The sequence below is a fragment of the Tursiops truncatus genome, chromosome 19 (genome assembly GCF_011762595.2).
Source record: "Tursiops truncatus isolate mTurTru1 chromosome 19, mTurTru1.mat.Y, whole genome shotgun sequence".
Taxonomy (NCBI): Eukaryota; Metazoa; Chordata; class Mammalia; order Artiodactyla; family Delphinidae; genus Tursiops; species Tursiops truncatus.
Genome location: NC_047052.1, coordinates 53,279,992 through 53,424,170, shown reverse-complemented (window position 1 = coordinate 53,424,170; position 144,179 = coordinate 53,279,992). Strand labels below are relative to the sequence as shown.

Genomic DNA, 144,179 nt, shown 5'->3' with positions numbered 1-144,179 from the left:
TCTCACTGTTGTGGCCTCTCCTGTTGCGGAGCACAGGCTCCGGACGCGCAGGCTCAGCGGCCATGGCTCACGGGCCCAGCTGCTCCGCGGCATGTGGGATCTTCCCGGACCGGGGCACGAACCCGCGTCCCCTGCATCAGCAGGCAGACTCTCAACCACTGCACCACCAGGGAAGCCCGATATCAGAATATTTATCCTGAGTAAAACCCGCAGAAATGTATGTGGCAAGGATCTTACCCAGAAGTCACAAGATAGGAGCATACTGGCGCCGTACCTCCCAAATTCACTGGTTGAGGCAAAACCTTTACCTTGAGTTCAAGTACTTGGCAATTGCAGAAAATTCATATTGAAGAGAAGCTGTGGAAATGTATGAAGAGAGGCTTTCTCCAGGCCTCACAGTGCACTAAGCTTCAGAGTACACAGTTTTGAGAGAAACCACACAAAGCAATATGTGTCCTGAGGACTGTACTTGAAGATCAAAACTGAAATAGAGGATTTACGCTGGTGAGAAAGCTTTCTGATGTAATGAATGTTGTAAATTTTTACATCAAGTATCCACACCTTTAGTGTAATGACAGAATTCTTACAGGTTACAAAGTATACACGGAAAAGCTTCATGAAACAGTACATCCTTGGGGTTTACCGAAGAACTAATATTTGGGACAGTCCTTACAAATATAATGAATTTGGTGAATTTTTTGAGCCACTCTTATGACAGACCATCAGAGAAGGCATACTAGGAATAAATAAATCTTTAGTTCTCTAAGGTTAACCTGAGATATTACATACTGCAGAATCATTACAACTCACAACATGTTAAAACTTCTGACATGGTGTGTATATGAGAGGAAAAAGGACATATGTGAAAATAGCTGATTATCTTCAGTATATTAAAATTTAAATATTTGAGTTTTCTTGAAAAGGCTACTTACTATTTATGCTTTTCAACCTAAAGTTTGAAGTAACAGGGAAGAACAAGTCTGTCTCTTTCCTTTTACTTTAACATTTGTATTCTATTGCTTTGGCTACAAGTGAATCACTAAAGGGATGTTGCTTATAAGCTTAAATTATACATAATGGGCTATCTTTGGGAAACCTGATTCCCGTATAATGTGCATTAAACTAAAATACCTTTGTTTACCTTGTGGGAAACCTCCTGTCCAGGCTCCCCTGTGAATGGATTCAAGAAAGAAGAAATTAAGACATCCCCTCAAGAACCTGATTGGAACTAAGAGTTTACTCCCTCCTCTTTTAGTATGAAAGAAGCCCGAATTCTAACTCAGGGAAGACGATTCTTTGGGACAGCAGTCCACCATCTTCTGGGTCTGCTGGCTTTCTGAATAAAGCCACTGTTGCTTGCTCCAACAACTAGTCTCTCAGTTTATTGGCCTGTTGTGTGGTGAGCCCTAAGAGCTTGGCCTTGCTAATATGTTGATTTCATGCATTCATTACAGGCCTTTCATGATGGTCTCTGGGAAGGAATCAGTAAGATGAGGGGGCCAGCTTCATTAGGTGTGGTTCATTCACATCCATGTTCCCTGGAAAGACATGAATCCTGAATTATCAAATTTAATAGTGTGTGAATTAGTGTCAGGGAGGGGCAGAGAATAGTGTAAAACTAGGACATGAATCATCATGCTTATTATGTTCAGGGCGCCCTTCTGTTCACAGTGGGTTACAGGACAGAGTGCTCTACCAACTGACCTGGACAAGAGCAGGCAAGACATTAGGCACTGGGCTTTTCATGGGAGGAGAGTGACAGGTTATTAGGGACTGATTATGTGGTAGGAACAATGCACAGGAAAAGTTGGTCACTTTCTCCATTGGATGGCAATAACTGTTGTATGTATGATTAAAAAAAAGTTAGTCTTGGGGCTTCCCTGGTGGCGCGGTGGTTGAGAGTCCGCCTGCTGATGCAGGGGACACGGGTTCGTGACCTGTCCGGGAGGATCCCACATGCCGCGGAGCGGCTGGGCCCGTGAGCCATGGCTGCTGAGCCTGCGCGTCCGGAGCCTGTGCTCCACAACGGGAGAGGCCACAACAGTGAGAGGCCCACGTACCGCAAAAAAAAAAGAAAAAAAAAAAAAGTTAGTCTTATTTTTGGAAATTGAAGAGAGAGCAATTATTTTGAGCATCAAATTTAATCAGAACCAGAATAATATGTGTGTGTGTATGATTCACATTTAACTGCTGCCATTATCATTTGCTACTGTTGTATTCATAGAATTACATTCTGAATGTATCATGGGTCTCCTGTTTTAATTAATAAAATATAATCACTTTTGTCATAACCCTGGATGAATCATGTTTATTCCATCAACACAGTTTTATCTCATGTCGGTGCTTTATAACAGCAGGTAAAATGCACCGTTAGGCTCTCAGGTTTGAAAGAATCTATAACAATTTCTTTCCAATATGGAATGAAACAACATACAGTTTGGGGGTTACATACTCATAATTTGTACTCTCTACACTCTATTCCAGAATATTCAGATGGCTATAATGCAAATCCCATAGCAGTGCATTTCAGACTGACTTCCTTCCATTAGTGTGCAAAAATTGAATCAAATTTAAATAAATTTAAAGATCTAATTGGCTTTATTGAATGATTGATACACTGGGCAGCATCCCACCTAGGGAATACAGAGGTGCTCCAAGGAGCTGTACAAAGTGGGAAAGCACATGATGTTGAGCATCTTTTCATGTGCTTTTTGAATGTGTATCTGTGATAGATGTTTGGTTTCTGCTTTCTATGAGTCTTCATATGGATATGGGACTCTCGCCACTTCCTGAACTTGGGTGACTGTTTCCTTTCCCAGGTTAGGGCGGTTTTCAGCTATTATCTCTGCAAATATTTTCTAAGGCGCTTCCTCTCTTCTTCTCCTTCTGGGACCTGAACAATACAAATATTAGTGCACTTGTTGTTGCCCCAGAAGTCTCTTCAAATGTCGTCCTTCTTCTATTCTTTTTTCTCTTCAGTGGTGATTTCCACTACTCTGTCTTCCAGCTCACTGATCCATTCTTCTGCCTCATTTAGCCTGTTATTGATTCTTCCTAGTGTATTTTTCATTTCAGTTACTGTATTATCCAATTCTGTTCAGTTGTTGTTTAGATTTTCAAAGTCTTTGTGAAATACTTCTCATTTCTCAGGCTGTGCATCCATTCTCCTCCCGAGTTCTTTTTGATCATTACTCTGAACATTTTTTCGGCCAGATTTCCTATCTCCACGTCACTTAGTTCTTCTTCTGGGGGTTTTGTCTTATTCCTCCGCCTGAAACGTATTCCTCGGGTACCTCATTTTGTCTAAATTGCTATTTCTATTTTTATGTATGTGGTAGGTTAGTGACATTTCTCAACGTTGGAAAAGTGGCCCTCTGTAGGAGGTGTCCTATGCACCCCTCTCATCACCCAAGGTCAGAGGCCAGCTGGTCCCGGGGTAGTGTCTGGCCTGTATTTGTGGATTCAGTTTGCAGGCTGTGAGACTGTAGTTTTCTTGCTTCTGGTGTCTGCACCCTGGTGGGTGAGGCTGGTCTAGAGGCTTCTCCCCGCCCACTGTTGGTTGGACCTGGGTCTTGGCCCTTTGGCAGGCCAGGGTATGTCTAAGGGCATGCAGAGAGGTGGCAGTGGGCTCAGGAAGCCTTTAGGCTGCCCATTGGCTGATTGGTGGGGCTGTATCTCCTGCCAGTTTGTTGTTTTGCCTGAGGCGCCCCAGCGCCAGACCTATAGGTTCTTGGGTGGGGCGAGGTCTTGGTGCCAAGAAGTCAGCCTCCAGGAGAGCTCATGCAGATGAATGCTCACCGATGTTACTGCCGTCATTGTCTGTGTCCCCAGGGTGAGCCAACGCCTCCCCCCACCTTCCCAGGAGATCCTCCAAGATCAGCAGGCAGGGGCAGTGCTTGCCCAGGCTTCTATCAGATTATTGCTTTTGCCCTTCATCTCTGTGTATGTGAGATTTTGTGTGTGTCTGTTAAGAGTGAAATCTCTCTTTTCCCCATTACTCTGAGCTCCTGCAATCAAGCCCCACTGGCCTTCAAAGGTAAATGTTCTGGGGGCTTCTCATCCCAGTGCCGGACCTCTGGGCTAGGGGGCGTGATGTGGGGCTCACGACTCTCACTCCTGTGTGAGAACCTCTGTAATATAATTATTCTCTAGTTTTTGGGTCACCTACCCAGGGGATATGGGGTTTGGGTATATCATGAGTCTGCCCTTCCTACCCATCTCATTGTGGTTCCTTCTTTATGTCTTTACTTGTTAAAGAGCTTTCCTGGTAGGTGCTAGTCTTTCATCAATGGTTGTACTGCAGTTAGTTGTGATTTTGGTGTGCTCGTGAGAAGGGGTGAGTTTAGGATCCTTCTACTTCGCCATCTTGGCTGCTATCACAGAAGAGTTTTTTCCTAAAGTCTCTGTCTGCCTTTATGACAGTACCACACTGTTTCGATTAGTGTAGGTTTGGAATAAGTTTCGAAACAAGGAAGTGTGAGACCTCTGTTCTTTTCAAACTTGTTTTTACTATTCATTGTCTCTTGACATTCCATAGGAATCACAGAATGGATTTACCTGTTTTTTCAGGAAAACCCTATTGGGATTTCACTAGGGAATGAATGATTTGAATCTGTTAATCACTTTGGGTAGTACTGACATCTTGACAATATTGACTTTCAATCCATGAACATGGGATATGTTTCCATTTATTTTTGTCTTCTGTAAAATTTTCAGCAGTCTATAGTTTGCAGTGTACAAATCTTTCTCTTCTTTTATAATGTCATGTCTAAATATTTTTTGATTCTCTTATAAATGGAATTGTTTTCTCAATTTGTTTTGATCATTTTTAATTTTTAGAAACCCAATTGAGTTTTGCATGATGATCTTAAATCTTATAAGGTTTTTGAACTCTTTCATTATTTCTAGAAGGTTTTTTTTTTTTACTTTCAGAATCTTCAGGGTTTTCTACCTATTAGATCATGTTACCTGTGTACAGAGATGATTTTGCTTCCTCTTGCTACTGGGATATCTATCATCTCATTTTATGCCTATGTGTTCTTGGTAGGACTTTCAATTATATGTTTTTAGAAATAGCAGGTAGGCTTGTCTTGTTCTTGATCTTGGAGGAAAAGCTTCCATTCTTTCACCATTGAGGATGGTGAAAGCTCTAAAGAAAGACTGCGTGGAAGGACAGTTTTCAGCATACTCTTATACCTGTGTGTAAGGTTTTAAAGGCAAAAGGAGGGAGGGGAGGGGAGTGTCTGTGATCCCAGCTTTCCTATAAGGTCTCAGCTGTGCAGACTCTTTGGCACACATTGTGACTATTCTGTACGTGCCTGCAAAACGAGTTCCTATATCACGGTCTTGTGATTCTTTAACTTCTTTCAGGAAGAGAGTAAAAGCAATAGTTGTGACGTTTTATTATTTACCTAGAGCCAGATGTGATGCGTTAAGAATTCCAGTCCTCAGTTGACCCTCTGGGTGTCATCAATTTTTAAGGCTTCTTGGGGCAACTTGTTGAAGCCACAGTTTGGGGTTGTAAATCAAGGTATCAGTTTAAGCTACCAATCGTGGGAAAGATACATGTTCGGCTTGCTTTTCCTTTGTTTCTGCATTCCCTCCTTCCCCTAATCGGTAACTGCTTGAATCTGCTCTTTGGATCTCAGGGAAGGTCTAGGAAACTAAAGCCTTCTTCTATAAACAGGAAACAGGGGACACAGAAAGGTTTTTGTAACCCGGAAGGCCCCCCAGGTTCCCTTTGATATCAATCCTGCCTTTTCTTTGACATTCATCAATCTTGAGGGGAACAGGTATTGGATAAGAATGGGAAAATGTTGCACAGACAGGTTAATCAGACTCGACAGAAGAACTCAGGTTTAGGGGGACTCAGTTTCAAAATCATGGTCTCTTACTCTTCTTTACTATTGATTTGATTTTTTTTGTATTTCTGGGTACAGAAGAAAGTCATCCATCGCCTATGATCGCCCTTTTTTGGTTTTTCCTTCTGTTTTCTGCCAAGAACATTCTTGCACAATCTCCTGAAATATTGTTTTTTTTGTTTTTGCTTCATTGGGTCTTTGTTGCTGCACATGGGCTTTCTCCAGTTGCGGCAAGCGGGGGTTATTGTTTGTTGCGCTGCGCGGGCTTCTCATTGCGGTGGCTTCTCTTGTTGCGGAGCATGGGCTGTAGGCGCGCGGGCTCAGTAGTTGTGGCTCTGCGGCGTGTGGGATCTTCCCGGACCAGGGATGGAACCCGTGCCCTCTGCATTGGCAGGCGTATTCTTAACCACTGTGCCAAAATCCTGTATGTTTTTCTTGGATATAAACATGACAGTGGAACTTGTGGTACTTGTGGTATAATCAGTACAACACATTACAGAGCACATTTGTAATCCTGCTTTCTCCTTACAACATCACACTCTCTCCCTTTTTAGATCTTTTTCGTTTCTGTTTCATATCCACAGTATAATTTCCATAGTGAAAAATGGGATGGTATCATGTTAATTCCTAAACCAATTCTTGTTTTCTTTTAAAATTAGTATTTCAGTTGCCATCGTACACTTACTTTCACACAGATGTGCAGTCACAAGCTGTGCTCCCACATATGCATACACCCTGTGCTCCACTCATGCCCTTTCTCATTCCTGATCACTTCTCAGATGGAACCTCGATGTGAATGGAAAGTTATTTATTTGCATATTTAATTTGTTGTGTTGATCACCCCCATTTCCAGAGCACTTTTTCACCCATGCCTCCACCTTCCACGTTAGTCACATTATAGAAACAATCCCTCTTTATCCATTGAACAACTTTATCCGGACAGCCGTGCAGCTGTGATGACTCGGAAACCACTTCCAGGAGGGATGGCTGAATGGCTTCGTTACACAGCTCACTTCTTACATCTCCCTTGACGTTTTCTGTCTAAACGTCAGAAATTCGTTGTATTATTCGTTGTATTATTTTGGTATTCGTTGTATTATTTTGTAATCTGTCCTGTTTAAGTTTTGGCCGATGGCCGGTCACATTGAAGTTTTCTGTCTGTAGGTCCTGGTTCTTACACCACTTTGTGTGTCGGTTGGGTTAATGTACATAAACCTGTGTGCATCTCCTACCCTGATTTGAAAAATCGTGTTAATTTACCTCAAGCCTTTAAAAACAAGTTAGTGCTGTTAGATGGCTTAGAATATTGCATGTTTTGTAGTAAATACTCAAAAGTTACTTTTTTAGAAATAGGTATGTTAGTATTCTGTCATGGTTTTCATGATACACCTTTGTCTGCATTATATCCTGTTTGCTTTTCGTTTGTACTTCGTTCTCAACAACATTGTATCTGATCCCAGTTAATGAATATAGAATGTGCTGTTTATTCCATATATTTTGGTAACCATTAAGCTAGATAACTAAGGGTACTGCATAGGTAGGGATTGCTCTACTTACTGGCTGTTAGAGAACTGGAGAAAATTAATATTTTATATATTAATTTATAAGTGGAATTTACAGATGATGGTCTTTCAGCGTGTCTTATGCAAAACAACTGACATACTACTTGTTAAAGTTATAAAATGCCTTTTCTTTATAGGTATGTAGTTTTACAGCAGATACTTAGAAAACTATATTGTTTTGTTAAAAATTGTTTTATCAAATTCTTCATTTCTCTGTATTTGTTTTACAGCCAATTAGTTAGATTGGATATGCTTGTTTTGGCTTATTTAGCATTACAATTTATGTCATCTGTTCTTTTTTTTTTTCTTTAACATCTTTATCGGAGTATAACTGCTTTACAGTGTTGTGTTAGTTTCTGCCGTATAACAAAGTGAATCAGCTATACATATACATATGTCCCCATATCTCCTCCCTCTTGCGTCTCCCTCCCACCCTCCCTATCCCATCCCTCTAGGTGAACACAAAGCACCGAGCTGGTCTCCCTGTGCTATGCGGCTGCTTCCCACTAGCTAGCTATTTTACATTTGGTGTGTATATATGTCCATGATACTCTCTCACTTCATCCCAGCTTACCTTTCCCCCTTCCCGTGTCCTCAAGTCCATTCTCTACGTCTGCATCTTTATTCCTGTCCTGGCCCTAGGTTCATCAGAACCTTTTTTTTTTCCTTTTTTAGATTCCATATATATGTGTTAGCATACAGTATTTGTTTTTCTCTTCATTCTGTATGACAGACTCTAGGTCCATCCACCTCACTACAGATAACTCAGTTTCGGTTCTTTTTATGGCTGAGTAATATTCCATTGTATATATGTGCCACATCTTCTTTATCCTATGTCATCTGTTCTTTTGCATTTATTTATTTACAGTAAGTATTCAGAATACACCTATAGTATAATATATATTTTTCTTCTCAATTATGAGACAACAGTCTATTTAGTGCTAATTGGTATGTAAATATCATTCTTTTAATTCATGTTCCCAGTGATTAAAATGTCATCACAGTGTTTCTCAACTGTAGGTCACATTCATTCAAAAGACATGCAGTCAAATAGCGAGTGTTCTGGATAATGAAGCGGGGGTGGAAAAGAGGTCGAATCCCCAGAGGTGAGGGCCTCGTGGGTGTGCGCTGACGGGGCCCTGGTACCTGGTGGGGGCGTGTGCAGCCAAAGCCTGTGGTCACTGGCTCAGGAACCTGGAAACCCATCCCTCCCAGCTCTCAGCCCACCGCATCCTCAGGAGAGCAGGCTCGGGGCTCCCGGCGCATGTGGCCGGCAGAGGCCAGCCTGCTGCTGCTCCCCCCGGGAGAGGGGTACCCAGCCTCGGGGTCAGTGCCCCACCGGACACAAGTGCCCGCTCCACCATCCACCCCTAAGGACACCTTCCGTGGGTTCAGCTCTTCTGCGAGGGGAACAGAGCACCAGGCACACAGCAGGCATCCAGTAGCTGCTCACTACGAGGGCGGCCCTCCTTGACGACAGCACAGGTGACCAGCGAGGGCTCCCTGTGCTCACGGGCCACCGTCCACAGCCTTGCGGAGGACACCGTGGGGTTTCTCTCCTCACTCCCCAGTTTTCACTCTTTTCCATGGACTTCCCTCCTGTGGAAACCTGCCAGTTCTCCTGCTTTCAACCCTCTGCCTGTAGAGATGGAGAGGTACTGTGATGGGCCAGCTTGAACTCCCTGAACTGGGATTCTGTGAAGAACGCGTTTCCATAACTAGGTCGACTCCAAGACGGCTTGGTGCAAGTCAGCGATGGAACGTTCAGCTTGATAAAGCTGCAGGTCGGAAGGGCACTGACAGAAAAATCTTCATGTTAATCTTCCACCCAACTCTTTAAACTGATAATGACAGAACTGTTCCTAATATCATTTTTACCTCAGGGAAATCCAGGAAAATACACATGATTTTGAGTGTCATTAGATAGATGATGAAATTACAAAGGAATGTCTATGACCCATAATGGAAATCTCACTGATGGAAGAGATCAACATGGTAGAAGGGATCAAGCAGGAATCAAGCCCATTGGAAATAGGCCTGGATTTAACATTTTGGATAAACTGCAGGTATTTCTTACTGATGGGATAATATCTGAATGTGATGAAGTTGAGAGGTCTATCAACAGTAGTTCCTCATTTACTCCACTTCAAAGAATTCCTCCTCGTGTCCAAACCGACGTTTCAAACACATATGGCAATGATTTCATGCCTCCTTCAGTGATGACACAAGACCACATCGAAAGACCTTACAAATGTAATGAGTGTAGGAAAACCTTTCTTAAGGACTTACTCCTCACTGGACATCAGATAATCCGTACAAGAGAGAAATTATATAAATGTGATGTATGCGACAAATTCTTTGTTCGAAATTCACAGCTTGTACGTCGTCAGAAAATTCACGGAGAGTCATGGTACAAATGTAACGTGTGGCAAAACCTTTAATGATAGAGCCACTCTTGGAAGACATCAGCTAATCCACCCAGGAGCCAAATTATATAAATGTGATGTATGTGGTAAAATCTTTGGTCAAAACTCACAGCTTGGAATGTTCATGCTGGAAAGAGAAGTTACAAATGTAATGACAGCTCAAACGTCAGTAGACATCAGAAAATTCAGACAGGAAAGAAAGTGTATAAATGTGACGTATGTGGCAGAGCCTTTAGCCGAAATTCATACCTTGCCAATCAACGGGGAGTTCATACCGGACAGAAACCGTACAAATGTAATGAGTGTGGTAGATTCTTCAGTGCGCCTTCTAGCCTAACTTAGCATCAGAGGATCCGTACTAGTGAGAGCCCTTAAAAATATAATGAAGTTGGCGATGCTTTTAGCATGGCTTGATAGCTTAGGCTTCCTGAGAAAATTTATGCTGGATAGAAGCCAGATAAATGTATTTAGTATAGTCAGGTCTTTAGAAGATGAATTCATTCTGGAAAGAATCCTCACAAATGCCATGAATGTGAAAAAGCTATCCTCGTGGATCACGTCTCACCAATAATCAGGACTTCCACACCCGTCAGAGCATTACAGATGTGCTGAATTTAGCAAAGCTTCTTCGTTGTGCCTTAAACTCAGGGATCACCAAATACTTCATACTTAAAAATGCACACCACAACACCCTCATGTAGAATGCTTTTTTTTTTTTTTACATCTTTATTGGGGTATAATTGCTTTACAGTGGTGTGTTAGTTTCTGCTCTACAACAAAGTGAATCAGCTATACATACACATGTGTTCCCACATCCCCTCCCTCTTGCGTCTCGCCCGCTCCCACCCTCCCTATCCCACCCCTCCAGGCAGCCACAAAGCACCGAGCTGATATCCCCGTGCTATGCGGCCGCTTCCCACTAGCTGTCTACCTTACGTTTGTTAGTGTATATATGTCCATGCCTCTCTCTCCCTTTGTTACAGCTCACCCTTTCCCTTCCCCATATCCTCAAGTCCGTTCTCCAGTATGTCTGTGTCTTTATTCCTGTCTTACCCCTAGGTTAGTCATGGTTTTTCTTAAATTTCATATATATGTTTTAGCATACAGTATTTGTTTTTCTCTTTCTGACTTACTTCACTCTGTATGACAGACTCTAGGTCTATCCACCTCATTACAAATAGCTCAACTTCGTTTCTTTTTATGGCTGAGTAATACTCCATTGTATATATGTGCCACATCTTCTTTCTCCATTCATCCGATGATGGACACTTAGGTTGTTTCCATCTCCGGGCTATAGTAAGTAGAGCTGCAATGAACATTTTGGTACATGACTCTTTTTGAATTTTGGTTTTCTCAGGGTATATGCCCAGTAGTGGGATTTCTGGGTCATATGGTAGTTCTATTTGTAGTTTTTTAAGGAACCTCCATACTGTTCTCCATAGTGGCTGAACCACTTCACATTCCCACCAGCAGTGCAAGAGTGTTCCCTTTTCTCCACACCCTCTCCAGCATTTATTGTTTCTAGATTTTTTGATGATGGCCATTCTGACTGGTGTGAGATGATATCTCATTGTAGTTTTGATTTGCATTTCTCTAATGATTAATGATGTTGAGCATCCTTTCATGTGTTTGTTGGCAGTCAGTATATCTTCTTTGGAGAAATGTCTATTTAGGCCTTCTGCCCATTTTTGGATTGGGTTGTTTGTTTTTTGTTATTGAACTGCATGAGCTGCTTGTAAATTTTGGAAATTAATCCTTTGTCAGTTGTTTCATTTTCAAATATTTTCTCCCATTCTGAGGGTGGTCTTTTGGTCTTGTTTATGGTTTCCTTTGCTGTGCAAAAGCTTTGAAGTTTCATTAGGTCCCATTTGTTTATTTTTGTTTTTATTTCCATTTCTCTAGGAGGTGGGTCAAAAAGGATCTTGCTGTGATTTATGTCATAGAGTGTTCTGCCTATGTTTTCCTCTAAGAGTTTGATAGTTTCTGGCCTTACATTTAGGTCTTTAATCCATTTTGAGCTTATTTTTGTGTATGGTGTTAGGGAGTGATCTAATCTCATACTTTTACATGTACCTGTCTAGTTTTCCCAGCACCACTTATTGAAGAGGCTGTCCTTTTTCCACTGTACATTCCTTCCTCTATCAAAGATAAGGTGACCATATGTGCGTGGGTTTATTTCTGGGCTTTCTATCCTGTTCCATTGATCTATCTTTCTGTTTTTGTGCCAGTACCATACTGTCTTGATTACTGTAGCTTTGTAGTATAGTCTGAAGTCAGGGAGCCTGATTCCTCCAGCTCCGTTTTTCGTTCTCAAGATTGCTTTGGCTATTCGTGGTCTTTTGTGTTTCCATACAAATTGTGAAATTTTTTGTTCTAGTTCTGTGAAAAATGCCAGTGGTAGTTTGATAGGGATTGTATTGAATCTGTAGATTGCTTTGGGTAGTAGAGTCATTTTCACAATGTTCATTCTTCCAATCCAAGAACATGGTATATCTCTCCATCTATTTGTATCATCTTTAATTTCTTTCATCAGTGTCTTATAATTTTCTGCATACAGGTCTTTTGTCTCCTTAGGTAGGTTTATTCCTAGATATTTTAATCTTTTAGTTGCAGTGGTAACACAAGAAATTATATAAATGTGATGGGAGTGTAAATGGGAGTGTTTTCTTGATTTCACTTTCAGATTTTTCATCATTAGTGTATAGGAATGCAAGAGATTTCTGTGCATTAATTTTGTATCCTGAAACTTTACCAAATTCATTGATTAGCTCTAGTAGTTTTCTGGTAGCATCTTTAGGATTCTCTATGTATAGTATCATGTCGTCTGCAAACAGTGACATCTTTACTTCTTTTCCGATTTGGATTCCTTTTATTTCCTTTTCTTCTCTGATTGCTGTCGCTAAAACTTCCAAAACTATATTGAATAAGAGTGGTGAGGGTGGGCAACCTTGTCTTGTTCCTGATCTTAGTGGAAATGCTTTCAGTTTTTCACCATTGAGGATGATGTTGGCTGTGGGTTTGTCATATATGGCCTTTATTATGTTGAGGAAAGTTCCCTCTATGCCTACTTTCTGCAGGGTTTTTATCATAAATGGGTGTTGAATTTTGTCAAAAGTTTTCTCTGCATCTATTGAGATGATCATATGGTTTTTCTCCTTCAATTTGTTAATATGGTTTATCACATTGATAGATTTGCGTATATTGAAGAATCCTTGCATTCCTGGAATAAACCCCACTTGATCATGGTGTATGATCCTTTTAATGTGCTGTTGGATTCTGTTTGCTAGTATTTTGTTGAGGATTTTTGCATCTATGTTCATCAGTGATATTGGCCTGTAGTTTTCTTTCTTTGTGACATCCTTGTCTGGTTTTGGTATCAAGGTGATGGTGGCCTCATAGAATGAATTTGGGAGTGTTCCTCCCTCTGCTATATTTTGGGAGAGTTTGAGAAGGATAGGTGTTAGCTCTTCTCTAAATGTTTGATAGAATTCACCTGTGAAGCCATCTGGTCCTGAGCTTTTGTTTGTTGGAAGATTTTTAATCACAGATTCAATTTCAGTGCTTGTGATTGGTCTGTTCATACTTTCTATTTCTTCCTGATTCAGTCTTGGCAGGTTGTGCATTTCTAAGAATTTGTCCATTTCTTCCAGGTTGTCCATTTTATTGGCATAGAGTTGCTTGTAGTAATCTCTCGTGATCTTTTTTATTTCTGCAGTGTCAGTTGTTACTTCTCCTTTTTCATTTATAATTTTATTGATTTGAGTCTTCTCCCTTTTTTCTTGATGAGTCTGGCTAATGGTTTATCAATTTTGTTTATCTTCTCAAATAACCGGCTTTTAGTTTTATTGATCTTGGCTATTGTTTCCTTCATTTCCTTTTCATTTATTTCTGATCTGATTTTTATGATTTCTTTCCTTCTGCTAACTTTGGGGGTTTTTTGTTCTTCTTTCTCTAATTGCTTTAGGTGCAAGGTTAGGTTGTTTATTCGAGATGTTTCCTGTTTCTTAAAGTGGGCTTGTATTGCTATAAACTTCCCTCTTAGAACTGCTTTGGCTGCATCCCATAGGTTTTGGGTCGTCTTGTCTCCATTGTCCATTTGTTTCTAGGTATTTTTTAATTTCCTCTTTGATTTCTTCAGTGATCACTTCGTTATTAAGTAGTGTATTGTTTAGCCTCCATGTGTTTGTATTTTTTACAGATCTTTTCCTGTAATTGATATCTAGTCTCATGGCATTGTGATTGGAAAAGATACTCGATACAATTTCAGTTTTCTTAAATTGTGACCCAAGATATGATCTATCCTGGAGAATGTTCCATGAGCACTTGAGAAAAATGTGTATTCTGTTGTTTTTGGATGGAGTGTCCTATAAATATCAATTAAATCCATCTTGTTTAATGTATCATTTAAAGCTTGTGTTTCCTTATTTATTTTCATTTTGGATGATCTGTCCATTGGTGAAAGTGGGGTGTTCAAGTCCCCTACTATGAATGTGTTACTGTCGATTTCCCCTTTTTTGGCTGTTAGTATTTGCCTTATGTATTGAGGTGCTCCTATGTTGGGTGCATAGATATTTACAATTGTTATATCTTCTTCTTGGATCGATCCTTTGATCATTATGTAGTGTCCTTCTCTGTCTCTTCTAATAGTCTTTATTTTAAAGTCTATTTTGTCTGATATGAGAATTGCTACTCCAGCTTTCTTTTGGTTTCCATTTGCATGGAATATCTTTTTCCATCCCCTCACTTTCAGTCTGTATGTGTCTCTAGGTCTGAAGTGGGTCTCTTGTAGACAGCATATATATGGGTCTTGTTTTTGTATCCATTCAGGCAATGTGTGTCTTTTGGTGGGAGCATTTAGTCCATTTACGTTTAAGGTAATTATCGATATGTATGTTCCTATTCCCATTTTCTAAATTGTTTGGGGTTCGTTATTATAGGTCTTTTTCTTCTCTTGTGTTTCTTGCCTAGAGAAGTTCCTTTAGCATTTGTTGTAAAGCTGGTTTGGTGGTGCTGAACTCTCTCAGCTTTTGCTTGTCTGTAAAGGTTTTAATTTCTCCATCAAATTGGAATGAGATCCTTGCTGGGTAGAGTAATCTTGGTTGCAGGTTTTTCTCCTTCATCACTTTCAGTATGTCCTGCCACTCCCTTCTGGCTTGTAGGGTTTCTGCTGAGAGATCAGCTGTTAACCTTATGGGGATTCCCTTGTGTGTTATTTGTTGTTTTTCCCTTGCTGCTTTTAATATGCTTTCTTTGTATTCAATTTTTGACAGTTTGATTAATATGTGTCTTGGTGTATTTCTCCTTGTATTTATCCTGTATGGGAGACTCTGTGCTTCCTGGACTTGATTAACTATTTCCTTTCCCATATTAGGGAAGTTTTCAACTATAATCTCTTCAAATATTTTCTCAGTCTCTTTCTTTTTCTCTTTTTCTTCTGGAACCCCTATAATTCGAATGTTGGTGCGTTTAATGTTGTCCCAGAGGTCTCTGAGACTGTCCTCAGTTCTTGTCATTCTTTTTTCTTTATTCTGCTCTGCAGTAGTTATTTCCACTATTTTATCTTCCAGGTCACTTATCCGTTCTTCTGCCTCAGTTATTCTGCTATTGATCCCATCTAGAGTATTTTTCATTTCATTTATTGTGTTGTTCATCATTGTTTGTTTCATCTTTAGTTCTTCTAGGTCCTTGTTAAATGTTTCTTGCATTTTGTCTATTTCCAAGATTTTGGATCATCTTTACTACCATTATTCTGAATTCTTTTTCAGGTAGACTGCCTATTTCCTCTTCATTTGTTAGGTCTGGTGCATTTTTATCTTGCTCCTTCATCTGCTGTGTGTTTCTCTGTCTTCTCATTTTGCTTATCTAACTGTGTTTGGGGTCTCCTTTTTGCAGGCTGCAGGTTCGTAGTTCCCATTGTTTTTGATGTCTGTCCCCAGTGGCTAAGGTTGGTTCAGTTTCTGGTGGAGGGGACTAGTGCCTGTGTTCTGGTGGATGAGGCTGGATCTTGTCTCTCTGGTGGGCAGGTCCACGTCTGGTGGTGTGTTTTGTGGTGTCTGTGGACTTATTATGATTTTAGGCAGCCTCTCTGCTAATGGTTGGGGTTGTGTTCCTGTTTTGCTAGTTGTTTGGCATAGGTTGTCCAGCACTGTAGCTTGCTGCTCGTTGAGTGAAGCTGGGTGCTGGTGTTGAGATGGAGATCTCTGGGAGATTTTCGCCATTTGATATTATGTGGAGCTGGGAGGTCTCTTGTTGACCAGTGTCCTGAAGTTGGCTCTCCCACCTCAGAGGCACAGCACTGACCCCTGGCTGCAGCACCAAGAGCCTTTCATCCACATGGCTCAGAATAAAAGGGAGAAAAAGTAGAGAGAAAGAATTAGTAGAAGTAGGAAGGAAGGAAGGAAGAAGGAAAGGAAAGGAGGGAGGAAGGAAGGAAGGAGGGAAGGAAGGAAAAAAGAACATACAGTAAAATAAAGTAAAATATAATAAAGTTATTAAATTAAAAAAATAACTATTTAGGAAAAAAAGGGACGGATAGAACCTTAGGACAAATGGTGGAAGCAAAGCTATACAGACAAAATTTCACACAGAAGCATACACATACACCCTCACAAAAAGAGGAAAAGGGGAAAAATTCATAGATCTTGCTCTCAAAGTCCACCTCCTTAATTTGGGATGATTCGTTGTCTATTCATGTATTCCACAGATGCAGGTACATCAAGTTGATTGTGGAGCTTTAATCCGCTGCTCCTGAGGCTGCTGGGAGGGATTTCCCGTTCTCTTCTTTGTTCTCACAGCTCCCAGGGGCTCAGCTTTGGATTTAGCCCCACCTCTGCGTGTAGGTCGCCTGAGGGCGTCTGTTCTTCGCTCAGACAGGACGGGGTTAAAGGAGCCGCTAATTCGCGGGCTTTGGCTCACTCAGGCGGGGGGGGGCACGGAGGGAGGGGCGAGCCTGCGGCAGCAGAGGCCAGCGTGACGTTGCACCAGCCTGAGGCCCGCCGTGCGTTCTCCCGGGGAAGTTGTCCCTGGATCCCGGGAACCTGGCAGTGGCGGGCTGCACAGGCTCCGCGGAAGGGAGGTGTGGAGACTGACCTGTGCTTGCACACAGGCCCCTTGGTGGCGGCAGCAGCAGCCTTAGCGTCTCCCGCTCGTCTCTGGGGTCCGCGCTTTTAGCTGCGGCTCGCGCCCGTCTCTGGGGTTCGCGGTTTTAGCCGCGGCTCGCGACCGTCTCTGGAGTTCCTTTAAGCAGCGCTCTTAATCCCCTGTCCTCGCGCACCAGGAAACAAAGAGGGAAGAAAAAGTCTCTTGCCTCTTCAGCAGGTCCAGACTTTTCCCCGGACTCCCTCCCGGCCAGCCGTGGCGCACTAACCCCTTCAGGCTGTGTTCATGCAGCCAACCCCAGTCCTCTCCCTGCGCTCCGACCGAAGCCCGAGCCTCCGCTCCCAGCCCCCGCCCGCCCTGGCGGGTGAGCAGACAAGCCTCTCGGGCTGGTGAGTGCTGGTCGGCACCGATCCTCTGTGCGGGAATCTCTCCGCTTTGCCCTCTGCACCCCTGTTGCTGTGCTGTCCTCCGCGGCTTCAAAGCTCCCCCCTCCTCCGCCTCCCGCAGTCTCCGCCCGCGAAGGGGCTTCCTAGTGTGTGGAAACCTTTCCTCCTTCACAGCTCCCTCCCACCGGTGCAGGTCCCGTCCCTATTCTTTTGTCTCTGTTTTTTCTTTTGCCCTACCCCGGTACGTGGGGAATTTCTTGCCTTTTGGGAGGTCTGAGGTCTTCTGCCAGCATTCAGTAGGTGTTCTGTAGGAGTTGCTCCACGTGTAGATGTATTTCTGGTGTATCTGTGGGGAGGAAGGTGATCTCCGCGTCTTACTCTTCCTCCATCTTCCCCTCCGCCCCTGTAGAACGCTTTTGACACTTTTGGTCACCAATGTGTGGGGATTTTTCTCACAAGTAATTCCTGGGACACCAGCTGGGTGTCCCACAATTCAACTCAGCTGAGACAGTGTCTGCACTGAGATTGCATGAGGTCCTATAGATCTCACAGGACTGACATCCCTCTCAACACACTTCAGATGGCAGACACAAATCGAGGTTATCACCCGTGCTGCTCACGAATACGCTACAGATCCTAAGTTTCAGCAACGCCCTTTGTCACCCTCTGTAAGCCAGGAGAAATGAATCTGCACGTGGAAGTCACGTATTCATATGCACAAATGTCTGGTATATATTTTTGAACAAGTGAAGTTTGCATCTGATCACTGGAGTCTGTGGATCCTCTCTGCATCTGTTTCTATTTCTGTTCTTTTTATCTCTTGGTCCTATTTGTTGTGACATCGTTTTTGTTATTTTAGTTGAGTGCTGGGTATTATATATGCAGAACCGTAGACGCAGACCCAGGGTACAGACAGGCTCTCAGTTTAGTCAGGGAATGAGTGACTGGAGGCTGGGAGTCCTTGTAAGCCTCAGTCTTACCTGCCTTCACCCACCTTCCCCCCCACCCCAGGGTGGAGCCCTCCAGGGTCTCCGTCTGGAAGCTTCCCAGGGCCCCTCCTCCTTGGCAGGTCCTCAGCACCATGAGGTTTTACTGCAGCTCAGCTGCTCAGCCCGTTTGTGCAGAGTGTTGGGCTCATTTTCTGTGCCTTCCTTTTCTTGGGGAGCTTGGTCCCTAAAGTCCTGGCTGACTTGTCAGGCCTGCACTCGAATTTTTGTCTTCCCAGCCCCATGGAACTGTCCAGATCTCTCTTAGCCAGGGCTCTCTGCTTGACTTTTTACTGCATTTTCTTCCCAGAGTCAGATGCCCCGAGTGAAGGAGTGGCCCTCTCAGTCTCCCGCTCCCTCACTGGCTTTCCCTTTTGTCTGGAATCTTGGACCCTTCGGTTGCGGATGCCTCAGTACCTCTTTGACGCCTTCAGACATCCGTTAAAAACATATTTAGCTTTTCTAGTTCTTGGTGGGCTGACCTACAGGCTGCTCACGTATAGAACTGGAAGTGGGGGAAAAACTGGTGTTCTCTCCATCTGAAGCAATACGTAATAGTCATTGTAGATATGTCGATCATTTTTATTTAATATGGGAGAAAGCAAGAACCACTGGTCCTTGCTCAGTCCCCACTATTCCGTTTCTAATCAGAATCCCCAGGTTGCCCATGCTATTGGCCACTTGAACTTGGAAAGAGGATGGAGCAAGTGGCCCACTCTGCCCAGAGACAGAGGACCTGTGCTGCGGCTCCTCTCGTGGCCGCTGTGCCGTTTTCCCAGGCCCGCACTGGTCTCCCCTTGTCCCCTTGCCCTGTGCCAGCCCAGGGCAGGCTTCGTGATGACGGGCGGTGGCTGAGGAGGTGGGAGGGGTTACGTGGCCTTTATTCTGTGAACTGATCCCATGTGGGTTTTCTCTTTAAGTGCTTAAAAAAATGACTGCTTTTAGTTATCCCTCCAATTTCATTTTAAAGGTGAAAATGAAGATTTTATTCTTGAAGTTGAGTGCAGTGATTTTAGTCTTTTTGAAAGCAACAGTTGAGATTTGAGAAAGACATTTCAGAGAACTCCAGTGTATAAGGCCGAGAAAAGAGAGTGTGTTCAGGTTGAATTGTGGGCGGGACCCCAAATTGTGCCTCTGTGTCTCCCGGAGTCTGCTAATTCCTGAGATGGGTGGGTACAGGACTCCAAACACCCGAAGGACTAAGGTCCTAAAATCACAACTTAGTCTGCCTGAGATGGGTGGATATAGGACTCCAAACACCTGAAGGACTAAGGTCCTAAAATCACAACTTAGTCTGCCTGTGTCAGGAGTGTTGGTTGTCACAGCAGAGGTTTGGGTGGAGCCAGGAGCAGTGTAGCCTGTGCAGGGGGGATCAGAGAGCAAGGAGGGATGACGTGGGGACACAGGAAGGGGCGACACCGGGCGGGGTCTGAGGGGCCGTGGCTGTCGCACTCAGGGCAGGGATGCTCCTGAACATCTACACAGCACCCACGGCACAGCCGGGGTTGAGAGGCTCTGGTGTGAGGAATCCCCAGCCTGTCTCAAGAACGGCTGAGTTCACAGCAGGGTCCAGCACTCCACTGTGGGTTCATTTCAGTGCCCTTAACAAGGTTGGAGCCAGCACTTCCTGAGCTTGAGTGAGTCAGTGAGGCAGAAATGACCTCAGAATCAGTGAGGTAGAATTAGCTCAGTGACTCCTCACCCGGGGTAGATTCTAGGGATGCCCTTGAGTTTAGGTGGGGCCCTTCCCATAGCCTCACTGGTGTTGTTTTTAGTAGGAGGAGGTGGCAAACCCCTCTTAGTTCTAGTGCATTTGTTTTCTGAAACAGTTAATACTCTTCAGTAGCTTCGTGTTGTTAATTTGCTAAAAATTTTGTTCCGTTTTTAAAAAATTAACTTGTTTTATCTGTATGGCTGAGTCGGGTCTTAGTTGTGGCACGTGGGATCTTGAGGCATGCGGGCTTTTTCGTTGAGGTGTGCGGGCTTCTCTCTAGCTGCCGCATGCGGGTTTTCTCTTCTCTAGTTGCGGCGTGCGAGTGCAGTAGTTGTGGCGCGCGGGATTAGTTTCCCCACAGCATGTGGGATCTTAGCTCCCGGACCAGGTATCCAACCCGCGCCCCCTGCATCGTCAGGCGGATGTTTACCACGGGACCAGCAGGGAAGTCCTTCTTCGGTGCTACTTTCAAACAGTAACCTTTCCAAGCAGCGTTTGCGCGCTCTTCCCCACACACTCATCCTGTCGTCGTCTTGGAAGTCGTCGTCCCACCGCACCCCTTCTCTGCCCCGTTGATGGTGGCCTGAGCCGAGCCCTTCCGTTTCCATGGAGCCCCTTGTGACTGGGTCGGTTCCGGGCTCCCGGGAGACAGTGGCGGAGGCGGAGCCATGGCGCCATTTCCTCTGGAGATGGCGGTGATGGCGGCGGTCGCGGTGACGGGAGGTGGTGAGGTGCCCGGCAGTGAAGCAGCAGCCACTGCCGTGTGCGAGGTGCTGCACCCGTCCCCGAGGGTGGGTGGTGGAAGGGGCCACCTGTGGTCGCATTTCCGGCGCCGCGACCGCAGGGCCAAGGCCATGGCGAGGAAGAACTTGGCCTCGGCTCAAGTCACGGAAGTGGGGCGAGCGCCCCCGGCCCCTGGAGCACAGCGAAGAGTGCAGGGAGGTGAGGGCGGCGGGGTTTGTTTCGTCTTGTAAGTACGGCTGCGAGCCCAGGGCGTTGTGGCCTCAGTGGGGAAGGATTGACACCATCTGGTCGGACGTGGCAGCAGGTCCTGCGGGCGCTGCGTGGAGGACAGGTGGGGGCGGGGCAAGAGGGATTGGTGGAAACCACTGATGGAGGAGTCGCTCGGCGTACATGGGTTGAGCTCTTGGGGCAAAAATTTTAACCCCCTCAACGTCACCCATCTTACGAAGCCCAGAGCAATGTATATAATACTTTAATTAAGTGTACATACTGCTTATGTGTATAATGTATGTACCCTAACATCTTCAGATATTTGCTGAGCGCCTGTTCTGTGTCAGGCACTGTTCTACTCACTATGTAGGAAGGGTTACGTGGCCCAAGATCTCTTTGTGCAGAGAGAAACAGAATGAAAGACTCGGCGAGTTCAGTTTGAGAAAGTTCAGTGCGTGGACAGAACTGCTGCAGAAGCAGTGGCCGATGCTGGGTGTGTCAGCATGGGAGGACTGGGCGTGGCAGCTTTCCTTGCGTTTCCATGACCCTCTGCCCTCCCCACTCTACTGTTCGGCTCACACACCCTCGCCTGGCACACCTCCTTTTGGGTGGACTTTGGGCCTTTGAATTCAACACGGGCCCAAACTATCTTTTCCTCACCATCTATTGGTCCTCCTGAGGTTGGTACAGTTTTGTACCTGGTCAGGTGGTCAGAAACCGAGGAGACAGCTTTGCCTCACCCTCCCAGTCTCCAGGCCCTGTAGGAGGCACCTTTCCTGTGTCTTGGAGGCCGAGTTTGAGGCCCACTGGTGAGATCTGGACCCTCTTCCATCAGGTTGACTCAAGGAGGGGTTGACCCCAGCGGCCTCTCTGTGTCCCGCCCCAGCCATGCTGGGTTCCTCACCCAGGATGTTGTTTTCCTGTAGCTTCTTTGTAAATATGCTGTTCTCTCAGAGAAGAAGGCCTTTCTTCTACCCTGTCTTCTGCTGGCTAGCTCTTAGCGCTAGCTACTGCTGAGTAATTCGGTAACTAGCTCTTGGAGAACCAATTTTGCCCTGTGTATACAGATCCTCAAAAGTGCTCATATTCTGACAGGAGCCGTTTTATTTCTGCTAAGGAAATGGTTCTTATCTGGAGGAAACTTACGCGTAACAATGTTGACCGTAACAACTTGCAATGCGATTTACATTTTTTACTGGTTAGAAAATTATAAGAGCAATACGCCACTTAGAAACCACTTTAAAGTATGAGTACCTTGTAGTTCGCATTCCACGGGGATTTAATGTCTCTCACTTTGCCTCCCACCCTTAACCTCATTTCCCCGTTTTGCCCTCACTTTCGGAGGGAATGATTTCTGGTGGTCCCATTCTTGTGGTGGGTGGTGGACTCACTGGGCTGAGGCAGTGATTTCTGACCCCTCTGACTCTCTCCTGAGCGGCCATGAGAGTGTGAGGCCACTGCGTGCAGAAGGCAGTTTTGACCTTGGCGATTTCCCGGAGGTGCTTTATTTCGTCCCTCACCAAACAAGGCTGTTTTAAGGATTCTTTCTGGTTGTTCCCTAAGCCACGAGGAAGACCTGGCTAAAGTGATCGAGCTCCAGGAAATCTTAGATGAGCAGTCAAGAGCAGAGCCAGGGACTTCACTGGTGGTCCAGTGGGTTGGACTCTGCGTTTCCAGTGCAGGGGCCCGGGTTTGATCCCTGGTCAGGGAACTAGATCCCACATGCATGCCATGACGAAGAGCCCACAAGCGGCTTAATCCAGACTCAATCTTCGGTTCACACACTGGGAAATTCCTCCACCAATGTGTATATAAGCTGATGCCCTTTAAAATACGCTTGTTTCTGCATGTAGATCTGCTCGCTGAGTCCATCTGACAGTTAATGGCTGGTGACACTCCTGAGGCTCCCTGGGTCCTTTGTTGAACAGCAGCAGTGGGGAGGGACCTTCTAACGAACAATGTCCCTGCCCTTCTCTGTACCTGTGAGTCAGCTCTGGTGATGGTGCAGGAGTCCACTAGGAGATAGCAGTGGGAGGCGACAGCCTACGGAGCCAGGGCACAGGCCACGCCCGTCGTCACTCCTTGGTGCTTTTAAAACACTGACCATACTTGTTCTTGAAGTCTGTAAGTTTTTGTTTTTCCTATTTTAGGCAAAAAAGCAGTTACAAGAAGTGCAACATAATCAGATACTTAAATCTCTTAATCGTTTAGGAATCTGTAAAGAGGTGAATTGAGCTGGGTTCATAGTTATAATTACTACAGATGTTTAGCCAGAGTCTATGCCAGTCCACTGCTGTAGTGTGTACAGCACCCCTGGACTTGGAGGCTGAATGTTTGCACTTTAGATGCATTCAGAGTCTGGCAGTTGTGTGTGGTTCAGAATGCTGAGTCCTTTCTGGGTTCACGTGAAAGCTGACAGCCTAGGGAGCCAGGGCACAGGCCACTCAAGGTCATCGCTCCTTGGTGCTTTTAAAATAATGGCCATACTTGTTCTTGAAGTTCAGAACTTTTCGTTTTTCCTATTTTAGGCAAGGCAGAGAGAAAAAATGAATGGAAAATGTAATAAAATCAGACATTGTTGACAAGCTTCTTTCAGAATCTAACAAGAGGCTTCAGCTTCATCATAAATGGCTGCTCGGGCAGAGAAGGTGCCCAGCACAGCGTCCCCGAAGGCCCCTTTTACAAAGAGAGTGCCACTGGTCATGTCCATGCCGCAGCGAAGATCCCCCGTGCTGCAACTGAGACCTGGCGCAGCCAAATAAATATTTAAAAAAAAATATATATATATATATATATATATATCTCCACTGTAGCGTTAGGATTTACGTTCAGGAAGGTATCTTGGACTTCCCTGGATCTTGAGAAGGTGCGTTCCCTTCTCGCATGCCGGGGTCGGGCGGAGGGGTGAAGGCTGGTCTGAGTTACGGTGGTCCGGGGGCGTCTTGGGTGGATCTCCTTTCTCTGGTGGGTCTTCCCACAACGGCGCGAGGTGCCTTTGTGTGAGGACTGGACAGTCTTGAGGGTCTGTTTTCTGTTTCTATTTATTTAACTGTTTTCCAGGATTTTGTAGCAGTTAAGAACTAAACATATGCAGAGAGCAGCTCCTTGAAAGAGAAAAAGAAATCGCTGAACTGAAAGCGGAAAGGAACACCACCATCTGCAGCTCCTTGAAAGAGAAAAAGAAATCGCTGAACTGAAAGCGGAAAGGAACACCACCAGGGTTAGTGGGGTTCTTACTGGGTTAACATTTGCTTCTGGTCATGATTGGGCTCTGGGTTATTGTCTTTAAACTCAAAAGATGATCCACTCTGCCTGCTTTTAAACAGATTTTCGACATCTTCTCACTAAGCGGACTGGGGTTGACCAGTTCAGGGTGCTCATACCTTGCTTGAAATTTATGGTGAGAGTTAATGTAATTTTAGTCCATTTGAGGGGGAATTTCTCTAACTTGTTTGACTGGCCACACTGCAGCGTGTGGAATCTAGTAACCAGACCCCTTGCACTGGGAGCGCCAAGTGTTATCCACTGGAGAGCCAGGAAAGGCCCTTAGCTAATGATTCTTAAAAGAGCAGAAAAACCGGAAGGAGACATTGACAGGACAGACGGGGGTGCTTGACATAAACCCCGAGCATGAATGGAAAGGCAAGTCCTTGTCTCCCTCTCTGTCTGGTTCTCATCTCACCTGTCCAGTCTGTGCAGGTCTGTTGCCAACACACTGCTTAGACCTGAGCGGCCGTGACAGTCGTGTGAGCCCACAGCGTGCAGAAGGCAGTTTTGATCTTAGCGATTTCCCAGAAGTGCTTATTTCGTCCCTCAGCAAACAAGGCCGTTTAAGGATTCTTTCCGTTAGAGGTCTTCTGATGGTTCTCATGAGGAAGACCCGGCCAAAGTGCCCGAGCTCCGGGAAATCTCAGACGAGCAGCTGAGAGCAGAGCCAGATGAAGGAGCTGGACGCCCGGCCGCCTTCGGTACTCACGTGACAGAGCGGGAGGAAGGTCTGTACACGGCCGGAGAAGACCTCATCGTATCTGAGGAAGTGAACACGAAATTGCAATGAGATGTTTGTGAGGTGAGTGACATTACATGTGTCAGTGTTGGAACCAGACATAATCGAAGACAAATATGGTGAATTGGCTCCGTGTGCACCTTCTGTGTGGTTCTCAGTGGGTCCTCACACGACCCAGAGAACAGGGAGGGCAACGATCGTCTGCCTTGAGTAACTCAGCGGGTCCTCACACGACCCAGAGAACAGGGAGGGCAACGATCGTCTGCCTTGAGTAACTCAGCCTCCCCTGGATGTCCAGGCCTTACTGCCTCTGGAGCATTTTTGTGTGTTTGTTTGTTGTCTGGTCGGAAAGTTTGCCTTTACACTTTGCTTCACTCTCCCTGCAAATACTCCTCCACCTGTTACAGAAACACCTAACTTGGCCGTGTTGATTTTCTCTCAATATTTCAACCACTCTGCTTCCTCCTAGCTGGTATGTCAGAGACAGAAAACTCATCTCCAGATGTCTTGGGCCTCAGCAACATCTCCAGATGTCTTGGGCCTCAGCAAATTGGGAGGACAGGCTGAAAACAATGATAAGCTTCCAAAAACGTAAGCTTTTTGTTTTTTGTCCATCTCACTGAACAGTTTTCAGTTGTTCCTGATTTTTAATGAATGTTTACTGATTAAACGGAATATCCAGCGCTCTCTATATATTATCTTCTGAAAGCTTAACCCAAAGCCTTTTATTAAACTGCTCTTTCTGGAGGACTTAGAGCATCTGAACTAGATTCTCAAGCTGGGGTTACATGAGGTCTCCCCACCTAAGGCCACTGTCCCCTTCTACATTGGGGCTTTATAGGAACTTGTGGGCCCAGGGAGGTGATTTCACTGCTGCAGCCCCAGGTTCAATCCCTGGTCAGGGAACTAAGATCCCACAAGACGATTGGCTTGGCCAAAGAAGAAAACAAAAGATAGGAGTTGTCTAGTGACATATTTTTGGATAACATTTTCCATTACCATTTTCATCCACATTTATTTCAGCATTTTTATTACCTGCACTTAATTTAGTTTAAATTTAATTTAACATATTAAGAAAAAGACTTATCACAATAATAGTTTAAAACTTCCTGGAGAATTAAAAATCATGACAAAAAGGAATATAGAAAAAAAGATATTGTTATGAAGCAAGAACATTTCACCAAACATCATAATCAGAAGAAAACACTGGATGCATTCCTTCTGAAGTTGCAGTGAAGGCTGCTGGCCAGGGCTCCTGCCTTTCACCACTGTACAGTGTGCCTACAGAGAGTGTGTCAGAGAGTTGGAACTATTAACAATCACAAATCACAGCCATGGAAAGGCCAAGTGTGAAAGGGTGGAAAAAGACATTCCATCCTAAAGAGACCCGAGGTGACTACACAGTGTCAGACAATATAAAGACAAAAGCTGATAAAAGAGATGGACAATATATACTGTTAAAAGGATCAATTCACCAGAAGATATACATCTAACATTAGAACTCCCCCCCAAAATTAAGGAAACATTAATACCCCAGTTTTTTCGATGGGTGGAACCAAAGAGAACATCAGTAAGGAAACAGAGGACTTGAACAACACTATAGACATACTGGACCTAACAGACATGTACAAATCACTCTACCCAACAAAACCAGAAAACACACACTTCTCAAGAACATTCTCCATGAGAGACCACATGTTAGGATATAAAAGAAATCTTTTTTTTTTTTTTTTTGCGGTACGCAGGCCTCTCACTGTTGTGGCCTCTCCGGCCGCGGAGCACAGGCTCCAGACGCGCAGGCTTAGCGGCCATGGCTCACAGGCCCAGCTGCTCCGCAGCATGTGGGACCTTCCCGGACCGGGGCACGAACCCGTGTCCCCTGCATCGGCAGGCGGACTCTCAACCACTGTGCCACCAGGGAAGCCCTAAAAGAAATCTTACTTCATTGTGTTCTCAGTCTTAAAATTTTCTCAAACTACAAAGCAATGAAATTAGAAATAAACAGCAGAATGAAAACAAAAATCCCCAAAATGTGGAAATAAAACAACGTATTCATAAATAACCAATGGGTCAAAGAAGAAATCACAAAGGAATTTTTTAAATATCTGGATGAAAATGAAAACATACAAAAATTTATAAAACGTAGTGAAAGCTGTACAAACAGGGAAGTCAAATCAGAAATCTGTTTTTACTAAAGTAGAGAAAAAGAATAAACTAAAATTTAACGAAAGGAAAGAGGTAAATAAAGATTAGACCAGAGATAAATACTATAATGAATATAAAATATAAAAGTCAATATAAAAGTGAAAACTATGAGTTAGTGTTTTGAAAAAAATGTACAAAACCTTGGCTAGAGTAAGAAAAAAAAGATTTAGATAACTAAAAACATGAAAGAGGAGAGATTTCAACTGTTGTCACAGAAATGTTTTTTAAAACTGTAAGGGGTCCTGTGAACAATGCTTACAAATTATATAATCTAGAAGATACGGGTAAACTCATGAAACATACAACCTACTAAGCTCTTATCTTTAATAAAAAAATTGAAAAGAATTATAACTAGAGAGGTTCAAGCAGTAATCAGAAATCTCAAACAAGGAAAAAGCCAAAACCAGATCATTTCACTGCATAATTCTACCAAAACCTTTACAGAAGAATTACCTCTAATCCTGAATTTAAAAAAATTTCCGAAGAGCTGTAGAGGGAACGCTGGCAAACTCATTCTATGGAGCCCGCATGATTCTATACCAAGCCCAGAGAAAGACACACGAAACACAGAAAACTACAAACCAATATCCTTCATGAATACTGAAAAATCCTCAACAAAATAGTACCAAACCAAATTCAACAACACATTAAAATGACTTTACATCATGACCAAGTGGACTTCATTACTATAAAAAAATCGATGTGATACACCACATTAACAGAATAAAGGAAAAAACACATGATCATCTCAATTGATGCAGAAAAATGCATTTCACAAAATTCAACTATGTTTCAAGATATAAAAACTCTGGGAATTCCCTGGCGGTCCAGTGGTTAGGACTCGGCACTTTCACTGCCGTGGCCCAGGTTCAGTCGCTGGTCAGGGAACTAAGATCCCACCACAAGGCCAAAAAGAAAAAAAGAGATATAAACACTCAGCTAGAAAGCTTTCCTTCTCAGATCAGGAAGAAGGCAAGGATACACACTCTCTGCACTACTGTCCAGCAAAGTACAGGAAGCCCTCACCAGAGAAATTAGACAAGAAAAAAAAAGTTACCCAAGTTGAGAAAAGTAAAATTATCTTATTTGTAGATGATAACTTTTGTATGTAAAAACAGTAAAGATTCCACAAGGAAACTGCTACATCAAAAAACAACTCTAGGTCTTCCCTGGTGGCACAGTGGTTGAGAATCCGCCTGCCAATGCAGGGAACAGGAGTTCGAGCCCTGGTCTGGGAAGATCCCACATGCCGCAGAGCAAGTAAGCCTGTGTGCCACAACTACTGAAGCCTGTGCGCCCTAGTGCCTATGCTCTGCAACAAGAGAAGCCACCACAATGAGAAGCCCGCGCACTGCAACAGAGTAGCCCCTGCTGGCCGCAGCTAGAGAAAGCCTGCGTGCAGCAACGAAGACTCGATGCAACCAAAAATAAATAAAATTTAAAAAAACCTCTAGAAAAGTTGCAGGATACCAAAAGTCCATGTGCAAAACGTCACGAAATAATCAAGATGGTGTAGTACTGGCATAAACACAGATACGTAAAGTAACGCAACAGAACGGAACACTCAAAATTAATTTTGCATATACATAGAACGCATTTTCAAGGGTGCCAAGACCACGCAACAGAAAAAGGACAGTCTCGGGAACAAACGGTGCTGGAGAACCGGGTATCTACCAGCAAAAGTGTAAAGCTGGAACCTTACCTGCATCAGAATGAGAAACTTCTGTGTGTCAGAGGAGGCAACCAACAGCGAAAAGTAACCTCCAGGGACCGGAGATGATGAAAATGGGCTAAGAATCTCCATGTGTCAGAGATTTAGGTTGACTTCAAAGTTTAAAATCAATGATAGAATGAAACACCCTCTACCACTGATGTATCTCTGAACTTTCCATTCCATTCCCCATCATTACGATTTTTAAATCAGCGACACATCCATTTCGTTTCTAATGCAGCATGAAAAGTCACAACGTATTTGCTGTAGTCTGTTTGCTAAAATTTACCGGGCATAAGTGCATATTATTACCTGACTTGCATGTACAGCTTCTTTATCCTGGTTTTCAGAGAGCAGACAGTGCATCCAGATGGGGCCCCTCAGTAATCCCTGCTGCCCAGTAGCACCGACACCCCATCTCCAGTCCATGGGTGTGAAGCCCTGCCCAGGACTAGGCCCAGTGGAGCCTCTTCACAAGTCCCAGGTCATGGGGAGACGGGATCTAAGTGGAGGTGACAGGCCCTGAGGGAAGGACCCGGGTGACTGTGACTGTACAGGTGTCAGGCAGGACACTTCAGACAAGACCAGCGAGTCCAAAGAAGGGCATTTCTGGAAAGACAGAAAAATCAACTGAGAATATGACTTTACCTGAGAAAGAGCCATTCCAGACTCCTTTTCTCTCCTCTCCCTCCTCTTCTGGGCTTCCTCAGACAAGAGTCTTTAGAGGTCGATCCTGAAAGTGGAAAACAGGCTGTTTAATGCTTGCAATCAACACACCCCCTTCCTGAGTCACCACCACACACACAGGGAAGCCCTCAGCATGTGGAACAGACGGTCCTCTGCTGCCCACCGTCCCAGGAGGGACTCAGGACAGAAAACTCCACACAGAGACCAATAAGTAAGTTCCTACACTTTTGTTTTGTTCAGTGCATGACAAATCTTTGAAGATCAAATAGTGTAGCTTATCCCTTTTTTAACTGAAGTGTATATATAGAGAATTTATTTATTTATTTATTTATTTATTTATGGCTGCATTGGGTCTTCGTTGCAGTGCATGGGCTTCTCATTGCGGTGGCTTCTCTTGTTGCGGAGCATGGGGGCTCTAGAGCGCAGGCTAAGTAGTTGTGGCGCACAGGCCTAGCTGCTGCGGAGCATGTGGGATCTTCCCAGACCAGGGCTCGAACCCGTGTCCCCTGCATTGGCAGGCAGATTCTTAACCACTTTTTCAGATTATTTTCCATTATAGGTTATTATAAGATACTGAATATAGTTCCCTGTGCTGTACAGTAGATCCCTGTTTAATTATTCAGGGATATAATACATATAATAAATATATGTAGTAGTGTATATTTGTAAATCCCAAACTCCTAATTTATCTCTCCCCTTCCTTCCACCTTTGGGAACCATAAGTTTGTTTTCAATGTCTGTGAGTCTAGTCCTGCTTTGTCAGTAAATTCATTTGTACCATTTTTTTAGATTCCACATATACGTGTCTACCTGTGTCTGATTTACTCCACTTAGTACTGTTACCAAAACGCAAGTCCGTGTGCTAGACGCACAGTGAGGCCAAACGATACCAGAGCGTTGGCGTTTGGAACAGAAGGGCTTGCTGCAGGGCCATGCGAGGAGACGGGTGGCTCATGCCTTAAAAACCCCAAACTCCCTGAAAGCTTCCAGCAAAGCCTTCTTACAGGAACGGTGAGGGAGGGGTGTGGTTACAGACCTCTTGGTGGCAGATCCTTTGTACTTGAGGTCAGGTCGTGGTCAGGTAAAGATGTTCCTGTAAACCTCCACCAAACAAATGTTACTCTCTGTCCTGACAAGAAAGGGGAAGGTGCCAAGACACAACTTTCGCCCTCCAGGGTCCAGGCCTGGCTAACAGAAAGGGGTCCCTGCAGAGGGGCCAGTTACCCTGCCCCGGAGCATTCGTCCAGAACCAGGTTTGGGTCCTCCTGCCAGTGCCCGGGCCTGGCTGAAGAAGCAGATCTCAGTTGGCAGCTCCCTCAGGGCCAGGTCCCCGTGCAGACTGCCGCGGCCATTAGGGCAGCCTAATGGATTCCCGCAAAAGACACCCCGTTCCCTCGGCCTCCCAGCTCACCTGCTGGCCCAAGGAGAAGGGGAGGGGAGAAGGCCTGGATCCCTCTCTTACTTCACTCTCTGCCTGACGACTGCCACTCCGCGGACATTTGGCTGAATGGGTCCATTAGATGTCACTCATTGGCAGCTGGTCGCTTGAGGGAAGGGCTCACTGTGGCGCCGACCAATGGCTGAACGGGAGCTCTAAGGCCACTCCAACCATCCCTTCAGTGGTCTCCTGGTAACCGTTGCCTGGTAACGGGGGTGGGGGGAACAGCGTGCGCCAAGGGCCCTGTGCTAAGCGCTGCGCACTGCTGGGCTCTATTACAGTGTGATCATCTCCGGGTCTCCACCTGCACTACTCTGCGTTTCCATTTCATTCTGTTTATCGGTCTCCCTGTTGCTTTCTATGTTTCTGTCTTTTTGCTCCCCTCTAGCCTCCTGCTGTTTCTCCCGTCCTATTTTCTCACTCCTGTCCTGCCCCACTCTGCAACTTGTGCCCCCTATTGATGCTCTTTCTCCCCGACCTTTCTGATGACCCTACATCTCTGTATTTCTGCCTCTTTCTTCCCCCATCTCTTCTCTCTCTCTGTCCCTGTTATTCTCCCTCCCCACTCTCCGCAGCCCCCTGGTGGCTGTGCTTCCTTCCTGCTCTCTCTCTTCCCCTCGTTTCTCCTCTTCTTTTCCTCTCCCAGCATCAAGTTGCTCTGTAGGACATGGGTTCAGCTCTTTTATCCCCTCCCCCGACTCTCCATGGGAAATGCCTCACCACGGTTGACGATGCTGTTACCACTGATCAAGGGCTCCTCTTGTATTTTGCCTTAATCCCTTCACCTTCATCTCCCTGGAGATCCCAATTTTCTATACACTCTATTTTTCTCATCTGCTACTTTCACTGCTTTTTCTCTTTCATTCTTACCATCTCTTTGCAAGACACTCACCCATCCTCTACACTGCCCTCTGACCTTGCCCACTCTTCTTTTCCCCTCAGTTTTCTATTGCTCTCTCAGTCCCTCTCTGTGTCTTCTGATCCCCCCTGCCCACACAGTCAGAGGATGTGGGATGGAGTAAGATGGAGTAAGATGCCTGCTTCCTGGGAAAACAGTGATGAAATAAAAACTCACAGTTTAAGGCAAGACAGGAAAAATTTGAATTTAAATTAAATTCCTTCTCCTTCATCAGTAATGACTCAGCACTCACCTTGTATATCTAGACATCTTCAGTGAACTTTATGTACCATAACAATGTATCATTTACCTTAAAGATAACAATTGGTGCAGAACAGACTGTTCCACAGACCTGGGGAGGTACTGGGCCGCACCTAACAGAAGCTCTTTTAAGTACGTACTTATGACCGTATTAACGTTACTGTACTACTTGTGTTCTGCCTGTTTTACAGGATTGTTCCTTGCATTACCAAGTGTGTGACTGAGCCTCCGGTAAAAATGATGACTAGGCGACTTGAAACAAGTGACCAAATCTATAGTCTTATAAGACCAATGATTTTAATAGTGTAACTCTACATATGGGAAGAAGCAACAAGAGAGAACCAGCAACAAGAGAGAACCATTTCCTGGACCACAACAGACTGGTGGAACACCACGCAGAGGCCTTTGGCTACTGTTGCATTAGGGGCAGGGCGCGTGCGGGGCGTCGCCGGTGCAGTGTGGCAGTGGCCCTGTGGCCACAGTCTCCTCGGGCCGCAGTCCAGCTCCCATTTGCCCACTCGCCCCCTTTGCCGGCGCAGTCACCAAGCCTGCAACAACCAACCACGCAGCACCCCTCCTCTGTATAAAAGGAGCCCGAAATCTGACTGGGGGAAGATGGCTTGTGGAGACACTGGTCCGCCATCTTCTCCGAATAAAAAGTCGCTCTGCCTTGCCCCAGCAACTCGCCTCTCAGTTTACTGGCCTGTCGTGCAGCAAGCAGAACGACCTTGGACTCTATCAATTTTGGCGAAGCCGGCCAGGAGCCTTGCTGCTTGTGGTCAGCCCCGGTTGGGGAATTTTTGGGTAAAGCCCTAGCAGCTGCTGGGACCACCTGTCCTGAGGATCTTCCCTTTAAAATTCCCTGAAGCGGCACCAGATGCCCCAGCACTTGGCAGTGGGAGCTCCGTACAGATGGAATCGACGGGCTCCAGACAGTAGGTGTGTCTGATGTGTACAACTGGGAACACACCACCCTCTCAATTTCAGCTTTTCCTGTAAGGGAACAGCCAAGTTGTTTTGCATTTGACTGGGGTACCCTGTTGCAGAGGGGAATTTTTGTTGCAACTCTGTGAACCAGTTTGTTTGCTTTTGTTTTGCATTCATTCACGATGGAATTTGTTTGTGCCTTTTGTGTTTTGTTGCTCTTGAACTTGTATCTGTCCCTAAGGAAAGCCCTTTGGGGCGTATCTTAAATGAATGGGCAAAGTATAGTTATGGGCCTGTGACTAAAAAGAGATGATATTCTATTGTATAGCGTGTGGCCCCAGTATATGTTAGGATCAGGAGAGCAAGGTGCCCTGCTCACTTACACAATCTTGCAGTTAGAATTGAGCAGGTAAAAATGGTGAGATTCCATATGCAGAAGCATGTACGCTATTGCATCATGAGGAAAAGAAGTGAGACAGCTGCTGCCTTATGGTACGGTGGTCTGAAAGGAAAACCGGGGGAAAATCTGTTCTACAAGAGGGAGAGGGAGAAAATGAGACTGAGAACATGTTATTTCAAAACACTGGCCAAGCAGGCTGCACCAGTGGTTGTTCCGACTGCCCCCATGCCACCAACATATGCACTCCTTTCACCACCTCCTGTTTCCCCTACTTATGGGGATCAATTAGAAGTTTCTGTGTTAACCTCTGGGGCACAGGGGCCTAGTTTGTGTCACCATCTGTGACCCAGGAGGGCGTCCCATTTGACCAGGAGCCACTTCTGGAGCACGCCGCTTCCCTTGCACTGATATCCTGGAGAGGAGGCCTTAATGCAGATGGCCAATCAGCTGGGTTTCTATGGACGCGCCATCCATTCTCAATTTGATTTATTTAACTGGAAAAACCATAACCTACATACCTCCACGTGACTGAACTTTTCACTTCTATCTTTGCCACTCACCATCCCTCGTGGGCGGACATTCACACTTTTATGAATATCATGCTTACTGGGGATGAAAGGAGGATGCTCTTTGACAAGACTAGAGAGGAAGTGCACTAGCTCCATCTAGCGGACCAGGTGGAACTCCAGAAGCAAATCAGGCAGTTCCTACTGCTGAGCCTGACTGGGAACCTAATAACGGAGATATGCCGCACCTAGAGCATTACAGGAAGTGTATCTCAGCGGGTCTTCGAAAGGCAGTAGCTAGGCAAAAGAGCTTCAACAAAATTCAAGAGATACACCAAAACCCAATGAGGACCCATCAGAGTTTCTAGAAAGAATTTATCAAGCTTATAGGCACTACACTGGTGCAGACCCTGAGGCCCCCAAAATACGGGAATGGTAAATATGACCTTCATTGGGCAAAGCGCCCCAGATCTAAGAAGAAAATTACAAAGCTAGATGGTGCATTTGGAATGAACCCTTCTCAACTGGTAGATGTTGTTTTAAAGTGTTCACCAACAGGGAACAACGAAAGGAGCTCTTTGCAAGACTTAACGCCACTCATCTGGTGCCAGCACTGGATTCCCAGAAGGCGAGTAGCCTGGAGAGAGGTGAGCCCCATTGGGGAGGGAACAGTGTGCTTACTGTAGGAGGAAGGGCACTGGGAAAGACTGCGCTCATCTAAGGAATAAGAAGGAAAACCACAAAAGAAAGACGGGAGCCTCTCCTATGGTAGAGAGAGCGCAACGCTCTGAAGATGAATAAAGCGGCCCAGGGGCTCCCTTGGACTTGAGGTGTCCAATTCCAATTTCCCCACAGGAGCCCCGGGTAACTTTGACAGTGGGGAACAAGTTGATTGACTTTCCGATAGATACCGGTGCAACATACTCTGTGGTAAACAGCACGGTGGCACAGAAAACATCTCAATCCTTCTCAGTCACAGGAGTTTCTGGAGAAGGACAAAATCTTTCGTTCCTATAACCTCTAGAATGCTAATTAGGGGACCTCACCCTGAAACGCAGTTTCTTATATATGCCGGTATGTCTAATCAGTCCCTCTTTTGTAAATTAAGCACTCAAGCAACTTTTTCGCCAGAACAGCTTGACATCAGGGTCCCACAGGAGCACACTGTAAGCCTAAAGATGGCGCTCACAGACACCCCAGAAAAGGAGACTGAGCTCTCACCCACTCCACCCCCATTCCCCCCGCTCCAGGTCTGTGAAAAGCTAAGGCACAAGTGTGGGTCGATAGCACCCTAGGGAAGGCCAAAAATGCATGGCCAATACAAATCATGTTAAAAAGGGACTCTGGAGGGAATTCCCTGGTGGTCCACTGGTTAGGACTCGGTGCTTTCATCGCGGTAGCCCGGGTTCGATTTCTGGTCAGGGAACTAAGATCCCGATCCCACAAGCCGCACAGCATGGCAAAAAAAAGGGATGCGCTGGGACACCTAATCGAAAACAATACCCTCTGAGCCAAGGGGCCCAAAAGAGAATTTAGCCAGTTCTCAAAACGTTGGTTTAATCAGGTTAAACCTTGCAGGTCCCCATATAAAACCCCTATCCTCCTAGTCAAACAGCCAAACCCAACAGAGCATCTCTTTGTCCCAGACTTGAGGGCTACTAATGAAAAAATCCAGGATTTGCACCCTGTGGTACGCAATCCATTCGCTCTGCTCACAGCTATTCCAGAAGCAAACAGCTGGTTCTGTTTTTGACGTGAAGGATGCTTTTTTTCTGCATTCCTATTGCAGAAGAATCACAGCAGCTGTTTGCTTTTGAAGGGCAGGACCCAGAAAGACAGGTAGTCCAACAGTATTGGTGGACGGTCCTGCCTCAAGATTTAAGGATTCCCCTACCTTGTTTGGGGAAATGTTGGCTGGGGACCTTAGAGACTTAATATTGGATGAAGGACTCTTCCTCCAAAATGTGGACCATTTGCTCATAGCGAACCCTATGAATGATAAGTGTCTACAAAATACCATCAGCACCCTGAGTTATTTGGCCAACTGTGGATGTAAGGTCTCCCAGAAAAAGGCTCAAGTATGTAAGCAACAAGTCACGTAGCTGGGTTTTATCCTTTCCCAAGGGCAGCAGGGTCTTTTGCTTGATAGAAAATGGGCAATTGCAGGCTTGGGAACACCAAGAATTGCAGATAACAGGGCGTTTCTGGGAATGGCAGGATTCTATCGGATCTGGATCCCGAACTATAGGCTCAGAGTAAAGCCCCTCTATAAGGCTTTAAAGGGACATGATTTTGAGCCCCTACTTGGACTAAAGAGTGCCAAACAGCCTTTGAAACAATAAAAACATAGTCTCAGCTCCAGCTTTGGGACAACCAGACTGAAAGAAACCTTTCAGATTATATGTCCGTGAGAGACAAATCTTGGGGTGTTAATTCAAATTCTGGGGAATGTCCTTCGACCTGTTGCCTAATTCTCAGGACAACTAGAACACACTAAGGGATGGCCACTCTGCCTTTGAGCTGTAGCAGCTCCTTGCAACAGACTTCCGGAAGCTGAGCAGTTTACCGTGGGCAGCCCACCACTCTGTATGTCTCTCACCCTGTCCTTTCTTTACTGGAACAAAAAGGGGGGCTACTGGCTGACTTCTGGGAGAATGGGAAAGTACCAGGCTATCCTCTTAGACAATCCCAATGTAACGTTTCAGGTCACTTCAGCCCTAAAGCCAGCCACCATGGCTCCCGACTGCGGCTGCACAATCCCCAGGGCACAGCTGCCTGCACGTCGTGGGGCTGGTGTACTCTGGCAGACCAGACTGAACTGTTCACAGTAGCTGACGTGCTGGGTATGTGGTGGTAACCCTTGGAAGGACTGACCCTCGCTATGCATTCTCCGTGTGGCATGCTCACGGCGCCATCTGGAAAGAAAGGGGGCTCCTCACTTCAAACAGTAAAGACATAAAACATGCTTCTGAAATCTTGTCCCTGTTAGAAGCAGTCCTCAAGCCCTCACAAGTGGCCGTAATGCACCGCCCAGGCCACCAGAAGGGTGAGACTCACATAACAAAAGGCAACCGGTTAGCTGACCAAGCTGCAAAGAAAATAGCAAAGGCAGGCGATTACCAAGCCATCATAGGGTCACTTCTCCCGCAGACTGACTTGTCAGAATACCAGCCGGAATATTCAGAAAAAGACAAGGAGAGGGCCGAAGAGTGGGGATGCACTCTTGATCACACCTCGCCTGGCTAGAAATGTAGTGCACACGGAACTGACTTGATTTCTGAGGCTTTCGTGGACACTGCTGCAGCACATTCGTGACAGGACCCACCACGGGAGAGATGCCGCCTTACAGTGGATTCAAAAGTATACAATGGGGCCTGACCTACAAAGGGCCATCCAAGGAGTCACTGAAAATTGCATGATTTGTGCTAAAAATAACCCAAATACTGCTGTCAGATCTCCCCAGATGGGGACCCAACACAGAGGACTCCACGAGCCACCAAGGACTGGCAAATAGACTTCACTCAAGTTGATAGGGACAGAGTAAGGGACAAAGTAGGCGGTTGAATAGTTAATCCCACTAGGGGACTGCAAGTAGAGAAAAAAGCATGGGAGACCCCTGTAAGTTAATGATCACTCAAGAAAGCAGGTTTGCTTAACTACAAAACCAAGCAACAGAAGCCTGAGACACGCCCCCGAACAATAAAACAAGGGTGGCATGAGACCCACATCTGCCCAGTGAGCTCAGTAAGTTGACCCCTAGACACGCTCCTCTGCGCACACTAAAAACAAGTATATAAGGAAAAGGTGACGTTATGCTGAAAACTGAGATGGTTTATCATATATTAGTATATGTTACCACCTTTTTTCCTCACTTCCGTTGCTCCATGACAGTCCCAGCTTGGCCATGTAGGGACAAGAAGAAGCCCCCACCCGATGTGCAGGCGGAGCTGAGGAGGGAAGCTTGACGGCTACTCAAGAATGAGGACAGAGGTGGTCCTCTCCCCCTCCCCACTTCTCCTTTGATTATAAAACAGGAGCCCCCTAAGTTCTGGGGGCGGCACCCTCTCGCCCACCCGCAGGCCTCACAAGCGTGCTCGTCTAGTAGATCACTCTGCCTCCCCCTGAAGAACGAGCTCCTCAGAGCCCCCCAAGACACATTTCAGTGGTTTCGGCTGGCGACCACAAAGGGGCAGCGGTAAGATAAGAAGGAGGGGGGTCGGGTCCTAGAGGGGCCGTGGATGCCAGGTGGACTGGGGAGGACACTCGCCCAATGTGTGCCCCTTTTAGGCGACTGGTCAACCCCGAATGCTTTAGGACTCTGATGAGAGATCTAGGACAGACCAGAGGAACAAGGATGTGGATGTTTAGAGACACGGAACCAGAGGAATGCTGGCAGTCAGCATGGCTTGCCACAGAAAGACGCTGTGGATGTTTAGGGACCCGGAAGGACACGTACATTCTAGGTCTGTCCCTGTTGTACTCAAGTCTGTAAACTTAACTATTCCAACTGTTATTTATAAACTGATAAGTTTTGTTTTGCAATGCTTGTCTTATGAACAAGTTTTAAAATGAAACTATGAGATCTCTGTCTGGATATATGTGTGTCTTACGTGGTCTTGTCTTTAGATAGTATTGCTAAGGTTAATTTGTAAATGAGCTCAATTTAATTGGCTTAAAAAAAAAGTAAGTGCTTACAAATTAAACATTTCTGAATACAAGAGAAACTAAGCTAAATGGATTTCAGATTCACATGACCTGAGAAATATTTAATGTTAAATTAATATCTGGTATTAAAGTTTGTTGTTATTAAAGATTGTTAATACAGACATGTCTTTAGAGTCATCAACGTTAAGCACGGTATTTTTATTGTACCTGGGTTTGCTGAAAGTCACTAAGTTCATACTATTTTTGTTGTAAAATCTGTCAGCAAGAAAATTAATGAGTTAAAATTAAATTAACTCATTGTCAGACTTTTGCCGTCCTGATGTACTTGTAGCATGGCCAGTCTGCTCCTAAATGAGAGAAATTAAATGGGTAAATAACAGCTGCAAATTGAACAGTCAGGGCTGTGGGAAATCCAAGACAGCCACTTGGCTCCTCCTGGATCCCTGGCAAACCCCATTTTTTATTTAATGGTTTAAACCCTTTCTTGGCTACAAGGCTGATGCCCTCACAGTGGAAAAAAGAATGGTTTAAAAACGTGTTTTGGGCTTCCCTGGTGGTGCAGTGGTTGAGAGTCCACCTGCCGATGCAGGGGACACGGGTTCGTGCCCCGGTCCGGGAAGATCCCACGTGCCACGGAGCGGCTGGGCCCGTGAGCCATGGCCGCTGAGCCTGCGCGTCCGCAGCCTGTGCTCTGCAACGGGAGAGGCCACAACAGTGAGAGGCCCGCGTACCGCAAAAAAATAAATAAAAAAATAAAAACGTGTTTTTCACTTGGGTATAGTTTCTATAAATTTTAGTGATCAAGGCAACCACTTTACTGGACAAATTATAATACAAGCCTATGTTATTAATTAACCAGACTTATTTTACAAACTAATCTTAATTTGGCTATATTTGGTAAAACTGAGGGTTATTTAGAAAAGAAAAAAGTATGTTTTAAGATATTAAATTTAAGATATTAAAGATATTTAATTTAAAGATATTAATTTAATTTAAAGATATTAAATTTAAGATATTAAATTTTAGTTTTGCTAACTGAGGTCAGTATCTACTGTCTTAAAACTCACTTTTCTAATAGCTCTTTGTTGCTATATTATTCTAAAGCTTAATTGAGTTAAGATATTCTAAGCTTGTTTCTGAAGCTGATCACGTAATCTATCTTTGGATGAAGATTAGATGCCCGTAATCTATAACCAGGGGGTTATACATACTAGAAAAAGCATCATTTAAAGGACTGTGTCCGTCCTAGATAAAAGGCCTCTTAACAGGTATTCTTAAGCACGTCATGCACAGGGAAACTGAAGGGAATCAACTTCCAAGACTTAAGGTACTTTCCCCCCAATTACTAGGAGTGCCCAACGGAGGAGTGCCCTGATGTCGGTCATCCCCTCCCTACGCCCCTTACAGGTGCTGACCCTTTATTTCCAATTTACAGTCAGACCAGTTCCCACTCACTGTTAACACCATTGGGGACACCTTCTGTACTATTCCTTTGGGACAGTTTCTTGGCCATTAACACCAGGCTGGGAGACTGACTACTTTGGAAGGGATACATCTGAAGTAGTAAGTACAAATCTTGATGAAATTGCACGGTGGGTTTTGACAAAGGAAGGAAACTTCTGGATAGCTAACTACTGCTCCGGTGGCAGGTGCTATAACCGGGGAAGCGGCTGCTCCGGTAAGGGCTATCTCACAGGCAGGAGCCCCTTATCCCAGGGGAAAGCGCACCCGAGGGTGAGGAGAGAGGCCCCCACCAAATTCAGGAGCTCCTTCTCTGTACCCCAAGGGGCCCAGTCTTGGACCAGCGAGCACCCGCAGTGGCGTAAGTCACCAGCCAATTGCCCCCACCGTTCTGCCTCTGAGAGGAAGTTCCTGACGGAAATCGAGGAAACATAGAAGTCCGTGTGCCTTGCTCAATGTCTGATCTAAGTCTGGCAGAAGATCAACTGGGAAGTTTTTCTGAGGACCCTGAACTTTTCACGAAGGAGTTTACCCGGTTAATACGATCTTCTGATCTCACTTGGGGGGATTTGCAGAGTTTACTATACCCCGTGCTGCACCCCAGAGGAAAAACAGCCTATAACATTGGCAGCCAGCCACAGCCCAGCAGGGCCAGTCACTACACCGGGTGGGGAACAACGCTGTCCCCGAGGCAGATGCAGGATGCCTTATCAGGTAAATTCTACTGATAGGGACGGATGAGACCATATGATTGTTCAATAGAGGCTATGAAACAATGTCCAGTGAAACCAGTCAATTATGAACAAGTGAAAGAAGTCCAACAGGGGTCAGATGGAAATCTGATCGTATTTCAAGAAAAGTTAATAGAAGATTTTTATAAGTACATAAATGTGGATCCGTCCTCCCCCAAGGCACAGGCCCTTTGGCTATACACTTCACAGCCCAGCCGGCCCCAGACGTCGGGCGCAAGATTCAAAAGGTGGCTGCTGGCCCTCAGACCCCTACGAGTGATTTGCTCCAATTGGCTTATTCAGTTTTCAATAATAGGGATACGGCCGAAAAGGCTGAACACACCCAGAGAAATATATACAAAAGGCCCAAATGATGGTAGTGGCTTTGTCCATTCAGAGCCCCCCAAAGGGGAGGCCGGCCTTTCTGGGCCAATCTGGCTGTGGTGGACCACAAGGCCCGTGGGTACCCAGACAGGACCAGTGTGCCCTGTGTGGACCAAAGGGACACTGGAGGAACGACTGTGACACGCGCCCTTTACAGACAGGGCATTGGAGGAGGGAATGCCCCAGACGCCAGAGAGTGACGGGGGCCTTTGATGGTTTCACAATCAGAAACTGAGGGGGCTCGAGGCTGAAAGTGGCTCTGCCTACAGATACCATGTATATAACTAGTGTCGAGCCCTGGGTGGTCATTAAGTGGTGGGCCATGATAGAATTTCTCATAGACACCGGTGCAACCCTTTCAGTCTTAACCAAAAGGATTAGAAGCCTTAACAAGCATAAGAAATATGTAATGGGAGTGTCGGGAAAGAGACGGGGGCACACTTTCCAGGAACCCCTTTTGTGCAACAGCAACGGCCGCTCGTTTCTACATTGCTTTCCGTTTGTGCCTGACTGTCCCCTCTCTTTAGTGCAAGGGACTAAATTAGGGGCCACCCTGTCTCTCGAGGGACAAGGAAGCCACCCTTACCACCAAATGATATTAACAAGAAACAAGATTAAATCTATAACTGAGATAAAAGACTCAACAGAGGGCTTCCCTGGTGGTGCAGTGGTTGAGAGTCCGCCTGCCGATGCAGGGGACACGGGTTCGTGCCCCAGTCCGGGAAGATCCCACATGCCGCGGAGCGGCTGGGCCCGTGAGCCATGGCCGCTGAGCCTGCGCCTCCGGAGCCTGTGCTCCACAACGGGAGAGGCCACAGCAGTGAGAGTCCCGCATACCGCAAAAAAAAAAAAAGAGAGAGCAGGCTTGCTTAGCAATAAAACCATGCAACAGAAGCCTGAGACACGCCCCCAAACAATAAAACAATGGTGGCCTGAGACCCACATTCTGCCCAGTGAGCTCAGTAAGTTGATGACCCCTAGGACACACTCCTGCACACACTAAAAACAAAATATAAGGAAAAGGTGACATTATGCTGAAAGCTGAGATGACTTACCATATTTTAGTATATGTTACCACCTTTTTGCTCATTTCCGTTGCTCCACGACAGTCCCGGCTTGACCACGTAGGGACAAGAAAACTGCCCCTCTGGACGTGGAGGAGTTTTCCCTTGATTATATAAAACTGTAGCTAAGTTCCCAGGGCGGCACCCTCTCACCCGCCCTGGAAGCGTCACCAACGTCCCTATCTATCACTTTGCCTCTCACTGCATTCTTTCTGCACTGAGAACCAGAGCTCCTGGGAGCCCCCTGAGACACATTTCTGCAGCATCAAAATGCCTCGAGCCACAGGAAATTTCAGGTATCTGCTTGTGTTTGTGGACACTTTTTCAGGATGGGTGGAGGCCTATCCCACCCAGACAGAGAAAAAGCCTCTGACGTGGTTAAAGCCCTCAAGGAAATTATCCCCTGATGTGGACTCTGCCTAACACCCTTCAAAGTGATAACGGGTCTGCTTTTCTCTTGAGCAACACCCAACAAGGGTCTAAAGCCCTGCAAATTAATTGGAAGCTACCATTTAAAAAGGAGCATTGCTGGGACTTCCCTGGCGGTCCAGTGGTTAAGACTCCGAGCTCCCAATGCAGGGGGCGTGTGTTCGATCCCTAGTTGGGGAACTAAGATCCCACATGCCACGCAGCCAAAAAAAAGAAAAAAGAAAAAAAAACAAGACCCTACTCCTGAAAGGCCCAGATAGCAATGGGTTGGTGAACGCTTAGAAGACAAGGTTGCTCACTGGACCTGGGAATGAACATTCCTAGTACTGTGGGACAAATTGGTCACAAAATGCCTCCCAAATGTTGGATGAAATTAAGACCGAGAGGGAACAGATTGTAAAAGAATGTTGCCCATCATCCAGTTCTACAAGATTCAAGACATTAGCCACTGCGGTCACTGACCTGCAGCCACCCTGACAGGAATTCCGGGCAGAGAGCAGGATGAGGCACTGGGAAAACTGGCAGAACCGGCCTTCAGACAGTCAAGCGTTTGCAGGAAAAATTTTTATGAACCTGGGTTCTTACATCTTACCATAGTTAGCAAAGCACTAAAACCATTAACTAAGCTATGTGTTCCTCAAGCACAGCAGTTACCTTCTTCCAAGATGCGTGCCTGACTGCCTGTACCCCTTCCCAGCATCAGCTATACACCAGCCTTCCCCCTTCCCTCTTCAGCACAGTTCTCACAGCTCTCTAAGGGGCTGTCTCCGGGGTTATAATCCTCAGCTTGGCAAAAATAAGTTTTTCACTTCTTTCTTAGATTGACTATTGATTACTTTTCCGCTGATTACACATTTTCCAGCGGGGTGGAATTTCAGACGGAAGAACACTGGGTGTCACAAGGCTGGCCCAGGTCACCTCTCCCTACACGGGGTGAGGGGAAGGGCTGACTAGGAAGGGGAGGCCTGCGGAGCAGAAGGACCGGCCTGAGGAGACGCGAGGACAGAGGGGCTGGGAGGGAAGGAGGGGGTCTCAGGAGAGGGGCGGGCTCTCCAGAACCCCAGGACCAGGGAGAGGACGCGGCCTCTCCGGGAGCGGGGCGACCGGCGCTGCTCTCAAGGGGCCGAGAGGGCCAGGCTGGGGGGCGCGAATCCACCTTGTGGAAGGGGACGTTACGTGGGGGGGCGGGGGAGGTCGTAAAGGGTTTTATGGAGGAAAACGACCCTAAAGGCGATGTCTACGTGGACCGGAGACCGAAAAGCTGAAGGAGGCAAATACACGCATCATATCAATAATATTAAGCCATCGTTTACACATCGTAACTCTCCACCCGTTACCTCTCTTACTCCTATCATTAAATCCCCAAATCATTTTAGGACCTTATACTGTAAGTATACTTTAAAAAAGAACCAAACAGTAGATTGTGAATCCAGTAACAGAAGACTAAATCTTATTTACCACAAACGTATGCAAGAACTGCTAATTCACGTGTCCATACCTGTTAGGATGGCTTTTTCAAGCTTCTAAAGGACAGTAGTTATCCACTGGTCTTGGGAACCAAAAAACTGGTGCAACTCCAAGTAAAAATAATAACTTACCTTCTTTAGTCACACTATTCATACTAACAATGCCTATTATAACAACAAACTCCAACATTTACAAAAGTAATGTATATCCACCCCATGTGAAAACCACTATCTCATATGCTTTTATCATCAGCCTAATTCCAACAATACTTATTCTTACAGAACAAGAAATATCTCAAGCTGACAGTGAATCACAATCCAAACCTTATTATCACTTAGCTTCACGATAGATTATTTCTCAGTGTTTGTGCTGGTGGCACTGATTTGTCACATGATCTAGTATGGAATTTTCAATATGATACATACACTCAGATCCTAATATTAATCAATTTTTAAAATATTTACTCCTGTTTCTTATCACAATACTAATTCTTTTCCCCGACCAGGGATGCAACCCAGGCCCTCGGCAGTGAAAGCACGGAGCCCTAACCACTGGACTGCCAGGGAGTTCCCACAATACTAATTCGTGTTCCCACTAACAATCTTCTCCGACTTTTCACTGGATGGGAAGGAGTCAGAATTATGTCTTTTCTACTTATTGGGTGATGACGTGACAGAGCAGATGCAAATACGGCCGCTCTTCAAACAATTTTATGCAACGCACTGGAGACACTGGATTCATTGTATCAACAGCATGATCTCTATTCAACAAATCTTTATACTTAACCTAAATCACCCAAATCTACCCGATAGGACTTGTATTAGCCGCAACTGGAAAACCTGCCCGAATTGGCCTGCACCCATGACTTCCCTCAGCAATAGAGGGTCCTACTGCCATCTCAGCCCTACTCCACTCGAGCACAACAGCTGTAGCAGGCATCTTCCTACTTATCTGCTTTTACCCTTTAATAGAAAATAATACATTTATCCAAACAATAACATCATGTGTAGGAGCTATCACCACATTATTTACAGCAGTATGTGCTCAATTGTTGCTTTCTCCACTTCGGGTCAAGTAGGCCTTATAATAGTAACAATCGGCATTAACCAGCCTCATCTAGCATTTCTCCATATTTGCACACACGCCTGTTTCAAGGATATACTATTCATATGCTCTGGATCGATTATTCACAGTCTAAATGATAGATAAGACATTCGAAAAGTAGGAGGCCTATGTAACGCAATGCCCTTCACCACAACAGCCCTCGTTATTGGAAGTCTCACGTTAACAGGATACCACTCCTCACAGGTTTCTATTCTAAAGATCTTATTATCGAATCCGCTAACATGCTGTATACCAACACCTGAGCCCTCTTAATAACCCCCATCGCCACATCCTTCACAGCTGTGGGTAGCACGCACGTTATTTTCCTCCCACTCTGAGGACAACCGTGCTTGTCCAATTAATGTTAATTAATGAAGACAACCCGCTCCTAATCAACTCTATCACACGTCTATTAGCTGGAAGCAGTTTCTCCGGATTTCTAACTCCAACAACATTCCCCCAACAACAATCCCACAAATAACTGTGCCTCCTTACTCGAAGCCAACTGCCCTTGCCGTGACCGTCCTAGGCTTTATTCTAGCACCTGAAATCAACCTTGCTGCAGAAAATTTAAAACTTAACTATCCCTCAAACTTCTTCAAAATCTCAAAACTCTTAGGGTATTTTCCCATTATACACCACTTTCAGCAAGCCAAAAATCAGCATCTTCCCTACTGGATTTAATTCGACTAGAAAATATCTTACCAAAACCCAATTATCTTATTCAAATAAAATTTTCTACACTTGTGTCAGACCAAAAAGGCCTAATCAAACTATACTTCCTTTCATTCCTCATTATCCTTACCCTAAGCATAATAGTATTTAATTACCATGAGTAACCTCTATAGTAACTATAAGCAATGACCAACCAGTAACAATTACCTTGAATCAACTACCATAACTATACAACGCGGCAATATCTATAGCCTCCTCACTAAAAAATCCAGAATCACCTGAATCATAAATTACTCAGTCCCCCAGTCCACTGAACAAATAAAATTTCTACTTCCTTGTCCTTTAAAGCACAGAAAATTCTATCACTTCAATTTTCTATTGTAAATTCTATCATTAATTCCAAAACAAATACCTAAAACAGTTTTATTTGAAACTCAAATTTCAGGATACTGCTCAGTAGCCACAGCTGTTGTATAACCAAATACTATTAACATTTCCCCTAAAGAAATTAAAAACACCATTAAACCCAAAAGCAAACCACCAAAATTCAACACAATTCCACAACCAACACCACCACCCACAATCAACCCAAGTCCACCATAAACAGGTGAAGGTTTAGAAGAAAAACCCACAAAACTAATTATAAAAATAGTACTTAAATACAATGTATGTTACCATTATTCTTACATGGAATCTAACCACGGCCAATGACATGAAAAATCATCGCTGTATTTCAACTATAAGAACACTAATGACCAACATCTGAAAATCACACCCACTAATAAGTTATCAACAAGGCAGTTCACTGATCTTCCAGCTGCATCAAACATCTCATCATGATGGACCTTTGGTTCTCTCTTAGGCGTTTGTTTAGTTCTGCGCATCCTGACAGGCTTATTCCTAGCAATACATTATACGTCAGATACAGTAACTGCATTTTTATGAGTAACACCTATCTACCAAGATGTAAACTAGAATCACCTGAGATCTACATGCAAATGGAGCTTCCATGGTTTTTATTTGCCAATTCATTTACGTAGGACGAGGCTTATACTACAGATCCTATACCTTTTCTGAAACATGAAATACTGGAATCATTTTACTATTTACAGGTATAGCCACAGCATTCATAGGCTATGTATTACCTTGAGGACAAACAGCGTTCTGAGGAGCAAGTTACTACCTGTCTTCTCTGAGCAATTCCCTATATCGGCACAAGCCTTGTGGAATGAATCTGAGGCGGTTTTTCAGTAGACAAAGCAACTCTAACACAATTCTTGCCTTCCATTTTACCCTCATTACAGCACTAGCAACTGTTCACTTATTATTCCTTCCAGAAACGGGCTCTAATAACCCCACAAGAATCTCATATGACATAGACAAAATCCCATTTCACCCCTACTATACAAAGACATGCTAGGTGTCTTATCATTGATTCTAATCTTAGTATTATTCTCATCTGACTTGCTAGGAGACCCAGACAACTACATCCCAGCAAATCCCCTTAATACACCACCACATATCAAGCCAGAATGATACTTCTTATTCGCGTATGCAATTCTACGATCAATTCCCAATACACTTATAGGAGTACTAGCTCTAATTTTTTCAGTCTTAATCCTAGCTTTCACCCAGTACTCCATACATTGAAACAACGAAGCATAACATTCCAACTCCTCAGCTAATGCCTATTTTGAGTACTAGGAGCAGACCTATCGACACATGAATTGGAGGACAAACCCTGGAGCACCCGTTATTATCGAACAACAAGCATCCCTTTTGTTTCTTTTAAATTCTAGCTCTAATACCAGTAACTAGCATCATTGAAAATAATCTCCTAAAATGAAGAGTCTTTGTAGTATATTACCCTGGTCTTGTAAACCAGAAAAGGAGAACAGACCTAAGACTCAAGGAAGAAGCTCCACTATCAGCACCCAAAGCTGAAATTCTACTTAAATTATTTCCTGAACATTTGTTACGGGACACTTACAAAATTAAGTACCATGTCGGTATTAAAATGACTTCTTTTTTCTACAAGTTACTACGTATTTCGTGCATTATATGCATTACCTCTGGATTTTACACCAAAGGGAAATCAGACCCCAGGCCTCTCACGGCCACAACTGAATTAACTTGGGGTGGGGGACCGGATATTTTAAGGTCCGTAGCGACCCCAGACCTCGGATACGGAGTGGGGACCACCAGGCGCAGGTTTAACTAGCAAAGAACGGTTAACTCACACTCCCCACCGCGGCGTCAGCTCCGTGTTCTCTGCTTCGGGATCTGCAGCAAACTGCGCGACCGTGGAGTAGAGACGCTAGAAGCGGCTGGGGGCGGGGCCTGAGCAGAGCGCCACGGGGAGGGGCGGGGCCTGAGCAGAGCGCCACGGGGAGGGGCGGGGCGTGGGCCCAAGCCAGCGCCTGGAGCGTGAGAGGGCGGGACGGGGCGGGCGCTGCACGTTCCTCCGTTTGATCCTGTCTGGGTTTAGAAACGCTTGAGGGTCTTGTGTTGCACCATTGCTTCCTCCTTGGTTTAACAGTTTGTAACAGTTTTAAGGTAAAAGCTTAAAGTAGTGTGGGATACTTATGTTGGTCTGGGAACTGCAGTCTCGGCGGGGGCTTGATGTGGGGTGGTGTTTGGACCCAGGAACATTCCTGCAATTAGAGTTAATTTAAGCAGTTTAAGGAAACAAGAGCTGGATCTGTCTGTGTAGGGATTACAAACTATGTGAAACACAGAACCCTTAGAATGGGCTATTTCATACTAACACCGGTAAGGACAAAAATGTTGCCGTGCCATTCCAGTTCTACAAGGATCAAGCTCATTGGTCACTGCAGTGGCCCTGAGTGTGTCATACAAATACAAATGGGGAAGGGCAATTCGGTGAAGGAAACAGGAGAAAATTGCCAGGATGGGAACATATTTACAATGATTGAGGAATAGCCATAATTATTGTGTGGCTTGGTGAGGTGTGATATTAATTTTCTATTGGAGACATTTAAAATTTGGGACTTCTTGTAGTTACAATTTTTTTATTTTTCAGGACTTAAAAAGCCACCCTATATAAATAGGCTGTGTATACTTCTGCATGTTGAGTCTTCATTTTAAAAATGATATAATTCCCTAGAGAGCTTAAGATATAAGTAATGGATCCAAAATCATGATTACCTGTTTGAAGGACACACAGACATGTTTCTTTATAGCATCCTCAGTATTGCCGAGAAGACATGGGGATGGGGCAGTATAATGAATCAATGGAAAGATAGTTAATATCATTTGTCAAAATTGCCTGAGAGACTTGATCCCAGGACTAGTTATATACACACTTTTCCTGTATCGACCGCTGTAGCTATGTAGGGGTATGTTGCTAGTTCCACTTATGAATGCATGACAAGTAAAGTAAGTGGACGCTTTTAAGCCTCAGTTTTTCCTTCAGTGTCAATGTCATCAAATTTTTTTTTGTTTGTTTGTTTATTTTATTTTTTTCTGTACGCGGGCCTCTCACTGTTGTGGCCTCTCCCGTTGCGGAGCACTGGCTCCAGACGCGCAGGCTCAGCGGCCATGGCTCACGGGCCCAGCCGCTCCGCGGCATGTGGGATCCTCCCGGACCGGGGCACGAACCCACGTCCCCTGCATCGGCAGGCGGACTCTCAACCACTGCGCCACCAGGGAAGCCCCAATTTTTTTTTTTTTTTTTTTTTTTTGAGGTATGCGGCCCTCTCACTGTTGTGGCCTCTTCCGTTGCGGAGCACAGGCTCTGGACGCGCAGGCTCAGCGGCCATGGCTCACGGGCCCAGCCGCTCCGTGGCATGTGGGATCTTCCCGGACCGGGGCACGAACCTGTGTCCCCTGCATCGGCAGGCGGACTCTCAACCACTGCGCCACCAGGGAAGCCCTCATCAAAATATTTTACCGTATAATAAGACACTGTACTTTCGAATCAAATTGCAACACAATCTCATATCACTTGTATTTCCCCTGAATGAGTACAAGACCTAGTGACTGCCAATTATTTCCAGTTTTATTTTTCCAAGTAAGAGCAATCCTGTCTCGCAACAACATGGATTGACCTAGCGATCATCATACTAAGTCAGTCAGAAAGACAAATACCATATGCTATCACTTATATGTGGAATATAAAATATGACACAAATGAACTTATCTACAAAACAGAAACAGACTCACAAACATAGAGAACAGACTTGTAGTTGCGGGGGGTTAGTAGATGCAAACTATTATATATAGATTGGATAAACAACAAGGTCCTACTGTGTAGCACAGGGAACTATATTCAATACCCTGTGATAAATCATAATGGAAAAGAATATGAAAAAGAATATATATATGTATAACTGAATCACTTTGCTGTACAGCAGAAATTAACATTACAAATCAACTATACTTCAATAAAATAACTTTTTTTAAAAAAAGAGTAATTCCTGTGTCACCACTGCCTAATACCTGAGTACCAGACTGACTTTTCCGTATGCATTATGTCCCAAATTTTATAGTAATTGAGATACGAAATCAAAATGTGACACTCCGTGAGAAGTCAGCAAACATTTCTGTAAAGGGGCAGATAGCAAATATTTTATGCTTTGTAAGCCAGACTGATTCTGTTACAACTATTCTACTCTGCCCTTATTAGGTCCATAGTACCTAAACATAAGTGTATTCTAATTACATTGATACGGCATTTAAAAACAGATGGCAGGTTGTATTTGGCTCCTGTTCTGTAGGTTGCTGAGCCATGACCTACACAAAGGAATGAAGGGCACCAGAGACAGTAACTACACGGGTAAACACATAAGCCATACCTTTCTTATTTTTAAGTTTCTTTGAAATATAATTGTTTAAAAAACTTAACCATCTAGTTTGGGTTTAGAGTATATGTCAAAGTAAAATCTATGATGATGATCACACAAAGGGCAGGAGTGGAGAAATGGAAGTATATGTGTGTAAGGGTCGGAGGCTCTATAGAAAGTAGCGCGAAAGTCCTTGAATAGACTGTGGTAAGCTGTATAGTAAAACCCCTAGAGCAAACACTTATAGTTACAGCTAACAGTGATGAACCGAAAAAGGAGTTTAAACAAACCCATAAAAAAATTCAGTTATTTTACAGAAGACAGAAAAAGAGGGGAAATAGTGGAAAATACAAAGCAGACAATATAAAACCAATAGCATGATAATAATTTAAATCTAACTATATAATTATCTCTTTCAAACCAAATGGCCTAAAGACCCCAATTGAAAGGCAGACATTGTCAACTAGATTTTTAAAAGAGAGATGACACTATGTTTCCCACAAGAAATGCACTCTGAAAATTAAAGGACACAAAATAAAAGCATGGAAAAAAGATAAACCATATCAACACTCTTCAAAATAGAGTGGCTATTGTAAGATCAAAGTAGATTGAGGAGCAAATAATAAGACCGGGGATAATGAAATCTAGTTCATAATCATAAAGGGATTTAAGTTCATCAGAATGACATGACAATCATAAAAACTATGCATCCAGCAGCAGAACTTCAAAACCCTCGGAAAAAACTGACAAGATTGCAAGGAGAAATAAATAAACCCACACTTATGGTTAAAGTGGGTAAGGAAAAAAAAAAGTCATTGAAAGTGTACCAGTCACCTTTCTACAAGTTTTCCTGTAGTAACAAATATCCCTGAATTCTTACTGCCCTACAACAACAAATATTTATTTCTTGCTCATATGATATCTATCATTATTCACCTCTTGCTAGTTTCTCTAACTTGATTCTGGGATTCAGGGTAAAATTCCAGTGTATCTGGGATCTACCATTCTTGCAGCAGGAAGAGAAGGTTCAAAAAAGCAAAGGCTTTGAAAGCTTCCATTTAAAGTTGAAACATACCATTCTACTCACACCAGGAACTCACAAAGCCAATCTTGCATAAAACGGGCAGGGAAGTACAGTCCTCTCAAAGGGAAGGAAGGGTTGGTTGCCTAAGTCAAGTGGCCGAGTTTGATATCAAAGGGCAGACATGTATGATCTCACAGGATGGTGATAAATGATTGGAAATTATAGTACAATATATGTTAGTGCAGCTTCTATCAGAAATAATTTGTCTGTCCTTTGTTCACACAAAATATATTCACTCTGGTCCCAGAGGAAGGAAAAAACATTTCTACCTAGACATGAGTTCAATCACAAATGAGAATTTCATAATAATCTCATGAGATTCCTCTGAATTCAGAGCCCCATGTGGAGCTCTCCTCACTCATAACACATTATGGTGGAACAGAGAAATAAAATCTCAATAAACACTCTCATTTAGAAGAAAAAAAGGAAAGAGGTACCCAGTAGTCTCGGGTCCACAGCAAATGTGCAGTTCTGCTGGGCAGATGTAGTGAGGGCGCTGGTCTGTGGGCGCAGGAATGACAAAGGACCCTTTTCTTGAATCCAGCTCTTTCCCGGAGAACGGACATGCAGTGGTTTGTATTTCGTTGCTCTTGCCTTCACCTAGTTACATCTAACGGAGTATTGGAAATGTTGCCTTCCTTGTGCAATGGGCTGCTTGCTCCGGTTACTCCCTTCGCATGAATATTTACAGTCCCAAAGATTATCGGGTTAATTGAAAAAAATAAAACTGAAAACCCACTATCAAAACTACCAAAGAAAATAGGAGATGGACTTCCCTGGTGGTCCGGTGGTTGAGACTCCAGACTCGCAAGGCAGGGGGTCCGGGTTCCATCCCTGGTCAGGGAACTAGATCCCACATGCACGCCGCAACTAAGAGCCTTCATGCTGCAACTAAAAGATCCTGCATGCCACAAGGAAGATCCCGTGTGCCGCAGCTAAGACCAGGCGCAGCCAAATAAATAAATAATTTTTTTTTTAAAAAGAAGGAAAATAGGAGAAATACAAATAACTAATATCAAATGAAACAGGGAACATTACTACTGTTAAAAAGAAAACCACAGGCCAAAATGGAATCACTCATGCTAGGCCACACCACTAAACTGGGGCTTGAGGGACTTCCCTGGCGGTCCAGTGGTTAAGACTCTGCACTTCCACTGCAGAGGGCACAGGTTCGATCCCTGGTGGGGGAACTAAGATCCTGAATGCCATATGGTGTGGCCAAAAAAACCCCAAAAAACCGGGTCTTGATAACTTAACTGAAGCTTCAACCTCCTCCAGAAATGCTGTCTTAACAGGTCAGTCAAGAATTTTCTGGTCTGCGCCAGTGAGGTCATGTGTCACGTGGGCCCTCTCCATTCTCCAAAGGAACATGAGGTCCTCTGCCACACAGACCCCTTCTGTCCACCACAGGTGAGTGACCTAAGCCTGAAGTTATCTTTTTTATGACTTCTTGCCTCGCCTTTAAAAAAACCTCTCCTTTTCTGTAGCCCTTTACAGCTCCCCTCTTCTCACTGTACAGGACGCTGCCCTATTCACATATCAATCAATGAAGCCAATTAGATCTTTAAAGTTTATTCAGTTGAATTTTTGGTTAACACTACAGAGGGACTTCCCTGGTAGTCCAGTGCTTAAGACTTCGCCTTCCAGTTCAGAGGATGAGGGTTCGACCCCTGGTTGGGGGACTAAGATCTCACATGCCACGGGGCAACTACTGAGCCCACAACTAGAAAGAAGCCCGCTCACCACAACGAAGAGCCTGCACACCACAAGGAAAGATCCGCAACTAAGACCTGACGCAGCCAAATTAACTAATTAATTTTAAAAAATGGTCCATATCAAAAAAAAACAACTTAAAAAAAAAGAACTACAGGGCTTCCCTGGTGGCGCAGTGGTTGAGAGTGAAAGACATCAGCAAATATTCATTATCCACGTTAGCTGTCTTCCTTGTGGATTTTTGCTCAGAAATTTGGAAAAACAATAAAAGAGATCACACCCTCCCACCCCCACCCCCCCAAAAAAAAGAAATTAAGCAATGACCATTTCAGAAAAAAATTAGCATTATGTTGTGGGTTTCAGAGCAAACGATCTGGGACTTGACAGTCTGCAGCTTCAGATGTATCTTCTGATATTTCTCTGTTAAGAATAAATGTTTTAACGTCAACCCCAGGCTCACACCAAATCTAATATTTAAACATTCATTGCACTTGTTTCCATGACTTCTGGGTATCATTTGGAATACTTGTATTTGAGTCTATTTCAGTAATTATTATATTGTTCCTCACAGAGTTTCATTTAATCCTCCTTCATTGTTAACCAATTATATCCTATGTAATCAATAATAGTTTAATCTCTATTTTAGTGTTTTGTCTCATACATGTTTCAAAGCCCAGAGATTAGCCCATCATATTATAGTACAAAGATTCTGTTGGTTGCTCTCATTTTATGCTTGTTCTTGGGATAAGGACAAATGCATCTCTGTTACCACCATCACATCAAACCATTATTGCGCCTATAAACCCAACACTTGGTCTGGGATAATCTTTTTTATAGGATTTTATGGTAGTTGGTGCATTATTATCTTATGTGCATTTCAAAGATTTATTCATAGGTAACACTGGCCTATAAAATAACCTTATAATTATAAAATTGCCCCATCACATTATTAATGAAGATAAAACCACTTAAGTATGGCAAAGGACATCAGTAAAAGAAAAAAAAAATACAGATGCTGAGGACGTGAAGAGTAAAACTGACTACCTTTCTTCATGTAGGATCCTGGTGAAGAGGCTTGTCTGCAGCTAGAAAACACAGATGCAGTTTCTGATGTTGCCACCTAGGGGGACGGGAGTTGGGATGGTTCTTATAATCTGTACTTAGGGTCCCCTCGTCTGGAAAATGACAACAACAGTACTTATCTCAGAGTTGAAGATTCAGTGTTGTTACATACAAAACAATATCACTTATGCAACCACTTGTTAATGGAAAATGGAAGTGTTTCTGAATGAAGAATAGTGAATTTCAATTGCCATGTCACCAATAACATAAAACTCACATATTCCCGCAGTGCCGTCTTACTCTGAATATGCATCTCAGTGTCTGGGAGGTGGCAGAATGGCCTCCAGGGATTTGGCAATAGGGGTTATCTCCTTATCACAGACTTGTAGTTGTAATCTTAGGGAATTTCTATTTTCTTTATCAGAATGTCATCATTCACCTCAGGGGATACAGGTTAAAATCCCTAGATTTGATTCTCAGTCACCTGATTTTTGCCAATACCTTGGTACTCCTTTCTAAAGGACTTCCCCACACAATGGCAGCCTTTGGGTTGAAACATTCCCTCAGTGACTTTGGATGCAAACTTGTTTTCTATGTTCACAGAGTGGCCACGGCTGTGTCCTTCAGCACCACCTGTCTCTTAAGTAGCTTACAGGCCATCGTGATCAGCCCCAGGAACTCCACATGGACAAATGTTAAGGTAAAGGCTCCCAAGTACACTGGCTCCTTTATTTACCTGAGACGGATTTTGCACTTGCTTGTACATATAGTTGTTTTCACATGTGTCTGGTAAATGAGGCAACACAAACATCACAAAGCAAAACGATTTGGGATACTGCTCTAGTACTCTTCTTGACAAAACAACATCCACACTATTGGCAGCTTTTTCAAGCCCTCCTAGTACTTTGTCTTTTGGACTCATGATCTTGGCCAGTGGATACATGGTTTTCATTCTGTACAGACACGACCAGCAAGTCTGACACATTCATAGGACCAACCATTCAACCAGATCCTTTCCTGAGACCAGAGCTTCCCAAAGAATCCTTGCCTTGGTGAGCACCTTTCTTTCTTTCTACATCCTCTGCCCCATTTTTGCAACTTATATGGTGATTTTCAATAATCCCAGTTAGTGGCTGGTTAACATCTCTGCACTAATGCATTCACATTTCCCCGCTGTCAGCCCCTTTCTTGTCATGAGTCCAGACACCAATGTACCCAGGCTCTGCTCTACCTGCTGCAGAAGGAATACCCAAGTCCCTAATCTGGTCAGAAAACTCTAAATTTTCTATTTGTATTCACAATAAAAGTCCTTTATTCATTCAGTTTTTGCTGTATTCAGCACTACAATGAGCAGTCACATCACAGAGAGTGGTGAGCAACAGGCTGTCTTCAGAATTTAAAATATATTGGTTGGGGGCATCCCTGGTGGTGCGGTGGTTAAGAATCCGCCTGCCAATGCAGGGGACACGGGTTTGAGCCCTGGTCCGGGAAGATGCCACATGCTGCGGAGCAACTAAGCCCATGCGCCACAACTACTGAGCCTGCGCTCTGGAGCCCGCGAGCCACAACTGAGCCCACGTGCCACAACTACTGAAGCTTGTACGCCTAGAGCCTGTGCTCCGCAACAAGAGAAGCCACCATAATGAGAAGCCTGTGCACCACAACAAGGAGTGGCCCCCACTCGCCACAACTAGAGAAAAGCTCATGTGCAGCAACAAAGACCCAATGCAGCCAAAAATAAATAAATAAATTTATTAAAAAAAAATTTTTGTCGGTACAACCACTATGGAGAACAATATAGAGGTTCCTTAAAAAACTAAAAATAGAACTACCATATGATCCAGCAATCCCACTCCTGGGCATATATCTGGAGAAAACCATCATTTGAAAAGATACATGCATCCCAATGTTCATTGCAGCACTATTTACAATAGCCATGGAAACAACCTAAATGTCCATTGACAGAGGAATGGATAAAGATGTGGTACATAGATAAACAATGGAATATTACTCGGGCATAAAAAAGAATGAAATAATGACGTTTGCAGCAACATGGATGGCCCTAGAGATGATCATACTAAGTGAAGTAAGCCAGAGAAAGACAAATATCATATGATAGCACCTATATGTGGAATCTAAAAAAAAAAATGATACAAGTGAACTTATTTACAAAACAGAAACAGACTCACAGACTTCAAAAACAAACATATAGTTACCAAAGGGGAAATATGTGTGTGTGTGTGGGGGGGGGATAAGTTAGGAGGTTGGGATTAACATACACGCACTACTGTACATAAAATAATCAACAAGAACCTACTGTACAGCACAGGGAACTCTACTCAATATTCTGTAATAACCTATATGGGAAAACAATCTGAAAAACAATGGATATATATACAATTGAATCACTTTGCTGTACACCTGAAACTAACACAACATTGTAAATCAACTATACTCCAATATAAAATAAAAATTAAATTAAAAAAAGCAAAAATAAAAAGGTCTAATTAACACACACACACAAAAAATAAAATATACTGGGGAAGACACTGAACCAGCTATTTACTAAGCAAAATGCAATGTAATCTCATTTTCATGAGCTGTTTCAATATAATACTTGAGTCTAGGAATTTGTAAAAAGTGTGGCCTGTATTATTTGGAGATAATAGAAAGTTTCTCTGAGTACGTATATTTCAGTCTAATAAATCAAAACGTCCCTAGAACTCAGGAGGCAGTGAAATGTGAGAAGAGTTTATGGAAAGAAAGAGCCTTTGGTGTTGACTATTCACATACCTAGGACGGATCTGGAAGAGGGAATAAGGTGTCAGACACTGCATAACACTGAAGGTCCAGTATGTGTTTTTACCTCAAAGCCTGAGAGGAGACCTTGCTATTTGAGTTGTTTTTGGATGGGGAGAGATTGCCATATGTTTTTTCCGCATTTTCTGGCAAAACTCAGCTGAATGACGAAGGTAAGGCAACAAAGTAAACACATGTCTTGGGATTTCTAAAATAATATTTTTAGTTGTGATGAAATACACATAAAATCTAACATTTTAACTATTATTAAGTGTACAGTTCAGCGGCATTAAGTACCTTGATATTGTTGTGCAACTATCACCACCACCCATCTCCACGATTCTTATCTAGTAAACTGTAACTCTATGCAATAAACAGTAACTGCCTATTGCCCTCTCCCTCGGCCCCTGGCAACCACCATTCTACTTTCTGTCTCTAGATTTGACTGGTCTAGGTACCTCATATAAGTGGAATCAGAGAGTATTTGTCTTTTTGCGCTTGGCTTATTTCACTTAGCATAATGTCCTCAAGGTTCATCCATGTTGTAGCATATGTCAGACTATCCTTTTTAAGGCTGAATAATATTTTATCGTTGACCACATCACGTTTCTCTTTGTGTGTCAGTGGACATTTGGTTGCGTCCACCTTTTGGCTATTGTAAATAATGTTGGCTATTGTAAATAATGTTGCTCTGAACATGCCTGTACAAATTTCTCTTTGAGTCTTCTCTTAGTTCTTTGGGGTATATACCCAGAAGTAGAATTTTTGGATCATATGTTAATTCTAGGTTTAACTTTTTTTTTTTAATAGAATGAATTTAAATTTATTTATTTATTTATTTTTGGCTGTGTTGGGTATTTGTTTCTGTGCCAGGGCTTTCTCCAGTTGCGGCGAGCGGGGGCCACTGTTCATCGCAGTGCGTGGGCCTCTCACTGTCGCAGCCTCTCTTGTTGCGGAGCACAGGCTCCAGTCGTGCAGGCTCAGTAGTTGTGGCTCACGGACCCAGTTGCTCCACGGCATGTGGGATCTTCCCAGACCAGGGTTCAAACCTGTGTCCCCTGCGTTGGCAGGCAGATTCTCAACCACTGCGCCACCAGGGAAGCCCCTAGGTTTAACTTTTTGAGGAACCATTTGTTTTCCAAATTAGCTGCACCATTTCACAATCCCACCAACAGTGGATAAGGTTTACAGTTTCACTACCTCCCTGCCAACATTTGTTATTTTCTGTTGTTTTTTAAATAATAGTGGCCGTCCTAATGGATGTGAGGTGGTATCTCATTGTAGAATGTTTTTAAGATGGGAAATCGACAAGTAAAAATATCAACTGGGTACTGGGATATTTAGAGGCTGAAATATTTTGTATTAAGTGATATCGCAATTAGTTTGAGGGAAGACAGGAGTCAGTTCGGACTCCCATGTCCTCTATGGAGGAAATATACCTATGGTGGAATCTTCACATTTCTAGAATAGCAGACGAGGAGGGTGTGGGTGAATAACCTTTTTGTTTATGTGGATTTTTCTTCAGGAAAAGATCTAAGGGAACAAAACAGGAGAATCAAAAAGTGGGGGAGTATAACTGATTCACTTTGTTATAAAGCAGAAACTAACACACCATTGTAAAGCAATTATACTCTAATGAAGATGTTAAAAAAGAATAATTAAAAAAAATAAAAAATTAAAAAATAATTTTAAAAAAAAGTGAGGGAAATGGACAATTCCTCAATCACATAGAAAGATTAGAATATACCCTTATTCGTGATTGCTAGATTTGAGGATCCAAAAAATTTAAAGGAGTTTCAACAAATGCACAATATATTCAAACTTGTGTCAAAAAATATATATATAAAGAACAATTTCCAGCAGTTGTTAGACCACAAAGTCTCAAACACTAAAAAAATTTTTAATAAGACAGATAATATTTTATCATCATCAAATAATACCACTTGGAAAACTGTACATTCAGAAATTTTAAAATATTGAAAACCTTAAAGAGTCACTATTTGTTTAGATAATTAGAATTTATGTATATGAAAAGATAAGAAAATTCTTGTGTCAACCCTGTGATATTTAGTTAATGAAAAAAATTATTTAGAGGAAATAAGATAGCTGCAAATTCACATATTAGAAGTTCACTGGACAATCCATGTCCTATGGGCCCAATTCAAGAATTTTTAAAGAAAGGTATAGTGTAAATCCAACAAAAGGCAAAAATGAAAATTATATTAAATATAACAAAATGTTCTTTTGAAATATTGGCTTTAAAATGTGCAAAAGGCTTCCCTGGTGGCCCAGTGGCTAAGAATCCGCCTGCCAATGCAGGGGACATGCGTTCAAGTCCTGGTCCGGGAAGATCCCACATGCCATGGAGCAACTAAGCCCATGCACCACAACTACTGAGCCTGCGCACCACAACTACTGAGCCCACGTGCCACAACTACCAAAGCCTGCACACCTACAGCCCGTGCTCCACAACAAGAGAAGCCACCACAATGAGAAGCTCACGCACTGCAAGGAAGAGTAGCCCCCGCTCACCACAACTAGAGAAAGCCCATGTGCAGCAACGAAGACCCAATGCAGCCAAAAGTAAATAAATAAAATAAACTTATTAAAAAAACAATAAAATAAAATGTGCAAAGAAACACTTGAACAATACTAATCGTAGTAGATGTCTATTGATAGAGATTTTCAAAACCTGTAGAGATTACTAAGAACAACTTTATATTAACTTGAAAATTGAGAAGAATGATTTTTACAAATATAGATCACTAAAACTGAATTAAGAAGAATTAGAAATAAGAGAAACATAAATAACTTCAAAACTTTGAAATATTCAAAAAGACTGATTGTTTTACAGGAAAATTTCCCACATTTGCAAGGTATTGGCAGTTCTCTTCATTTACAAACTTTTTTCAATACAGTAGATATGAAAATGTGTAATACTGCTATTATATCCCTCATGTTAAGACATCAAAAAAAAGCAGTTTGACTTCTGAAGTCTGATGCAAAATGGATCATTAAAATACACAATGTGACTGAGTAGATGTTATTCTAGTAATAAATGATATTTTAATATATGTGGTATTACACAGCCTGCTGTGGTGTGAGCAATGAGAACACTGACCTCCATTATACCAATAGCTTCAGAGAAGCACTTGAAACATTTCAACACTCAGTTACATTTATAGAAATCTACAACACAACATTGTAAATCAACCATACTTCAATAAAATTTAAAACAAAGTAAAATAAAATAAACATACACCCAGCATATAGGATCAGGAAGAAAATTAATCTGATCATGTCCATCAACAATGAATATAGAACTTTATATTGATGGTCGAATGTTGAGAGTGTGTTATGGACTTATATACACTACCAAATGTAAAATGGCTAGCTAGTGGGAAGCAGCCGCATAGCACAGGGAGATCAGCTCCGTGCTTTGTGACCACCTAAAGGGATGGGATAGGGAGGGTGGGAGGGAGACACAAGAGGGAGGGGATATGGGGATGTATGTATATGTATAGTTGATTCACTTTGTTATACAGCAGAAACTAACACACCATTGTAAAGCAGTTATACTCCAAAAAAATGTTTAAAAAAATGTTAACAAGCATTTCTGTTTAGGTCAGGAATAAATTGAGAATTGATCTCTGAATATCACTTCTACTCATGAGTATAGTAGAATTTGTAGCCATTACAACCAGTAGGTCAGAAGCATGGGAGGCCTAGGACTTGTGATTGGCATCTGAAGTGGGGGTAGTGTTGTGCAACTGAGTCCTTAATTCTTTGGAGGCTGTACTTACTCCAAGTAGTTGGTATCAAAATTCAATTGTAGGACACGCAGTTGGTGTCCGAAGAGCTGGAGAATTGCTTAGTGTGGGGAAAACCCCCATATGTTTGTTGTCACAAGTGTTGTAACTGAAACAGCTCACCCTATCACTGATCATTAAAAAAGATCCTACTGGACTTCCCCGGAGGTCCAGTGGTTAAGACTCCACACTTCCACTGCAGGGGGCACGGGTTCAATCCCTGGTCAGGGAACTAAGATCCCACATGCTGCACGGCACAGCAAAAAGAAAAAAAAAAAAAAAATCAAATCAAAATGAATTAAATACTTAAGTGTCAGACCTGAAACTGTAAGACCCCTAGAAGAAAACAGGGGAAAAGCTTCTTGACAACGGCCTGTGGAATAATTTTTTTTATTTGACAACAAAGCTAATTAGACAAATGTGACCACGTCAAACTAAAAGTTTCTGCACAGCAAAAGAATCAATCAAGAGTGAAAAGGCAGGGACTTCCCTGTTGGCGCAGTGGTTAAGAATACACCTGCCAATGCAGGAGACACGGTTTCGAACCCTGGTCTGGGAAGATCCCACATGTTGCGGAGCAACTAAGCCCATGTGCCACAACTACTGAGCCTGTGTGCCACAACTACTGAAGCCCACACACCTAGAGCTCGTGCTCTGCAACAAGAGAAGCCACCACAATGAGAAGCCTGCGCACCACAACAAAGAGTAGCCCCCGCCCGCCGCAGCTAGAGAAAGCCTGTATGCAGCAACAAAGACCCAACGCAGCCAAATAAATAAAATAATTTATTAAAAAAAAAAAAAGAGTGAAAAGGCAGGGACTTCCCTGGTGGTCCAGTGGCTAAGACTCCACGCTCCTAATGCAGGGGACCCAGGTTTGATACCTGGTCAAGGAACTAGATCCTGCATGCCACAACTAAAGATCCTACATGCTGCAACTAAGACTGGTGTAGCCAAATAAATAAATAACTTAAAAAACAATAATAAAATTAAAAAAGAGTGAAAAGGCAATCTACAGGAGAAAATATTTGCAAACCATATATTTGATAGGGGGTTAATATCCAAAATATGTAAGGAACTCATCTCAATAGCAAACTCCCCCAAATAATCCAATTAAAAAATGGGCAAAGGACCTAAACAGACATTTCTCAAAAGAAGACATACAAATGGTCAGCAGGTATATGAAAAGATACCCAACATCACTAATCAGGGAAAAGCAAATCAAAGCCACCATGCTATATCATTTCATACTTGTTAGAATGCTTATTAATTTTTTTTAATAAATAAATTTATTTATATATTTATTTATTTTTGGCTGCATTGGGTCTTCGTTGTTGCACGCGGGCTTTCTCTAGTTGCCGCGAGCAGGGGCTACTCTTCGTTGTGATGTGCGAGCTTCTCATTGTGGTGGCTTCTCTTGCTGCGGAGCATGGGCTCTAGGCGTGTGGGCTTTAGTAGTTGTGGCACATGGGCTTAGCTGCTCCATGGCATGTGGGATCTTCCCGGACCAGGGCTCGAACCCATGTCCCCTGCATTGGTAGGCGGATTCTTAACCACTGCACCACCAGGAAGTCCCTAAGATGATTCTTAAAGAAACAAATGATAACAAATGTTGCCAAGGATGTTTGAGAAAAGGGAACAGTGGTACAGCCACTACAGAAAACAGTATGGTGGGTTCTCCAAAAATTATAAATAGAACTACCATATGACCCAACAATCCCACTGCTGGTTATGTATCCAAAGGAAATAAAATCAGGATCTCATAGAAGTACCAGTACTCCTACGTTCACTGCAGCATTATTCACAATAATCAAAGTATAGAAACAACTTAAATGAGCATCAACACAAGAATGGATAAAGAAAATGTTTTATAAACATGCAATGCAATCTTATTCAGTCTTAACAAAGAAGGAAATCCTGTCATTGTTCAACAACATGGACAGCCCTGGAAGACTCAATGCTAAGTGAAACAAGACCGATGGAGAAAAATACTGTATGATCTCACTTTTATGTGGAACCTAAAATAGTCAAACTCATAGAATCAGAGTAGCATGGTGGTTGCCAGGGATTAGCGGAGAGGGAAATGGGGAGATGGTGTTCAAAGGGTACAAAGTTTCAGTTATACAAGATAAATAAGTTCTGGAGATCTACGATATGACATACTACCTATAGCTAACAATACTGTACATGGTAGTACTCATGTTAAGTGTTCTTACCTCAAAAAAAGTGCCCCTCCCAAACTTATTGCTAGACTCAACTGGTGACACTAGGCAATTCTATCAAATGTATGAAGAATAACAGCATTTGTATACAATTTCTTCCAGAAAATAGACCATGAATACTTTTTAACTCAATTTCTGAGACTACTATTACCATGGTAACAAAAATAAAGGCATTTGAAGAAAGCAATAACTACTAACTAAATCCCACATAAAAAATATGCAGGGCTTCCCTGGTGGCGCAGTGGTTGAGAGTCCGCCTGCCGGTGCAGGGGACGCGGGTTCGTGCCCCGGTCCGGGAAGATCACACATGCCGCGGAGCGGCTGGGCCCGTGAGCCATGGCCGCTGAGCCTGTGCGTCCGGAGCCTGAGCTCCGCAACGGGAGAGGCCACAACAGTGAGAGGCCCGCATACCGCAAAAAAAAAAAAAAAAAAAAAAAAAGCAAAAATTCTTACAAAATATTAGTGATAGAAATTAGCAATATATAGAAAGAGGGACTGCCCTGGTGGTCCAGTGGCTAAGACTCCAAACTCCCAATTCAGGGGGCCCAGGTTCGATCCCTAGTCAGGGAACTAGATCCCACATGCTGCAACTGAAGATTCTGTGTGCCGCAACTAAGACCTGGTACAGCCAAATAAATAAATATTTAAAACAAACAAACAAACAATATATAGAAAGAACTGTACACGATGACCAAAAGGGGTTCACTCGAGGGATGCAAGGCTGTTTTAACGTTTAAAACACAATCAACATAAATCACAGTAGCAACAGATTACAGTGGAAAAATCATAGCATCCTATCAATTGATGCAGAAAAAGCATTTGACGACATTCAACACTCAGTTTAAGCTTTCAGAGAACCAGGAATAGAGGGAAATTTCCTCAACTCAATAAAGAACACCTAAGAAAGCTTACCTACAACAAACATCATTCTTAACGGTGCAAGACTGAATGCTTCCCCCACAGAGACTGAGGATAAGACAAGGATGTCCGCGCTTACCACTGTTAGTCAACATGCAATTAGAAGTTACAGCCAATGAAATAAGGGAATAAAAGGAAATAGAAGTGATAAAGAACAGAAAGAAGATAATAACAGTGTATCCATCAGGAGGAGGTATCATTGTGGTGGTGGGTTGAACAATCACCTCCCGCCACCAAAGGACAGCCACATCCTCACCCCTGTAACCTTCAAGTGTTAAGGATCTTGAGATGAGAGATTATCCTGGATTATCCAATAGACATGGTATAATCGGAAGGGGTTGAATAAGAAGGATGCAGTTGGACTTGGCCACATAGAAGCTGCTACTGTGGTGGAAGAAGGACGGAGATAAAAAGATATTAAGATGGTACCTGGCTGACTTTGACGATGGATGAAGCGGCAAAGCATATAAGCAGTCTGCAGAATTTGCAAAGTGCAAGGAAATAAATTCCTCCCTGGAATGTCAGGGTTACAGTTCTGTTAACATACCCATTTTAGACGTCTGACCTGAACTGAAAGAGAATACATTTTATTGTTTTAATCCACCCAGTTTGTGATAATTTCTTAACGCCTGATGAAACAAAATTTATATTTTAAGGCAAGACAAGCAAAAACTTAACATAGGATTCTGTTTGGGCCTCCCCCCTCCCTGCTGTGCAGTGTGCATCTGCATTGCACATTGACCAGAGCTCCTCAAAGGTGGGAGTGCCTGCCCGACCAACCGGAGAGGTCAAATTGTTTTCCCCTCTTTTGACGCTAGCAATTTAACTTCGTACAAGAATAGCGTTCTTTCCCAACTCTGTAGGGGGTCACGGTGACTTGCTGCTCGCGTTGTATGTACTCACCTGGACTACGTATCCTTGGTGAACTTTATGTCAAGTATCAGTAGGTCATTCTGATGCACGATCCTTTGTCTCGAAAATGTGTATGACTGTACCTTGAACTCTAACAGCTGGAACAGTTCTCAGAGCTTTCGGAGAATCTGCTTCCTGGATGATAGTCCTCAATTTGGCGTGCATAAAATTCCCCCCTTTTTTTTTTCTTCTTGATAGATAATTGTATTTTCGTCAACAAGCTGCATTAGGAAACTAATGAAATGATATATACAGACAAGTCCAAGTCATCTGCGAATACCTCTAGAATAAGCGAGACTAGTAAGTTCTGAGGATACAAGGTCAACATTCAAAAATCTATTGTATTTCTATATAGTAGCAATTAACACATGGAAACAAGTTAAAAATAACATGTCCAATTATTCAAAAAAGAAAAAAGTAGTAATGTGTTAATCATACAAAACGCTGACGGGATTTTGATGCTGAAATCTATAAAATACTGGTGAAAGAAACCAAAGATCAGAGAAATAAATAGACATACTACAGCCATTTATTGGAAGGCCTAACATAGAAATGATGTCAAATGATCGCAAACTGACAGGCAGGCTTAATGCATTTTCTATCAAGATATTTTATAGGCACAAACAAGATTTTTCTAAAACTTATATGGAAAGGCAAAAGGAACTAGAATAGCTAAAATATCTGAAGAAGAATAAACTGGTTGGAATCACTCATTCAATTCAAAACTTCTAATAAGATAAAAAATAATCAAGACTGATTTTGTGGAGGGAGACATACAGAACGATGGAACAAAACAGAGAACCCAGAAATAGCCCCACACAATTACTTGCAACTGAGTTTTGACAAAGGTACCAAGAAACCTGAATGAAGCAAGAATCTGAAAAGAATTACACCATATCAACTGATCTTCCACACTAGGAAAAAAAAATGAATCTCCACCAAAACCTCACACCTGTACAAATATTAGCTCAAAATCGGTCATAGCTTTAAACGTGAAATGTAAAACCATACCACTTTCAACTATAAGAGATTCAGAAAAGAAACCATAGGATAACATCCTCAGGATCTATCTACATATCTACCTAAGTTTTAACATATTTTGACTTTTAATTTTATTCTGCAGTATGCAACATTTCAGACTAAACTTGAGACTTAGTTATTCCTCATGTGAATGCTCTGATGTGGATTCTGTTGCAAAAAGTCTTGAAGAAATTTTAAATATTCATTACTTTTGTAAGGCTTCTTTCCATTATGAATTCTTTGGTGAATCCTGAGGGGACACTGTTGCTTAAAGGCCTTTCCACATTCAGTAAATTTCCCTGGGCTTCCCTGGTGGCGCAGTGGTTGAGAGTCCGCCTGCTGACGCAGGGGACACGGGTTCGTGCCCCGGTCCGGGAAGATCCCACATGCTGCGGAGCGGCTGGGCCCGTGAGCCATGGCCGCTGGGCCTGCGCGTCCAGAGCCTGTGCTCCGCAACGGGAGAGGCCACAGCAGTGAGAGGCCCGCGTACCTAAAAAAAAAAAAAAAAAAATTTCCCTGGTTTCTCTCAGGTATAAATCCTCTCATGACATCAAAGCCATGAATGTTTAATAAAAAGCCTTCCCACATTCATTACATTTGTAAAGCTGCTCTCCAGCAGGAATCTTGCGATGTTCTGTAGTTTTGATCTACAGATAAGAGCCTTTATACACACATTACATTCTTGTGGCTTCATCAAAGATGTATATTCTGATGTCTAGTGAGTTGCAAAGTCTGTACAAGTCCTCTGTCCTATATGTTACACTGATGTAATTTCTCTTTAGTGTGGACTCTCTGGTGTCAATCCATGCTTGAACTTGTGTTATTTTGCCACACTCGTTACATCGGTCAGGTTACTCTCTAGCATGAATTCTCCGATGACTTATGAGGCTTGAGTTTTGAGTGAAGACCTTGCCACACTCACTGCATTGGTAAGGTTTCTCTCCAGTGTGGATTTTCTTATGTCTGTTGAAGTTTGAGCAATGAATAAAGGATTTGCCGCACTGATTACATTTGTAAGGTTTCTCTCCGGTATGAATCCGGCGATGACTAGGAAGGCTTGAACTCTGACTGAAGACCTTGCCACACTCATTACATTTGTAAGGTTTCTCTCTAGTATGGGTGACCTGATGATAAGTAAGACTTGAATACACACCAAATGCTTTGCCACACTCGTTGCATTTGTATGGCTTCTCCCCAGTATGAATTCTCCGATGACTTACGAGGCTTGAATTCTGAGTGAAGACCTTCCCACATTCACTACATTTGTAGGGTTTCTCTCCAGTGTGCATGACCTGATGTCGAGTGAGGTGGGAGCTCTGATTAAAGGCTTTGCCACATTTATTACATTTGTAAGGTTTCTCTCCAGTATGAATCCTGCGATGATTAGTAAGGCTTGAACTCTGACTGAAGACCTTGCCACACTCATTACATTTGTACGGTTTCTCTCTAGTATGGACGACCTGATGATAAATAAGACTTGAATACACACTAAAGGCTTTGTCACACTCGCTACACTGGTAGGGTTTCTCTCCGGTATGAATTCTGCGATGACGTAGAAGGTGTGAACTGTAACTGAAGCCCTTACCACATTCCTCACACTTGTGATGTTTCCCTCTTGTGTGGATTCTTTGATGTCTAGTGAGATGTGAGCTCTGGTTAAAGGCTTTGCCACATACATTACATTTGTAAGGTTTCACACCTGTGTGGATTACCTGATGGTTAGTGAGTTGTGAGCCATGATTAACTGCTTTGTCATACTCATCACATTTGTAAGGTTTTTCCCTAATGTATGCTTTCTGGTCTTCTGTGAGTAATGAAGAATGCCAGAAATCATTCCCATATTCATTAAAAATGTTGGTTTGGACACTCGGAAGAATTCTCTGAAGTACTGACAGTGAGGAACCACTGTTGTTAGACTTCTCAACTTGATGATACTCATACAATGGCCCTTCAGTTGGAAATATCTGCAGTTCGGCCAGATGTGACTGAAAGCTTAGTCCGAGCCTGTTTTCAATAGGCTTCTCTCCTTCATCTCTTCTACGATGTTGATCTCTTCTACCAGTGAGATTTTTTTTATGGGTGACAGGCACTCCTCTGTAATTTCTTTTGTCACTTCTCCACTGGTACTCAAAGTCACGCTCATTTTTCTGGACTTCCCTATAGCCATAGTCCTCAGTCTCACAGCTTTCATGTCTTTCCAACAACACTGTTTGCAACACTTCCCCTGTATGACTGTTCTCTTTTGGTGCGGATTCCTTGATCACACATTTAAGAGAGGCATCTACAAGACATAAAGAATCGTATGTCTCCTATTAATTACAGTTTGAAAGAAATATTTCATATTGAAGAACATAATATTGTATCAGAAGTACTACATATTTTGAACAGTTAAGAAACGTTGCAACCATGATCTTCAGTTTTTAGGAACACAAAGGGAATGAGATTCTTTCATAAAGAAAGGGTGGGATTTCCCTGGTGGCGCAGTGGTTACGAAGCCGCCTGCCAATGCAGGGGACACGGTTCGATCCCTGGTCCAGGAGGATCCCACATGCCATAGAGCAACTAAGCCCATGCACCACAACTACTGAGCCTGCATTCTAGAGCCCGCGAGCCACAACTACTGAGCCCACGTGCCACAACTACTGAAGCCCACGTGCCTAGAGCCCATGCTCCACAACAAGAGAAGCCACCACAATGAGAAGCCTGCGCACCGCAACGAATAGCCCCTGCTCACCGCAACTAGAGAAAGCCCACGTGCAGCAACGAAGACCCAATGCAGCCAAAAATGAATAAATTAGGAAAAAAAAAAAGAGAGAAAGGGTGATTACATGTATTTCAAATTAATTTTAGGGAAGCCTACTTTAAACAATCAATGGCTGAAACACCCATAGTGTACCCATGTTAGCCCTGAAAGAAGGGGTATTTTTGTACCATGACCCCAAAGCACACACCACTTCACAGAAAACATATGGCGGTTTCAGATTTGAAGAGATAAAGATATTACACATATTTACTGCATATTGATTGTGCACCAATAAATGCTAAAGCACAGTGCTCTAACGGTAAATAAGCCATAATTTTAACTAATGAGTAATATAAATAAATGGCAGTTTAGAAGTGGAAATGAAGTTTAATAAAACAATGCTATAAAAATACAGTAATTCTCTGAATACCAGTTATAAAAGTCATAGAACTATGTTCACTCAGAATGGCCATTCTGCAACACTAACCAGTGATGTGAGTCAGTTATGCTGCATAATACCCACTGAAAAGCCATCATCTATAAATCATAATGAAAATTAGCAAACAGTGACAAAACAGGATGGAAAAGAATATGGAAAAGAATGTATATATGTGTAGGTATAACTCAGTCACTCTGCTGGACAGCAGTAATTAACACAACATTGTAAATCAACTATACTTCAATTAAAAAAAAGAAAATTAGTAAATAAAACATTCTAGTAAGCTATGATAAAACCAGGGTATAAGTAATAAGCAACCGCAATTATATGAAACTATTGTTTGTGAAATTCTCAACAAATCCTTCTGAAGACAAAAAAAAGCAAGGCTTCTGTTCCAGAAACAACACAAAACGAGAACTGAAATTTACGTTAAGACTACTGACTTTTTGAAAGAGAAAGACAAACACCACGTGACATCACTCATATGTGGAATCTAAAATTTGGCATATGGGACTTCCCTGGCGGTCCAGTGGTTAGGACTCTGTGCTTTCACTGCTGAGGGTGAGGGTTCAATCGCTGGTGGGGGAACTAAGATCCTGCAAGCCACACAGCAAAAAAAAAAAAAAAAAAAAAGCACAAATGAAACAGGAACAGACTCACAGACATAGAGAACAGACATGTGGTTGCCAAGAGGAAGGGTGAGCAGTGGAGATATGGATTGGGAGTTTGGGATTAGCAGATGCAAACTACTATATACAGAATGAACAGACAACAAAGTCCTACTGTACAGCACAGGGAACTATATTCAATATTGTGTGATAAATCATAATGGAAAAGAATATAAAAAAGGATGTATATGTAGGTATGACTGAATCACTTTGCTGTACAGCAGAAATTAACACAACACTGTAAATCAACTATACTTCAATTTTTTTTTTTTTTTTTGGCCAAGCGGCTTGCGAGATCTTAGTTCCCCGACCAGGGATTGAACCTGGGCCCTCAGCATTGAGAGTGCAGAGTCCTAACCACTGGACCTTCAGGGAATTCCCAACTATACTTCAATTTTTTAAAAGTTCTTTAAAAAAGACACTGTTAAGAAAATGAAAACACCAGCTACAGACTAGGGGAAAATATGTGCACGACAGATATCTCACCATGGACTTGTGTCCAGGTTATACAAAGAACTCTCAAAACTAAGAAAACAAACAACGTGTTTTGAAAAATAAGCAAGGGAACTATATTCAATAACCTGGGGTAAACCATAATGGAAAATGTAGTGGAATAACTGAGGACATGGAAAGGAGATGTGACCCATGAGCCCCCCCTCGGCAAACCGAGGGCGGGCGAATAAGCCAGGACTGCAGGCAGTCCTGGATACTCTGGGCACTGATCCATGAAATGACCTCGGTATAATCAGAACACAAGGAAACGTCCTTGTGCTACTTTAGTATAATCAGAATGATGGGAACACAAGGAGATGTCCGTGTGTTGCTTATGAGCTCAAGGACGAAGCACGGCATGTCTTCAAGAAAGCCCATTGTTGCTTGTATAATAAATAAAAGCTTATGTTGCTGCTTTGGCATTTCTGGAATGTTAAGAAAACAAGTCTTAAGATGTAAGCATAGATAAAGCTTAAATAAAAGTCACCACAGCAGGACAGACGGCGCTGTATTGCCTGAGCGAGCAGCAGCCCTCTACTGCTGTGCTTCTGCACAATTCATCTCGTGTGATGAGCTTACTTTCGGCCCTGTCATAAGAAAACTACAACAGAAAACAATGTGAAAAAGAATGTATGTATACATATATATATATATATGTATATATATATATGTATATATAACTGAATCACTCTGCTGAACAGCAGAAATTAACACATTGTAAATCAAGTACACTTCAATTAAAAAAAAGAGAATAAAAAAATGTTAATAAGCGTAGAGACTAGGAAGTAATGGGCATGTGGGCAGTGTGTGTACTTGCCAATCTGTGGGAAGATAAATGCATTCGGACACTTAAAATGTTGACTGAGGAAAAAAGAGAAACTGACTTAGCAAGTAGCATAATATTGTCCCATTCTTAACTATAGGACATGGGGCAAAAAGGAAGAGATCTAAAAGGGAGGGAGCACAGGGACTTCCCTGGCGGTCCAGCGGGTAAGAGTCTGCGCTCCCAATGCAGGGGGCCTGGGTTCGATCCCTGGTCAGGGAACTAGATCCCGCATGCATGCCGCAACTAAAGAGCCCACATGCCGCAACTGAGACCCGGCGCAGCCATCAATCAGTCAATCAGTGGGAGGGAGTACAATGATGAGGGAAGAAACCACGTATAGAAACACAGAGTAGAATAACTGTGTTATTCCATAACCCCCGGGGCTGGGGGTTATGGAAATGGGGAAAGGTTGATAAAAGGGCACACAATTTCCATCATAAGATGAATAAGGTCTGAACATTTCATGTAAAACGTGATAAATATAGTGGATAATACTACAAAACTGAAATGTGCTACGAGAGTAGAACTTAAGTGTTCTCCCCAAAAAAAAAAAAAGTATGTGAGGTAACGTATGTTAATTAACTTGATGGGAATCCTTTCACAATGTATATGTATATCAAATCATCACGTTGTACACTTTAAATATATTACAATTTTATTTGACAACTATACCTCAATAAAGCTAAACAAACAATTTCAAAAATTCACCCACTGACTGTCTCCTTCTGAATGCACAGAGCGTAGTAAAATATGCAGACATCTAGCTCTCTTCCAAGAAGCACTGAATCAAAAGCACAGGGGTCGAAAAGAGGGAACTGGATATTTTAAGTTTGCCATAAGATTTTATGCATATGTAAGCTCTGGAATCACCCTTGATCATGAAATGGGAAGATCATATGAAGAAAGGACAAGTTCAAAGTCCTCATGCTACATTATGAAGCTGTTCATTTCTGAGTCAACAGGGCTTTGATCTCAGGCAGGCAATGTAGGGGTTCCCAAGAGGCACACAAGGGAAAATGCAAAGATACCCAAGGACAGGTCCCGAATTCTGGAGGGAAGTTATCCTCACCCAGGGAGAGCAGGTTCCCGTAGGTCTCCAACATCACGTCCCTGTACAAGGCCCTCTGAGCAGGGTCCAGGCATTCCCACTCCTCCTGAGAGAATTCTATGGCCACATCCTTGAATGTCAACTGTGTCTGAAATGAAAACACATTTCACCAACGGGCCATGAGGAGAGTCCTTATTTTCACACAAAATGAGAAGAGGAGAGAGAGGGGAAAGGATCGATTGGACTGAAGTGAGTATTGTTGCAGATCCACTTACGGTATTTTTGAGCAAGTGATGTGTCCCTAATTTTGGTTTACTACACTTTTCCATAAGAGGTTATGATAGCCTCTAAATCAGTGTGGACTTCCCATTTTTGTGGACAATACAAGAAACACACACACACAGTCAACACAGGATTATCTGTATAGAAATGTGAGATACGCTCCACACACCAAGTCATATTTAATGTCTAGAGGAACAAGAGCGGGAATGACATCTTCAAAGATGACAACGTCTATAGGGGCTTTAAAGAAACGGTGATGACAGCAACAGTAATCTCAAAAAGTGTTTGAACACTCCTCATGTGCTACGCATTCCTCTAAATACTTTGCATGTACTAACTCGTATAATAACGTAATACCAAATTTAAAAATATCTGACCCAGCGATCCCACTACTGGGCATATACCCTGAGAAAACCATAATTCAAAAGGACACATGCACCCCAGTGTTCACAGCAGCACTATTTACAATGGCCAGGACATGGAAGCAACCTAAATGTCCATCAACAGAGGAATGGATAAAGAAGATGTGGTACATATATACAATGGGATATTACTCAGCCATAAAAAGAAACGAAATTGGGTCACTTGTAGAGACATGGATGGACCTAGAGACTGTCATACAGCGTGAAGTCAGAAAGAGAAAAATAAGTATCATATATTACTGTATATATCTGGAATCTAGAAAAATGGTATAGATGATCTTATTTGCAAAGCAGAAATAGGGACACAGATGTAGAAAATAAATGTATGGATACCAGGGGGGAAAATGGGGGGAGTGGGAGGAATTGGGAGATTGGGATTAACACATATACACTCTTGATACTACTTATAAAATAGATAACTAATGAGAACATACTGTATAGCACAGGAAACTCTACTTAATGCTCTGTGGTGACCTAAATGGGAAGGAAATCCAAGAAAGAGGGGATATATGTATATGTATAGCTGATTCATTTGCTGTACAGTAGAAACTAACACAACATTGTAAACCAACTCTACTCCAAAAAAATTAATTTAAAAAATTTTTTAAAAATTTGAAAAGAATCTAAAAAAGAGTGGATACATGTATAACCGATTCACTTTTCTGCACACCTGAAAGTAACACAACATTGTAAATCAACTATATTCCAATAAAATTAAAATATTAAAATAAATAAACAAAACAGAAACAGACTCACAGACATAGAAAACAAACTTACGGTTACCAAAGGGGAAAGGGGATGTGGGGGTGTGGATAAATTAGGAGTTTGGGATTAACATACACACACTACTCCATATAAAATAGATAGCCAACAAGGACCTACTGTATAGCACAGGGAACTTTACTCAACAGTCTGTAATAACCTATATGGGAAAAGAATCTGAAAAAGAATGGATATATGTATATGTATAAATGATTCACTTTGCTGCACACCTGAAACTAACACAACATTGTAAATCAACTATACGCCAATAAAAATTACTTTTAAAATATATAAGTAAGTAAAATTTAAAAAAACATAATAAAAAGATCTGGTCAGGGGTGGGGAGGGATAAATTGGGAGCTTGGGATTGACAATACACACAGTGCTATGTTTAAAATAGATAACCAGGGACTGCCCTGGTGGCGCAGTGGTTGAGAATCCGCCTGCCAATACAGGGGGCATGGGTTCAAGCCCTGGTCCAGGAAGATCCCACATGTCGCGGAGCAACTAAGCCTGTGCGCCACAACTACTGAGCCTGCGCTCTAGAGCCCACGAGCCACAATTACTGAGCCCGCACGCCTAGAGACCATGCTCTGCAACAAGAGAGGCCACCACAATGAGAAGCCCGTGCACCGCAACCAAGAGTAGCCCCCACTCGCCGCAACTAGAGAAAAGCCCATGCACAGCAACAAAGACCCAACGCAGCCAAAAATAAATAAATAAACACATAAATTTTTAAAAATAAAATAAAATAGATAACCAACAAGAACCTACTGTATAGCACAAGCGACCCTGCCCAATACTCTGTAATCACCTAAATGGGAAAAGAATTTGAAAAAGAACAGATACCTGTATATGTATAACTGAATCACTTTGTTGTACAACTGAAACTAACACAACACTGTTAATCAACTATACTCCAATATAAAATTTAAAACAATTTAAAAAAAAAAAAAGGTCTGGTCCCTTCCATCTTAAGGCAGAGACAGCTGTGTCACAGACATTCTAAGAAATTTGCCTCAGGTCAAATTGCTAAAGATGGTAGAACAAACATATAAACCCAGGTGTTTAGATTCTGAATTTAAACGTTAAAGAATTTAAGTCATATAAAAGCATCAAAGGTACATTGACAGAGGGTCCCCTGAGGAAACCTGAAACAAGTTCAAGGCTAACAACCTAGAACTACATAAAATGTCATCATGAAGACATGCACACACACGCACATACATGTTACTCTTTTCATAACTATTTAACTCATTAATGTCATAGTGTAGAAAAAAGTTAATGCAATGAAAAATACTTATAATTTCAACAACTAAATAATATATAACTTATTTATTTATAATTTTTTTGGCCGCGCCACGCAGCTTGTGGGATCTTGGTTCCCCGACCAGGGACTGAACCTGTGCCCCCTGCAGTGGAAGCGTGGAGTCTTAACCAATGGACCGCCAGGGAATTCCCATACCTAACCTACTTAGAAATAATGATATGTATTTTATAAAAACCATGGGCTTGAGCATCCATGCACTCATGCACACACATATACACACTTAAATTTACTGAAATAAGAGTTGTCTCTTGATGACCACAATGGAGCTTCTTCAAGTTCCACGTCACTGGGTCATTATGAGACAGAATCTAAGGGGAGATGACAGGCCCTGAGGGAAGGCCCCGGGTGGCTATGACTGTACAGGTGTCAGGCAGGATACTTCAGAGTCAGACAAGATCAGTGAGTCCAAAGAAGGGCATTTCAGGAAGGACAGACAGAAGAAACAACGGAGAATATGACTTTACCTGAGAAAGAGCCATTCCAGACTCCTCTTTCTTTCCTCTTCCTCCTCTTCAGGGCTTCTTCCTCGGGCAATATGAGTCTTTCAAGTCGACCCTGAAAGTGGAAAAGATACTGTTTAATGCTCAGAATCAACACACCCCCTTCCTGAGTCACCACCACACACACAGGGAAGCCCTCAGCATGTGGAACAGACAGTCCTCTACTGCCCACTGTCCCAGGAGGGATTTGGGGCAATAAACTCCTACACAGAGTCCAACAGGTGAGTTTCCCACCCTTTCTTCAGATCTCGCTCCCCTCCTGGTGAGGCCCTCATGTACCCAGCAGCAGCGGGCACCTCAGCTGGACCCGACGATCCCCTGCAGGTCACAGACCAGCCCCGATCCATCCCCACGCAGAGCAGAATCCCCTTGCCTCTCCCAGGGGCTAATCTCAGCCTCAGAAAGGGAAGATACAGAGCCCTGGTGCTCAGTGCAGCACACAGATCAGAATCATTGGGGGCACTTTAAAACATTTCTGGGGCTATGCCCCACCCAACTAAATTTGACGAAGACTCTTTGATGGGGGAGGGGTACAAAACATGTATCTGCAAAATGCCTCATTCGTCTAACGTGAAGCCAGGAGGCAAGCCGGGCCCATCTCCCACCTTCTTTCTGTCTCTTTTCGACCCGTGGTGAATTGCTGTCACCAGGACCCAGCCGTGGAAGGGGAAGGGGCAGAAGAAAACACGTCAAGCAAGTGTCATGGACCAGAGGTGGGGGTGAGGGTGTGGCTGGCATGTTAAATGGGAGGGGGTTGGTCAGAGAAGGCTCCACTCAGACGCTGACATCAGACCAAAGACCTGGGGGAGGAAGCGTGTTTGCCACCTGCGGCTCCTGAGTCCGATAGTTCTAGGCAGAGAGACACCCCCGTGAGGGCCCTGAGAGTACAAACTTCATCCCTGGAGAGGGAAAGAGGGCTGGGTGGCTGCAGCAGGGTGAGGAGGTGGGCGGGAGGGGAGGTCAGAGAGGCACCGGAGGAAGCTGATGACGAAGGGCCTTGGTCTCCAAGCATTTTTCGCCCATCTCTCAAAAGAATTTTAGAAACTATGTATTGTTTCTCTCACTTTAAGTAAACATCTAATATTTCTTTTATCTTATACATTAAAACACTTACAAATAATGTAATGCATTTACAATGCCGAGATATTCACAGGGTCGCCCTTAACTGAGATGTGGAGGATGGCAGGCGGAACAGGGTTGGGGGAGGTCAAGACCAGTTTTGGACAAATTAAGGTGGAGATTCCTGTTAGATGTCCCCAGCAGAGATGTCGAGGAGACAGCTGGACACAGGATTGAGAGTTTAAGGCAGAAGTCTGGATGGAGAGGATAAACTGCGAGACATGTAGGTGGTGTTGAAAGCCATATGATGAGATGATGAGGAAAGGCAGCGGGTATAGACAGAGAAGAGGTTCCAGGACTCAGCCCTGGGATGCACCCACATTCAGAGACCAGGGAGGTCAGGAATTCAGCAGAGGGAGCTAAGAAGTGAACAGGGAGGGGAGAAGAAAATAAAACAAATAGGTAGATAGGCTTATAAAGGTTAGTGGGACGTCCTCAAAACCATGGAAAGAAAGTGTTTCAAGGAAGAGGGAGTGAGGACCTGTGCCACCTGCTGCTGACAGGAAAAGCGAATGAGCACAGGAAGTTAAATACTGGATTTAGAAACGAGGTCATACACTGTTGCTGGGAATGTAAATTGGTGCAGCTACTACAGAAAACAGTACCGAGGTTTCTCAAAAACTAAAAATAGAGTTGTCATATGATCCAGCAATCCCACTTCTGGGCATATATCCAGACAAAACTACAAGTCAAAAAGATACATGCACCCCTATGTTTATAGCAGTATTATTCACAGTAACCAAGACATGAAAACAACCTAAGTGTTCACTGACAGATGAATGGATAAAGAAGATGTGGTGTGTACGTACACACACACACACACACACACACACACACACACACACAATGGAATACTACTCAGCCATAAAAAAGAATGAAATAATGCCATTTGCAGTAACAGGGATGGACCTAGAGATTGTCATGCTGAGTGAAGTAAGTCAGAGAAAGACAACATATGATATCACTTATATGTGGAATCTAAAATATGACACAAAGGGCTTCCCTGGTGGGACAGTGATTAAGAATCCACCTGCCAATGCAGGGGACATGGGTTCGATCCCTGGTCTGGGAAGATCCCACATGCCGTGGAGCAAATAAGCCCGTGCACCACAGCTACCGAGCCTGTGCTCTAGAGCCCGCAAGCCACAACTGAGCCCGCGTGCCTAAAGCCCGTGCCCTGCAACAAGAGAAGCCACTCCAATGAGAAGCCCATGTACTGTGACGAAGAGTAGCCCCCGCTCACCGCAACCAGAGAAAGCCCGCGCGCAGCAACAAACACCCAATGCAGCCAAAAATAAATAAAATAAACAAATAAATTATAAATAAATAAATAAATAAAATATGACACAAACTTATCCACAAAACAGAAACAGAATCATGGACATGGAGAACAGACTGGTGATTGCCAAGGGGAACTATACTCAATATCCTGTATTAAACCATAACAGAAAAGAACATGAAAAAGTATATATATATATATACACATACATATATATATATGAATCACTTTGCTCTACAGCAGAAATTAACACAACATTGTAAATCAATTACACTTCAATAAAATAAATTTAAAAAAAAAAGAAACGAGGAGGTCATCAGTGACTCTGAAAAAGAAAGTGTCAGTGACATGGAGGATGTGAAAGCTTAATTGGACAAGGTTCAAGTGAAGAACTGAAGAATATAAACAAGTTTTTAGGGCCTTGTGCTCTGAAATGGGGCACAGAAAAGGGGTACTTACTAGAGAGGGAAATGTAGTTAATAGAGAATGTCTTGTTTTAAAGATGGAAGAAAGGAGTGAATAAAAAATTTGGGAAGCGTGTTTAAGATGGACAATACCACCATTACAAATGACCAAAACATTGGGGTTAACATATACACACTACTATGTCTAAAATAGATAACCAACAAGGACGTACTGTATAGTACAGGGAACTCTATTCACTATCTTGTACAAGATAGTGAATAGAGTTATTCTTTTCTGTAACAGAAAAGAATCTGAAAGAGAATATATATATATATGAATAATTGAATCACTTTGCTGTACACCTGAAACTAACACAACATTGTAAATCAACTATACATCAATTAAAAACCACATACAAAAACGACAACAACAAACGACCAAAGCAACTGCTGAGACAGGCAAATTGAAGATGCAGTGGAGGAAGGATGCCATACTGTCTGGAGACTGCGTGGGGCTGGCAACTGGGGCACGACTGCCAGGTCAGACACACACCAAGCGCTACTTGTATGCCCTCTGGCGTGGCCTTCATTCTGGGGGACTGATTAGCCTTCATCACAAGTGAGGGGGGAGCTGAGCAGGAGCAGAGGAGGAGGGTGGTCAAGCTGGGAGTCCTTCACTCAAATCACTCTCCGCCCTCTCAAAAGGTGGCAAGGGCAAGTGCAAGTTCCACCAGGATCGCAGTGAGCTGATCCACAGGTGGCTGCCACAGGAGGAGAGGAGAGATGCATGTTAGCAAAGAAAGAGGCTGTCCTCGGCAGAAAGAGAAGAGGCCTCCTGGCTGCCCAGACTCCTCAATGGAGGAAGGGTCCTGGTGTGCAAATTCTCACTTTGCTATGACATTGGCTTAAATGGTCACAGCCCCCAATCCAAGCGTCTTGGGATTGTGCAAACTGAGGGTTGAACAGCAGGAAGTGGGTGTGTCTGAACAGAACATTAGAGAGGAAGGTGGAAGGCCTGAAGGGAGGGGACACAGGAGAGGCACAAACAGACAAACCATGTTTCCAATCTCAGGTCATTCACCTGCGGAAGCATCACCTTCACTGTTCTAGAGAACAGAGCAGAGAGAGAGGGAGAAGGGTGTGCTGGGGGCAAGTGTGTTGGTCGGAAAGAAGATATGCTTTCTCTGAATATGAACCCACCAGCTCACCCTGTTCTATACTAGTCACTGCTGAAGAGAGGGTCCCCCAGTGAGGATGAACAGAGCTTCCCCTTCTCCAATTCCCGAGTCTCCCTGCCACTATCAGGGCTGTCGCCCCCGAAAGCCAGCATTCCCCATCCTCTCCCCAGCTGCCTACCCAGGACCTCGTGCTCCTCCTTGCTGAAGATATATCCCTGTTGCAAAGTGAGTTTGGAACATCTGGCCTCTCTGCTCCCCCAGGTGCACTGTGACTCTGCGTGGGTGGGGGGGTGGTGCTATGTGTGACCAGTGGAGAGTAATCCCCACTGGCCTAGCAGCAAGGAAGCTAGGCTGTATCTTTTCAAGGAGAGTGTGACCTAGACCTAGAGATTCTCATACTAAGTGAAGTAAAGCCAGACAGAGAAAGACAAATATATCGGTTATATGTGGAATCTAAAAACAAAGAAATCGATTATATGTGGAATCTAAAAAAAAAAGAAAAATATACAAATGAACTGATTTACCAAACAAACAGACCCACAAAGAAAACAAACTTATGGTTACTGAAAGGGAGAGGAGGGGGAGGGATAAATTAGGAGTTTGGGATTAAAATATTCACTACTGCATATAAAACAGATGACCAATAACGACCCACTATATAGTACAGGGAACTATACTCTATATTTTGTAGTAACCTATAAGGGAAAAGAATCTGAAAAAGTATATATATATTATATATATATATATTCTATGCATATATGTATAAAACTGAATCACTGTGCTGTATACCTGAAACTAACACAACTATAAATCAACTATAGTTCAAAAAAAACAAAACAAAAAGAGTCCCAAGGATGAGTCTTTCTGCTGCAGGTGTTTCGCTGGGGTGTCGTTGCCCTCTGATTTTTCACAGATCTTTCCCTACATCATGGCCCCCTTGTAAGCTCTCTTACAGTGTTTTGCCTACGGACTCCCAGTAAGTTCTCCCTAATGAAAACCGTCTGCCAGCTGAGCTGTTCCCCTTCTGGAATCAGACGCTCTTACAAACTCCCATGGGGTCTCACAGCCTCCCCAGATACTCCATGACGAACCCCGCTCCTGCTATGAAATCCCACAAGCCCCAATAACTCATGAATTCACAACGGAATAACACACAGAGAGACACCCAAGGACCTGCTGAAACAAGACATCATGTTTTCATTCATGATGACTCCACCCCAAACACTGGCACGACCAAAATCTACCAAAGAAAAAGAGATGTCTACAGGGATGCACATGCCCCACTGAGATGCCAGCATCTTTCAGAAACACTCCGAATTCTCACGTGAGTCTTCCAAAATGTGGGGGAAACCTTTTAGCCTGCGACTCAAAATAACCCCAGATACCAAAGGTACCCCCCAAATATGCTCTGAGACGTTCCCTATAAATCCTCTGGGTTGGGCAGTGATTCCTGCAAACCCCACGGAAGTCACCGTGTGGAGTGGGTGCTGGGGGGGCGCCCGCTAGATCCAGCCCCTCAGGACCAAGGCACCCATCCTCCTGCACCCACAGCTCCCTATGGGCTCAGCTCAGGCCTTGGTTCTAACGTTGCAGCATATCGTTTCTCTCGGCCGAATTCCACTTCCGTCATTCCTCAAGTGTGCCCATGAGTTTCCCCGTTAAACCCACATATGCAAATCTCAGTCTTGGCACCTGTGTCCCGGGGAACCTGACTTAAGACAGCGGCACCCCAAAACGCAGCCCCGTAACTACCCATTAACCCATTTCCACGTGCTCTTCGCAGATCTTAGACTCCCTTGCCAACGCTTCCACACACCCCTTTAATCCCGCAAACACACTTGGGACAGGTGCACACACTATTCATTGGGCTTATCTAGAGGCCCGCTCTAGCTTCCACGGCCCTTCTGGAGATGCCTATGGGCTCCCCTCTGCTTCCTCCCTTTTCTACTCCGCCTCCACATGAGCAAACTGGACTGAAAGTCACAGGGACCTCTGGGCACAGACAGTGCAGTACTGCATGCAAACTGCAAACAGAAGGACACTGGGCCTTCAGTATGGAGGCCAAGAAGTGAGCCCTGTTGGGAACACCTGCCCGCAACCAGGGACAACACGCATTCCGGTTTAAAAACAGTTGAGGGAATTCCCTGGTGGTCCAGTGGTTAGGGCTCTGAGCTCTCACTGCCGAGGGCCCGGGTTCGATGCCTGGTCGGTCGAGAACTAAGATCCCACAAGCCGAGGGCTGTGACCAAAAACAAAAACAAAAAACAAACCCACAGCTGAAAATTGGCTGTAGTGAATTCAGTGAGGACATCACAGGGAGAGAGAGAAGCCCCAGATCTCTTCGAAGAGGCTACCATTGTCTCGTCTTCTCCCACTCACAGCAACTTACAAGAGTCCCTACCTCTTAAGCAGGTGCCTCTTTCATGCCCCCTTAGGTTCCTGACCTTCTCCCCACCCTTGTTGAAGGGAAATTAGGGTCCCTGACTCTAAGAAGGTGACCTGGTGGAAGGCAAAACTCCTGCCCAAGACGGTAACTGGTCCCTGGTGACACGCAGCCTGGAAGACCTGGGGGTTAAAGTAAGACAATGACACAGCAGGCCGAACGTGGGGACACCTCAGCACACTGGGTGAGGACACCAGGTACTCAGGGATTTGCTCCTTTCTGAGTAAAATAAGGAACCACAGGAGGTTTAGATTAACTGGTGTTGAAATTTCCCGAAGCAAAATGCCACCCATCCCCATCCCTGCCTCTTGATCTATGCTGAGGAGTACTCAGCCCAACCCACAGCCCTAGCGCCGAAGCCCAACCCCTATGTAAGAGGCGGCAGCCGTTCTGTAAGCAAGACAGTCTCTATGCCCTCCAATGGAGAGGAAATGGGAATGACTGAAAATAATCAACAGAGAAGAGCATTTCTGATATGAGTGACTGGTCTGGAGACAATAAAACCAGCGCTAACGTGACAGATACTGACTGGTGAAGGGAACCTGACATGAATGGCCTGGAGGGGTGGCAACACATCTCTAAGCCTAGACCTAAAGGAGGAGAAAGGGCCAGAGCCAGGACGATTCAGGGTGAGAGCAGGGACTTAAGACAGAAACGGTTTTGGTGTCTGGGACCAGAGAAACAGCAAATGTGACTGGGGCAGAGTGAACCATGAGAACAGGGTCAGCTCCCAGGACGAGGCTGGAGACACTGGCAGGGCCCTGATGACACAGGGCTGAGCAGCCACAGGGAGGAGTCGGGATTTTGTGCTGAGGATGAGGAGAGCTAACGGAGGATTCAATGCCAGGTAGCGGCACGATTTACCCACAGACTTACCCCTGACAATGCTAAGGCAGGGATAAGCCCGCTACAGATGGGCTCGCTGTCTGAGCCCACGCCCCTGCTTCCAGCCTTCCCCCCTCCGCCCTCATTCTGGAGGATTAGGACCCATTAAAAGAATTCTCATGGCAACTGGGCACTCCATCCAAGAACTGCCACATGCAGACACACACTGAATCTTACTAACCGTTTCAGGGGGTGGTATCACTCAGATTCAGAGTTGCTGCTTTAGCCCATCATCTCCTCGTTGAGGTGGGCTCACTGGGCCCCGGAGAGGGGGTCATTTCATCAGGTTACCCTGAGAAGGTCTGAGCTGAGTGAGCAGAACCAGACGGAACTGAATTCTGAAAAGGTGGCCTGGAGGGGCCAGTGGGCAGAGTTGAGCCTTATCGATCTCCCTTAAAAATTCCGGGACTGGGCTTCCCTGGTGGCTCAGTGGTCGAGAATCCGCCTGCCGATGCAGGGGTCACTGGTTCGAGTCCTGGTCTGGGAGGATTCCACATGCCGCGGAGCAACTGGGCCCGTGAGCCACAACTGCTGAGCCTGCGCGTCTGGAGCCTGTGCTCCGCAACGGGAGAGGCCGCAACAGTGAGAGGCCCACGCACCGCGATGAAGAGTGGCCCCCGCTCGCCGCAACTAGAGAAAGCCCTCGCTCAGAAACGAAGACCCAACACAGCCAAAAATAAATAAATAAATAAATAAATAAAACAAAAAAACCTTTCTTTCCCCCATCACCCACCATAGCACTTTGACCTTTAAAAAAAAAAAAAAATTCCGGGACTTCCCTGGCAGTCCAGTGGTTAAGACTTCACCTTCCAACGCAGGGGGTGCAGGTTCGATCCCTAGTCGGGGAGTTGGGATCTCACATGCCTCGTGGCCAAAAAAACAAATCATAAAACAGAAGCAATACTGTAACAAATTCAATAAAGACTTTAAAAATGGTCCACATCCAAAAATCTTAAAAAAAAAAAAAATTCCAGTACCATCTTTCACATGCCTGAGCAAAGGAAACTTCTATTTCAAGGTTTGGTCACATTGATCTCAAGCAATGAACTCCTCTTTTCCAGAAAAATCACAGTAAAACATTTACAAAATACATAATTCTGAACATAGCAATTGCTGCTGACAGCACTGCTAGAGGGTCACCTACAGAAATAAGCTCTGAGCAAATTTCTCCATCATGAACTGCTGGGCTCTTTTGGAAGAAGGTTCCAGGTCAATCCCGACCATCCTTCAACATTTGCAGAGAGTGGACAAGAGGGACTTGAGGGAAACATCTACTTGGTAGCTCACAGCTCACTATTTTAATAGGTCACATAAAAATTTTAAAAATGGAATTTTAAACTACGTTAAACTAGGTTTAGACTGTTAAGACAAAAGATCATTGACATCCCTACCAAAGTATACATTGGAAGAAACTAAATTTATTTACTAGAGTCCAAAGAATGTTTCTAACAAAGAGCAGAGCGCCTGCAGGCCTCTGTACTGGACACAATTTAAAAGGGAAATAGTGTAAAAATTGAAGAAAAAGAAAATCTAATGAATTACGTAGTCAAATTTTTTTAAATGAAAATATATCATACTTTGAAAAGAATGCCATGAGGTGCTATAGAAGGCCGCCAGAGCTTATGTCAGAAGTTAAAAATTATTTATAGAAAAGTGTAAACTGAATAAACGAAGATTTCTTTCAAGCTTCAAAAAAAGCAATGTATTAACTGTAAAGGAATTAGGAAGAAAAAAGTAAATCCATTTTGAAAAACAGTACTTTTAGTGTTCCTTTAAAAAGGCACCATGGGGACTTCCCTGGTGTTCTAGTGGTTAAGACTCCACGCTTCCAATGCGGGGGGCACGGGTTCGATCCCCAGTTGGGGAAATAATATCCCACATGCTGTGTGGTGCGGCCAAAAATAAATAAATTAAAGCTTTAAAAAAAAAATAAAATAAAAAGGCACCACGTAGGGAATTCCTTGGCAGTCCAGTGGTTAGGACTCTGCGCTTTCACTGCAGAGGACATGGGTTTGATCCCTGGTCGGGGAACTAAGATCCCAAAAGCTGCGAGGTGCAGCCAAAAACAAAGGGCACCACATAGTGACGTCATTTCTTGCCCTCCTTCTCATCTCCCTGACCCTCTACCCCATGCTGGGAAAAGGGAATAGGGTGACCCACAACCGAGTCAAATCACTGCTCCGTCAATTGCAAATGGAAGTTATCTTCTGATACAAATAATAACAAAATGCACAAGCCTTTTAGAAAGGAGTTTTGCGAATGTCATTTTCATGCATATTTTAACCACGTTTTCAATGCATTATATTAGAAGTCACAAATAAATATATCTCGCCACTTCATCACCCACATCCGGTCAACTCACCACTCATCTGGCTCCCTCTCTTCACAGCTCCCTGTTTCCCTCTCTCATTATTTCTGTTGGCTGTTCTGTGTTTCCCTCTTAGGTTTCTGCTCATTTTGGTCTCCTCCCCTGTCCTGCCGTTTCTCCCCTTTTCTGTCTTATTCCTCCTCTCACACCGGTTCTACTCCATTCTGGCAACTTGTTTCCCCTCTTGTTGCTCTTTCTGCCCAGTCTCCCTGGATAGTCTCAAATCTTCATGTATTTCTGCCTCTTTCTTTTCCCCCATCTTTGCTCTCTGTTACGTTTGCTCTTTTCCTGTTACACCTGACACGTCCCCACCCTCTGGCACCCCCGGCTTGCTCTGCTCCTCTTGTCTCCCGTTGCCCCTTCTTTCTGTACCAGCTCAAAGTTGCTGTTTGCCCAACTCTTTTATCCTTTTTCCCCACTCTGGGTAAAATGCCCCACATCCCCCTTTATTATCCACGGCTCTTCTTGCTGATCAAGGGCCTCCTCTCCCTATTTGCTCCCCTTCATCTCCCTGGAGGACCCTCCACACACACTCTAAATAATCTGTATCTTCTTTTCTCCCCCTGCTACTTTCTCAGCTTATTCTTTCACTCTGTGAAACAGAATAAGGGAAACCTCATCAATCTGGAGGCTTTAAGGGAAAGCCCTCGGGCACTACAAGTCAATTACAAACGCCAACAGGAAGACATCAATTACAGATCTCAAACAAGAATTATTCTCAAAAAAAAAAAAAAGAAAAGAAAAAAATGAATTATTCTCCTCGCTGCCGCGCAACAAACCCAGCCAATGGGAATCTAGCCAACTCCAAACTCTCCGCTTCCCTTCAAGGGACTTTTGTTCAAAACAACCACTCCCAACTTCCTCCTTTTCCTCTATAAAGCAACATTCCTCTCCTTGACTTGTTGGACCTGCCTATGGTGTTTTGCTACCGTCTGCCTGTCATGTATTGCAATTCCTTAATAAACCCATTCTGCTGGTAAAATAACTGGCTGTTCTATTTTTGAGGGCAGTAACTCTGTCTCTTGGCGAGCTCATCCCTCTATCCTTCACTTTGCCATCTATTTACGGCTCTTCCTCATTCTTCTCATTTTCCTCATTCTCTCGGTGGGTCTGTGCCTCATTCACCCAGGAATCGGCTGTATGGATGAAGAATGTCTCCTGCCATACCACTAAACAAAGGACGCTGCGGCCATCAAGCCAAGAGCCACCGCAGCCACCCCGACTGTACTCCCTAAGGGGATTCAGGGTGGACAAAAGCAGGACGCCAGCCCTAGATAGCTAACGTGCGTGCCAAAGGAATTACTTCAGTGAGCCCAGACTCTCATCTTCCCATACGCAGAAAAGCACTAAATTCATTAACTGGAGATGTCTGGTTTTCTTAAATTAACTCATCTCTTGATGTTCTAACTACCTGGTTTTTGTTGCAAAACTCCTATATACCCTGGCTCCTCCCTTACCTCTTGGGAGCGGTCCCTCAGAGCCATCTGAGAGGCTGTCTTCTGGGCTTAAGTCCTCAGATCTGTCTGCCAAATAAAACATAATTCTCAACTTCTAGGTGGTGGTTTTTTTTTTTTTTTTTTTTTGTCAACAGATGGGATTAGATGCCCGCCTATTAATTCCACATTAATAGAGCACATTATCCAGTGGGGTAGAATTCGGGACAGAAAAACTCTGGGTGACTCAAGAAAGGCCCTTTCTTAGGCTCTTCCCCCAACTTAAGGTGAGAAGAGGCGGTGACCAACAAGAGGAGGCCTGGGGAGCGTAAAGACCCGGCTGAGGAGTGTGCGAAGTGAAGGGAACTGGGTGTGTTTAGGAAACGGGGCGGACTCTCCAGAATCCCAGGATCATAAAGAGGACGCGGCCTCTTCTGAAGCGGGGCAGTTGTCGCTGCTCTCCAGGGGCCGAGTGGGCGAGTCTGAGGGGCGTGCAGCTCGCGCATTTCAAAAACAAGGAGAAGCGGCACCTCCCCATTCCCACCCCTCCCCCTCCCACCTCTCACTGGTGACGTCTGCATTTACTTTGGGTGGAAGAGGAGTGCCAGGATTTTAAGATCCCAATATACCCTCAGACCAAGGTATGGAGGACGGGGTAACGCAAAGCGCAGGTTTAAACAAGAAAGATGACACTCACGATCCCGTAGGGCGACCTTCGCTCCGCGGTAACCGCTTCCGGGGTCTGCAGGAAACTGCGCAAGAGCACCAAGGGAAGAGGCGGGGCAACTTGGAAGCGGGGCCTGGGCTGGGCGGGAACGTAGAGACGTAAAAGAGGCCGGGCTTGGGCGGGCCCAAAGCAGGGGTGGGGCCAAAGCAGGGGCGGGGCCAGGGTTTCGCTTTCAGTGCCTCTGGGTTGTCAGGATTTGGAAGTGCTTGTCTGTTTCTTCTGTGCAGCCCTGTTGCTTCCTGCTTACTTTAAGTTACTGTTGAAACAGAGCAGGACACTTTCGGGCCCTACCGGGTACAGATCCTTTCTATTGTCCCCCTTCTTGTTTATAGTAAATAGGCTTCAGCCTCCTAGACCTTCCTTCAGTACCAAAAGGCAGATTCACATAGTTGCTAATCAGAGAAGTAAGGGAATGCAGAAGAAAAGCAGGAGCAATCAAGAAATAATAGTGCAGAGATTAAAGCAGGATCCTGGTTCCTTCTGAAGGAATATATATAACAATATTTTTGAGTTCTTCTGCAGGAACTCAGGCCCCCACTCAGGTGAAGGATGGTAACTTCAGGCTAAGTGCAAGATTCCTGGACCCCACCCTGTTACCTCACCACCAACCAATCAGAAGAAAGTCACACACCCTGCAGCCCTCACCCCAAATTTTGCCTATTAAAAACTTCTCCCTGAAAACCATTGGGGAGTTGTTTGTTTTTTTTTTTTTGCACATGAGCCACCCTTTCTCCTTGCTTGACACTGCGGTAAAACTTTCTCTCTTCCAAAACGCTGACGTTTCACTTTGGCCTCCCTGTGCATCGGGCACACGAACTTGAATTTGGTAACACTATCTCTCACAGTTTTAAGGTAAAAGCTACAGTTGTGCGGGCCACATATGTTGGAACCTAAGATGTCTTCCTCTTCGCAGTTGAAAACGGCTTAAATCAAAAGCTATTTTTGTGAGCATGTTGGAGTCCTGCCAGTAAGGCTGAAGCAACACTGTGGTCTGGGGAACTGATGTGGAGTTAAAGTGGAGCAGGACCCTATGGGCCCCTCCTGGGTACAAGTCCCTTCTGTGTCCCTGGTTCTTGTTTGTAGAAAATAGTCATCATTCAGCCTCCTTGACCTTCCCTGAGTTCCAAAGGGCAGATTCAAACAGTTGCTAATTAGGGAAGGGAAGGAATGCAGAAACAGGGAGGGGCAGTCAAGAAACAGTAGTGCAGCCTTGGGGCAGGGTCCTGGTTCCTCCTCAAGGAACATATATAATAATATCTTTGAGTTCTTCTGCAGGAACTAAGGCCCCCACCCAGGTGGAGGATGGTAACTTCAGGCTGAGCACTGGATTCCTGGAGCACCACCCTGTTATCTCACCACCAACCAATCAGAAGAAATTCACACACCCTGCAGCCCTCACCCCAAATTCTGCCTGTGAAAACTTCTCCCCCAGAACTATCAGGGAGTTCGACGATTCTGAGCATGAGGATTCCATCCTCTTTGTATTGGTGCCTTTACAATAAATGCCGGATTTTCCTTCACCACAACCTGGTGTCAGTAGATTGGTCAGTAGATTGGCAGCTGTGCTCAGGTGAGCAGACCCAAGTTTGGTTAGGCAACGACAGGAGAAAAAGAAAGAAATTTTAACTCGAGCACATGGAGGTTTCACAGGGACCTAAGAAGGGGACAAGGCAGGCAGCTTTTATACTTTTTAGACAAAGAAAAAAGATTTGCGAGGAATTGGCAGGACAAAGAAACTTAGGCTTCGGGTGCTCAATTAGTGAAGAATCTAAACAGAATTTGAGCTTGGGGTAGTAAATTAAAGAAGTAGTAAGGTTTATACAGGCATCTCACCCGAATTTGCCATCTCTGGCCATAAGGGTTGTCCTTCTACTCCAGATGCGTGGAATGAACCTTTCACATGAAAGATTTATTTCCTGGTTTCAGGAGATAGAAAAGGAGGGTCAAAGTGTCCCCCTTGCATTGGCTGTTTCTTAAGTAGCTTTAATTCAAAATAATCAATACACCATTGAGGCACATTTTGGGGTGGCCCACCCTGGGCCCCAACATCTTGCCATATCAAAAAACAGATGCCAGTTATTAAAGATTTAAAAATATGAAGGAAGTTCCCTGGTGGCCTAGTGGTTAGGATTCCAGGCTTTCACTGAGTGGCCCAGGTTCAATCTCCAGTTGGGGAGCTAAGATCCTGCAAGCTGCACAGCACAGCCAAAAAGGAAAGAAAGAAAGAAAGAAAAACATAAGGAACTAATTTGTTGTTGTTGTTGTTTGTTTGTTTTTATTTTTGGCCACGCTGAGCAGCTTGTGGAATCCCCGACCAGGGAACGAACTTATGCAGTGAAAGCACGGAGTCCTAACCACTGGACCACCAGGGAATTCCCACAAGGAACTATTTTGACCTAATGATTATATGTTGATTATTATATCATTATAATATTAAAACTTGTTTAATTATTATGTTATTATTATATTGAAACAGGAGGGAAGGAGGCAGGGAACAACCTTTGAAAGAATGACATAGCCCGAGGACATGACATAAACTGATTAGAACCAAATGGGTCCAAAAGGGTGGACAAGCCTACTTCCACTAGACCTTGAGCCTCAGTATACGTTCACATCAGCAAGCTAAATGACACACCCACAGGGGCCTTGACAGTTCCAACACCGACCTTAAGGATCACAAAGTGGGCAGTGGCCCAATTCCTGGAAATCCCCGCCTCTTCCTAAAATAGCTGGAATACTCCTCCCACTCATTAGCCTATGAAATTACCCACCACTATAAAAACTGACCACCCCAGACCCTGGTGCCTTTTCTCACCTTCTGAGATGGCCCACACTCTGTCTGTGGAGTGTGATTCTCTCTAAATAAATCCACTTCTTGTCACTTTGTCTCTCACTGAATTCTTCCTCACTGAATTCTTGTCTCTCACTGAATTCTGTGTGATCTCAGTTGGAAGACTGTGGGTTTTAGCTGGGTTCGAGTCCCGGCACGTGGATTCAAGTCCCAATCTGAGGTGCCTGGTTTCAATATGACTATAATATTAGACCCTGTGACATAAAAATAGAGAATATACATTTTCTAGCACAGATGAAACAACTAAAATAGTTACCACTGCCGAAAAGAAAACAAATTTGAACTTAGATAAGGAGAGGTTTTGTTTGAAAGGATGCACTAGAGAAGATGCTCCAAACTTAGGATCCGCAGAAGTCTCAAAAGCCAGACAGACAAGAGCTTTTCTTTATAAGGAAGGATAAACAAGGCTAGAAAAACAAAAAAACAAAAAACAGGTGAGAGTGGGACTTCCCTGGCCGTCCAGTGGTTAAGACTCCACGCTTCCACTGCAGGGGGCGCCCGCTCGATCCCAGTCAGGGAACGAAGATCTGCAAGCCATGCGGCAAGACCAAAACAAAACAAAAAACAGGTGAGAGTGCAGGAGGTTGCTGCATTACCTATAATTGATCAGGGAATGTTTTACCATGAAGTTGCCTACTCTTGGGCTGTTATCATGGCAGGGTTGTTCTGAATTACAGTGCTCATAAGTGATCCAAAATTCAGGGCACTTGGGAGAGGAGAGAATCTTAAGTAAAGTTTGACTAAATCCTATTAACAAGCATTGTTCTGCAGGGGAGGAAAAATTCTCCTTTACCATCTTTGGATCTCTGGCCTAAGAATTAAACTGCTATAAGACAGATCAACAGGAGAAACACATAAAAATTTTATTAAATTCTCACTGTAAGTGGGAACCTTCACAAGAGAGTGAAGACCCAAAGAAGCGACCACAGCAGGAAGCTTTTACACCTTTTACACAAAAAACAATCAATTTGTGAAGAATTGACAAAACAAAGGGTTTGGGCTAGGGGCAGTAAGTGGTAAAGAAGAAAATAGAAAGATAAGGATTTGTTTAACAAGGTTAGTTTGTACAGATTTCTTGGCCCCAAATTTCCTGTCTCTGGTGATAAGAATGTCTTTCTTCCTCCTGGTACGAGGAGGGCACATTTTACATGGGAGATCCTGCTTTCAGGAAGACAATGGATGGTCAGAATGTCTTTCTTTCACTGGCTGTTCTTAAGTGCCTTCATTTCAAAATAACCGACATGCTGAAGTGGCATTTTTTGGACTTACATAGTTTGGTTTTCTTTAGTTCCTATTGATCAGTGGGGACAAACAATTCAATAAATATTGATGAGACAAAGAATGGCGACTTGAAGGGTCTGTATCTGCCTTGTTCCTAGGTAAACAAGGGGATTCTCATGAGTCTTACTGAAGTCAAATGGGGAAGGGTAGCACTTTGCAGTAATCTGTTTCCTACATGTGGGTGGGGGTGAGGGGTTCTTTAACCTTAGCCATTTTCCAAAATTATAGAGTTGGAGAAAAGTTCAACAGTGTCACCACATATTAATTCAACAAATTCAACACTGACAGCAAGTAAAATTCCAGAAATAATAAGAACACATGCTATATCTGAAAAACAGAACATTAGAAACTTTAAACTATTGATAATAATAACAAATTTGCCCAAGAACTTTGGTCTATATGCCCTTTGAATAACACCAAAGGGTCCTGTGTCTTCATTGTGTTCTTGTTGTGTTCCTGTCTGAGTTGGAAAAACACATTCCTGTGTTTCTCTTTTATTCACACACAATACTTCTGACACTCCTTTAGAAATTTATTTATTTAATTTTGGCTGTGTTGGGTCTTCGTTGCTGTGCGTGGGCTTTCTCTAGTTGTGGCGAGTGGGGGGGGGCTACTCTTCGTTTTGGTGTGCAGGCTTCTCATTGCCGTGGCTTCTCTTGTTGCGGAGCACAAGCTCTAGGCATGTGGGCTTCAGTAGTTGAGGCTCGTGGGCTCAGTAGTTGTGGCTCGCGGGTTTAGTTGCTCCGAGGCATGTGGGATCTTCCCAGACCAGGGCTCAAACCTGTGTCCCCTGCATTGGCAAGTAGATTCTTAACGACTGTGCCACCAGGGAAGTCCCTGACACTTCTAACATAGTGTTTTCCCCGCCAAACAATCCTCTGACACCAGCTGGGTATCCTACAATTCAACTCAATTTTGATGCCATCTACCTGGAGATAGCATTGGATCCCACAGGTTAAGAGCTCAGTCCTACAAGACTGCCCCTCCTCCACTGCAGAGGCCAATTACAAGTCCAGTTTGTCACCTGTGTTTCTGGCTGACCAGGTATAAGTCGAAGGCTCGTATGACCCCCTCCTCTAGTTCAATTAATTTGCTAGAGTGGTTCACAGAACTCAAGAAAATAGTTTACTTGCTAGATTGCTGGTTTATTATAAAAGGATATAACTCGGGTACAGCTAAAAGGAAGAATGCATAGAGCAAGGTATGTGGAAAGGGGCTTGGCACTTCCATACACTCTCTGGGTGTGCCACTCTCCCAGCACCTCCACGTGTTCACCAGCCAAGAAGCTCTCAGAACCCCGTACTTTTGGGATTTTTATGGTGGCTTCATCACATAGGCAGGATGGATCATTAACTCCATTTTCAGCCCTCCTCTCTGTGGAGAATGGGGGCAGTAGGTAAGGGAGGTATGGAAAGTTCCCACCTTCTAATCATAGATTGGTCTTTCTGGTGACCAGCTTCCATCTAGGAACCCACCAAGATTTGTGTCATTAGAACAAAAGAGATTCCTATCACCCAGGAAATTCTAAAGGATTTTGGAGCTCTGTGGCAGGGATCAAAGACCAAATATTAGAACAAAAGAAGCTTCTAGTGCTCTTTTATCACTTAGGAAATTTCAAGAGTTTCAAGGGCTCTCTGCCAGGAACCAAGAGCAGAGACCAATGGATATATTTTCTATGATTTCACACTATCACACATAAGACATCATTGTCTGTTATAACACAACATTGTAAATCAACTATACTTCAATAAAATAAATAAAAAGGAAAGACATCATTATCTGTTGGAAGACATGGCTCTAAATCACCAAAGTCAGAGGTCTCTGTGACTGTTAAGTTGAATAAGAACCTAGGGGCTGGGTGGGGGAAGGAAGGATTGGGAGTTTGGGGTTAGCAGATGCAAACTATTATATATAGGATGGATAAACAATAAGGTCCTACTGTATAGCACAGGGAACTATGTTCAATGTCCTGTGATAAACCATAATGGAAAAGAATATGAAAATGAATACATATATATATATATATATACACACACACACATATCTGAGTCACTTTGCTGTACAGAAGAAATTAACACAACATTGTAAATCAACTATACTTCAATAAAATAAAATAAAATAAACCTAGGAGCTATATTAAGAAAGATATTTTTTCCCTTTGTCATTTTTCTGCTGATCATGGGGAAAAAAATTCTGAAGACAGCATCATGAATTTTATGGTCACGATTAGATTACAAGCAATATAAAAAAACAGTCACTGGGAGAAGGCAGGGTCTCACCTGGGCACAGGTCTTTGGGCCGTACCTTCTCCAAGGATCTTAGGAAGGGACTTCCTTTGGCCACCAAGACCCCAAAGGGCATCTGGCACATACACCCGCGCATGCGTCCAGGAACTTTATGTAGCCCCGCCCCTCGTGGGACCAGACTCCGCCCCCTGGAGTCATTCCCCAAGGCGCCTGCACTGCTGTAGGTTCTGCCCAGATTGTATACTTCTGCTCAGAAGTCTTGACTTAGTACCCCTTACCCAGGATCCAAACTTGCAGCAACAACTTGGTCCCTCTGTCGACTCAGGGCTCTGATCACCCAACCAGAATGCAATCTGACCCAAGCCCACGGGAAGAAGCTGCAGGGTTCAGCCCGGTCCGGACGTAAATCTGTAACACAAACCAGTCCTACCACCATCCCGCGCTGTACTTGATCTCCTCTCCCCAACCCTCACCCTTTCTGCCTCTTCTTTCCTGCCCAAACCCTCTGGCATGGACACACAGGAGAGCCGGCTGCCCCTCAGGGCCTGAACCCAGCGCGTCCTACAATCCGTGTGTCTCCGGAACAAGCACCAGGGCTGGCCACACAGATTTACCCTGCACTGTATAAGCGTAGAAGGCGCCCACAGGCCCTAGCTAGAGCTGCTTCCCACGAAACTTGCTAGGTTTCTACTTCACACTTCTGGCCTAACACAGTTGTGCACACAAAGCTCAGCTGCCGGGCTTCCCTGGTGGCGCAGTGGTTGAGAGTCCGCCTGCCGATGCAGGGGACGCGGGTTCGTGCCCCGGTCCGTTAAGATCTCACATGCCGCAGAGCGGCTGGGCCCGTGAGCCATGGCCGCTGAGCCTGCGCGTCCGGAGCCTGTGCTCCGCAACGGGAGAGGCCACAACAGTGAGAGGCCTGTGTACCGCAAAATAAAAAAAAAAAAAAAAAAAAAGAAAGCTCAGCTGCCTGCACACAGGAGGCGATCTCCTCTGCCCAGCTGGGGTCTCTGGGCCTAACAGAATCCTCAGGTACCCTCTAAAATAACTTCTTAGATATGGAATTTGCCTCTGGAAACTCTCTGGTCCTCTCCCCATCCTCAGGTCCTCCCTTCTCAGAACTGCTTGGAGGAGAACTTAATTTAGGGTGGCTTCTGCTGCTGCTTACCCGGAACTGGCACTCAGAATTTCCAGTTTCCGGAAACCTGGATACATGTAGAAGGGAGCAAAGGACTTAAAGTTTGGTAAGTGAATTTGCTTTTTTGGTTATACCTTGTGTTTAGAGAATTCTTCAAAGCACCACGTCTCCAACTCCTAGGGGCCCAATGGTTGCTTCACATGGTAAAACAAACAAAATATATGAACACAAATGGACAAACCATCAGAAAATCCCTTAGAGTCACTAATCCCACCATTCTTTTCTGCCTTCCTCTCTTCCACATATTGAGTAAGCTACCATCACATGGAAGATCATTTTGATGATCAGTGATAGGGAAACAGAAGAGACATAGAGAATCTCTACCCCCAGAAAGGCACAGCCCAGCACCTAAATCCTCCTAGGGAAGATGGACATATAATACCCAGCTCCCGGGGTATTACAAAGATTAACTCACATAATTTATGTGAGGTTCCCAGCACAGTGCCCAAGACAGAGGGCATGCTACCATTCTTGTGAACATATAGTAGATGTTCAAAAAATATTGCTTTAACGAATGAATGCATGTGGTTTCTCTAAGGACAAATGAAAACTAAAAACAAGGGGAAAAAAAGCCCAGCTTAATTCTCTTTGTTGAAAAGAAGGGAAGAGCCTTCTCTCCCTCCCTTTTCTTAGAGCATTTCCTTTAGAAAACTTGTAAGTTCTTTCTCTGCCTCCTTGAAATGTATGTACAGTTTTTTAAAAAGCTAAATAAGAGCAGAAACTAACACAGCATCGTAAAGCATTTATACTCCAATAAAGTTAAATAAAATAAAATAAAATCCTTGCATTTCAAAAATTAAAAAAGCTACATAAGGCTCCTGCCAATTTTGCAACCCAGGAATGTTTCCTCAAAGACCTGGAAGCCATCTCTTTGAAATGTAAACATCCAGGGAGATAGCACACTTATCTCCCAGTTTCTGTGGAAGGGTAAGAGCCTAACTTAGCAGGTGCCTTGCTCCAAGCTACAGAATTCCCTCCAGTCATAAAGAAATGAGAAGTTTGCTCTTCCTCTGGATAAAGCCAATTAGCTACCACAGTTGGTCAGTCCAATTAGCTGGTGATGTTGGGATGAACTGTGTGTGACAAATGATGCTATCACGTCTTCTTACCTGAGAAGTAGTTATTGTTTATACTGAGAACAAGTAAGTACCATTTGTATCTGCTTACCTAATATTACAGGGTAAGATTTTCTTTCATTGTCTTTGGTCTCTCAGAAGATTGCCTGTGATGCATATCACTTTCTTGTTTAATGCTTATTTAATAATAAAACTGTTTTCTTCCTTTATTACCTTTGGGGAGAGGATTTCTGGGTTGTGAGCTGATTTCATTTTATTCTATTTTATTTTTTAAACTAAATTTATTGAATTTTTTTACTTTTGGCTGCGTTGGGTCTTTGTTGCTGCGCGTGGGCTTCTCCCTAGTTGCGGCGAGCGGGGGCTACTGTTTGTTTTGGTGCGGGCTTCTCATTGCGGTGGCTTCTCTTGTTGTGGAGCATGGGATCCAGGCGTGTAGGTTTCAGTAGTTGTGGCACGCGGGCTCAGTAGCTGTGGCTCGCGGGCTCTAGAGCACAGGCTCAGTAGTTGTGGTGCACGGGCTTAGTTGCTCCGTGGCATGTGGGATCTTTCTGGACCAGGGATCAAACCCGTGTCCCCTGCATTGTCAGGCGGATTCTTAACCACTGCACCACCAGGGAAGCCCTTCATTTTAAATTATGTTACCCAACACCACCCGCTGGCAAAAAGAGCTTTGACTCAAACCATTTTCAACTTAAGAAGAAAACATCTCAGCTTGTAATTTAAGTCGTCCTCACAACTCTAATCTTTTACCTTCAACTGTTTGAAACATTAACTTAAAATAGCGAGGAAGGGACTTCCCTGGTGGCGCAGTGGTTAAGAATCCGCCTGCCAACGCAGGGGACATGGGTTTGAGCCCTGCTCTGGGAATATTCCACATGCTGCGGAGCAACTAAGCCCGTGCGCCACAACTACTGAGCCTGCGTTCTACAGCCCGCAAGCCACAACTACTGAGCCCCCATGCCACAACTACTGAACCCCCATGCCACAACTACTGAAGCCCGCACGCTCTAGAGCCCGTGCTCTGCAACAAGCCACCGCAATGAGAAGCCCGCGCACCGCAATGAAGAGTAGCCCCCCGCTCTCAGCAGCTAGAGAAAGCCTGCACGCAGCAACAAAGACCCAACCCACCCAAAAATAAATAAATAAAATATTAGATTACTTAAAAAAAAAAAAAAGTAATACATGCCCATGGTTTAAAAAAAAAAAAATAGCGAGGAAGCGGCCGGGTCCACAGGACACCAAACAGATTCAAAGACTTCGAAAGCAGAAGTTCAGGTAATGCTGGGCAGAATAACAGTTCTCCAAAGGTCCGGGGGCGGGGCGGAAGTCCAGACCCTGCTCCCTCCAGGCCCCGCCCCACGTCGGCCCCGCCCCTGGCTTTCTGTTCAGTCCAGGCTACTGCTCACGCCCCGCCCCTCACCACGCCCCACCCCTCCTCGGCCCCGCCTGCTGCACGGTCGCGCACGCGCAGTTGCCTGCAAAACCCGGAAGCAGAGCGAGGGGCACAGTCCTTGGTTTTTCTGGTTCAACCCGGGTCTTTGGGACGCCCCCAGGCCCTTGATCCGCCACACCTGAGGTTCAGGGGTTGTCACGTACGTTAAAACCCCTTCATCCGCTTGTTCCGCGCCTGGTAAGTCCCGGCAGCACCGTGAGACTATAGGTCTCCGCCCTGGCCTTTCCGCCCTAGGTCCAGGTAGACACCGCTTGCCGCGTTGCTTTCCTGCTCAGAACCCTTTAGTGACTTCCACAGGCTCTGATCCCCTCTCTCTCTCAGATGCGCTGTTTCAAGTCCTCACTCCGGAGGTGGATTCTCGTCCTCCCATTCGACCCTTCCCGGGCAGTGATGGCTGTGCAGACCCAGAGGCCACATCTTCTCCTTGGCCTTGGGGTCGTACAGACATCACCCCTCTCCTGACACCCTCCCCATCTTCGCGACCTCTGGAGTCGGCCGGCCCCTCCCCTCCCTAGCCATCCACTTTGCACTCACCGCTTTGGAGATCTCTGACCCACGCACTGGGACAGGTGACATGCACCCGTTCGGTGACACTCTTTGTGTTTGTTCTGGACAAAACGCATCCTACTGCCTGTGCTTGTCGTGGTGTGTTTACATTCCCGCAGCCCCACTGGAAAATGCACTTCGTGGGCAAGGGACATGTTTCTCTCTCTTCCATACCTGTGAATGTACAGGGCAGGGGATGGAGCAGAGTCCGAGAGAGAATGAGAAAGACTGAGAGGGAAAATAGTGAAAAAGAGAGGGTGAAATGGAGGATGGGGCAGGTGGATGTGGAGATACAGTAAGAGCAAAAGAGTGAACCAGAGGAAGAAACCTAGATAAAAAGGCACCTCCAGAAAGACAAAGGGAAGCAAATTGGACGACAGGGACCTTGATGGGGTAGAAGTGGGAGCAGCAAGGGACCGGTACATCGAACTGAGAGAGTGGGGAGGGAATCAAAGAGTTCAGGCCATGGACAACAGAGACACACGGTGCTGGGACAAAAAGAGGGGCAAGAGGTGACAGGGAGAGCAGAGAAACAGAGCAGGGAGGAAATTCCCTGGCATTAATCCCTTCAATGCCTTCTCATTGCCCTCAGGACGAAAATCCAGACTCCACTGTATGACTTTATAGCTGGGAGCTCTGGAGGTGGGGTGACCCTATGGAGTTGGTCCAGTTCGAGGGAAGGAATAGGCTTTTCTATCCTGCACTGATCAGACATTGGACACCGGCTGTCCAAGGAGGTGCCGTGATTTTGGGGCGGCAGCTCCCTGTGGCTGAGTCCAGTTTTCAAGGGGAGGCGGGGTGCGGAGCTGTGAGCCATCAGTAGCCAAACTCCTGGCTGTGAGGAAGTTCGTGTCTGGATCCTGAGGGGATGGATTCAGGAGGTTTACTCTACGTAGTAACTTCTGTGGGGTCTCTTAGGAGTGTGAAGTTCATCGACGATACTGGAGTCTCGTCGGAGTATGTGGATCGTTGGAGACATTACTCTTGCATTATGGCAGTGCCTGACTTGAGGGCAAGGTCTCCAAGAAGGCATATATGGGATCCTGGGTTGGTGGGTGCCTTCCTGCCAGAACAGAAGCTACTGGCGTTTGGAACGTGGTGTGGGATGCCAGGGCAGAGTGTGCGGATCAGTAGGGGATTCTGTCCTGTAACACTGTGGGGTGCCCACTGGGAGCCTGTAGGAGTGTGGGGTGGGACTGGGGTCAGGTGATGGGGGTTTTCTTTGGGGGGGGGTTGCTGGGGGCGGATCTCTGGGCATAAACCTGGAGGAGCTGTAAGTCAGAACAGGACGGCATCCTTTGGCCACTGCCACTGTGTCATCAGTTTGTATCTCTGGGCAGTTATTTTGTTCAGCATATACAGATGGTGATATTGTCCCATCTTAAAAAGAAAGAGCAAAAAAGAGCCCTTTACTACATTTGCCCATCTTTAAAACAAAAAATCTTCAATTAGCTATATTTCCCACTCTAGTAAGTGCCCTTTCTTACTCTCCATTTCAGAACAAAATAAACAACTAGGGCTTCCCTGGTGGCGCAGTGGTTGAGAGTCCGCCTGCCAATGCAGGGAACACGGGTTCGTGCCCCGGTCCGGGAAGATCCCACATGCCGCGGAGCGGCTGGGCCCGTGAGCCATGGCCGCTGAGCCTGCGCGTCTGGAGCCTGTGCTCCGCAGCGGGAGAGGCCACGACAGTGAGAGGTCCACGTACCGCAAATAAATAAATAATAAACAACTAGAAAGTTGTTTGTTTCACTGCTTCAATTCTTGCTTCCAGTTCTCCTTTGAAACCCATCCAGTCCAGCGTTCACACCCACTGTTCCACTGATACCTTGCTTATCTAAACGTATTTCTAAATCTAGTGGTATATTCTCAGTCATCATCTTGTCCTTTCAAAAACTTGTTGCACTCCGTCTTCTGGAAGCACTTTTTTCTTGGCTTTCACATCACACTGTTTTTAGAAAATAAATTTAGCTAGCTACCAGCCGTCCGTTTTAATTTTCTTCTCCGTGTTCACTTCTCAGTTTCCTGTGCCTCTTTCTCTGACCTCCCTGGTCTCTGACTGTGGGAGTATCTCTGGCCTTAGTCCTTGAATTTCTTTTCTCTGTCTGCACCCACTGTTTCTGTTTCTATCTCATGTCATAACTTTAAACACTGATGTCTCCTTTCACGTCTCCACCCAGACCTCTCCCCTGAAACCGCAGTCCTGTACCCAGCTTATCCAGCTGTCACCTCAGCATCTCTGCTGGGACAGCCAACTGGCATCTTCACCTTAATATGTCCAGAAATGACTCCCCGAACCCTCCCAGATATATTCTCTTGCCGTCCTCCACGTCTCAGTATAGGGCGACCCTGTACTTAGGTCCTGGGGCTTAGGTGAGCATCTCAGCATGTTTTAAAAATATACATTGCTTTACTCGCTAGTGTTTTAACTAATGACAAAAAAAAATTAAAAATAGATGTTTAGTTAAAATGGATAAGGGAATAATACATGGTTCTAAAATCTCCTGGGGTATGGGGGAAAAGGTTTGAAGACCACAGCCCTTTCTTATCTGCTTTCTTTAATACCCTTTAAAAATATATATATATATATATATATATATATAATTGAAGTATAGTTGATTTACAATGTTGTGTTAGTTTCAGGTGTACAGCACAGTGATTCAGTTGTATATTATATACATATTATATATATTCTTTTTCAGATTGTTTTCCCTTATAGATTATTACAGGATATTGAGTATAGTTCCCTGTGCTATACAGTAGGTCCTTGTTGGTTATCTGTTTGACATATAGTAGTGTGTATATGTTAATCCCAACCTCCTAATTTATCCCTCACCGCTCTCCCCTTTGGTAATCATACATTTGTTTTCTGTGTCTGTGGGTCTATTTCTGTTTTGTAAATAAGTTCATTTGTACCTCTGATACCCTTCTGATCTTTTCTCCTACTCGTCCCCTCCTCACTCACCCTACTGAAGCCACACAGGCCTGTTTGCCCTTTCTGGGACACTACCACTTCAGGGCCTTCTCATGGTGTCCCTCTGCCTAGAGGCCTCTGACCCTTCACTTGCAGGTGGCAAAATCCCTTCTTTCCTCGGGTCTTTGTTCTGCTATCACCTCTCACTGGCACCTTCTCTGGCTTCTCCCTCCTCCCTCGCCCCCCTAATAACATTCCAGCCACTCCCTCACCCCTACTTCCGGTCCATATCGCCTGCTCTGCATGTTTCTCTGCTGCTTCCCTTCCCCTTCCCCGTCCCCTTCCCCTGGCTGGATGCGCGTGACAGCGAGGCCCCAGGAGACAGCAGAGCACAAGGTGGGAGGTGGGCTGGTCCTGCCTCCTCTGAGTGGTGCTCATCTCTGGCATCACAGTACATTGCTGAGGCGTTTTGCAGATACATCTTTTGTGCCTCCTGACCAGAGATTCCCCTTCAAATAGTCACGTGGAATGGAACCTCCATAATGTTTAAAGTGCCTCCGGTGATTCTGATCTGTACCCAGCTTTGAGCACCAAGGCTCTGGCTCCTCCATTTATGAAGCTGAGATCAGCCCATGATCCAGAGAGGTGAGGGGGCTCTGTTCTGAGTGGAGTTTGATCAGGGCTGGTCTGTGACCAAGGGGAGGGTCCGTCCAGCCCCGAGTCCCCCTGCTACAGCGTACGTGGGGGCTTCAGGAGGGGAGTGAGATCTGAAGGAAAGGGTGGGAAAACTCACCTCTTGGTCTCTGTAGGAGTTTACTGTCCTGAGTCCCTCCTGGTACAGTGGGCAGCAGAGGACTGTCTGTTCCACATGCTGAGGTCCTCCCTGTGTGTGTGGCCATGACTCAGGAAGGGCGTGTGTCGATTCTAAGCATTAAACAGCCTATTCTTGACACTCAGGATTGACTTCTCAAGACTGATCTTTGCCTGAGGAAGAAATCTGGAAGAGGAGGGAGAGGAAAGAACAGGAGTCAGGAATGGCTCTTTCTCAGGTAAAGTCATATTCTCAGTCGATTGTTTTGTCTGTCCTTCCTGAAATGCCCTTTTTTGGACTCACTAATCTTATCTGACTCTGAAGTGTCCTGCCTGACACCTGTACAGTCACACCCACCCAGGTCCTTCCTTCAGGGCCTGTCATCTCCACTTAGATCCCGTCTCCCCATGACCCAGTGACCTGGAACTTGTGAAGAGGCTCCACTGGGTGTAGTCCTGAGCAGGGCTTCACACCCATGGACTGGAGACAGGGTGTCAGTGGTATTCAGTGGCAGGAATTGCTTAGGAGCCCATCTAGATGCACTGTCTGCTCTCTGTCAACCAGGATAAAGAAGCTGCACCTATAAGTCATGTACTAATGTGTAGGAATAGTTGGAAAATTCTGGAAAAGAAGAGTGATAAGAGGAAACCAGCTCTGCCTGACATTATAATGCTTTCAGAGCTAAACAAGTGAATCATGGTGTTTCTGGTTCCAAAACATTAATCATTAATGTTCTCCATTACCGTCATGAATGGAGAAGAAAGTTCAGAAACAGACATCAGTGATAGAGGATGTTTTATTCGATAATTCATTTTAAAATACGGAGTCAATCGAAATATCTATCATTAAGAGGTTTAAAAAATTATTCTCAGCACATCCATCCCATAGGGACCACGGTGTTCCCGCAAGGACTATCTTGCAGCAGGTGTTTTAGGTAAAAATGATTATAATTCAGCCAAGACATGGAGCCACAACTTTATTCTTGTCATCAGAGAGGCTGTAGCCAAATTCTGGTTCCACTGTTATTAATAAATATTATATTCTTTTATTTTAAGCATCATGTGAGATATATATATGGTGCTCAAACTTCCAGCAAAGCAGCAGCTTAGGTACTAGGATGTAAAGCATCCCCTTCCCTATCTCCATGCCTCATGTCTCAGTGGGGAACCACTGTTGTAGGTTTTGTGGCAAGACTCAGCTCAGATCTTGTAAGATTGCATTTCACATCATTATGCAATTTTAGGAAAAATTCTTCATTGAATGTTTGTTGTAATATTTTATTCTGTAAATTTAAAAAACATACACAGCATGTGTCTAGAAGTGGTTTTCACATGAGTAAACACAGATACAGCTTGATCTTCATTGGAACTCTCTCTTAATGAAGACTCATGGGACCTTTACAATTTTTTGCTGACATAAAGAACGTGTCAGTGGCTGCCTTGGAGCAGGCTGACTTCTCTGCAGATGTCTGAGGATTTCTCTGGGTCAAGAATGGTGCATTTCATATTTTGATAGATTTTGTCAGATGTCCTCCCCTAAAACTGCAAAGGTTCCCTCCCCGCCACCAACATGTGAGATTTTCCTCAATGTAAGCAAAACTTGATACTGTATTCTTTTTGTATTTTGAAAATTTGGGGGAAGATGACAATCCTTTGTATTTCCATTTCCAACTACTTGTGAGTCAAGTTCATTCTTTTATGGAAATAAAACATGGATTTTCATACTTTGCTCAGTTTTCTTTTGATATATATTTAAAAGCTATTTTATATTTTGTAGTTTAATTCTTTACACATGCCCTGGTATCCTTCTTAGTTTAGCATTTCTTTGCAGTGAAACATAAATCCTTCCTTCTTGCCCTCTGCTTTCTGATCTTGCTTGAGAAGGCCTCACCTCGCATAATTTTTTTTTTTTTTTTGTGGTACGCGGGCCTCTCACTGTTGTGGCCTCTTCCCGTTGCGGAGCTCAGGCTCCGGACGCGCAGGCTCAGCGGCCATGGCTCACGGGCCCAGCCGCTCCGCGGCATGTGGGATCCTCCCGGACCGAGGCACGAACCCGTGGTCCCCTGCATCGGTAGGCGGACTCTCAACCACTGCGCCACCAGGGAAGCCCTTCGCATAATTTTAAAATATTGTGTTCCGCATAGTCCTAATCGTTCCTGTTTATAATTACGTCTTTAATTTGGATTTAACTAAATCTCTAGTTTGGCTTTTTTGTGTATATCTTGCAGCTATTTTATTTCATTCATGTTAGTTTCAGATATTACCCACACTGTGCACACCCCCCACACACACATTCACGCATGTCAATAGTTTCACATGTAATTTGGCAAGGCCCACCATTTTGTTTTTCTCTTCAAAATTTTCTCTCTCCTGGGCTTCCCCGGTGGCGCAGTGGTTGAGAATTCGCCTGCGTATGCAGGGGACACGGGTTCGATCCCTGGCCCAGGAAGATCCCACATGCCGCGGAGCAACTAAGCTCGCGTGCCACAACTACTGAGGCCGCGTGCCGCAACTACTGAAGCCTGTGCACCTAGAGCCCGTGCTCCACAATGAGGGAAGCCACTGCAATGAGAAGCCCGCGCACCGCAACGAAGAGTAGCCCCCGCTCGCCGCAACTAGAGAAAGCCCGCGTGCAGCAACGAACACAGCCAAAAATAAATAAATAAAATTTAAAAAAAAAAGAAAAAATTTCTGTCTCCTAAATATAATGCAGACTTTTTATTTGAAATCCCACATTTCTTTCACCTTTGAATTGCTCTGAATTTCTAAATCCCTGAGGTCTTTACGCCACCACATCTTCCAGCGAAAAGTAGGTTTGCGGGTCTTGGATCGCGTCTTTGTTACATCCTTCAGTAAAGTTTTTAAAATTTCATCACATATGTCTTATGAATAGGTGTCACAGTAAAATCGCTAATGGGAATTTGCTTCTCCCTCTTCTGGCTCCAGCTTAGGTGTCCTGTGCAGTGGTGAATGGCAGGAGCCTGCTGGCCCACTTGCCTCAGCCTTACCTTTTAGTGGAAATGCCTCTAGTGCTTCCAGTGATTATGATGCTCGGTGAAATAGTTTTGCTTAATAACAGTTCCTTTAATTTCCTATTTGGCATAATTTTGGGGGGGTTAGTTTACCATATCCACTTTTTAAAAAATTTATTGAAGTATAGTTGATTTACAATGTTGTGTTAATTTCTGCTGTACAGCAAAGTGACTCAATTATACATATATATATTCTTTTCCATTCTGGTTTATCACAGGATATTGAATATAGTTCCCTGTGCTATACAGTAGGACCTTGTTGCTTATCCCTACTTGGCATCATTTTATTTATTTGTTTATTTTTTTGGCTGCATTGGGTCTTCTTTGTGGCACGCGGGCTCTCTCTAGTTGCTGTGAGTGGGGTCTATTCTTCTATGCGGTGCACAGGCTTCTCATTGTGGTGGCTTCTCTTGTTGCGGCACACGGGCTTCAGTAGTTGCAGCACGTGGGCTCAGTAGTTGTGGCACATGGGCTTAGTTGCTCTGCAGCATGTGGGATCTTCCCGGACCAGGGTTCGAACCCATGTCCCGTGCATTAGCAGGCGGATTCTTAACCACTGCGCCACCGGGGAAGCCCGGCATAATTGTAATCATCCAGTATTTCTTCAAAGGTCTACTGCCATGATAAACATTTTTTCTATTTAATCTGCTAAATTAACCTACAACATTAGTAAATTTCCTCATCTTGAATCACCTTTTTTTTTATTAGTGGAATAAACTCCACTTGACTTTTGTTGGTGGCTGAATATCTGAGTTAAATGGATAGACCTGTATTTATGTTTTTGCATGTATGTGGACTCTGTCATGCTTGAAGATACCACTCATACTCTAGCTCATCCAGGTACTGAATATCACTTAGTGTGTAGAACATAATATGTATCTCTTCCACATAAACAATCCTGTGTTGAATAATTTCATTTGTATACTTCTTCCATTGTCCTCAAAATGAGAAATCTACAGTGATTCAGTGGATCTGATATCCTCTGCTGGAAAATATAATAAAATTAGGGACATATAAATTACTCAAAATGATCTGTCACTTCAACGGAATCAATCCCTACACCTCTTTCCTACTCACATTTTGTGTGAAGACAAGAACTCTCCCCATGGTCTCTTAGTGAAACATGTTTTTTATTTCAGGGACTATTGACATTCAGGGATGTGGCCATAGAATTCTCTCAGGAGGAGTGGGAATGCCTGGACCCTGCTCAGAGGGCCTTGTACAGGGACGTGATGTTGGAGACCTACAGGAACCTGCTCTCCCTGGGTGAGGATAACACCCCTCCAGAAGTTGGGATCTGCCCTAGTGAGTCTCTTGAGAACCCCTGCCTTGCTTGACTGAGATTGAAGCTGTGTTGACTATGAAATGAAACATAGGATAATGTAGCATCTGGAGTTTAACCTTCCCCTCTCTTTAGATGGTCACACACATCAGATTAGTAGTGGCTTCAGAAGATGAGTAAAAACAAAATCTTATGGCAAACTTTAAAAAATTTCCAATTCTGGATCCACTCTTATCCCTGTAGTTTTCATTCAGTAGTTCTTGGAAGACAACTAGGTTATCTTTTTAAAAGATGCTCCTTAAGCACTCAGAATGAGACAGTGAGTGAAGAGATTTGTGAAATATTTTTTTAGACACATCTGTAACGTCCTCTCAAAAGAACAAAGGGCTAGAATTGTATTCTGGAAAAGCCGCAGCACATTATGTTCCTCTCTTATAAACAGAAAACTCTTTTTCTGACCTGAATATTATTTAAATTTTGGAGCAAGGGAGAAAGCCCCAGAATGTGGAGAACAAAATGAAAGAAGTGAAAAAAGTTGGTGGGAATGTATCAAAGGTGTGAACATTGGTAAGAGCTCAGAAGGGCAAAGAGGAAGCCGCACGATTAATAGTTTGGGAAAGTCCCTGTAAGTGGGAAAGTTCTATGGGAAAACAAATGTTTATTTCTTGTGAGCTCTCAAAGGAAATTTTCTCCCCTTCCACTTTTTTTTTTTATTTGCGGTACGCGGGCCTCTCACTGTTGTGGCCTCTCTCGTTGCGGAGCACAGGCTCCGGACGCGCAGGCTCAGCGCCCATGGCTCACAGGCCCAGCCGCTCCGCGGCACGTGGGATCTTCCCGGACCGGGGCACGAACCCGTGTCCCCTGCATCGGCAGGCGGACTCTCAACCACTGCGCCACCAGGGAAGCCCCCTTCCCTTCCACTTTCTGCTTTCTTCTTCAGACATGTAAAAGTTCATCCTTCCAGCCTCCAGGGGTGCTCCAGCTCATGCAAAGACCAAGGCAAAATTTTGATCATTACCTATGACACTCTTTGTGGGGCACTGGGAGGGCTGGTTATAAGAGGTCCTCTTTCTTCTTTGGTCTCATTCTGTACCCAGTTTTCAGTCCACACAGATCAGAGCTGAAGCCTCCCCAGTCCTGGCCCCAGTTCTTCTCCCGGTTCCATTCCCATTTCAATACTTGGGAGACCTTCTCATGGGATGGGAAAACATTGCCATCTGGGGCCCCAGGAGAGTGCATGGGGCTATGTCAAGTCCCCTCTGCCTCTTTAGGACCCCCAGCCATTTCTTCAGTTCTGCTTTTGCCACACATCAAGGAGTATGTGTAACAGAAGTGGTGTGGGTCTTTTGATCCAGCAGTAAAATTGCTTTTACTCAGCGGGAGTTTGTGCAGTACCATCCCATACCTTAAGTTCTGGTGTGTTGTGCTTTTGTTTCTTTCTTAGAGTGTTTTCTAATTTCCCTGGTGAGATCACCTCTGACTCATTGGTTGTTTTAAGAGTGTTTTAAAATTTCCATATATTTGTGAGTTTTCCAGTTTTCCTTCAGTTAATCATTTCTATTTTCCTTCTACTGTGGTCGGAGAAAATACTTTGTATGATTTCGGTCTTTTTCAACTTATTGAGACTTGCTTTATGGTTTAACATATGGTCTACCCTAGAGAATGTTCCATGTGCACCTAGAGAAGAATGTGTATTTTGCTTTTATTGGGTGGAGTGTTCTATATATGTCTGTGAGAGCTAGCTGGTTTACGGTCTTGCTGAAATCCTCTGTGTCCTTACTGAACTTCTGCCTGGCTGTACTCTCTATTAAAAGGGGGTAATGGAAGTCTCCAAATGTTATTCTAGAACTGTTTTTATTTCTTCCTTAAATTCTGTCAGTGTTTGCTTCATATATTTGGGGGCCCTCTTGTTTAGGTGTGTATATGTTCATATTTGTCGTAATTCCTTGCTGAGTTACCCTTTTTTCAATAAATAATGTCCTTCTATGTCTCATAAAAAATTTTGCCTTAAAGTTTATTTTGTCTGATAATAGTATAGCACTCCAGGTCTCTTTTGGTTACTATTTGCGTGGAATTTGTATTAGTTTGCTAGGGCTGCCATAACAAAGTACCACAGCCTGTGTGGCTTAAACATCAGAAATGTATTTTCTCACGGTTTTGGAAGCTAGAAATCTGAGATCAGGTTGTCAGCGGAGTTGTGTTATCCCAGGTTATTCTCTTTAGCTTGTGGCTGGCTGGCTTTTCCTACCTGTGTCTTCACATGGTCTTCCCTCTGTGTGTCTGTGTCATAATCTCCTCTTCTTATAAGGACACCAGTCATTAGATTAGATCCCACTCCATTGACCTCATTTAACCTTAATTACTGCTTTAAAAGCCCTATCTTTAAGTACAGTCATATTTTGAGGTATTTGATGTTAGGACCACAATTTTTGGGGGGACACAATTCACCCCATAATTTTGGGGGGGACACAATTCATCCCATAACAGATTCATTTGCTGTTCTTTCATTTCTAACCTATTTGCATCTTTGTATCTAAAGTGAGTCTCCTACATATAGAACATAGGCATACCTTGGAGATACTGTGGATTTGGTTCTAGACCACTGCCATAAAGCAAATATCACAATAAAGTGAGTCACGAATTTTTTGGTTTCCTGGTGCATATGAAAGTTACGTTTGCATTATACGGTAGTCTATTAAGTGTACGATAGCAATATGTCTAAAAAAATGTACATACCTTAATTTAAAAATACTTCAGGGAATTCCCTGGCGGTCCAGTGATTAGGACTCTGCACTTCCACTGCAGGGGGGCACACGTTCAGTTCCTGGTCAGGGAACTAAGATCCTTCATGCTGTGTGGCACAGCCAAAAAAAAAAAAACCTTTATTGCTAAAACTCGTTAATGATCATCTGAGCCTTCAGTGAGTCATAATCCTTGTGCTGGTGGAGGGTCTTACCTGGATGTTTGATGGCTGCTGACTGATCAGAGTGGTGGTTGCTAAAGGTTGGGTGGCTGTAGCAATTTCTTTTTTAAAAATTTTATTTATTTATTTTTGTCTGCGTTGGGTCTTTGTTGCTGCATGCGGGCTTTCTCTAGTTGCGGCGAGCAGGGGCTACTCTTCGTTGAGGTGCGCGGGCTTCTCATTGTGGTGGCTTCTCTTTTTGCGGAGCACGGGCTCTAGGCTGCGGGCTTCAGTAGTTGTGGCACGCAGGCTCAGTAGTTGTGGCGCACAGGCTTAGCTGCTCTGTGGCATGTGGGATCTTCCTGGACCAGGTCTCGAACCCGTGTGCCCTGCATTGGCAGGCAGATTCTTAACTACTGCATCCCCAGGGAAGCCCTTCTTTTCTTTTTTTAAACATTTTTATTGGAGTATAGTTGATGCAGTTTCTTAGAATAAGACAACTAAGAAGTTTGCCTCATCGGGTGACTCTTCCTCTCATGTAGCAAGCAATGTTATTTGGTAACATTTTACCCACAGTTGAACTTCTTTCAGAATTGGAGTCAGTCCTCTCAAACCCTGCGGCTGCTTTATCAATTAAGTTTATGTAATATTCTAAATCCTTTATTTAACATTTCAGTGGTCTCCACACCATCTTCACCAGGAATAGATTCCATCTCAAGAAACCACTTTCTTTGCTCATCTATAAGGAGCAACTCCTCATCTGTTAAAGTTTTATCATGAGATTGCAGCAATTCAGTCACATCTTCAGGCTCCACTTCTGGTTCTCTTGCTATTTTCACCACATCTATAGTTACTTCCACTGAAGTCTTGAACCCCTCAAAGTCATCCATGAGGATTGGAATCAACTTCTCCCAAACTCTTGTAAATGTTGATATTTTGGCCTCTTCCCGTGAATCATGAATGCTCTTAATGGCATTTAATATGGTGGCTCCTTTCCAGAAGGTTTTCAATTTAATTTGCCCAGCTCCATCAGAGGAATCACTGTCTATGGCAGCTATAGCCTTAAAAAATGTATTTCCTGAATAATAAGACTTGAAAGTTGAAATTAATCTTTAATCCATGGGCTGCAAAATGGATGTTGTGTTAGCAGTCATGAAAACATTAATTTTGTACATCTCCATCAGAGCTCTTGGGTGGCCAGGTGCATTGTCTGTGAGCAGTAATATCTTGAAAAGAATCTTTTTTTCTGAGCAGTAGGTCTTAGTACTGGGCTTAAAATATTCAGTAAACCATGTTGTAAACAGAGGTGCTGTCATCCAGGCTTTGTTGGTCCATTTATAGAGCACAGGCAGAGAAGATTTAACATAATTCTTTAGTGTCCTAGGATTTGGGGAATGGTAAGTGAGCACTGGCTTCAACTTAAAATCACCAGCTGTATTAGATCCTAACAAGAGAGTCAGCCTCTCCTTTGAAGCTTTGAAGCCAGGCATTGACTTCTCCTCTCTAGCTATGGAAGTCCTAAATGGCATCTTCTTCCAATATAAGGTTGTTTTATGTACACTGAAAATTTGTTTAGTGTAGCCACCTTCATTAATTATCTTAGCTAGATCTTCTGGATAACTTGCTGCAGCTTCTACATCAGCACTTAATGCTTCACCTTGCACTTTTATGTTATGGAGATGGCTTCTTTCCTAAAACTTCATGAACCAACCTCTATTAGCTTCAGACTTTTCTTCTGCAGCTTCCTCACTTCTTTCAGCCTTCTTAGAAGAGAGTTAGGGACTTGCTCTGGATTAGACTTTGGCTTAAGGGAATGTTGTGGCTGGTTTGGTCTTCTATCCAGACCATTAAAGCTTTCTGCACATCAGCAATGTGGCTATTTTACTTTCTTATCATTCATGTGTTCACAGGAGTAGCACTTTTAATTTCCTTCAAGAACTTTTCCTTTGTGTTTACAGCTTGGCTGTTTGGTGCAAGAGGCTTAGCTTTTGGCCTGTTTCATCTTTCAATATGCCTTCTTCACTAAACTTAGTAGTTTCTAGCTTTTGATTTAAATGTAGAGATGTGTGGCTTTTCCTTTCACTTGAACACTTGACCTAATTTCAATATTGCTATGTGTCAGAGAATAGGGAGGCCGAGAGAGAAAGAGAGAGAGAGAGATGGGGGAATAGCCAGTCAGTGGAGCAATCAGAGCGCAACTCATTTACTGATTTAAGTTAGCTGTCTATATGGGGTGCAGTTCGTGGTACCTCAAAATAATTACAGTAATAACATCAAAGATCACTGATCACAGATCACCAAAATGAATATAATAATAATGAAAAAGTCTGAGATACTGCAAGAATCACCAAAATGTGACACAGAGACACAAAGTGAGCAAATGCTTTTGGAAAAACGGTGCCAGCATATTTGCTCAACACAGTGTTGCCAGAAACCTTCAATTTGTAAAAAAATGCAATATCTGTGAAGTGCAATAAAGCAAAGTGCAATAAAAGGAAGTAGGCCTGTATAGTTGGATCCTATTTTTTTAATCCTTGCTGCAAACGTCTACCCTTTAATTGGAGTTTAGTCCATTTACATTTACTGTAATTAGTGATAAAGGAGGACCTCTGTCACTAGCTGTTTGTTTTCCATGTGTCTTATATCTTTTCCTCTCAAGTCTTCCATTACTGCCTTCTTTGTGTTAGATAGGTATTTCCTAACGTACAATTTTGATTCCTTCCTGTTTCCTTTACTATACAGTTGGCCCTTGGATGATGTGGGGGTTTGCGGCACTGACCCTCCGCACAGTTGAAAACTGTTTATAGTTTATAGTCAGTCCTCCGTATATGCAATTCTTCTGTATATGTGATTTCTTCTTATCTGTGGTTCTGCATCTTATGTTTATTTTGTTTGTGTTTTTTTTTTTGTTTTTTCATTGTTTTGGCCATGCTGCACAGCTTGTGGGATCTCAGTCCCTGACCAGGGATTGAACCTGGGGGCCATAGCAGTGAAAGCTCTGAATCCTAACCACTATAACCTGGCTTTTCAATGTGTCTGCTCTTTGCTCCAACTTTAATCTCTTGCCCCAAGTGTCAGCAGCTAATACATTTCCCTTTATATATGGTTGTTTTTTCTTTTTCCTTTTTTTTGGCCATGCCATGCGGCATGCGGGATCTTAGTCCAACCAGGGATCAAATCCATGCCCCCTGCATTGGGAGCACGGAGTCTTAACCACTGGACCACCAGGGAAGTCCCTAAATATGTTTGATAAGTGCCTCCTGCATAGCATCTCTGCCCTGGGAGAGTTTTGAGTTATACAACATTTTCCAATTCTCACATTATGTGTTCCTTTGACTATAAGTCCTTTTTCTTGTTCTTAAGGGAGAAATCATTAGATTTCCACAGTCTGTAATTTTGTATAATTGTGGTTACTATTTACCTGTTGGTTTTATCTTGGTTTATTAAAATTTTTTATTTATTGTCACTTACAGATTATGGATTTCAGTAGCTAGCATAGAGTATGACTGCAGTTCACCAACTGTTAGTGTTGTATAATGCCTATTCTGCTTGAATATAGATAGTTTTAGAGTAGATATTCAGAATATTTTGTCACACTGATATATTATTAAATTCTTCCTGATTTTGCTATTACCTTTTTAGTTTTTCAATTTGTAATTTTCATGTATTTATCTTAATCATTATGTTTTTTTGGATTATTTATCATTACTTCATATGGTGCTATCCGTTAGCACTTATTTGCATGCAATAATTTATGTAGTAAATCTGCATTTTTATAATACCTGTTTCTCTTCAATATGAGACAACCATTTGTCTACTGCCAATTGGTGTGTTCTTTGGTGTGGTAGTCAAAGAATACACTTTCATAGATTAGGTAAGTTTACATAGTGTGAGTGATTTGGTTTTAGAGTGTTTGAAAGTAGGCTTCAGTTAAAATAATTTAAAATGCATGTATATTTTATTAAAGGATTCTATTCACTTTCTATTCTTAAACATTTATAGAGTTTGGTTAAGAAGTTTTTCATCTCTTCAATGTAAGTATTACTTTTAGTGTAATATTCATCTTCCAACTCTACTTAATATGAAGACTATGGTTATCTTTCAGATACCTCCATTAGTTTTCTGACCAAGGAATTATTAAAGAAGAAAAACATTAATAACAGAGAATTATACCAATCAGTGGTCTTGGGAAGACATGGAAGCCATGGTATTGAGGATTTTGACTTCAGCAAAGTCAGGGGAACTGTGTATGAATTTGAGAATAAGTGTGGATGTGAAGAAAGAAATTCCAAAGGAGAGCTTATGACAGATAACATAAATCACACTGGTAGAAAAGATAAACAATACAGCAAATCCTGGATTAACTTACCTTTAAAACAAAGTGTTTCTTTAAGAAAAAGTGCATGTCAATATTTAAAAAATAGTAAGTCATTTATAAAGAATTTGTTAAAAATAAAAAATAACATAGTTTATGCAGGAAACAAGTATCCAGAACATTTTGACAATAGAACTGGATTAAGCTTTCAATCACATCTGGCTGAATTGCAGAGATTTCAAACTGAAGAGAAAATTTATGAATGTAATCAAGTTGAGAAGTCTGTCAAAACTTGTTCCTCAATTTCATCACTTCAAAGATTTCCTCCTAGTGTCAAAACCAACATTTGTAACACATATGGAAAGGTTTCTTCCTTCATTCCTGTGTATCCTTCATTGCTTACACAGCAACAGAAAACAAATATTAGAGAAAAATTATACGAATGTAGTGAATGTGGAAAGACTTTTATCCATCATTCAGTCCTTACTAGTCATCAGAGAATTCATTCTGAGCAGAGACCTTACAAATGTAATGAGTGTAGTAAAGCCTTTAAACAGTTCTCAAACCTCACAAGACATCAGAGAATCCACACTGGAGAGAAACCATATAAATGTAATATATGTGACAAGGTCTTTAATCAGAATTCCCACCTTACAAATCATTGGAGAATTCATACTGGAGAGAAACCACACAAGTGTAACGAATGTGGTAAGGCTTTTATCAAATGTTCAGACCTTTGGCGTCATGAGAGAATTCATACTGGAGAGAAACCTTACAAATGTAACGAATGTGGTAAGGGTTTTACCAAACGTTCATATCTTTGGGATCATCAGAGGATTCATACTGGAGAGAAGCCGTACAAATGTATTGAATGTGGCAAGGTTTTTAGGCAGTGGTCTACCCTCAGGATTCACCGAAGAATTCATACTGGTGAGAAGCCTTATAAATGTAATGAATGTGGCAAAGCTTTTAAGCAGTGCTCACACCTGACTAAACATCAGAATGTACATCCTGGAGAAAAGCCACACAAATGTACTGTGTGTGGCAAGGCTTTTATCCACACTTCAAGTCTGGTAAAACATCAGAAAATTCATACTGGAGAAAAACCATACAAATGTAATGAGTGTGGTAAGGCTTTCATCCAAAGTTCAAGTCTTACAGAACATCAGAGAATCCATACCGGTGAGAAACCTTATAAATGTAGTGAATGTGGCAAGGCCTTCACTGTGTGTTCAAGCCTAACTAAACATAAAAGAAACCACACTGGAGAGAAACCTTACAAATGTAATGAGTGTGATAAAGCCTATACGCAATTCGTACACCTTACTAGACATCAGAAAATACATACCAAAAAGAAAAACCATGAACCTAATGTACCTGATAATGCTTTTATTCAGAGCTCAAGCTTGGAGGATTATCAGAGAATTCATGGTAGAGAGAAACCGTACAAATGTAATGAATGTGGCAAAGCCTTTAACTGGTGTTCACGCCTCACCCGACATCAGAGGATCCATACTGGAGAGAAACCATATAAATGTAATGTGTGTAGCAAGGCCTTCAGTCAAAACTCAAACCTAACAATTCATCAGAGAATTCATACTGGAGAGAAACCTTACAAATGTAATGAGTGTGGCAAAGCCTTTAAGCAGTACTCAAGCCTCACCAGACATCAGAATATACATCCTGGAGAGAAGCCACACAAATGTAATATGTGTGGTAAGGCTTTTATCAAACGTTCACACCTTTGGGGTCATGAGAAAATGCATACTGGAGAGAAGTCATACAAATGTACTGAATGTGGCAAGGCCTTTAGACAATGGTCTGACCTTAGGATTCACCAAAGAATTCATACTGGAGAGAAACCCTTAGAAATGTAATGAATGGTGTAAATCATTTAACCATTTTAAACAATGGGCTACAATCAGATAACTTATACTAGGGAGACTAAGTCTCTAGTCCTAGATTAATCAATTTCAGATGTTAAGTTCTTCACAGTTATTAAAAGTCAAAATCATTTCAAATTTATGAAATGATGGGTATTGGTAAAGCAAGGAGATCTTTGGAAATGTACCATTTCCCTCTTTTTAAAAATACTTTTATTATATGAAGTTTCTTGAAAAGGCTGTATTACTATTGATGTTTTTCAACCTGAAGTTAAAAATTTATTGATGTTATGCCTTCATCACATGCTTTTATGTGTTACCATGATGGGCTCTGCTAAGGGATCATTAAGATAAAAGGGCCTACTTGTATTAGGTGGGGATCATTCATATTCATGTTTTCTGAAGGAACAGGACACTGAATTTTAACGAACAACACTGTGTTTTTGAATGAGTAAAACAATGATGTAAATCATAATAATTTCAGATCCTCTTCTACAGATTTATTGGTACAACAGAGGACCCACTGGATTATCAGAAACCAACACTCTGCCAGTTGAGGCTGAAACAGAGCAGTCCTTAAGATTAAGAGACTGAGATTTTGGGCTTCCCTGGTGGCGCAGTGGTTGAGAGTCCACCTGCCGATGCAGGGGACACGGGTTTGTGCCCCGGTCCGGGAAGATCCCACATGCCATGGAGCGGCTGGGCTCGTGAGCCATGGCCGCTGAGCCTGCGCGTCCGGAGCCTGTGCTCCGCAACAGGAGAGGCCACAACAGTGAGATGCCCGCGTAACGCAAAAAAAAAAAAAAATGAGACTGAGATTTTCATGAGAATAGGATGATAGGTTAGTAGGGACTGCTTATGTGGTAGAAATAATGGAGAAGAAATGATGGTCCTCCTCTCTTTTCAAAGAAAATAGCTGATGTCAAAGATGAGAGAAAATATAGTCTTATTCTTAGTAATTAAAGAGAACAATTATCAGAAAGGAGAACTTAATCAAAACACCCAGAATGCAGTGTACATGTGTAGGATTCACATTTAACCACTATCACTTTGATACCATTTTACTCAAAATGTGTCAGAGTTGTCATGTTTTATTAACATAATTTAATCATTTTAAAACTCTAAATGAATTTTTTTCTATCTTATCAAGCCTATGCCACCTCACTGTGGTACTTCATAACAAATACTAACAATACATCTTTAGGACGTTAAGGTTGAAAGGCACCTGCAACAATTTCTTTGCATGATGGAATCAAACAACGTATAATTTTATGAATATATATTCACAACATCCTTGAGTTATTCTTTCTACACTCTGCCCCTTGGGTATTCATGTGGATATGATTAAAATACCATAGCAGTACAACTTTAGACTCTGCCCTCTTTAACATTTGAAGTACTATTTGTAAATGTGATATGATTATATTTCAGCGTGCCCCGTTTTTTGCCTGCATAAGACCCATGGCTTGCAATGCCTTGATTTATCAGTATACGAGGTAAAAAATAACATGTTAAGCATATGAAGTGTTAGGAAGTAGAAAATTTAAGGAATAAAGATAGGAATAGTATTTTATTCTTGGAGCTCTTACTGGAGTAATTTGAAAAGATCACTGATCATAAGTTTCCCCTTAAGAATGAACAGACTCGGGACTTCCCTGGTGGTGCAGTGGTTAAGAATCCACCTGCCAATGCAGGGGACGAGGGTTCGAGCCCTGATCCGGGAAGATTCCACATGCCGTGAAGCAACTGAGCCCATGTGCCACAACTACTGAGCCTGCACTCTAGAGCCCGCGGGCCACAGCTACTAAAGCCCACACGCCTAGAGCCTGTGCTCTGCAACAAAGAGAAGCCACCACAATGAGAAGCCAGCACGCTGCAACGAAGAGTAGCCCCCCACTCGTCGCAACTAGAGAAAGCCCCCATGAAGCAACAAAGACCCAACGCAGCCAAAAATAAATAAATAAGATAAATAAATTTTTAAAAAAAAGAACAAACAGACTAACTTAAGGAGGAAAGGATGGTTTATTTTGTTTTATTTATAGGCCAACTAGGAACTGAACATATGGACCCCCCTCAAAAATAGTTAATTGCACTTTTGGATATCCCACAGATATAAGATAGACCCTCCAAAAGTTAATACAGAAATCTCTTGTAAAATGGAGTCGGGAGGCCGGAAGGGGGAACTCTCATGTCCTCCCACTTGACATCAACTGCAAAGCCAATAGGAAGAGAAGTTTCTTCCATCCACCTGGAGAAACATTACTACTTTACTACCCAGCAGGAGGAAGAAATCATTTATCCTTGCCCAGCAACAGCCCAGCCAATGAGAGACTGTCACAACTCAGCCAATGGGAAGCGTTTATACTTTGAACTCCCAGTTTCCTTTAATGGACCTTTTTTTTTTTTTTTTTTTTTAATGACAGCCCTTCACAAGTTCCCCTTCTCTTCTATGAAAAAGTTTCTCTCCTGTGGTCTGCCATAGATTGCATGTCCTGAATTGCACTTCTTTGCTGTTTCTGAATAAACCCACTTTGCTTGTAAAATAACTGGCTGTTTTATTGTTTTAGGTCAACAACTAGAACCCAAAATCTGCTTTAGATGTCAAGACTGGTAATGCTAGACACCAAATAAGGAAGAAAATGTTTTAAACATAATTAGACTTTTTGGATACAGCAGTGCAGGCTTCCCAAGTTGGCACAAAATGGCTTGGGAGAGCAAGGAGAGGAGACCTGTTTTAGGTTTATGTAGAGGTTATGAGTCCTGCAAGAGGTCTGATTTTCCTGGGGGCACCAAACAAAGGAGCATCTTGGCTTATAAGATTCCCCACTGTAGAGTACAGGGAGGACACAATAAATGAGTGCTTTTTTTTTTGGTTTTGGTATGTCAGTTGTACCTCAGTAAGCTGTACTAAAAATGGGGAGAGGGTTGAGGCTTAAAAGCTGTCTATGGTCAGTCTCATTCTACCATGGGGATTTGTGAAGTAGTCGGCAATCTGCATCCTGGAAGAGGCTTCTCACCAGAATCAGACCATGCTGACACAATAATCTCGAACTTTCATCCTCCAGAACTGAGATCAGTCAAGATGGTGGAGCAGAAAAACCTTGAGCTCACCTCATCTCATGGGCACACCAAGGTCACAACTATTTACAGAACAACCATTGATGAAAAAGACCAGAACCAGCCAGAAAAGACCACTAAAGACATAAAGGAGGAACTATAACAAGATGGTTAGGAAGGTCAGAGTCATGTTATAGTCAAGTCTCAGAGCATTTGGCTTAGAAAGCCAGTGGGGCTTTCAGGAGTCCCAGAGGGCTGGGGGAGATAGAGACTTCACTCTTAAATGGCACACACAAAATATCACGTACTCCGGGACCCAGGGCAAAAGCAGTAACTTGACAGGAGCTTGCGTCAGACCTACATGCTGATCTTGGAGAGTCTCCTGGAGAGACAGGAGGCAACTGCAGCTCACCCTGTGGACAAAGACACTGGCAGCAGCCATCCTTGGAAGCTCCTTCTACTGTGTGGACAGTGGTGCTAGCAAGCACCATTGTAGAATCCTCCCTCTAGCTTATTAGCCCCAAGACCCTGCCCTGCCCTGGTGCAACAGCCTGTAGGTATCAGTGCTGGGACACCTCAGGCCAAGAAACTAACTGGGCAGAGACACTGCCCCACCTCTCAGCAGATAAGCTGCCTCAAGACACCCTGAGCTCACATCCACCTCTGGACATGGCCCTGCCCACCAGAGGACCCAGGATCTAGCTCCACCCACCAGTGGGCAGGCATGAGCTCCAGAATCCTCTGGGCCCTGACCCTGTCCTCTAGGAATTCTGCTGTAGTCTCCAGACCAGCCTCATTCACCAGGGAGCACACACCAGATATAGGAAAACCATAGTCCTGCAACCTAAGGACCCAGCCTTCTCAACAGGAGGCCAACTGTAAATATATATGCACCCAACTTAGGAGCACCTAAATACATAAAGCAAATATTAACAGATGTAAAGGAAGAAATAGACAGTAACAATAACAGTAGGGGACGTTAACACCCCAATTAGATCAATGGACAGAAAATCAATAAGGAAACACTGGCCTTAAATGACACATTACACTAGATGGACTCCATATATATATATATATATGATGTATACACATAACATTCTATCCAAAAGGAGCAGAATACACATTCTTTTCAAATGCACATGGAACATTCTCCAGAATAGATCACATGCTAGGCCATAGAACAAGGCTTGGTAAATTTAAGAAAATTGAGATCACATCAAGCATCTTTTCTGACCACAACCCTGTGAGACTAGAAGTCAAATACAAGAAAAAAACTGCAAAAAACACAAACACGTGGAGGCTAAACAATATGCTACTAAACAACCAATGGATCATTGAAGCAATCAAAGAGGAAACCAAAACAATACCTGGAGACAAATGAAAATGAAAACATGATGATCCAAAACCTATGGGACACAGCAAAAGCAGTTCTAAGAGGGAAGTTTATAGCAGTACAAGCTTACCTCAGGAAATAAAAATCTCAAATAACCTAACCTTACACCTAAGGGAGCTAGCAAAAGAAGAATAAACAAAACCCAAAGTTAGTAGAAGGAAAGAAATCATAAAGATCAGAGCAGAAATAAATGAAATAGAGACTAAATAAACAATAGAAAAGATCAATGAAACTAAGAGCTGATTCTTTGAAAAGGTAAACAAAATTGATAAACCTTTAGCCAGACTCATCAAGAATATAAGGGAGGGGGCCAAATCAATAATATCAGAAATGAAAAAAGAAAAGTAATAACCAACACCACAGAAATACAAAAGATCATGAGACTGCTACTAACAACTGTATGCCAATAAAATGGACAACTGAGAAGAAATGGACAAAGTCTTAGAAATGTACAATCTCCCAAGATTGAACCAGGAAGAAATAGAATATATGAGCAGACCAATTAACAGTAATGAACTTGAATCAGTAATATAAAAACTCCCAATAAACAAAAGTCCAGGACCAGATGGCTTCATGGTGAATTTTATCAAACATTTAGAGAAGAGTTAACACCTATCCTTCAACTATTCCAAAAAACTGCAAAGAAATGAACACTCCCAAACTCATTCTAAGAGGCCAGCATCACCCCGATACTAAAACCAGACAAAGATATCACAAACACACACAAAGAAAACCCCAAGAAAATTAGAGGCCAATATCACTAATGAAAAAAGATGCAAAAATTCTTAATAAAATATTATCAAACTGAATCCAACAATACATTAAAAGGACGATACACCTTGATCAAGTGGGATTTATCCCACGGATGCAAGGTTTTTTTTTTAACATCTGCAAACCAATCAATGTGACACACCACATTAACAGACTGAAGAATAAAAATCATATGATTATCTCAATAGATGCAGAAAAAGCTTTTAAGATCCAACATCTATTTATGATAAAAACTCTTCAGAAAGTGGGCATAGAGGGAACAAACCTCAACATAATAAAGGCCATATATGACAAACCCACAGCTAACATCATACTCAACAGTGAAAAGCTGAAAGCATTTCCTCTAAGATCAGGAACAAGACAAGGACGTCCACTCTCACCATTTTTATTCAACATAGTTCTGGAAGTCCTAGCCACAGGAATCAAAGAAGAAAAGAAAGAAAAGGAATATAAATTAGAAAGGAGGAAATAAAACTGCCACTGTTTGCAGATAACATGATACTAAGAAAATTCTAAAGATGCCACCAGAAAACTACTAGAGGTCATCAGCGAATTTGGTAAAGTTGCAGGATACAAAATTAATATACAGAAATCTGTTGCATTTTTATACACTAACAATGAACTATCAGAAATAGAAATTAAGGAAACAATCCCACTTACCATCTCATTAAAAAGAATAAATACTACTATACATATATATATATTTGGCTGTGCTGCATGGCTTGCGGGATCTTAGTTCTCTGACCAGAGATCGAACCCAGGCCCATGGCGGTGAAAGCACGGAGTCCTAACCACTGGACTGCCAGGGGATTCCCCAAAATACTACTATATTTAAAATAGATAATGAACAGGGACCTAGTGTATAGCAAAGGAACTCTACTCAATATTCTGTAATACCTAAATAGGAAAATAATTTGAAAAAGGAATAGTTATATGTATATGTATAACTGAATCACTTTGCTGTATATCTGAAACTAACACAACACTGCAAATCAACTACACTCCAATATAAAAAGAAATTTTTTAAAAAAGAATAAAATATCTAGGAATAAACCTACCTAAGGAGGTAAAAGACCTGTACTCTTAAAACAATAGGTCACTAGGACTTCCCTGGTGGTCTACTGGGTTAGACTCCACGCTCCCAATGCAGGGGGCCTGGGTTTGATCCCTGATTGGGGAACTAGATCCGGCGTGCATGCAGCAACTAAGTGATTGCATGGCGCAACTAAGAGTCTGCATGCCACAACTAAGTGTCCGCATGCCGCAACTATGAGCCCACATGCCACAACTAAAAGATCGTGCATGCCACAACTAAAAGATCCAATGCAGCCGGAGTAAATAAATATTTTTAAAAAGATCTTAAAAAAAAAAACTATAAGTCATTGATGGAAGAACTTGAAGACAACACAAACAGATGGAAAGATATACCACGATTATGGATTGGAAGAATTAATATTGTTAAAATGAACATACTGCTCAAGGCAATCTGCAGATTCAATGCAATCTCCATCAAAATACCAAGGACATTTTTCAGAGAACTAGAACAAATTAAAAAATTTGTATGGAAACACAAAAGACCCCAAATAGCCAAGACAATCTTGAGAAAGAAGAACAGCGTAGGAGGAATCACACTCCCGTACTTCAGACTCTTGTAAAAAGCTACAGTAATCAAAACAGTGTGGTACTGGCACAAAAACAGACAAATAGATCAATTGAAAAGAATAGAGAGCCCAGGAATAAACCCACACATTTGTGGTCAGTTAATCTACAACATAGGAAGTAAGATTATACAATGGAGAAAAGATAGTCTCTTCAATAAATGGTGCTGGGAAATCTGGACAGCTACATGTAAAAGAACAAAAATTAGGACTTCCCTGGTGGTCCAGTGGTTAAGACTCTGTGCTTCCAATGCAGGTGGTGTGGGTTTGATCCCTGGTCGGGGAACTAAGATCCCACATGCCATGTGGTGTGGCCAAAAACAAAAAACAAAACAAAACAAAAACGAAAATTAGAACATTTTCTAACACGATGTACAAAAATAAACTCAAAATGGATTAAAGACCTTAATGTAAGATCTGAAACCATAAAACTCCTAGAAGATAATGTAGGCAGAACACACTTTGACATAAATTGTAGCAATAATTTTTTTTTGTATCTGTCTCCTAAAGCAAAGGAAATAAAAAGAAAAATAAACAAATGAATTAAAACTTAAAATTTTTGCACAGCAAAGGAAACCATCAACAAAATGAAACAACAACCTACTGAATGGGAGAAAACATTTGTAAATGATATGTTCAATAAGGGGTTAATATCCAAAATACATAAACAGTTCATAAAACTCAACATCAAAAAAACCAAACAACCCAATTAAAAAATGGGGAGAATGCCTGCCCAGACATTTTTCTAAAGAGGACACACTGATGGTCAACAGGCAAGTGAAAAGGTGCTTAACAGTGTTAATCATAAGAGAAATGCAAATGAAAACCACAATGAGATATCACCTCATTCTTGTCAGAATGTCTATCTTCAAAAAGAACACAAATAACAAATGTTGTCAAGGATGTGGAAAAAGGAAACCCTCGTACACTGCTGTTGAAATGTAAATTGCTGCAGTCACTTCAGAAGACAGTATGGGGGTTCCTCAAAAAAACTAAAAATAGAACTACCGTATGATTCAGCAATTCCATCCTGGCTGTATATCTGAGAAAAATGAAAACAATAATTCAAAGAGCTACGTGCATCCCAATGTTCATCACAGCATTATTTACATTTGCCAAGATATGGAAGCAACCTAACGGTCCATTAACAGATGAATGGATAAAGATGGCATGGTATATGTATATAATGGAATACTACTCAGCCATAAAAAAGAATGTAATTTTGCCATTTGCAACAACATGGATGGACTTGGAGGATATTATGCTATGTGAAATGAGTCAGACAGTGGAAGACAAATACCATATGGTAGCACTTATATGTGGAATGTAAAAAATAAAATAAGCTAGTTAATATAACAAAAATGAAACTGACTCACAGATACAGAAAACAAACTAGTGGTTTCAGTGAGGAGAGGGAAGGGGGAGGGGCAAGATTGGGATAAGGGATTAAGAGCTTAAAACTACTGTGTATAAAATAAGCTACAAGGACGTATTGTACAATATAGGGAATACAGCCAGTATTTTATAACAACTATAAATGTAGTACACTTTAAAAAATGTGAATCACCAGGTTGTGTACCTGTAACATATAATATTGTACCTCAACTGTACTTCAATAAAAAACTTTAAGAAAAGCTGTCCAGTGCTTGCTTCGACAGCACATATACTTCCAAGCATAAGGGAAAGCAAATGTTTAAATAAGCAGTTCACCTCCTAGTTACAGAGTGACTTCACTTACATGGAGGAGTTTGCTAAAATCGGGTACCGAGTCACTTACAGAAACAAGTTTATCAACATGTGTGATATTTTCCAAGGTAAGAATATAGGAAAAAAACGTGTGTACGTCCCCTCTGTGTGTGTTTGTAGAGAATAAGAAACACAGGGAACTTATCTTTCATGGGAGGAATAATCGCAGACCTGTTCTTGTCACTGAACTTCCAGTGGTGTACTCCCCAGCTTGGATTCATTCCAGTTTGTAAAGTCAGTAAAAGTCTTGAGTGAAAGCTTCCATGGAAAGGCATTTATGATTCAAAAGTCCTCATACATTCAAAACCCAGACCTCACTTTTGCTCCTTGGATGGCACTGCCTTGGGGCCTCCTCCCTTTGTTCTGCTCTGCACACAGAGAGTGGAGGCAGAGCCAAGGAAGATGAAAGTTTCTGACACTAATGCCTGGCAGGACAAGTCTGGCAACTTCCAGAACAATGCAAATTAAATGGCCAAATTACTCACTTTTCCCAAACTGAAATGACTTCTTCACCAGAGGTGGTTATACTTGGTGTAAACTTGCCAAACACCACTGTAACCCATTGGGGGGCAGCTGTAGTTGAGCTCTATTAAGTTTCCAGGTGCTGCTGGAACAGTATTAGAATTAGCCCACCAGGTTCAGTCATGGATGGTGTGAGGTGAGGGATATTCTTGTAGGCTTCCTGCTCAAGGGAAGTTTGAGGTTTATTTTTAAATACTTAGAAACAACACTTCTTGTTTTTTGTCTTCAGAAATGGACAGATTTTCTTGATGGTGGTAGGGATTATGGCGGGATGGTTGTCCTTGTTTTGTTTGGATGAATCACCAAGAAACAGAGAATGTCATGGTGGGGAGGTACCCTGAAGGTGAAGAGAAGCCTTGGGGAGCAGCAGCAGCTCTGGAAGTAGCAAGACCTTAGATGGAAGCCATGAGTGAGGTACATGTTAGTATTATGTCTAACATGACTAATTTTTCTGTGTCATATTCTCTTTTATGATAGACTTTTTTTTTTTTTTTTTTGTGGTACGTGGGCCTCTCACTGTTGTGGCCTCTCCCGTTGCGGAGCACAGGCTCTGGACGCGCAGGCTCAGTGGCCATGGCCCACGGGCCCAGTCGCTCCGCGGCACGCGGGATCCTCCCGGACCGGGGCACGAACCCGCGCCCCCCGCACCGGCAGGCGGACTCCCAACCACCGCACCACCAGGGAAGCCCTAGACTTTTTTTAAAAATAAGCAAAATCTTAGCTTACATTTAAACAACAGCCAGGAAAAATCAACTTTTCAGTTGACCTCAGTTACTGCTAAAGTTTAGTTTCTGAATTTTAGTCCCATGTATGAACAATTACATGTGATCATCAAATGATGAAGCATTGTTGAGTTCTAGTTAGTTGAATTTACTTGTCTTCCAGTTGGTCTGAAAATCACTCATTCCTAAGTTATAACAGCTGTTGCTGTGAGGCAATCATATGTGGATTTTATATTTTTCACTGGTTCTGAGTTTTAATTTATTCTAAATTATTATTTGGAGTCTATAATTGAAATGCTCCCAAATACACTGTGTTCCTTAAAATGTAGCTGAAAATATATGACATTTATACAATGATTTATAAACCTTATTTACATGAATTACAAGGGAATAATGTATGATGCTTACGTACATTTGTGTCAGGGAAGGTGAATGTTCATCTTCCTTTAGCCTATATTCTTCAAACTAAGGGTCAAAGCATTAACTAATTTGTTTAGTGTGTTTTTTTGTTTGTTGTTTTTGAAGGAATAAATATTTAAGATACTTTTTATACAAAAACAAATATGATTTTGAAGATGGACTATTTTAAACTGTATCATACATTAAAAACTACCAAACATATTAATAGCAAAAACTTTAAGCACTTTTTTAAAACTACTTCAATTACATGGTTATACACACATATACCTTTTTTTCTATTTACAATAAACAACTGTCTAACAGACAAGTCAGATTCCATAAGATTTTCTTATAAAACCAGCCTTATAGCAAGAGCAAATAATTTGTCTGGAGCGTGTGTAGTTTAAGAAGACAGAGTAAGAGGAAGCATGATTATTGCTGAGTTACTCTTCCTACCACAGTCATCAAGTTTGTTTTCTGGATACCAACATTAATTAATTGAAGCAACAATGTTTGGTGTGTTTTGATCAATAGTTTAAAAAAGAGAAACAGAATGGGATGGAATGGCATGAAACATAATAAAACAGAAAATACCAGAATGCATGTAGTAGAGGTGAATACTGTTACATGTAGCTCTAATTTTAGTCTCATGTGTAGATATGAAAGTGTTATTCTGGATCACAATGTAAAATCTATGTCTTTCTGAGGGTCACAATAAAAAATTTTTTAATTCTCTTTGTCAAAAAAAAGAAAAAAAAAAGAAAAGCTGTCCATGATCAAATGTCAAAAACTGGAGTAAGACTCTTATACAGCACATAATATTTACTGTTAAATATCTTGATTCCTTGGTTAGGAAAAACCAATTTTTCTCACGTTAGTAACTTCTTGCATACACTTTCCTGCTGCACACTTAGGACCCTTTACCCAGTACAACTGTCAAAAGTGCTTCTGAAATACTGTTTAGATAAATTGCCTAAGATATTTTTACACTAGTTTCATGACAATGCATCAGGCAATAAATATAATTAAATAATTTTACTAGAAGAGCAGTTTTTCAAAGGCTATAAAAATCTCAGTTTGTGAGTATAGCATTATATGATTCTTTTAAACTCTAGCAAACTTTCTTTTTTTAGAAAATTTTCCTTACCCTTATATTTTTCTTCCACATCTTTTAACCCACTTTATAGATTTAATCTACATTTCCCTGTGTAACTACAGTGAAAAATGTTAAAGATATATGAATTAAAGATTGTTTTTGAGTTTGAAACATGAAAACGTACCCAGGACAATAAGAAGTACAAAGCAAATGCTCTATAGGTATGAAGAATGAGAGTCCTTTTATATCTTTAGTTCAATGAAAGAAGTGGGACAATACAAAATGGTGAACTGAAATCTATTAAGTTGGAACTAGGAGGACTTTTGATACCCCACAGATCTAGTACTGGGATTTAGGGAACACAATATTTATTTTACCTTAAAAGCATCTCCAGTTCTTCCGCTTATTATCATTGCCATAATAATCATCTCTGACGTCCATTCTTTTTAACTGAAGTATAGTTCATTTACAGTATTATATTTGTTCCAGGTGTACAGCATAGTGAATAAGTATTTTTGCTGATTATACTCCATTTTAGGTTATTACAAGATAATGGCTATAATTCCCAGTGCTATATAGTATATCCTCATTACTTATCTATTCTATACGTAGTAGTTTGTGTCCCTTAATCCCATGCCCCTATTTTGTCCCTCCTCCCTTCCTTCTCCCTTTTGGTAATCACAAGTTTGTTTTCTACATGTGTGAGCCTGTTGGTGTTGTGCATATACAGTCATTTATACTATTTTTTAGATTCCACATATAAGTGATAATGATAATACAGTATTTGTATTTCTCTGACTTATTTCACTAAGCATAATATTCTCTAGATCCATCCATGTTGCTGCAAATGGCAGAATTTCATTCTTTTTTTATGGCTAATATTCCATTGCTTACATATATTCCACATCTTCTGAATCCAGTCTTCTGTTGATGGGTACTTGGGTTGTATCCATGCCTTGGCTATTGTAAACAGTGTTGCTATGAACATTGGGCTGCATGTATTTTTTCAAGTAGTGGGTTTTTTTTTTTTTCTTTTGGATATACGCCCAGGAGTGGAATTGCTGGATCACATGATAGTTTTATTTTTAGTTGTTTGAAGAGCCTCCATACTGTTTTCCATATGGCTGCATTATGGTTTTAGGTCTTACATTTAGGTCTTTAATACATTTTGAGTTTATTTTTGTATATGGTGTGAGGGAATGTTCTAATCTCATCGTTTTCCATGTAACTATCCAGTTTTCCCAGCACCACTTGTTGAAGTGGCTATCTTTTCTCCATTATGTATTCTTGATTCCTCTGTAATAGATTAAGTGACCATAAGTGCATGGGTGTATTTCTGGGCTCTCTATTCTGTTCTATCAATCTATGTGTCTGTTTTTGTGCCAGTACCATACTATTTAGATGACTATAGACTTGTAGTATAGTCTGAAGCCTGGGAGGGTGATACCTCCAGCCTTGTTCTTTTTTCTCAAGATTGTTTTTGCAATTCGGGGTCTTGTGTGGCTCCATATGAATTTTAGGATTCTTCATTCTAGTTCTGTGAAAAATATCATAGGTATTTTGATAGGGATTGCATTACATCTGTAGATTGCTTTAGGTAGTATGTGCATTTTAACAATATTAATTTTTTCAATTCAAGAACATGAGATATCTTTCCCTTTCTTCATATCATCTTTAATTTCCTTCATAAACATTTTAGAGTTTTCAGAATATTGGTCTTTCACCTTCTTTTTTTCCTAGGTATTTTATTCTTTTTGATTTGATTTTAAATGGCATTTTTTTTACTTTATATTTGTGATATTTCATTAGTACTGTATAAAAATGCCACAGATTTCTGCATATTAGCCTTGTAACTTGCAACATTTTTGAATTCATTTATCAGTTCTAATAGTTTTTGGGTGGAGACCTTAGGGTTTTCTATATATATCATGTCATCTGCAAATAGTGCCAGTTTTATCTTTTCCCTTCTGATTTGGATAGCTTTTGTTTTTCTTGTCTGACTGCTATGGCTAGGACTTCCAATACTATGTTAAGTAGAGGTGGCAAGAGTGGGCATCCTTGTCTTGTTCCTGAATTTAGTGTGAAGGCTTTCAGCTTTTCATCTTGAGTATGATGTTGGTTGTGTGTTTGCCATAAATGGGCTTTATTATGTTAAGGTATATTCCCTGTATACCCACTTTGATGAGCGTGTTGATCATGAATGTATGTTGAATTTCGTCAAATACTTTTGCTTCATTTATTGAGACTGTCATGTGACTTTTATTATCTTTTTTTAATGTGGTATATTTCATTGGTTGATTTGTGAATGTTGAACTGTTCTTGTGTCCCTGGAAAAGTCCAGCTTGATCATTGTGTATGATCATTTGTATATATTGTTGGATTCAGTTTGGTAACATTTTGTTGAGGATTTTTGCAGCAAAGATACTGGCCCTTAATTTTCTTTTTTTGTAGTGTCTTTCTTTGGTTTTTGTATCAGACAGGGTAATGGTGACCTTGTATAATGAATTTGAGGGTGTTCCTTTCTGTTCAAGTTTTGGGAAGAGTTTGAGAAAGATAGGCATTTGTTCTTCTTTATATGTTTTCTAGAGTTCCCCTGTGAATCTCTCTGGCCCTGGACTTTTGTTTGCTGGGAAGGAAGATATAAAACTGTCATGGTTCACAGATGACATCTATGTAGAAACTTGAAGAGAATCAACAACAACTTATGGAACTAATAAGTGATTATAGCAAGATTGAAGGATACATGGTTAATATTATCCAATGGACTGAATGTTTGTATATCGTGCCCCATTCACATGTTGAAATTCTAACCCACAATGTGATGGTATGTGGTAGTGGGCCCTTTGGGAGGTAATTAGGTCGTGACGGTGGAGCCCTCATGAATGAGATTAGTGCCCTTATAAAAGAAACTTCAGAGAGCTCTCTTACTCTTTGCCCTATAAGGATACAAGAAGACAGCCATCTGCAACCAGGCAGAGGGCTCCCACCAGACACCAAATCAGCCAGCATCTTGATCTTGGTCTTCTTAGCTTCTAGAACTATGAGAAATGTCTTCTGTTTATAAACCACCCTTTCTGTGGTACTTTGTTATGGCAGCCCAAACTGACTAAGATAGTTAATATACAAAACTCAGTCGCTTTCCTATAAGTCAGTAATAAACAGTAATTTGAACTTGAAAGCTCAATAACATTTACACTAGCACCTAAAAAAAAATATACTTGGGTATAAATCTAACATGATAGGTATAAGATCTATATGAGGAAATCTACATAACTCTGATAAGGGAAATCAAATAACTAAATAAATGGAGAGATATTCCATGTTCATGGAGAGAAAGACTCAGTATTTTCAAGGTGACAGCTTCTCCCAACTTGACTTATAGACTAAATGCATTCCAAATCAGAATGCCAGCAAGTTATTCTGTGGATATCAACAAACTGATTCTAAAGTTTAATTGGAGAGTCGGAAGACCCATAGTAGCCAAAAACACATTGAAGGAGATGAACGAAGTCAGAAGACTGACACTACTCAACTTCAAGGCTTACTACAAATATACAGTAATCAAGACATTGTGGTATTGGCAAAAGTATAGACAAATAGATCAGAGGAACATAATGAGAGTCCAGGAATGGACCTACACAAATAGAGTCAACTGATCTTGACGAAGAAGCAAAGGCAATACGATAGAGAAAAGGCAGTCTTTTCAACAAATGGTGCTGTAACAATTGGACATCCACATTAAAAAAAGAAAAGAATCTAGATATAGACCTTATTCCTTTCACAAAATTCAATACAGAATGGATTATAGATGTAAATGTAAAGTGTATAACTATAAAATTCCTAGACAATAACATAGGAAAAAAATCTAGATGAACTTTGGTTTCACCATGTCTTTTTTTTTTAATATTTATTTGATTTATTTATTTGGCTGCACTGGTCTTATTTTCGGCATGTGGACTCTTTAGTTGTGGCGTGTGGGATCATGTTGCCTGACCAGGGATCAAACCCAGGCCCCCTGCACTGGGAGCATGGAGTCTTACCCACTGGACCCCCAGGGAAATCCCCACAATGTCTTTTTAGATATAACACCAAAGGCACAATCCATGAAGTTAATAATGAATAATTTAGACTTCACTAAAATTAAAAACTTCTGCTCTCGAAAACACGTCAAGAGAATAAGAAGACAAGCCACAGACTGGGAGAAAATATTTGTAAAACAGAATTCTAATAAGGACTGCTACTCAAAATATACAAAGAACTGTTAAAACTCAACAATAAGGAAACAAACAAGCTGATTTGAAAATGCGAAAAAGACAGGAACAAAAACTTCACCAAAATAGATACACAGATATTTTCATAAACATAGGAAAATAAGATTAACATCATGTATCATGAGAGAGTTGCAAAACAAAACAATAATGAGATACCACTACACATCCAGTGGAATGACCAAAATCCAGAACAATGACAACACAAAATGCTGGGAAGCACGTTGAGCAACAGATACTCTCATTTACTGCTGTGGGAACACAAAATGGTAGATAGAGCCATTGTGGAAGACAGTGTGGCATTTTCTTATCAAATTAAATGTACTCTTATCATATGATCATATTCCTTGGTATTTACACAAATTAGTTGAAAACTTAGGTCCATGCAAAAACCTGAACACAAATGTTTATAGCAGCTTTATGTGTAGTTACTGAAACTTGAAAGCATCCAAGATGTGCTTCAGTAAGTGAATGGTTAAATAAATTGTGGTACGTCCAGACAATGGAATATTATTCAGTGCTAAAAAGAAGTGAGCTATCAAGCCAAGAAAACACATGTAAAAACCTTAGACGTATATTGTTACGTGAAAGAAGCCAATCTATAAGGCTACATACTGTATGATTCCAACTGTATGACGTTCTGGAATAGGCAACACTGTGGAGACAGTAAAAAGACCAGCGGTTGCTAACAGTTAGGGGGAAGGAAGGATGAATAGGTGGACCACAGAGGGTTTTTAGGGCAGTGAACCTACTCTGTATTATACTGTAATGATGGGTATATGTCATTACACATTGAAACTGATAAGAGTATACACGAAGAGTGAACAATAATGTAAACTATGGACTTTGAGTGATAATTTTGTGTCAGTGTAGGTTCTGCAGTTTTAATAAATGCACCACTCTGGTGTGGGACTGGATAGTTGTGCAGGCTGTGTGTATGTGGGGGCAGGAATGACAGGGGAAATCTCAGTACCTTCTACTCAATTTTGCTCTTAACCTACGTCTGCATTAAAAAACAAAGTCTATTAAAAAACAACAACAGAAAAAGCCCCAGAGACTTTATTATTAATGGCACAGCAGTCTCAAGAACAGCCTGACTTTATCAGTTCCACTCGCCTCCCTAATTCCAATCAGGATGAGGTGGCGAGGCCCTGGTGGATACAGCACATGTAATGGGATTGAATCGCAGCTGAGGAACTCCGTGTAGAAAAACCCAATCTTTTAAAGGGAACCTGACCTACCATTTGCCCCAAAGGGAAACATCCTTATTTAACTGTACAGCAAACAAACCCGTCCACTGTCCCAGAGGGTGACACTGTCTCTTTCTTCCCCAAAGCTCTTTTTCATGCAAACATTCATGAAAAAACAGTCCAATACAAAAACTGTCCGTAAGACAGACACATACATGAGAAATCCATAATTAATTGTCTTCCAACAATATCTACCACTCATTTCTTCACCATACTCACTACTGGCAAATTTTCCCATAGGTACACCAGTTGGTCAACCATGCTTTTTTTCTGACAGGAGGTAGGACCAGATCTATTCATTTGCCTCAAGCAACATTTGATTGAGTTTACTATCTACAGGATCCTGGGTATCAGGTGGAGGCTTAATTCACCTTAATTGCTTAATACCATAGCCAGGTAGGTGCCACATTCAACCCACTGAAGAGCCCAATACCCACTAGCATGTACTGAAGAAAGACTTTTGATTTCTCCATAAGTTTCCGAATCAACGTTCTCAGGTGATAAGTGAATAGACAGCTGATTATTGTGCCAAAGCTAACAATTTACATATTTCGGATTAAGAGTAGCAGGTTTTGTATCCGTTATCCATACAAAGCAGAGCGTGGGTATAGTGGAGTCACGGGTCATGAGCAGAAAGGGGCTGACAGTTGGAAAACGCACAGAAATTAGGGCAGCAGTTTTCATGAACCATCAACTGGGATTAGGAGAAAGAACGTAAGAAATGTGAAAGATGGAGGAAAGGGTGTGAAAAGATACAAAGGCGCTCACAAGAACAAGGATGCTTTGGGTGGCTCTGGACTCAGCAGAGGATCTGGGAGACACGGTATTCCTGTGAATGTGTTGGACTCGTTGTTTGTGCCAGTACAGGGTGACAATTATGGAGCCACGGGTCCAGATTGCGAGCACAGAAAATAAAACTTCAGGGAACACTATCACTATCACTACTACAGTGATAGTAGTGGTTACCAAATGGGAAAGCGGGGAGGAAGGCTATATAAGGAGGTTGGGATTGATATATACACACGACTATATCTAAAATACATAAACAACAAGGTCCTACTGTATATCACAGGGAACTATACTCGATATTTTGTAATAACCTATAAGGGAAAAGAATCTGAAAAAGAAGAAAAATATATATGTATAACTGATTCACTTTGCTGTACACCTGCAATTAACACAACATTGTAAATCAACTACACTTCAATTTAAAAAAATCTTAATTCAAAAAAACAAAAACAAAAAATGCCCTCATTTAAACTGGACTTAGAACTTGCTCATGGATTGTTTCTTTTTTAAAATTAATTTTTATTGGAGTATAGTTGATTTACAATGCTGTGTTAGTTTCTGCTGTACAGCAAAGTGAATCAGTTATACATATACATATATCCACTCTTTTTTAGATTCTTTTCCCATATAGGCCATTACAGAGTACTGAGTAGAGTTCCCTGTGCTCTACAGTAGGTTCTCATGGATTGTTTCTACATTGAGCCCATGATGCAAATATCTTAGTCATATAAAATATGCCCGGAAAACCTTTACACTTTATACACTGTAAGACCACAGATAGAATTTTAGTGAACAGCACTCTACCACTATTTCTCTCTTCTCTTGTAGTTTGAAGTAGAAGATGTGCCCACAGGATCCTGGCATTCAGTGTTGGCAAGAGGCCTGACCCCTACCAACCACTTACGTCTTGAAGAACTTTGATGACCCAACAGTGATGAGAAAGTCCCTTTCTTACTGTAGTATTCTTAATATATAATCCACACTTTATATAAGAAATAAAACATAACAAAACAGAACTATCAATTTGCAAGTGCTGTTTTTTTTTCCTTCTATGAAACCATCCCAAGAAGTAATCCTTGGTAATAGTTTCATGATTGTAACAATTTATAAAATAAATTTTCATTGCAAGAAATCCACTGGTCTCATATTGAGGTAGGCAGATCTCCACTCCCTGGGGTTAATACCTTCGTTATATTACACTACATGGCAAAGAGTCTTTGTTTTTATTTTTTGGCCTTGCTGCACGGCATGTGGGATCTTAGCTCCCCAACCAGGGATCGAACCCGCACCCCTTGCAGTGGAAGCACAGAGAAAAGAGTCTTTGAAGATGTAAATAAGTTTACTAATCAGTGGGCTATGTTTTAGACTGAATGTTGTTTCCCCCACAAAAATTCATCCCTTGAAATCCCAGCCGTGTAAATATACTGCTCGAAGGTGGCTGTCCCAAAACCAGTAGGAGGATGCTCCAGAGACACAGAATCTGTAAGCAACTTGATCTTGGATCACCTAACATCAAGGTTATTCTCCTAACACAATAAATCTATCACACACAAAAAATTAACATTAGACAGTCCATTTAATAGACGGTCCATATACCGATTCCCCCCTGTCCCCCAGGGATACAATAATGTCTTTTCTGTTTTTATAAATCTAAGATCCAGTCATGGTATAAATATTGCATTTAGTTGTCTTGACTCTTTAGTTTTTAAAAACTAGATTGTTTGCATTCTGGTTTATCACAGGGTATTGACTGTAGTTCCCTGTGCTATACAGTAGGACCGTGTTGTTTATCCATCCTAAATGTAACAGTTTGCATCTACTAACCTCAACCACAATGGAAAAGAATATAAAAAAGAATGTCTATATGTGTATAACTGAGTCACTTTGCTGTACAGCAGAGATTGACACAACACTGTAAATCAACTATACTTCAATTTAAAAAAATAACTTCTGTAGATTAAAAAACAAAATAAAGTTAAAAAAATAAATTAGATGGTTTGCCACTCCTTTGTCTTCAGTGATACTGACAGGTTTTTTTTTTTTATAATTTTTTTTTGGCCGTGCCCCGAGGCATGTAGGATCTTAGTTCCCCAACCAGGGATCGAATCCACGCCCCCTGCAATGGAAGCACAGAGTCTTAACCACTGGACTGTCAGGGAAGTTCCCAATACTGACAGTTCTGAAGAGGGCATACCAATTGTTTTCAGAATGCCCTTTACCATAGGCCTCTGTGATTGTGTCCCTCATCCTTAGAGTCAGGTACAACATTTGAGTAAAACTTCTGCATGCAGATGATGATGGGACATTCTTAGTGCACAGCCTCGACGTTTATGAGCATTTTCTATTACTGGTAGAGGCTAAGAAATGCACCAGGGGAGTGGGATGCATCGGGGGGCAGGACGGCACTTTCTGGCATATGGGCACAGGCTTTGGCCATGACTCCTATGAGTGGCCGGACCTGAGCCCAGGGGGTTGCTACCTGGAAGTTGAGTTCTAAAAGCCATGTGCTTTGCTCGTAGCCACATGCCCCTCCCACAGGCACCTGCTCAGGACTGCTGTTGGCATAACCAAACAGTCTGCAGAGGGGGCAGTGAGACATTAAAAGCCAAGTTTTCTGTGGCAAGGACACTGTAGTGGCCAACTGTGAAAACGGGCTCTACCTCCAGTTTTAGACTCCACTCACCAGTAAGATGGATTTTAAGGAATGACTTCCCTAGTACAATGGCACCAGCCCTTAGTTGACCCTGATCCTCATTAATTAATTATTTTTATTTTTGTCTGTGTGCATGCTTTGTCTAGTTGCGGTGAGCGGGGGCTACTCTTCATTGCGGTGCGCGCTCATTGCTGTGGCTTCTCTTGTTGCAGAGCACGGGCTCTAGGCACGCGGGCTTCAGTAGTTGTGGCTCGCGGGCTCTAGAGCACCGGCTCAGTAGTTGTGGCGCACGGGCTTAGTTGCTCTGCAGCATGTGGGATCTTCCCAGACCAGGGCTCGAACCCGTGTCCCCTGCATTGGAAGGTGGATTCTTAACCACTGCGCCACCAGGGAAGCCCTAATTTTTCCCATTTTAATTACACTGTATCTTGTTGCATTCCTCTTCAGGTTGATCCTGTTTGGGACTCTGTGCTTCCTGGACCAGGATGTCTGTTTACCTTCCCAGGTTAGCATAGTTTTCAGATATTATATCTTCAATATGCTCTCTGCCCCTTTCTCTCTCTTCTCCTTCTGCAACCCCTATAATGGAAATGTTAGTATGATTGATCATGTCCCAAAAGTCTCTTAAACAGTCCTCATTTATTTTTATTCTTTTTCCTGTTCGGTATCAGTGATTTCAATACTCTGACTTCCTGCTCGCAGGTTCCTTCCTCTGTATCACTTAATCTACTGTTGATTCCTTCTAGTATATTTCTCATTTCAGCTATTATATCCTTCCTCTCTGTTTGGTTCTTCTTTATATCTTCTAAATCCTTGTTAAACTTCTCACTGTGGGGCTTTCCTGGTGGTGCAGTGGTTAAGAATCCGCCTGCCAATGCAGGGGACACGGGTTCGAGCCCTGGTCCAGGAAGATCCCACATGCTGCGGAGCAACTAAGCCCGTGCACCACAACTACTGAGCCTGCGCTCTAGACCCTGTGAGCCACAACTACTGAACCCATGTGTCACAACTACTGAAGCCCATGCACCTACAGCCTGTGCTCTACAACGAGAAGCCACCGCAATGAGAAGTCCACGCGCTGCAACAAAGAGCAACCCCCTCTTGCCACAATTAGAGAAAGCCCATGTACAGCAACGAAGACCCAACACAGCCAAAAATGAATAAATAGATTTATATATAAAAAAAACTTCTCCCTGTGTCCATCCATTCTTCTCCTGAGTTCTTTGATCATTTTTATGATCATTACACTGAACTCTTTCTTGGGTAGATGGCCTATCTCCACTTCATGTAGTTCTTCTGGGTTTTTATCTTGTTCCTTAGATTGGAACATGTTACTCTGTTACCTCATTTTGCCTAATTTGCTGTTTTTATTTGTGTATCTAGTAGGTTGGTGATGTTTCCTGACTTTGGAGACGTGGCCTTTTCTAGATGTCCTGTGGGTCCCAGCACCACATTCCCCTCTGGTCATTAGTGCTATACGCTCTGGGGTTGCCCCCCATGGCGGATGCCTTTGTCCTTCTGTTGTAGCACCCTGACTACTGTGGGCAATCTTGTAGGCGTGGCTAGGCTGCAGTACTGTTGTTGCCAAGTGCTGCCTTGTGGAGAGGCTGAACCCTGACTACTGTGGGCAATCTTGTAGGCGTGGCTAGGCTGCAGTACTGTTGTTGCCAAGTGCTGCCTTGTGGAGAGGCTGACGGCCACTGGTTGGCAGGGCTGGGTTACGAAGCTGTTGCCTGCAGAACCCTGGGGGGGGTCCCGGGGCTGGTGCAAGCTTACTGGTGGGCAGAGCCAGGTTCTGGGGTGGGTGGTTGTGGGACTGGGGTTCCTGAGTTCAGTGTTGACCTGCTGGTGGGTGGAACCAGTTCCTGACATTACTGGCTGTGCGTACTGGCTGTGTGCCAAAGCTGGTGCTGGCCTGCTGGTGAGTGGGGTTCGATTCCAGTATGGCTGGCTGAGGAGTCCAAGGTATTTCTGAGCAGATGTCTGCCTGCTGGTTGTTGGGGCTGGGGCCTGGTGGGTCCTGGGGCTGGTACCTGCCCACCGGTGGTCTGAGATGGGTCCCAGGGTCTCTGACTTCACAGTCCTGAAGAGCCTGAGTCTAGTGTCTGCCCACTGGTATGTGAGGCTGGTCCTGGGTCCTCTGGTGGACAAGGCCATGTCTAGGGCAGCTGTGTGTTCAGGGAGCCTTAAGGAAGCCTGCCTGCTGGTGGATGGGTCTGTGTCCCTGCTCAGCTAATTGCTTGGTCTAAAGCATCTCAATAATGGTGCCGACAGGTTGGTTGGTGGGGGCGGGGCTGGGTCCTGAGGCTAATAATCTAGAGGTAGGATTCCAAATGGTGCAGGCTAGCACCAGTGTCCATGTGGTAGAAATAGCTCACAAAAATGGGTGCTGCCCACGTTTGTGTCCCAAGAGTGAGTTCCATTTGCCTCCTACTTCTCCAGCAGATTCTCCCAAATCAGCAGGTCAGTCTGACTCAGGTTCCTTTCAAATTACTACTGCTTTCCTGAGTCCCTGAGCGTGTGATATTTTGTGTGTGCCCTTTAAGAGTGGAGTCTCGGGGAGGATTAAGATGGGGCAGTAGGAGGACATAGAACTCACCTCCCTCAACAAACACATCAAAAATACATTTACATGTGGAGCAATTCTCACGGAAAACTAACTTGAGATTGGCAGAAAAAGTCCTACACAACCAAAGCTGTAAGAAAGATCTCCACATAACCTGGTAGGATGGGAAAAAAAGGCATCAAGCTGGGACCTGCACACTGGGGAGGGATCTGTAAGGAGAAGAAAGTCTGTACGAGCAGATCCCTTGCCCTGGGGAGCGAGCAGGTCAAACCACCATCTGGGCATCCCAGTCTTGGGGTCCTTTGTAGAGAAGACGGGCCCTCTTGCCCACTGGAAAATCCACTGAGACAGTTAGAAGGGATGGAGAAGCCTAGACTCTACTTGCAAGGAGCACACATGTGCTGGCTTGACGACAGTCAGAGCAGAGAGAGTCTTGCATTGGTGGCTGCTACGTTGCTACACTCCCCAATCTGAAGGAGTGCAATCCCTGGCCCTGCTCACTTCACACCACAGCCTGGCATGAGATCTGGGCAGAGACTCAGTCTAGATGCACAGAGACAGACCAGGATGCCTGGGGTGTGATCTGGGTGGATCCACAGAAGCCATTGTCAGCGTGTGTACGGGTGAAGGATGTAGCTCTGGGGGACAGTGTGCACATGGGGCCATGCCACAAGAGCAAGCAGTGACTAAGCGCTCAATCTCAGGTGCTCAGGCCCTGGGATAGGACTCATTTAGCTACACAGAGATAGCTGGGAGTGCCCAGGGTGTGGTCTGGGTGGGGCACCAATGGCCACTGTCAACTTACTCAGGAGTATGCAGCAGTTCGTCTCCCAGCAAGAGCGACCCAGCTCTGCCCAATCCACACCACAGCTTAGCACTAGATCAGAGGCAGACAGGTCCTGGGGGAAGTCTGCCACAGAGGCAGCCCAGATCCCGGGCTGCAGCAGAGCTACCTCAATTCTTGCATCCACAATGCCACAACCCCCAGTACCAGCCTACTCCACAGGACAGCCTTGCACTCGATCTGGGACAACGTTAACAGAGAAAGGGTTGCAAACTTAGGCTGCTTCAGAGCAGAAACAAAGACCCCTATACAGGTAGTCATAGGTCCTCTGTGACCACACAGGCCTCACTTGCTTCATCAATCACCTCCTTTGGGGCAGGGCACCCACTCAAGGGTAATAGAGCCAGAATGAACCTGAGGGCTTCTACTCCAACAACTGGGGAGCAGACCCCACCCCTCACAGCACACTGACAGACATGGAGTAGAGAAGAAGCCCTACCTCACACCCAACACAGGGTCTAAATACTACAAAACTAACCACATTCACTATCAAGGGGATAAGGCCCAGCACACCCTGAAGAAAGACATGGCTGGCATCAATACCAAAACCAGCCCTCGCACCAAAAACACTGGACACACGTAGTCTACACAGGGATGCTCCCACATAAAAACACCCCTTCAAGACCACAGTAGATAACTTTCTCTGTGTATTTAGGAGAAACAGTTAAGTAAAATGAAAAGGCAGAAAAATCACTCCCAATTAAAAAGACCAAGAGAAATCCTCTGAAAGGACAAATAATAAAACAGAGCTCACCAGGCTACTAGACACTAAGTCCAAAAAGGAGTTAATAAAAATGCTAAAAAAAAATTGAGAAAGATTATTGACAGAAATTCAGATCCATGTAACAAGGAACTAGAAATTATAAAGATGAAACAATCAAAAATAGATAATTCAACTGCTGAGATAAAAAACCCAATCTAGAAGCAATGAATACCAGCTTAAATGACACAGAAGAAGGAATAAGTGACCTGGAAGACAGAATAATGGAAATCAACCAACTAGAATAGCAGACAAACATAAACTAAAAAAAAAAAAAAAAAAAAGAAATCAACTTATGAGATCTATGGGGTAATATAAAACATGTCAAACAACACATAATAGGAGATCGAGAGTGGAATAGAGAAAGAAGGGGATTGAAAACATACTTGAAGAACTTATGACTGAAAACTTCACAAATCTAAAGAAGGAAGCAGATATTCAGGTACAGGAAGCACAGTGGGTTCCCAAAAAGATGAAACCAAACAGCCCCACACCAAGACATATCATCACTAAAATGGTAAAAGTTAAAGATAAAGAGAGGATTTTAAAGGCAGGGAGAGTAAAACAAAGAGTCAGTTACAATGGAATTTACATAGGGCTATCAGCTGATTTCTCTGCAGAAACTTTGCAGGCCAGAAGGGAGTGGTATGATATAATCAAAAGTGCTGAAAGGGAAAAATCTGCAAACTAGAATTCTTTACCCAGCAAGATTATCATTAAGAATAGAAGGTGAGTTAAATAATTTTTCAAACAAGCAAAAACTAATAGAATTCAGCAATACTAAGCCAAACCTAAAAACAATATTGAAGGATCTTCTCTAAAAAAAAAAGAAGCAAGAATCCACAGGAAAGGGAAAAATCACAAAAGGAAAGGCAAATGTATAAAAGGGTTGAAGATCATTTACTGAGCCAGTACATAGATTAAAAAACAATCCAAAATTTTTGTCAAAGTGATCATAACTACAATTAACATTAAAGGATAAGCATGAAGATGTAAAATAGGACATCAAAATCATAGAAAGTAGGGGAGGGGAGTAGAAAAATGTAGATCTTTCAAAATGTGTTTAAACTGGTATGTCTATCCGTTTATAGTAAGTAGATATAGCTATGGGTCAACATACTTAAACTCCATGGTAACCACAAATCAAAAACGTACAATAGATTCACAAAAACCAAAAAAGAAAGGAACCCAAGCATACTACAGAAGAAAATCATTAAACCAGACAAGGAAAAACAAAAGAAGAAATGAACAAAGAAGAACTACAAAAACAACTGGAAAACAAGGATTAAAATGGCAATAATTACATGCTCATCAATAATTACTTTACATGTTAGTGGACTAAATGCTCTAATCAAAAGGCATAGAGTGGCAGATTGGATTTTTAAAAAAACCTACAATATCCTGCCTACAAGAGACTCACTTCAGGGCAGAAGACACACACAGACTGAAAGTGAGGGGATGGAAAAATATATTTCACTCAAATGAAAATGACAAGGAAGCAGAGGTATCGATACTCATATCAGGCAAAGTAGACTTTAAAGCAAAGTCTATACCAAAAGACAAAGAGGGTCATTATATATTGATAAAGGGATCAATACAAGAAGAGGATATTACACTCATTAACATATATGCACCCAATGTATGAGTATCCAATTATATAAAACAAATACTAACAGACATAAAGGGAAACATTGACAATAATACAATAATAGTAGAAGACTTTAATACCCAACTGTCATTAATGGACAGATCATCCAGATAGAAAATCAAGAAGGCAACAGACATCCTAAATGACACAAGAGACCAGTGGATTTAATTGATATCTACAGGACAAAACATTAAAAAAAAAGAAAACACAGTTTGTTTTCAAGCATGCATGGAACGTTCTCTAGGATAAACCACATACAAAGGCACAAAACAAGGCTCAACAAAGTTAAGAGAATAGCAAATATTACAAGCATCTTTTCTGACCACAGTGGTATGAAACTAGATTCAATTGCAGAAAGTAAAATGGGACAAGAATGGACGTATGGAAACTAAACAACATGTTACTAAAAACCAACAGGTGAACAATTAAATCAAAGATAAAATTAGAAAATACCTCAAGACAAATGAAAATGAAAATATAACCTTTAAAAATTTAAGGAATGCAGCAAGAGGGAAATTGATAGCAATACAGGCCTTCTTCAAGAAACAAGAAAAATCTCAAGTAAACAACCTAACCTAGCACATAAAAGAGTTAGAGAAAGAACAAACAAAACCCAAAGTCAGCAGAACAAAGGAAATAATAAAGACCAGAGAGAAAATAAAGATTATGGGGAGGGGGAAGGGTGAGCTGTGACAGGGCGAGAGAGAGTCATGGACATATACACACTAACAAACGTAGTAAGGTAGATAGCTAGTGGGAAGCAGCCGCATGGCACAGGGATATTGGCTCGGTGCTTTGTGACAGCCTGGAGGGGTGGGATAGGGAGGGTGGGAGGGAGGGAGACGCAAGAGGGAAGAGATATGGGAACATATGTATATGTATAACTGATTCACTTTGTTATAAAGCAGAAACTAACACACCATTGTAAAGTAATTATACCCCAATAAAGATGTTAAAAAAAAAAAAAGTATAGAAAATGATCAATAAAACCAAGAGCTGTTTTTTAAAATATAAACAAATTCAATGGACCTCTAGCCAGGCTTACCAAGAAAGAAAGAGAGAAGGTGCACAAAAACAAAAGAAGCAATGAAAGAGGAGAAATAACAGCCAATACTGCAGAAATAGAAAAAAATCATAAGAGAATATTATGAACATTTTTATGCCAACGAATTGGACAACCTAGAAAAAATAAACAAGTTTCTAGAAACATACAGCCTGTGAAAACTGAGTCAAAAAGAAACAGATAATTTGAACAGACAAATCACTAAAAGTGAAATAGAACTTGCAATTAAAATTTTTTAAAAACCTCTCTGCAAAACAAAAGTCAAGGATCAAATGGCTTCCTTAGGGAATTCCACCAAAGATACAAAGAACAACTTATTATTCTCCAACAATCCAAAAAAACTGAAGACCAGGGAACACTCCCAAATTCATTCTATGAGGCCACCATCACCCTGATACCAAAACCAGACAAAGACAATTAAAAAAATAAAATTATAAATAGGCCAATATCTTTGATGAATATAGATGCAAAAATCCTCAAGAAAATATTAGCAAACTGGGTCTAATAATATGTAAAAAGGATCATACACCGTGATCAAGTTGTATTCATTCCAGTGTTTCAAGGATGGTTCAACATATGCAAAATCAATCAATGTGATACACCAGATTAACAAAAGAAAGGACAAAAACCACGTGATCATCTCAACAGACGCTGCAAAAGCATTTGACAAAATTCAACATCCATTCATGATAAAAACTCTCACCAAAGCAGGTATACAGGGAATATATCTCAACATAATGAAAGCCATTTATGACAAAACCATCACCAACATAATATTCAATGGTGGAAAGCTGAAAGCCTTCCTGCTAAAATCTAGAACAAGACAAGGATGCCCACTCTCACCACTTCTATTCAACGTAGTACTGGAAGTCCTAGCCACAGCAATCAGACAGGAAAAGGAAAGAAAATGTATCCAAATTGGAAGGGAAGAGGTAAAATTGTCATTATATGGAGATGACGTGATACTCTATATAGAAAACCCTAAAGACTCCCCACAAAAACTATTAGAACCAATAAATGAATTCAGCAAGGTAGAAGATACAAGCTTAATATACAGAAGTTGTTGCATTTCTTACACTAACAATGAAAGAGAAAGTTAAAAATTCCATTTAAAATCACATCAAAAAAATACCTAGGAATAAACTTATCAAAGGAGGTGAAAGACGTATATGCTGAAAACTAAAATGCACTGATGAAGAAAACTGAAGATGATTCAAAGAAATGGAATGGTATCCCATGCTCACGGGTTGGAAGAATTACTTTTGTTAAAATGGCCACACTACCCAAAGCAGTCTACAGACTTAATGCAATCCCTATCAAAATACCCATGATATTTTTCACAAAACTAGAACAAATAATCCTTAAATTCATATAGAACCACAAAAGACCCTGAACTGTCAAAGCAATCCTGAGGAAAAAGAACAAAGCTGGAGGCATGAACCTTCCACACTTCAGACAATACTACAAAGCAAAAGAAACGAAAACAGTGTGGT

General features: G+C 42.8%; 3 protein-coding genes, 3 long non-coding RNA genes and 1 other non-coding gene across 14 annotated transcripts in view; 3 read left to right on the top strand and 4 right to left on the bottom strand.

The window, feature by feature from the left end:
- LOC101328627 (uncharacterized) overlaps window positions 1-38,620 on the top strand; it is a 107,472-nt gene extending 68,852 nt beyond the window's left edge. Inside the window, exons 1-6 of one of the 7 annotated variants that reach the window (XR_012328221.1) lie at window positions 21,679-21,796; window positions 24,048-24,207; window positions 24,838-25,056; window positions 25,463-25,584; window positions 29,620-29,807; window positions 32,385-38,620. The gene's annotated coding sequence lies outside the window, so the exon portion shown is untranslated. Of the gene's footprint in view, window positions 1-1,164; window positions 1,266-21,678; window positions 21,797-23,755; window positions 23,854-24,047; window positions 24,208-24,677; window positions 25,057-25,462; window positions 25,585-29,619; window positions 29,808-32,384 lie in introns of those variants that run through there. The other 6 variants (XR_012328222.1, XR_004523426.2, XR_012328223.1 and 3 more) reach the window with 6 other exon arrangements.
- Window positions 21,738-29,626, bottom strand: LOC117309174 (uncharacterized). The gene is made up of 3 exons (XR_004523443.2): window positions 29,222-29,626; window positions 24,670-25,015; window positions 21,738-24,091 (listed from the first exon to the last, which is right to left on the bottom strand). It is a non-coding gene; the product is annotated as an uncharacterized lncRNA (long non-coding RNA).
- A 27,218-nt stretch (window positions 38,621-65,838) lies between the features above and the next one.
- Window positions 65,839-87,766, bottom strand: LOC101334717 (uncharacterized). The gene is made up of 4 exons (XM_073796709.1): window positions 87,666-87,766; window positions 75,824-75,914; window positions 72,585-72,711; window positions 65,839-68,628 (listed from the first exon to the last, which is right to left on the bottom strand). Exons 2-4 carry the CDS (start codon window positions 75,836-75,838, stop codon window positions 67,199-67,201), a joined length of 1,572 nt encoding a protein of 523 aa, XP_073652810.1. The 5' UTR covers window positions 75,839-75,914; window positions 87,666-87,766; the 3' UTR covers window positions 65,839-67,198.
- On the bottom strand, window positions 70,500-70,572 carry TRNAE-CUC (transfer RNA glutamic acid (anticodon CUC)). The gene has a single exon. It is a non-coding gene; the product is annotated as a tRNA-Glu (tRNA).
- Window positions 87,337-89,215, top strand: LOC141277213 (uncharacterized). The gene is made up of 2 exons (XR_012328243.1): window positions 87,337-87,609; window positions 88,971-89,215. It is a non-coding gene; the product is annotated as an uncharacterized lncRNA (long non-coding RNA).
- A 2,171-nt stretch (window positions 89,216-91,386) lies between these two features.
- On the bottom strand, window positions 91,387-102,247 carry LOC141277212 (uncharacterized). The gene is made up of 4 exons (XR_012328242.1): window positions 102,051-102,247; window positions 99,609-99,726; window positions 98,335-98,520; window positions 91,387-95,405 (listed from the first exon to the last, which is right to left on the bottom strand). It is a non-coding gene; the product is annotated as an uncharacterized lncRNA (long non-coding RNA).
- Window positions 97,822-124,272, top strand: LOC101335285 (uncharacterized). 2 transcript variants are annotated; one of them, XM_033845541.2, is made up of 5 exons: window positions 97,822-97,977; window positions 102,215-102,306; window positions 106,239-106,404; window positions 113,389-115,314; window positions 115,980-124,272. In XM_033845541.2, the coding sequence occupies exons 2-5, from the start codon at window positions 102,292-102,294 to the stop codon at window positions 116,036-116,038; spliced, it is 2,166 nt and encodes a 721-aa protein (XP_033701432.1). In that variant the 5' UTR covers window positions 97,822-97,977; window positions 102,215-102,291; the 3' UTR covers window positions 116,039-124,272. The 2 variants fall into 2 exon arrangements, with proteins under 2 accessions (XP_033701432.1, XP_033701425.1); XM_033845534.2 differs by having other exon boundaries at window positions 113,389-124,267.
- Window positions 124,273-144,179: the final 19,907 nt, after the last annotated feature.

Excerpts from the sequence above, each read along its gene's own strand:
- LOC101334717 (XM_073796709.1), bottom strand. Across the intron at positions 68,629-72,584 it reads CGGGAACCTGCTCTCCCTGG|ATGCCTCTCTTAAATGTGTG; the intron begins GTGAGGATAACT and ends TATGTCTTGTAG.
- LOC101335285 (XM_033845534.2), top strand. Across the intron at positions 106,405-113,388 it reads AGAAGTTGGGATCTGCCCTA|ATACCTCCATTAGTTTTCTG; the intron begins GTGAGTCTCTTG and ends GTTATCTTTCAG.